The following is a 121,896-nucleotide window of genomic DNA, read 5'->3' as shown; positions in this document are numbered from 1 at the left end:
GTAACAATACTTGAAAGCTCCTATTCTTTGAAACTCATTTAAACACATTGAATTGTTGAAAGATTAAAAACCGCAGTCAGCTAATTACACTCACTCTCATCTCTTATTCAGCAAATGAATCACTTTTCATTACCACTTAGCTGAAGTACATGAATTTCTGCCTAATTAGAAATGTTGTAGATGGAGCATTAGCAGGGCTGGAGTGGGTCAAGATATCTTGGCTGCTTCATTTTTAATTCCTAACTGTAGAGTCAGATAGGAAAGGCGGGAGATAAAAAGTCATTAAACAATTTTAAATTATTTATAAAAATTACTTTGCCCAAATTATAATTATTTCCCCCTCCCCACCAACTGCTCTTATAAACGTCAAATGGAATGAAAGGAGAGGCAGCCCCAACATTGTTGTTGATGAACACTTTAATGTTATGTATAACAGAACATTATGAATACAATGGAAATAAAGTTTTATCAATTTAATAATAAAAAAATCCAAGTAAGAAAGGGGAGGCAATAGTTTCATACCTATAGTATAGTATTTATTCTCAACAGCAGCCCCGGCTTGTGAATATAAACTGAAACTGCGTTCCAGACTTAAATCATGATTTATGTGTGAACCTAAATGCAGAATTATATCAGGAAAAGAAAGAAAAGAGCTTTTAATTTATTCATTCATTTCCTTTGTTTTCATCAATCCATAAAATCTGACTGCTACAGGTTTCCTTTAATAATATATATATTTATATATATATATTTATGTATTTATTTCTCTCTATTAGATTCCACAATTGCTAAGGCCATATTTACATAAGAGAAATGTATTCACCAAGTGTATAAATCTAAAATCCAACGCTGTAGTTATCAACAAGAGGTTTAAAGGTGTTTACTGCTGACCTAAAAGATGCAATTACTTCTTATTTGTGAAGTTTCAAGGGGATTTTTTTTTTTTTTTGCCTTTTGGCTGTGAGAGGTGTAACAGTGTCCCAAGAGTGATTGGAAGTATGCCAGTTATGAGTGAATTAGGACTGCAGAAAAGGAACATCCCAAACAAATTCCAACCATATACATACATACATACATATATATATATATATATATATATATATATATATATATATATATATATATATAATTTTTTTTCTTTTGAGTTCTCTGAACAGAAACCATAAAGCAGCTCTGAATGAAGCTTCTACCAGTTCTGCATTGGATATGACTGGAGAAAGTAGCAGGAAAATCTCCACAAACTTTACCCATATGCAAATTGTTTAAAGAAGTCTATAATAAAAATTTGGATATAAGTATAGCAGTGTTGTGGAAGAGTAGCAAAAGTATATATACATTCCAGGTCCCTTTGAATTAGCCATAATCACATATGTAAGCCATTTTTGGACAAAAATATATATTCTTATAAAAATCGATCAGCATACTTTGACTTCAAATTTTACTCAGTGGTAGGAAAAGGAATGGATCCAATTATGATAAATAGATTTCAAGAGGGAAAAAAGAAATCAAGTATAAAATTAGATTCAAACAGATTCACCCCACTCCTTAAATTCCAGATTTTCCACAAGTTTAAAAGTTAAAACTGGTTCTGCCTCTAGAAAGGCTTTTAATTGCTTTGCCACAATAGCAAGGTTTAATCATTACAAATATCAGCTATTTGATTTATTTTATTGGAAGATCCTTGAATCTCACCAAAACTTGAACAATAGTAGTGTCAGAGTTTACAAAACAACCTTTGGGTTCTTAATGTGGACTCCTTGAAAGTAAGTGATAAAAGCAAAAAGAAAAAAATTGATCAGTATTTTCCACCCTTATCCCAGCTTTATTTGTGCAGCTAAAATCCTTCATTCTCTCTGGCTGGTTTACAATCTATTTGCTAAAATTGGCAAAATTTGCAAAGGCATCTTGTTTAGGTTGCACAGTTCCAGGAGTCATGGCAGATGCCATAGTTATATTAGGAACACCCACACCCATTGCACCTGGCAAGCCCATTCCAGAAGCAGGCATTGTCATGTTCACATTCATTCCCATCATCCCCTGGTTCATCATAGGTGTGCCTCCTATGGAAGCCATGCTCATTGTGCCAGTCATCGCAGTAGGCAATCCCATTCCCATGGGGACAGGCCCTCCCATCAATGGGTTTGCTGGAGCTCGAACAGGCATCATGCTGGGTGGTGAGTTGAGGCTCAAGGTTGCAAAACTTTGATTCATCACATTCATAGGCTGTTGCATATCTATACAAAAGCAAAGTATAAATTAAAAGGCAATTTGAGCTATTTCAGCTACAGAATTTTTTTTAAAGAACATGAATTTCTTATTGTTCCCCACATTTAAAGTTCTGAAGTATTCAAAACAAAGCATACTTTTAGGTTTCTGAGGGATCCACAATCCTGAAGCCTCACATTCATACACTTCCCATTTCTTAAAGTACCCACTCCTCCAATTTACTGATAGTTCCCTCACCTAAAAAATTGTTAATATTTACCCTCAGGGACCTAAACCTACTTCCTATAGTTCAAATCTTTTTAGGTAGACCTCCTTAATCTAAATTCCCTTTGTCCCCACTAGAAGGCTTTGGAGTGCAAGGGAAGATCTCTTCAACAATACTACCTTTTAGCTGTTTGATTGGACATGTGCTTCAAAAGCTTGAGAAAAGACACTGTAGAATTTCTGAGAATGGACTGAATCCTTGGATTATGATGGTGGTGGGAAACAAATGATTAGAAACAGACCTCCACAATTTATGATCTGCCAGTCTAAATGCAGTTTACCATCCATGTGTGGAAGGCCATCAGAGTTCTGAAAAACCTCTTCCTCTTGCATCCTAACTAGCACTGCACAACAAGACCTGTCAAACACAGACCAGGCCACCATATGTAGCTGGTGGTGGGTCACATGTTTTGTGCTTGTTTCATAGCCTTCTGGTATTTCAAGCATCTTTTAAAGACACAAGAAGTCCTGTGAGCATTCACCATTAGGCTCAGATATCACTTCCCATTTTGACTGCCAGGCACATGTCTAACATTTCCAGGCAACATTTCCTGCTCAGCACTGGGCACTCAACTCAGCTTTACATTACCTATGAAGGATTTATTTTCCTTACTGTGCTCTCTCCAATGCTTCTAATGTATTGCCTACCCCACCCATGTGGAAAATGGTGAACTTTCAATAATCAAATTAGAGCAAACTAAAACATAAAACTGAACACTTGCACAGTTTTTTTCAGATACTCTGATCATAGGAGATAGAGAGACCTTATTGGGACTGAGAAAGTCATATTCTTTCATTCTGTTTTTAGCAGACCTCAATCATGACTACAAAGAGAGTGACTAACAGGGCACTAAGTGACTAACAGGCACTAAGAAATACATCAGGCAAACAGATTCTTTAAAAAAGCATTAGCCAAACATTTATGCCAACAATAATGTTCAACCAAGAAGATTACTTACTTTGTTGCTGAATCATTGTATTCAGTGATGGTTGTTGTGGCTTAGAAGGCTGCATACCAGGAACTAAATTGTCCAAACTGATATTTACACTAGGGTCTGACCAGGTGGATGGTAGAGTCTTGCTTGCATTTTTCTGGACCATCTCTGTGCCCAGATTATAAAGTGGGTTGGGCTTCTGTATCATCGGATTAACATTTTGCAAAGGCTAGAAGCATAATTTTTTAAAAAATTAAATGTGTGCCATTCTTTGCTTACCATATTTTAGAGTAGCAGTTTCCCTGAGAATGCATTCAGCCTCCATAAAGAGAAACAGATGGACATTTATGCTTGCCTAAGAGAACTAAAGAGGCAAGGAAGTTGAAGTTCATACTCATAAAACTCTCAAGATCATCTGTAAGTACTTTGTCCATCAGTGGCTGGAGCTGTGCCAATGGTAGTAACCCACAAAACTCTGAAGTATCCCATCTTCATTACCTCCTCCCACATCCCAAAATGGATTACTGCCACTCTAAATTGTTATGGAATATTAACTAACAACACTTACCAATCAAAAAAGATTGTTTAATAGTCCATTACTTTTCAATTGGGCAAAATCTCCTGTGACACAGTATGTCAGAAAACAATGACTTCCTCACTACAAGGCACTACAAGTTTAAAATTCACAATATGGCTCTTGGATTACTTAAGAATTTTTTTAATGTAATGGAACCCATATAAAGGAGCGATAATAGAAGCAAAAAAGACAAGATGGCACTTGAGAGCTACAAATGACAAGATGCTTTAACTAGAAGTTTGTCAAAACCATTCAGGTAGCTTTTCATAATGGTTCGTTAAGGGACTGAAGAATAAAATCATACCTGCGACCTTGACATAGGTAGATTCAGGCTGACAGTATTAGAACCCATCATAGAGAAATTCATGCTTTGGGAGGAGGTCATGGTGGCTTGGGAGGAGCCCATCAAATCAAAGAGGTCAGCAGAATTTGAAGGTGCTGGAGGCTGGCCAAGACTCGGCTGAGCAGGGCCACTGAAGAGCTCAACAGCTGGCTGAGCAGGGCCACTGAAGAGCTCTCCAGTGGAAGGGGCTTGGTTGAAGGCACTCCAGTCACCAAACTCTCCATTCCCACTTGCAGCTGTACCTGGGGAGAGAAAAGAAAAGGTAAGAGACTTTGTGAAGGGCACAGAACAAATGCCACACTCCATGAAGTGAAACAAATGAGAGCTGATTTGTGCCCATCCAGATTAACATCTGCAGGTAGAATCTCCATCTGGACATTACTCTGTCTCATGAATATTCCAACCATTTTAACAGGGTTGCAAAGAAAATAAGGAACACCAACCCCAACTCTAGAATTATAGCTGGATAACACATCACCTGTGGTCTCTGCACAGAGGAAGAGAGCAACATACACACAGATCTCCTAAGAGCAATTCTGCAGGATCTAAGAAAACCTCGAACAAAAATGGCTGTTGTGGACATAGAAGGCATCAAAGGCACAGCAGAAGTTCAGTACCTAAACTGCTAGGATTCAAACCCGGAGCCTAGGCATAGCTGCAAACACCAACTCACTGATGCTTTGCATCAATCACTATGAACAAGGCTGGTTTCACAGCCATAAGAAGTCATAAAAACAGCAATTTGTTCAAACCCATCTGATTACATATAAATTACATGCTGTACAAATTATTAAACTAGTATTGCTAAGTGGGATACCAATAAAATCATGGGTTTTCAAATTCAGCTGCCTCAGGGTGTTTATCTCTCCTCTGTTGTGCTTGTTAACAGCATTGTGTAGTATTTATTTAGCACTCTACGGGTGCTTTGATAAATATATGAATTCAAAGTTAACACATGCTCTCAAACCTTCCTATAGCAGGCATTTTCTTTTATATCAGAAAGAGTCTGTACTTCCCCCATTTCAAAATGTTTTACTTGAAGAATAAAACTTATAAGTGGAATTGCAAATTGTAAAGGTGATAATAAAAAGGAATATTCTGTTTTTAAGATAAAGCAGCCTTGGGCACATCCTTTACCCACTGATATTTCAGTTTTGAAACCCTCATGTTATAAAAAGCATGGTAAATGGTTAAGATGGTTTTACTACCAAGGCTTGATACAGACAAAGATGCATGTATTCTGCTTGCTGCTCACATGCAAAACATGGGGAGAAATGTTCAAAACATATTAAAGTAGTTTTATGAAGTGCTCAAGATGTCACTTATGTTCTTCACTTCAGCAGAAATCACAAGTGTGAGGACAAAGGAAATAGTTTAGGATTTCTAATCAACAATTACATGAATATTTGATGAGTTTTCCTACCTAAGTGAAAAATTTCAGACTTGGGAGATGTAAGGTCAGAGATGAGACCCTACTGACTTCAAAATAATCTGGCTATACAGCTGGCTAGAAATTAGCAATTTACAAACTTGCCAATTAACTAGAATTTTACTTACCTAATCTTAAAACGCTGCAATAATTTTCATCTCATTCAATATTTCTTAATACTACCCGTGCACCTGAGCATTAAAATCTTATTCATTTTACCTTCATAGGTAGACTGGAGTTTCAGTAAGGAAGGGGAAGGGAGGCAAAAGAATGTTAACAAATATGTATGCTCTACAGCCTGCTTTAATGCAAGTAGTAGGCTGAAATTCATTAGCTTGGGGCCATAACAAACATTTTTGCTTTGATCTGCCCTACAAAAGGGACTTTTATTGGGAGTATTTCAATTAGTATTGCCTATTAAAAATTTAAGCACACTTTAAGTATTCCTGATGGATAAGTAAATGCTGAATGTGCTGATTCTCCAGTTACTGGATGCTCACATCCAAACACACGTATACAGAAAGTGGGGAGAATGGAGAGGAATTTGTTAACATTCTTTTGGGAACTTTACCAAAGATGATTAATCAACTAAGTTCTAGAGGGGCTTTATTGTTCAAGAAGGATTAATCATTGCTGGCTCCTTGCATAATGGTGATCAGTATAGATTAATCATATTAATACTGATAAAGGAATATCTCATGTTAGACTGCATTATTTGCATAATAGGCTTCTAAACCCCCAAACCTCCATTTTCAGTAAACAGTAAAATCATGACAAAACAGCGCAGCTTCAAGGATTTAAGGGTTTAGAGTCTCAATTCAGATTAGATTCTGTCCCCAGGACAATGTATATCTGAAAAGAAAAAAAGTCATTCCTTCTAGACTAACAGCCTTGCTTTCCCAAAAATTAAACAAACAACTAACTCCAAGAAGAAAAATATTAATGCATTAGAGCTCTTTTTAAGGGAGGAGGCTATGTAGATAGTACAGGCTTGGATCTGAACCAGAACAATTATGCTAGAGGAAGGGTAACTTCCCCACCTCCCACTTCTCACTGAAGCCTTCTGTGGTCGTCAAAGTTGTGCTCTTGAGGCTCAGTAGAATAAAAAGAACAGTGTGGAGGATGAACTGAATGTCTGCAGCAGGAAAGGGGAACTAGCAAAATCTCCTCTCCAGATGGAAAAGCTGCTTTAGTTGAGGAGCTGTTGCTATATCAATGGAATGACATCTCAGGATTCCAGCTAGAGTGATTATTATGAGTATTGGTGCTGTATTGGGGGGGGGGGAGCAGGAGGGATATTTCAGGACAAACACACACAATAATTTAGGGCTAATCATCACATTTGCACAAGCTCTTTCACTCCTACAGAAAGATCTTAATGTGAAGTCCCTGTACTCCCACAGGGCAATTTTTAAATTGTGCAGAACTTAAATCAATATAAACAAATTAGCACAGTCACCCATCTCTTCCAAGCTGGACATCTTGCCTAAAGCATGTTAGTTCAGGGTGGTATAAGAAATGCTTTATTAATGTCAGCCTTCTTCCAACACAAATTATAATAAAGCAGGGTTTGTTTGTTTTTCTGGAACAAAGAGGTATCAGAAGTCCCAAGAGGGAAACAAAGGAGAAACACATGGGTGCCCCTTATGAACATTTAAACATTTTATGAGAATTTTGTTTCCACAAAGAGGTTCTGGAACACCATTCCACTGTGTTGTCCCCAGAAAAAAAAGCCCTGATTATACCATATACAGATATTGCATGGGATTCTTGAACCAAATGAAATGGAGTACTAAAGATTTGTTAGGATTGAGACAACTGAGCAATTTACAGTGTGATTCTATATAGAGGTAACTCCAGTATAAACCCACTGATTTCAGACTGTAGTAACTCTCCATAGGATTGTGCTATTCAATGCTTATCAGTCCTGAAGCTGTTCTTCCAGTAAAACAGGAGCAGGCCAATAGGGGCTGTTTCAACAAGAATATTTTGCTCCACCTTGGCTTCTTCTCAGAAGTGCTGTTTTCAGGAACATACACACCATCATTTTCTGTTCACCCTATTTCCATGTTTTCTGCTGCTTTGCTGTGGTATTTCTCAGCTCTGGTTTTGGGCAATCTTCTTATTTGACACATATAATACATGTCCAGCAGAGAATTCATTAAAGTAGGCATGTTAGAAAACACAGTATTTTAACTCACAATTTAGTGAGACAAGCAGAGTCTAAATAATTGTATTAATCACTACCTTCATGCATCAGTACTATGTCCTGTTTTCCACCTTTCATTTTAAAGTCTCTACCCGCCCCCCCGCCCGCCATTTTTTGGCTGTACAGTTATAAATCAAAGGTGTGGTATATACACTTCCTTATACTTCCACAACAAAATAGCTACAGACTTACACTTTAAAAAATAAAAGCTAGGGCCTAGAACATTGTTGCAACAGATTTTGTTATAGTGTTATATTGATGTGGCTATTATCAATTTTTGGAAGACAAGAAAAAGCCCTCCAGTGACACAGGGGAAATTGGCAGCCACCAATGGGGGCAAAGGCATGAAAACACTCAAGTTAATCCCTCTGTATTGCAGCAGCAACAAGAACAATCTCTTTAATATTAGATTATAAAAGAATTCTATAATCAGAACAGAACTTATTTACTTCACATGGCTTTCCAGTCATATTCTTTAAACTTACTATATATTCTATCAAAATTTATGTATAAAACATTTTTGCTCAGTTTTGTTTATGCTCCTGATGTTAACCAAGGAGCTGGGATATGAGTAGCAGTTCCTTTGACAATTTATATAACTGTCAGAAAACTTTTTATCAACTCTGGCAACAAAACACCCAGAGAAGTAGGAAAATAACAATATAACTTGTTAGTATATTAATATCTTAAATATCATATATCTGAGCAAGCATCAATCTCATAAATTACTTGATCATGTTATCAGAAGTCATCTATGATTCCTCATTAAGAAAGATAAAGATTAAAGCACATGTAATTTGGGTTCACAGAAAAGATGACTTTGTGAAACACAAGAGCTATATACACCCAATAAGAGAAATACTTTTTTCTAGGAATGAAATTATGATCCAGGGTAATATCAAGCCTTCCAGGGAAATAATATTTAACATTTGTTTAATATTTTCAAGTGGGCTAATTAATATGTTGCCCAGGGTGCCAGGAGGGAGGGGGCACCAAATTGGGCTGTCCCCCCCCGGTGCCCAAGACGACCACCTAGTTTGCCTCCCTCCCCCCAGCTCCACCTGCCGTGCTCCCGCCCTCTGAAGCTCGCCCTGCCACCGCCAGCTCCCTCTTGCCTCTCCAAAGCTTGCCCTGCCGCTGCAACCAGCTCCCCTCCGCCCCCTCCGATGCTCGCCCTGCAGCCGCTGCAGCCAGCTCCCGCCCGGCCTCCAAGAAGCTCACTGCGAGGACTCCAAGCCATACCGGCTTCAAAGTCTGCACGTGTTTTGAAGAGACCCCTGGAGGAAGTTTCTTCCCCCTCCTTTCCAGAAAGGAAGGGGGAGAAACTTCCTCCAGAGAACTCTTCAAAACACGTGCAGACCTTGAAGCCGGTATGGCTGGGCATCCTCGCAGCAAGCGTGAAGGGAGGGAGCTGGGAGGGGGCAAGCGGCACCTTCTGGGGCTCTATGTGCCTTTGGGCCAGCTGTGTAAGGCTGAAGTAAAGGATAAACAAAGCCTCTTATCCCGAACAACAACCTGTTAATTATCAAATCCCTGAAGTAACTCAACAACTCATCTGTCTACCACCATCCACATGACAATCAGATACTTAAAAAAAGAGCTCTGTTCAAAACAGTACTTTACTGACAAACTGTAAAGTTGCTTTTTACATCATCCTCTCAAAAAACAGCTTTACTGTACCTTGTGGAGGGGGACCACTTCCAGAGTTGAAGTCAGCAAACCCTACAAATGGGTCAGCGGATCCACCTAAAACCAGAAGCAATTAAAAGGCTGTTACTGAAACAGAAATTGCTCCTTCAGTAAAAGCTGTCTGTGGCAAGCAGTACTCTTTAAACCTCCACAAGCAAGAGCATTTCATATTGCCCTTAGTTATAGTCCATTAATGTGAAGCCTAGATTCAAAATCTAACCACCATTCCCTTGCCACATGGACTCTGCAATGTGCCCCCCAACCTGTCACACCAACAGCATCAGTGAATATTTGTAATTCGTGTGGCTGTAACTCTAATGGGATTCCCTTGAGAAATGTGGGAGTAAATGATGGACTCTGAATAATGGACCTCGGGATTGAAAGTCTCTTCCATGGCTGATCTGAGCCAGAGTGGAAATGCCTAATAAATCAGTTCTGCAGCAGTCTCATAAGGAGCCTGTAATCGCTGTTGTGGATGCCATTTATTCCAGTAATTTTTGAATTTGTCTAGCAGATTGAAGTATTCATCACAAAAAGAATTTAGACAGTGATTGTATTATCTTAGCTCTCAACAAAGGTGGCTAAGACTTTCCTTCTTGAATGTATATTAGCCCCTATAAACTAGTCAGCTACAAAGAGTCAATAGTCTAGGTGAGAGTATATAGTACAACCCTGAATTCTGAGGTAAACGATGACCACTGGCATGCACTTGGTAAAAACCCTTGGGCTGCTGCTAAACCAAATGGCAATACATTGTACTTGTACAGAACATCATCATAGGTGAACTTTAAGTATTTTCTTCAGGCCTTATGGATTCTGATGTGGAAGCATCCTTTAAATCAAGAACAGCAAACCAGAGTCCTGGAGATAATAATGGTAGGATTTCTTGCAAGTGCAGCATCCTAAATTATGCGGCAAACAGGAATGTATCAAGAGGTCTCAGGTCCAGAAAGGGCCTTTTGCCACCCCCTTTCTTGTGCATAGTAAAAAATCTTGAGAAGAAACCTGAGGGATCCAATTAGGGGACACCCTTGTAACAGCTCCCTTACTCCATAACAAAGTGACCTTTTGAGTGAGGAATTCTGAGCACTGTGTGCCTAAACTCGGGGAGGTAGTGGCAAGGAAGCAGAGAATGGAATTCCAAGAAATAGGCAACTTTTATTATTGATAATACTCATTTATCAGACATAAAGGTTAACCAAAACTCAGAAAAACATGGTCAATCTGTCATAAAACATACCAGAGCCCCTATGCTGCTGATCCCTGGGAGACTGTGATGGTTGCTTATTTTTTACTTTATTGGCTCATCTGCCTTGCTGCTGTTGAGCATACTGTAGTCTAGCTGCCTGATTAGAGTAAGCAGGAGTCTGAAACCTATAACAAGAATACCTAACAGCTTGTTATAATTAGGCTGATGAAAATTCTTTTGCTAATACCTCTGTTTGTACTTCTGGTTATTACTGGGTATAATCCCCAAATCCAGGACTTTGTTCATTTGGTCACTAAACAATTCCTTCCCCTCAAAGGGAAGGTCCTCCACTTTCGCTCTAGCGTCAGGTGGGAGAGCTTATGATATTCACCAGGAATACCTTCTTATCACAAAACTTGATCCCATAACTCTGCTATGGCAAACAGCCCCATAGTGAAATGCATTCAGATGCTGTTTGCCAAGCTTTTGGTCTTCTACTATCAAAGCCTTTGCCAAAGGTTGTTTTTTTTTTTTTTAATCATCAGGTACTAAATCAATAAATTGTGACATTGTGCCAAATTAGCATCGGTATCTGCCCATTATGGCAGCAAAGTTAGCCACTCTTAAACCCATCCAGATGAATAGATTTTTCTCCCTAAGAAGTCCAATTTTTGGCCTTCTTTGCCCATGGTTGATGAGCAGGACTCAGATTATCCTCTCGCTGGCAATGCTTCTGATACCCTGGAGTATGCACAGGTTTCTTCCTTAATCTATATAAGTTCTTGAGCTTCTCTAAGGATGCTGCAGTAGAGGATGGTCTATTCCAAGCACTCGTGGCTATATCTTGCATTGCCTAAAGGAATGTTAAGGCAATGGAGCCAGATTCTGAGTTGTAGAGCACCTCCATTGAAGGTTAAGTGCCTCTGCCATGTGGATGATTTGCTAAGAATAGAGCTTCAAGTTCTCTGTTGGGGGGGGGGGGATGGTTCAGCTACTGTCTCATCTGGTGAAAGGAAGGGAAGTATCCTTAGATTCTGGGTCAGAAGCCCCATAGAGGTCTCCTTCAGATTTGGAATACTGGGAATCCATATCAGCCCTAGTACTGTGAACCTCCCTCACATCTTGCTTTTGATGACTCAGTCAGGCCCCACATAGGAAACTGGTGTTGGTTCCATTCACCCCAATTAGTGGGGAACATCATTTGGAAATGGAAAACAAGGTATGCTTGAACATTTGCCTCCAGCATCCTGTTCTGCTCAAAGTCAAGGCTTTTGAAAAGGAGGCTGTGCAGCATGACTCTCCCAAGAGCTCCAAGAAGCGATACTGGCACCTCGAAGGTGCAAGTGTATTTGGCCTTGGGAGTGATCAGCACCAGTCAGTGTCACTAACTGATGTCAAGGCGATGTTGACACTGTATTGCTCATCTCCAGTGCTTGGTTTTGATAGTCCTCCTGGGCTTAGTGATCAGTGGGGGAAGTCCAATGATGCTGAGGTGACATGGATTGTCAACTGCAAGCCTCAGACTGATGTTACGTTGAGAAAAGTCCCCGCGATTTGGCAACGGAGACTGTATCAAAGAAGCTCTGCAGGAGTGTTTTTTTCTTTGATTTTTTTAGCTGGTGGGTCAAAGGCTGAAAGCTGAATAGTCAATATTTCAGGTGGCTCAAGCATCGCAGCCAGCACTAAGCAGGAGGAACCCGCACTCCCTTAACAAGAGTATCCCATTTCTCAGTGGTGGGGTCTGTAGCTCCTAACACTTTCTCCCACAATGCAACTTTTAGGCACGCCACCCTTCCCTCATTCACCTTAGGCATCAAGAGACAGCAAGCTGGGCAAAAGATGGTATTACGGCCCTTGCCCAAGCACAGCAAACATGCCTCAAGACTATCATTTTGTGCCATCTTGGCATCATAGTCTCAGCACTTGACATCACAGTCTTGGCACGTTTTAAAAAGAGCCATCTCAACAGATATGTGAGGCAAGTTCAGTCTGATAAAGCTGAAGGATGTCATTGTCAGTCAGCTTGCTCATATGGCTTTAAGAAGAGAACTGAGGGAAGAGTGCTCCCCCTCCTGGTCATGTGACTATTTGGGCAAGAAGATCAGCACAAAGAATGAAGGGAGGTACACACAAGAACATTACAAAAATTAAATAACAATTAATCCACATGGGTGACAGAAGGTCCAGTGGTATTGAGTTATCTCAGCATACATAAGAAATATATATTAGATATGTAAACACAAGAGAGCACACAATATAAGGGAAATACTAAGTACTATCAAAACTAAAATTTCTGAAGCAAACACATGGTCTAAACCAGCTTTTTTATAATTATGAATTTTTTTTGTCCCAATGTGCATTACTTTACACTTGGTCATGTTGAATCTCATTTGCCATGTTGATGCCCACTCGCCCAGCCTTGACAGATCCCTCTGGAGTGCCTCACAATCCTCTCTGGTTCTCACCACCCTGAACAATTTAGTGTCATCCGCAAACCCAGCCACTTCACTGATTACTCCCAGCTCCAAATCATTAATGAACAAGTTAAGAAGCATCAGACACAGTACTGAGCCCTGCGGTACCCCACTGCTTATCACCCTCCACTCTGAAAATTGCCCATTTATACTCACAATTTATACTTTCTTAGTTGTCTCCTTTTTAAGGAGAAATCTAAATGAACTGTTCCTCCCAACTTATCACTTGCACACCAACTCAAAACAAGAGGTATATTATGCACTCATTTCAGGAATGATTTATAAAGATAGATAAAACTTCAGAGAACAAAAAAGCAGCCTACAGGGCCAGGGGAAGCTTGGCAAAAATACCATACAGTAAAGATTAGACCAATTCCAAAAGGAACTAACTTTAGCATACAAAGTAGATTTATATTGGAGGAATCCTCTCATTTTGGTTATCACACCACCTACAATGAAAAAAATTAAGTCTTCTTCCACATAACTCCTCTGCGACCTTAAGCATAAATGATATGCCAATAATTTCAGATTCATGATTTCAAATTATTAGGCTGCACTACTGTTCATTTTTATAAGCTTACTTCCTTTCCAAAGCAGGACGCAAAAGTCCCAATGCGGATTTGTAAGCTACAAGTAAATTATTTACATCAAAATACAGATTGATTTAAAATATCAAGGTAGAAATCCCTGATATAATTCATGCTGGACATAATTCTGATGAAATAAATAAAGTGCTTTAACAAGTTGCATTCTTTCTCATATAGGGGGCCCACTTCTATGTAGGAAGAAGAGTAGGTACACTTCTTTATATGAAATCTGTGAATGTACTATTTATCTTAAAAGTGCAAATCAGGGAACCAAACAATTCCTGGACCATTGTGTTCATAGGAAAGATGAATACTTGGTCTGACTTCACACAAAATAGTGTTTCTTCCCACAAAGAAAGACAGATTTTTCTACATGGAGTGAAATGTCCTGTGTGAAACAGTCTCTCTTTAGACTGACTGGTTGTCTTCTAGCTGCAATATACTGGTGAGTCATACTTCTGAAAGAATGAAAAAGAGTTGGCTTAGCTGCCACAGTTTGTCCTTAAAAGATTTCACCTCCAAGTAGTCATATCTTTCCAAGGAGTAGCAGCAGCTCAATTATTCTGCTTTTAGTGTTTGCGTACATTATATGGGTTACATCACAGCTGCTTAGCCTGCAGTGCTTAAAAACTAGCCAGGTGGGATTGTAACATCTGTGTTGCACTCAAACACCACCAGGGACAGCTTCTAACATCTGGTGCCATTTCAGAATTGTCTTATCACTGCAAGACATTCTGCCCCATCTGCTACTCTCAACTGGGTTAATTAAACTAGAACTATTTCCTTTTTAAATAAATGGCTAGCAATAATAAAAGAAACAGTTCCCCTTATACTACATGCACACTTTAAAGCCATTTTCAGTCAATATTCATAAAGCATACGTCAGATTACCAATGCTGATATCAGCATCTAACTTCAGAATGTACGTACTCAGAAAACAGTAAAGATGTCCCTCATTCTTTCTATAAGGTGAATGCTTTTGTAAACCATGCATCAGAGACAGATTGGGCACTTACTAGAATTGATTTAAAATCATTATGGGAAGATGGTTGGAAATTTATGAAAAAGCTCAGTTACACTACATTTATCCAAATAATCTGAGGGCTTTCAATACCTTTGGCTAATCAGAAGATAAAACATTCTTTCGTGTGGCACACATAAGCAGACACACCTGAATTAGAGACTTTAGAGATTTTTAGGGTTTTGAACATCGATACAATAGTGTTACTTGTTCAATCAATACGGGTAAATTCACCCTAATGACCAATTTAAGAACACATTCCTAAGGCATGTCTGTGAACTCTATATGGTATGCTCCACACCTGCTTAAATCAGGCTTACTCACATAGCTGTCTGACCTATCTTGGGCATGCAAGCTACCAAGCAAAGGCAAATCTACAAAGCTATGGGATTTCAAATGCAGCACCACTAATGCTGTGCCAACACAGCTACCATCGAACTAAAGTCATGCATTGGTGTGAGCCAACACAGCTATCATTGAACTAAAGTCATGCATTGGTGAGTCAACAGCTACCTTTTCCAGACAAAACATGTCACAAACCCATTGACTGACAGAGATCCTGAAGAGGACAGTACCACCTAAGTCTGGGTAGCAACCTTTCAGAAGGATTTCAACCTAACAGGTAAAAGTAGCATAACCAGCATATGTGATCATGAAGTGTAGTCTGCCACAGAACTATAGATTCTAGAAGGGGAAATTGGATTGGAGTGCCAAATATAATTATCATACAGGACTAACTAATTTGATTGCTGTGGTTATTATTTCAACTTTCATTCAGAGTGCTGAGACCAGAAGAAATGTATAGGCTTCTTCCTAAAAGGCTTAGAAGCCTAGAAATTACTTTTCATATGACAGATGTGGACTAGCTGTTTGGCAACTTCTGCCAAAGATGCCTGAAAACAATACATTTAACAAAGGAGATCAAAGTTTAGTTTTGAACTCTTTACTGTTTCATGCATGTCACAAAACCATCTGCTCTCAAAAGTTACCTTACTTTTCTCATACTTGAAGTGGATGCATCAGGTTAAACACAGAGACTGATAATACATATGAAGGTTTCATACAACAGTGCCAATGCAGGCCTTTGCATGTCCGCCCCCCGCCATGGAATACCTTCTGGCAGCCCCCCCCCCCCACTGAATGTAAATGCTTTTCAACTTGTGCGGTGGTCACTTTGGGTCCATTGTAGAAATACTATCATGTAATAACAGCTCATTTACTAAAGGAGCTAAGGGTTTCCTTTCCTGTTAGACTCAGTAAATGGTTTTTAAAGCTAAGGTGAAACTTGAATTTTGTATGTTTCAACATGCTGGCTGATATTAGATGTAAGATTCTTTCTTGCTGTTGTGAAACCTTTTCTTGATTTCCCTGCTACAATGGAAATTAATGTTAACCCTCTTTCTAACATCAGCCTTTAGGAGATCTCTTAGAGAGGAGGCATGTTACCAGCTGGCCATCACAAATAACATCTCTGCTGCCCTAAGGAGCCAGATGGAAGGAGTTAATTTACAACGACAGGTCTCACATGGGAGTCTTCGAGGCCAAATGATGTTGTGGAGATTAGCACTGTCCTTCATAAGCAGGTCACTTTTACTGACCGTTGAGCTACTTGCTGCACTGGCTATGCAAATGCACCTTCTCATTTGTGGATAACTGGAATAAGATTTTTACAAATTGACTTTTCCCTATTTATTAGATGACAATCCTCCTTCTTGACCATAAGTTGCTTTAAGACAATAGGCTGAATCCAGCAATGCACAAAAAGAAATGTTCAAATGGACAGTGCAGGGCTTGCACTAGCCTTAACATTTTCATCCCTATATCTTACAGTGGACAGAAATTGGATGCAAGTGGAAAGACAAGCCAGGGATACAATAAGATTGAGCACTTTCCCCTCACATTTCCACTTGTACAAGAGCTCTAGGAAAAGTGGGGTTTCTGCACTGGATACAATTCATCCCACCCCCACCCCCATTTCCAATATAAGACCCCTGTTGTTCCAGTTGCGATGCTGCTCCAGTAGCTGCTGGGTGGGATGCCCTCTAATCCTGTCTTCCGAGGGCTAGAGGTATTTAATATTCTGGGAACCAAGAGGAAGGAGCCATGAAGATAAAGAAGGAAATTCTTTCATCTGTCCAGTAATATGGTTATTATTATTATGTTAAACTTTCTGAGGAATTATATTACACAGAAACCATAACCTACTACATATACCCCTCCCTTCTCCTCCCAAGCTGATATGGGAGTTAGTTAAGTTTTATGTGCGCAATTTTGGTGAGGCAAGAGTGGGAAACAATGACCCCAGATTTACCTGGAGTTGTTTTTGCAGTTGCTGGGCTGGGAGCTGGCAAAATGGGAAGGTTTCTTCACCCTCCCCTAGGCTTTTTGGCAGTGGCCAGGGGCCTCCTGGGTAGGCTCAGGCAGATGCCCTGCTGGCCAGCCACAGGGCATCTGGGCTGGGCAGGAGGGAAGAGTTTCTAGGGAGGACCTGGAAACTTCACTCCAATCTGCTCATCCCCATTTATGTCAGGTGCTGCTGTTTGGGCTTACACAGTTGGCCTCAGCTTCCTCTCCCTCCCTGCATTCTTGGCTCTGTGTTAATTTTGGGATTTTCTTCATGTTGGCATGCTATCACCACAGCTTTGGCTGAGAGCAGTTTGGCCACTAGACTGGATCCATGTGGGTGAAACTATGTCTGCATGCCCACCTTCCCCTGTTTTGGAGACCCCCTTAAAGGTTCACAGGGGTGGAACTGTTCAGTGGTTTGCCCAGCTCGGGGACTGTTGTCTGACTTTACTCTAAGGTGGCAGGGGAACTACATAGTGGCTTGAACCCATGTGGGATCCCAGGACTTGCCATTCCATGTTGTTACCCAGGAGGTGGACTGGGAAAGGGTTTGGGCCATAAGTCAACCGGCGCATCACTTGATGCTGGATCCAAGCCCTATGCTGTGCCAGTGCTCCAATGGCTGCAGCCAATAAAGCTGTAGCTTGTTTCTCTCCAGTCATGTTTCGACTCAGTTTATCCCCCACCTTGTCTCTATTCCCCCCCTCCCTTGCCTTCACTCTTCCTCAGCCCCTAGGACCACAAATAGGCAAAGTTCAGCCAATTCCATTTCCTCTTCAAAGTCTTCCATGCCTTATGGCATTTTGTGCATGAGGTCCGCCAGTTCCAAGCACCAAGACTTTTTTTTTTGGGGGGGGGGGGGTGTTTCAACTTCTGCTGGTGCACAGAGAAAACAGGAAAAATGGGCATTCATGGTTCATAAGTTCCTACTTCCTGTAATTCAGTTCATAGTAGCTTTTTCATCACTACATGCATTACACAACTATCACTTCTTAATATTCAGACATTTGCTCTGTGGTTTATTATTCTGCAACTGCTATTCTACTGGTACAAAAATATATGAATAGAACCCCTTTAATATTTCATGCCAGCCACAGATAATCCTTATGCTGCCCTGACTGGGCTGTTTATTTACCAAATCTGCAATTCAGTATATGGAATAAAAACAAAGCTTGGAACTATGTGTACCATCAGTAGTTTCACTTGGTAGCTTGCAATGCATCAAATGACTGGAATGGCAATTTCAAAGTGACCAAGAGACATCATTTTTGCAACTAGGTTATTCAAGTGTCATCAGAATGATAATAATAGAAGTGTTGAGTTCACTTTTGTCATATACATTAGATGAGACTTGTGCATGGAAGCCATCCATTTCTAATGCTGCCTCTCTGTTAATGTGTAACATGAGAAGTGCTGAAACCTGACTGGATTACACGCTCTTAGAATTAATTATGAATAACACTGCATTCTAGCCACAAAAGTGACAGAGTGACTTAGCTGCGAATCTTTCTAAGGCGTTATGGTTATTACTAATCTATATAATATGATAATTTGCCCATGATTCTATAAATATATGCACAGCTCAATATTTAAGTGACTTGTATCATTTTTCCATAGCTTCATAACAATCCAGTCTTTCAATTACTCCAGTATTAAGAAATACTGCTTTTGCCACAAGTCTGTATCTCAAAACAAAATGCCTTTTACCTGTTGAAACTGACTGATCGGCACCATCAAATAAAAGATCAACCAGGTCATTAGATGATTTGCTGCCAGGAACCTATAGACAAACACAAGCAAGAGTATTTTATTTATTTATTACTTTACATTTATATCCCGCCCTCTCCGCAAGCGGACTCAGGGCGTCTTACAACATCATAAAAACAATCACTTCCATAAAACATATAAAACCATAATTCACTTATCAATTTAAAACTATTTGCGCTGTCTCAGTAGTAAGAAATATAGTTATGAATGAGGTTATAGGATCTTATAGGCCTGAAATAAAATTATTTGAAGTTGTATTTACAGAGACAGTTTGGAATGAGAGAGAAAAAATTAAATAAGAGCTGGGGTAAAAACACCTAAGGACTTAACTAGCATTTGTTAATACTTCAGATAGTCAATATAGCGATGGCCAATATTTGGTGGAAATCAATTTACACTATTAATGTTAAAAACAGAAAGGGCATATTTTCAAGAATGCTTTTTGTTCAAATGTAAATAATTTGGCAATAATTAATATATTAAAAAGAATTCAGTGTTTTTAATATAAAAGTATGCTGGTGATGCCACCCAGTGCAACAGAGTCTCTGTTCAAACAACACACTTTTTTATTACAGAATATGTTTTCTACCTTCAACTTTGCCTGCTTCTCAGATGGCAAAAGCTGAAATACAAATGTTATGGTAGCCTAGTACCACAGCAGTTTGCAACTCTTTCCTTAGCACTGGGCATACTTGCACATTTTCTTTTAGAAAAGAAAGACATTTTTTATTTTTAAATTCAATACATATGTAAAATAGTATCATTTTATATGCTAAATTATTCATGACGCATTTAATATTGTTACATCAGCAAAAGGATAGGAAAGCACTGCATTTTCTCCCAAATCTGCTCTCCCCCAAACCCAAGCCCTTTTTTTCAAAATTTCCAGAACGTTTACATTTCTGAATATCTCTTGCCATGAAAACTCGACAGGGCACCATAAGTATGTTGTGACTTAATAGCACTTTCTGCCATCACCTATAGACTATATAAATGTGAAATATTCAACTTTAAATACATTTATATAATCTTGAAATAATTTTAATTCTCTAAGTACAGCTTCCACTAATTTGTGATTATTTCCAGTAAAATGAAGGGCTGACTAAAAGACTAATTTCCTAAAGAACCTTGGAACTTCAGAGACAACCTGAGATTTGAATTTGAAACCCTCAATCAGTTTGTAAAGCTTACTTCAAAAAAAAGGGTGAACCACAGGCCTGCCAGACTTGTATTTAGCAATGGAGATAATGTGCTTCCTATATTTTAAGATATGCAGAACTTAATTATAAAGCTAGATCTCAGATTACAGAACGTATAGATTTAAACAACCATTAAAGAAAAATTAAAGGGACTCCTTTTTAACTCTCTTGTCACAAGGAAGGGAATGAGTTTACTAACATGGCCCATGGGTTCACTCTCTCTTGCATACACATATAGTTCACCATAGAGCAATGGCAACCTCCAATATCACTGACTAAACCTATATTTCTGCATGAACTTACAAAGGATGGCAACATGTGTGAGAAGTGCTTTTCCTGGAGCACAATGTCATTTTTAATATTCTATGAACCTTGGCACAAAGTCAAGTGCATTTATGATAAACTCGATGCACCACCTGAGGGGTTTCTAGAAAACCTGCTCATTACAACTTTATTGATTAAAGCAAGTAATATGTCTGCTTAATTTGCCTTTAAGAAAGAAGTTCCCTACAGTGCACTTATTGAGGGCTTTCACTCTTAGATGGACAAGCAAAATAATTGAGAGCAATCAATCAGAAGAGCTGCATAGAGAAGGATAAAACAGAAATTTTGTACTCCTGAAGTTAAGGAAATTTGGCAATTGATAGAGAACAAGATTAGCACACCAGCACAATAACTGAATGGGCTACAGACTCCTATGGCCACATACAAATGATGTAGCCCAACATAAACAAGTAAAAATGCCACATAGGCAAGGGTTTCTAGTTCAATGGACATCACTTAAGACCAAAGCACCTTTTATGGGCATCAGGAGGTGGTGGCGGCCACAAGCATGGCCACCTTCAAGAGGGGGCTAGATAAAAATATGGAGCAGAGGTCCATCAGTGGCTATTAGCCACAGTGTGTATGTGTGTGTGTGTGTGTGTGTGTATATATATATATATATATATATATATATATATATATATATATATATATATATATATATATATATATATATATATATATATATATATATATATATATATATATATATATATATATTTGGCCGCTGTGTGATGGAGCAGAGGTCCATCAGTGGCTATTAGCCACAGTGTGTGTGTGTGTGTGTGTGTGTGTGTGTGTGTGTGTGTGTGTATATATATATATATATATATATATTTGGCCGCTGTGTGATGGAGCAGAGGTCCATCAGTGGCTATTAGCCACAGTGTGTGTGTGTGTGTGTGTGTGTGTGTGTATATATATATATATATATATATATATATATATATATATTTGGCCGCTGTGTGACACAGAATGTTGGACTGGATGGGCCATTGGCCTGATCTAACATGGCTTCTCTTATGTTCTTATATTAAAATGCATTAAAATAATTTCTCTAAACAGACACAATTACAGCCTCTATCTGTCAAGAAATTGAGGTCCCAAGACATAAGACTTAGCAGAATCTGTATTGTATTGTGATGTCTTAACCCTGCTCTGTGAGTCTTTGTTTGGGTTAGTGTTTTAAAAGGTAGTCCCCTGTGCAAGCACCAGTTATTTTCGACTCTGGGGTGACGTTGTTTTCACAACATTTCCACGGCAGACTTTTTACGGGGTGGTTTGCCATTGCCTTCCCCAGTCATCTACACTTTCCCTCCAGCAAGCTGGGTACTCATTTTACCAACCTCGGAAGGATGGGAGGCTGAGTCAACCTGGAGCCAGCTACCTGAACCAGCTTTCGCTGGGATCAAACTCAGGTTGTGAGCAGAGGGCTCCGATTGCAGTACTTCAGCTTTACCACTCTGCGCCAGGGGGCTCTCGGGGTTAGTGTTAACCCCCATGATAATGAGATTCCTGGGTTAAGGACAACCACCTGGCTAAATAGCAACACCTGGTGCTGTCAAACCATATTGACAGTGCTTCATCTAGCCAGTCAGGGTGACAGTTTAGATCAGAAAGATCTAAATGCTGGGGGCTAAACTGCATGCCAACTGCTATTGGCTAATGGCTAATTGTGTGACAACTAACCAAGGATAAGTAAGCTAGGAGTTAGCACAGCAATTCATGACACATCAGAATCAAGATGATGAAGAGATGTCAGAATCTTCAGGAAGGAGATGACCTCTGATATAAGAGAATGCTTCCAAAAGGACAGTGGAGAGAGGCAATTTGTTCCAGTTTACTCCAAGGACAAGGAGCCAAGTTTCTTCATTTGAAGGTCTGCACAGTTTGCCTCGGAATTCTCCATTCTCTCCCACTAAGCTGTGCAGCTGTAAGAATACTCCTCTCAGGAGCAGACTTTGAGCAAGCAAGTACTGTGCCAAGTGTTAGCCCAGGCTAGCCTAGACAGGTTTACTGTTTTTGTGTTATCTGTTTTGTTTGTATGCCTATTCCTGTTCTTTTAACCCCTAAACTATTTATGTAAATAAATTCTGTTTTTATATTTTAATTGGAATCTCTCGGTCCTTAAGTACTGGTGGAAAGTTTAGCTACTGTATATTAAATACATCACCGAACAAAAGAACTCAGTTATTTCGTTTATTCAGTGCAACCCAGTTTTACTTATCTTTCTGTGGGTTGGTTTGAGGGTAAATTAGGCAACCCTCCAGGACTGGGAAAGGTCCTGTTCCAATATCAGTAGCTGCTGGGGCTCGGACGTGGCACCGAGTAGCATAATCTTTTCATATAATGACAGCAGCTGCTTGATATTTTCACAATATCCAAAATGACAAATTCAATATTTGCAAACCCCCTGGATGGAGGGGATATGGAGAGGAAAAAGAGGGGGGAGGTTGGGGTATGAGTGTCAGACCATTACTGTCCTCAACCAAATGCCTGGAACATTTCTGTCTTGCAAACCCTATGGAAAGGTAATAAACCACATAGAGCACCTATGTTTTCTGGCAGACAGTTCCACCAGGCGGGTGTCATGGCCAAAAACAAACAAACGAAAAAAGCCCTCGCCCTGGTTAAAGACAGCTGAATCTCTCCTTGGTTGGAGACCACCAGAAGGTTCTTGCTACTGGAATGTAATTCTTCCAGGGGCATGTTGAGAAAAGTGTTCCCAAAGATACGCTGTTCCCTTGTGAGGTAGGTGGGGCTGTGAGAGCTCTGAAAGAACTATAACTGGCCCCAAGCTTACCCTTGGGTTGGTGAGGTCTACAACATGCATCCTCTAACTTCACCTCACATTCCAGGCTGCTGTAAAACTGTTCATGACCTTGCTCCCTTAGCAACTTATAGCATCAGTGGTATTGTGATCAGGGATGTGCACACACCAGGAAAATGGCAGTTTGTGGTGGTTTGTAGTTCACTAGATTCCACAAACCACAAACTTTTGTGTTTGCTGAACCAGTTTATGTGGTTTGGGAGGTGGTAGAACAGCCCCTTTGCAAATTAGAGATGACAAACTCAGAAGGAGTCTTCAGCAGGGTCTCCTCCACCTACCCTCCCAGCAAGGAGAGGTGGAGAGCCAGTTTGGTGTAGTGGTTAAGTGTGTGGACTCTTATCTGGGAGAACCGGGTTTGATTCCCCACTCCTCCACTTGCACCTGCTGGAATGGCCTTGGGTCAGCCATAGCTCTGGCAGAGGTTGTCCTTGAAAGGGCAGCTGCTGTGAGAGCCCTCTCCAGCCCCACCCACCTCACAGGGTGTCTGCTGTGGGGGAGGAAGGTAAAGGAGATTGTGAGCCGCTCTGAGACTCTTCGGAGTGGAGGGCAGGATATAAATCCAATATCTTCTTCTTCTTCATCTTTTAAAAATTGTCCCACTGTATGTATGTGTGTGTGTGGGAGGGGGGGAGTAGTCTCTCAAAGCCTCTCCCTTAATCAGCCAACAGCAAGCAATTCTTCTCCTAATTCTCTCTCACTCAATGACTAACTCCTCTCTCTTCCTGCTGCAAAGTGTAAACAACTGAGTCAGGGTATGATTGTTATATATACAATCTGCTCTTATAGAGCAGAGTGGAAGCTCCAGAGCTGTCTATCAAGCCACGGACGACTACTATGGATGTTTCTAGGGCTCTCCACAAGTATACCTCCAGCACTGCCTAGGAATTAAATCGGCACCAGGCTGCCTAGCCAACAAACCACTCTAATGAACCACTTGAACCTCCACAGAAAAAAATGGTGGCTTGTTGGTTTGGGAATGGCGCAACCAAATGAACTGGATCAAAATGAACCACGAACCAGCCCAATGTGAGTAAAAATTCAGTTCATTTTGCAGTTCCTGCCCATCCCTAGTTGTGATTAATTAGGACTGGAAGAAACATTTTCTTCTCTGATCCTGATTAATCCCCTTACTAGGACTCTTAGTGGTTTACAAATAAACATCTTTTCTTCATAGCTGGGGCATCTCCCAAGTAGGTCCAAACCAGTATGGCAGCTGTAGACAACCCCATTTTGTTTGTGGAGCTGTCAAGTTTACTAGGATTAAGTGTTTAGGGAAAAAAAGAATTTGTTGTTACAAAACAAAATAGGCGATATGATTGAGAACAGGCCAGTTTAAGCAACTTTCACCCATTCTTTAATCTGGCCTACAGCCTAATGGGCACTGATCCGCTGTGATGTTGCCCTCTTCTGGCTAAATAATTTAGCTAAATGATTCAAAGTTCCGGGGCTTTTTTTGAGCAAGAATGCACAGGAACACAGTTCCAACTGGCTTGGTGTCAGGAGGTGTGGCCTAATATGCAAATGAGTTCCTGCTGGGCTTTTTCTACAAAAAAGCCCTACAAAGTTCTATCACTTACATCAGGGGTGGGAAACATTTTTTTCTGCCAAGGGCCATATGGATATTTATATCATCATCCACGGGTCATAAAAAATTATCAACTTAAAAACCAGTGCGCCACCAAGGAAGAATGATTCAGGCCAGCAAAATTAATGCAAATAATTGTTTTTCTATTTGAAGTCATGTGGGGAGAGTCTAATCTGGCACACACACACACACACAGCCCACCGCCCTAGACAAATGCATAGGTCCCGGGCTTGTAGAAAATGCCCAGCAGAAACTCAGTAGCATATTAGGTCACACACTCATTAGCATATTAGGCCACACCACCTGGGATAATCACGTGCAAACCGAACTGTGACAGTAACTCTTCCAGGCTCTGCAACAATTCTGGCCGGCCGGCCAGGCCCCAGGGAGGCTGCCACACAGTACATCTGGGCCCTGTGATCCCTGCCTGGCCCTGGGGAGGCTGCTGCACAGTGTAGCTGGGTCCCACAATCCTCGCTGGCCAGCCAGATCCCAGAGAGGCTGTCACATGGCTCGGTTTGGCCCAGCAATCCCCAAGGGCCACACCAAGTGACCTTGAGGGCCACACCAAGTGACCTTGAGGGCCACATACGGCCCTCGGGACAGAGGTTCCCCACCCGTGACTTAAATGAATGCAAGCAAACAAAGGGCATGAAGGAATCGTGAGAAACTCAACTTTAGCAGCTTTCTACACTTCAACATTAGTGATACTTATTTAAAATACTTGATTCCCTTCCCCATCTTGCAGTTGCTTCCAACATTACAAAAATTAAAATCAAATTAAATAATTCATTAAAAGAATGCAATCAACACAGACGACAACAACAACAGAAGACTGTGATGCCTACTCAGCAGCCATATGTCTTTTGGAAAAGAGGTTCTGTATTCCCCCCAAAATACACCAGACACACAAAACTTCATTGAGAAAAAACATTCAATGGCTCCAGAGCAAGTACAATAAAGGCCTCACTCTTTCCCATTTATGTATTCACCTCACACATTAAGGAAAAATGGAGCAGGGAATGTACTACACGATACACACAGCAGGTAGCCCAATAGGTGGATCCCAAGTCGGGGGGGGGGGGGGGCGCTTTAAAGGCAATATCAGAAATCTTAAAATGGGCCTGGAAGATGATCTGTAACCTGCATAAATTGAACTGAAGATGTCCAGAATGTTTCTCTTTTCCAAATGTACTAAAATGCATACTGCAGAATTCTGCACTAGTAAGAGTTTATTGATTGACTTTAGGTCAGTCATGCTTATTATTGTAATCAATTCTAGACACTGATCTGAATGGATAGACAATCTTTTATCAAAACAAGGGACAATGTATGCCACAAATGTAGTTGGATAAAGAGATGTTTCTGGCATCTCCAACACTTGCTCTCCTATCAGTAAACATGAGCAAGCAGCAATTTCAGAATGTTAGACAGATAACAGAAAGTTTACCCCAGAAATCAGAAAAAGACCACCTTTAGGCTTGGGCACTTGGATATACTTGAGCCAAACATAAACTGGAAATCAACTGTTTTGGGTGAGCTCAAGGATACCCTAAACAATCCCAAATTCTGGTAGAAAGTAAAATTTATCTCCCAGAATGTGCAAGTATAAAGAACAGAGAGGAAGGTTGTCTGCCGAACAGCTCTTTGGTAGCACCTCCTTCCCTATAAAATTTAAAAGGCCATTATTTCCTATAGTGGCCTTTCCTGGACAGCCCAGGCTAGCCCAGTCTCATCATATCTTGGAAGCCAAGTAGAGTCATAGTACCTAAATGGGAGATCACCAAAGATAGTCCAGGGTTAGTATGCAGAAAAAGGGAATGGCAAACCACCTCTGAATATCTCTTTCTTTGAAACCATTATGTCAGCTGCAACTTGACAGCCAAAATAAAATTTCCTTTATTTCTATATGGTAGATCTGGGGGTTTTTTACCTCCATAAGAAATAATGGGCTCATTATCACCGAAGCATAGGAAATAACAGCTGTTATCAGTGAGCTACTCCCACAAGACATACTAGAAAACTCCAAGTGTACTTCTAATGAAAACATTAGATTAGGATGAATGTGAATTCAATCATGTATAATCATGCTATTTGGTAGCTCTCCTACCTTTGCTGTGTGAGCTGCAGAATTTTGGTCTGGACTTGCTTTGTCCCCTGTGTAATGTGCAGCTGCTCCCAGGTCAATGGTTTTGGAAGGATTTGCTGTGCGTTTATGTCTGGTGGTGGTGGTCTCTGTAGCTTGAGTAATATGAATGTGTTTTGTCGTCACTGTCTCCTCTTCGTCTTTAAATTCACCTTTTGGGGATTTACCTCTTCTTGATTTCTTTTCCTCATCACTATCACTGCAAAAATAAAGAATGTGTTGCTCAGATATGGGATCACTATAGAGCTTTAAAGATAATGTGACCATGTTAAACAGATTCTTGCTGAACACCAGCTTCTAGAGGGGACATTTCAACCAAACAAAGATTCAGGCTTTATGTTTCAATGCATAATACACATAAATAAGCAGGCAAACCTTATAATAATCAATCAAATTTGAATAATTTCCTGAATTGATGTCCATATACTTCTTAAAAAAAAGTCCTTCACAATATCCTGAAAAGTAGTTTCACCCTCTTCAACCATAAAAGAAGGTTGTTGTTTAAAATGGCTGCCTACGGGCATGGCTATTCATCCTGTGACTATTGTGAGCAACATAAATGTATTCATAGTTAACTTTCATTTTCAAAATGAATCAAACTTCAGTACATGGCTATATCAAAGAGTTAAGTGTCAAAGACTTCTACTGGCACCTTTCAGTGAGATCAAGTTCCATCTCTTCTTCAGTCTTGACTGGAATGGCTGACAAGACTGCCCAGACAATGGCTAGAACACACTCTTCTCAGTTGTTATCTATAAGATATGCTTTCTAGCATCTGATCTGATCCCGTTGTCCTTTTTTCATGCATATACTAAGTACTCTGTTCCTGATATGAGCTGTTTATGTTGTATGTGATATGCATGTACACAAAATTGCAATAAAATATATTTGGCAAAGAGAAAAATCTATTTTTCTATTTTTGGACACTGTGGCATAGGAACTTGTTGTATCTTTATAATCTCTACTCTGATAGTTCCAACTGGCATGAATTTCAACAGCCTGATTCCTGACAGGAATTAGCTTTCTCAGGAACAATCCAAGCTGCTAGTCTGATCTGTCAGGCTTTACGTACCACTTCAGGTCCTGTGCTTCGTTGCAGCTCTGGCTCCCTACTGATGGTGCTATCAATGAAGTGAGTCAATTTCCTGCTGCCTATCTTTTCCAGCTGTGCTTGGTGGCATTCACCAGTTTTGAAATTTTCTTCTTCAGAAGCTCCACCAAATAAAAATACTTATTGGAATGAATGCTCCCCCTAAGGTGGAGTCTTGTGAACAAAACATTTTTTTATGACCTACTGGCATTAAAGTTGTGAGTGAGTGATTTGGTTACTGCATAAACTAGTTTGCTCTAGGGCCATCATTCCTGAGGCTCACACTAACTCAGCTTTTGATGATTTGGGGATTAAATGACACAAGAAATATTCATGTGCATATCCAGTATTATCATGCATTTGGTCTAAATAAACTCAATACTTACATGTTCCAAATTAGCTTGCGAATCAGAAACCAGCTGTACGTGTGCGCGACAACTATTATTATATTTATTTTATTTAGGTTTGTGAATTGTCTTATCCCAGCCGACAGGGTCAAATCTACATTTTTTTTGAGTTGGAGTATTTAAATGGGGAGGGGAAACTGGAGTGCTTAAATGGGGAGGGAAGCCAGGGGGACTGCTTTTGCGGGAACAAGGCAAAGGCAGATGATCTGCCCCCCTCTCCCCCCTGCTAGGGTGTTTGAATGGGGAGGGAAGCTACGGGGGCTGCCTTTTCTGCCTTGCAGGAAGGCAGCAAAGGCAGGCAATCTGCCTCTCCTTCCCCATATAAACATGTTGGCAGGGTGTTTGAATGAGGAGGGAAGCCATGGGGGCTGTCTTTCCCACCTCCCCACCTTGCGGGGAGACAGCAAAGAAAGATGATCTGCCTCCCCCACCTGTGCCCTGTTCCTGCCACCCCCCCATGGGGGTCTTTACATTGGGGGGGGAGACGAGCTGCTTCTGCTGCCTCCCTGATAGGTGGCCAGTTGGCAGAAGCGGCCAATCTGCCTCCCCCTCCCATTTAAAGATCCCCCACCAATCTACTGATCCGCAGGGGTCTACACATGAAGGATAGATGAAGGTTGCAGCAATGCTGCCCCTTCCCTCTGCCTGGGACCCATGAAGACAAAAGAGATAATGTGGCCTCATTCTGAACCTGCCTACCCTGCAAGAGGAGGCAGTTTTGGATTGAGGCCATGCTGCCTCTTTTGTCCGCCTGGCTCCTGGGCTAGTGGAAGATGATGATTTTGGATTTATATCCTGCCCTATACTCTGAATCTCAGAGTCTCAGAGCGGTCACAATCTCCTCTACCTCCCCCCCCCCCCCACAACAAACACCCTGTGAGGTAGGTGGGGCTAAGAGTGCTTTTACAGCAGCTGCCCTTTCAAGGACAGCTTCTATGAAAGCTATGGCTGACCCAAGGGGCAGCGGGTCTGCTCTGCCTTGCTCCGAGGTTGCCTCCCCTGCAAGGGAAAACAGCTTTGAAGCAAGGCTGTGTTGCCTCTTTCATCTGCTCAGGCAGAAGGGGTGGCAGGGCTGCTCTGCCTCACTTGAGGAAGCAGCTTCGGAGTGAGGCTGCACTGCCTCTTTCATCTGCCTGGGTCCTGGATGAGCAAAAGGGGTGGTGTGGCTCCTCTGCCTCGCAGCCCAGTTGCTAACAGGTCATGGACCTGTACCAGCCCATGGCCCAGGGGTTGGGGAACCTTGCACTAGGCAATGTACATCAACATAAAATACATATAAAATCAGTAAATCCAGTTAATTCAAGCAGTTTACAACCCAATGACATCCTTTATAGAGTGCAACAATTCAGCTTTCGAGGCATCGGGAACAGAGAATCCTCCTCAAGGGGGTGCCAGCCCAACAACTATTGCTGTCCTCAAGCAAAAACCTGGCAGAAAATCTCTGCCTTGCAGGCCCTGCGGAACTGTAGAAGATCCCGCAGGGCCCTAGAACCCTCCAGCAGAGGGTTCCACCAGGTCAGGTCCAGGACTGAAAAGGTCCTGGCCCTCGTTGAGGACAGCCAGATGTCTTTGGGGCCAGGGATCACCAGTAGACTTTTACCTGTAGAGCATAATGCTTTTCTAGGGACATAGCGGAGAAGGCGGCCGTGTAGATACATTGGTCACTCAAGGCCTTAAAGGTCATAACCAGAACCTTGAATCTCATTTTAACTACTGTCTACAAGCCCACTTCAAACCCTGGCTACATTGTTTAGATCTGGAACTCATCTAACGCAAACTCTACTAACTAAGGCCAATAAAACATGAGTTGATCCAGCAACCCATCAGATGACGACAAAGTGCACATAGAAATCGACTTTCACCAGATCACAAACAACTGATAGAATAAAGGGAACAAGGCAAAGATCAGTGATGCTTGTCCTCATATATTGCCAGATTCAACCATATGTCTGTATTGAACCGAGGTGGGGAGATGTGTGTATATTTTGTAAATTGCTTTGGAAAAGTTGTTATTTGTCCTGTGCTTCTAGGAAAGAGCAAGATTTAAAACCTGAATTAACTTTCCATGTACTTCTATTTTAAAAGTAATCTACAGATCAACACACAATGATAATGAGCAAGAACATACCAAAAAACATTCCGAAAGACCACTGTTCTCAAACAGGAATTAGCTGCAGAAGGTTTCTGTGTTTCAATAAAGTAACAGAGCACTAAACCATCTGATTTAAGAAAGGCTGTCTTCTTGTCAGCATGGATGCAACACAAACTGCAGTATGCTCTGCGGGGTATCCTTTGTTCTCCACTAACAATGGTTTAGGCTTTTCCCATTATTATTATTACTTAGTTATGCCTCCCACTGCATCTCCGTATATTATCTACTTGCCAGCAAAGATCATTTAATTCATTAAGATCAGTGAACATAAATACCCAGCATTTCACTTTCTATTCCAACAGAGATTACAGATGCAAACTAATAAAAGGCACTAACAGCACCAGCCAAATGTAAAGGGAATAAATCCAAACACTGCTGTTGAGCAGTCTCCTCCTGTTCCAAGAGGGTTTTGTGCAGAAATTCAAGTTCTACTGAAATGAAGTGAAATTATGGAGCAACAGCATTTGGGTGGACTGCTCCCATGCTGAGTTAAATGCAGCACCAGATTCCCACATAATTCTGACAGAGCATTTTTAATGCTGAGATTGTGGTAAAAGGACCCCACAAGGATATTAGTTTTGTCACAAGCAGAGGAATAAAATTAAGACATTACCCTTATGTTTTGTTCCATATAATTTAAATTTCAATCCAAGTCTTAGAGGCTAGGCCCATATTACTATGTGCATCACCTCCCCCCTGACACTCCCTACCCAGAAGGTTCACCAGTGAAAATTCTTGGATGTGATTATAGAACAATAAAGTTAATCAAGCTTGCTCTTGCTTTAGATTATTCAAAGAATGTCAACTTGATTTAAAGCCAATCCAGGGTGTCCTATACAACCTCCTGCCTACTGTGGGTTTAATTAGGATAAAAAGTTAATCATAAATGAATACGATGCCTTGTGTCAACAAACTTATCTGCCAGCAGTTTGAAGCAGGGGCATTATGCTCAGCACAATTAGATGCTGATGTGTAGGGATCATTTTATAGAAAAATAGATGGTGGAGCTCATCCAGGGATTGTCATGCAGTTGCACATACTATTCAATGGATAAGGAGGTGGAACTCTCAGATGGAAGAGGTGGAACTCTCAGAAAGGTTCAGGAGCTGTGCTCCTGTGAGCTCCCACAGAATCTGAGGCCTGCTGATGTGAATTACTTGCAACTTCCACACTAAAAAGTTGCATTAGCTGTTACGCAGACATGAGATTCAGCATGAAGAGAAAATGAGGGTAAACGTCAAAGCATTATAGCATTTTTCAATATTACTGTTTTGTTTCTCTGAACCATGAATTATAACCAAAAGCCAGAACACTGATAAATTTAGAAGCAAGAGGCAAAAGCCTCTTTGGCTATACAGACATACTATACATTTCTAAGACATTTGAAAAAAAACCCCACACACCTTAACAAGTTTAGCAAATAAATCTTCATTTCCATGGCTTTAGTTATGATTTTAAAGTAGAACAGCAGCATTTGTATAACAACCTGTATACATTTTGAAGTCAGGTTGACTTTTTTTAAAGTTTTTTTTTAATTTATACAATTATCTATACTAGAAGAATATTTACAGTATAGGAATGATTTTTGTAAACCAACAGAACATTGGAAACCTGTTTAGTCATACGTCAAATGGTTTAAAATGGGGTGAGGCAAGAAGCAGATTGCGCAATCCACTGATAGATCACCAAGTGCACACTGGTTGCCAGGATTCCTGTAAAGAATTCTGGCATAGGTGAACCTTGATCTGATTTACAAAGCTAATTTTAAGATCTAATACTATCAGAAGTTAAACAAGTTCACAGAAGTAATTTTGTCCCATCACCAGAGCAGTCGACTGAGCTCTCCAAAAAGCTGTGCTTCCTTAGTATAACCCAGGTTGCAGCAAGAAAGGCAAGCTAGGAATTTGTGGTATACATGGATTTCTTTAGATTTTACCTTCTGGCTTTATCTTCTTGCACCACATCCTTTCCCAGCCTTCAGGAATGGGCTTTTGTTGTGGGGGGGGGGGGGGGAGATCATAAGAAACTGCAGTATGAACAAGCCTCTGCAGGTATCCAACCACATGATCTAAAGCTAGTGTGTATACTAGGACTGTGCTATATCTGGCACTGTCATCCTTTCCTGAAGCAAACAGCTCCAGCAAAACCACGTCTATCTTGATGCAACATGTAGCCTTGCTAGCTTCAGCAGAAAAAAACAGAAGAACAGTATAACAGCTACTTTGCTCTATAAATAAAAAATTGTTTTCCTTTGCCATCATAACTATAGCCTCATGCAAAGAATTTCCTAGTATGTAAGGTTTGCAAGCTGGTCTGTATTGCTGTCCTCACCACAGATTAACAGAACAGTGTATTGCTGTACCTCAATTTCTGTGGTGCAAACTTGACCAAATCCTGTGTACGATTTGGGGGAAACCAGCATAGGGCTTGTACTGCATGGGCACTGAAGAGGGTTTTCTGTGAACTGTTTTGTTGAACATAAGGATGAAATCAGGCACTACCACATAAAATATGAGCAGGACTGGTTCTAACAGCTTACTGCAGCTCAAAAGACCCCCACCTGATAAGGATTCTAGGGCAGAATAAATACGTCTAGAGACTGCAGCTCTATTAGGACCAGCTTTATCAGTCAGCTTTTAACTGTCCTTTTCTTTTTGATGCCCTGGGGAGGAGCTTTTGCAGATGAGAAGCCAACTTGACTAAAGTAGCTTTTACTGAGGCAGGGTTTAGGTCTGCCATGCAGCTAGTGTCAGTTAGGAGTGGATGCAAGCACAGCTGCTCCATCTAGTGTGGCAGTTTGTCAGGGCCCTGGAGGATAGAACTTGGCAAGATGAAGAGACATAAGGTTTCTGGGCTCACTAAGGTACAAGCCATGCTTGCCCATAGAGTCTGTTTAAAAGGCAGAGCACTACTCAAACACAGTGATTGTATAGAACTGGAGACAAAAGCAGTCACCATGTTTGCTGTAAGGACAATCTTATAAAAGAATTTTCATACTACCCTACTTGGAACACAGCAAAAGCAAGCTCCCATCATCCTTTCCAATGTTGCTGGCATTTATAAATTTCCACTCTGAAAATTTGGAGAGTAGGAGGGGCACTTTATTTTTTGGTATGCACTTGAACATCATTTATAATTTATATTTTCCTTTTAAAATGATCCACTACTCACAGAACATCCCTTAATATACTACTTAAAAGAAAGATCTCTCCAAATTGTGAGGAAGTATATGCATGGTATTTAATCTGGAGGGGAGAGAAAAATGAATTCTGCAATATGCTGTTTTAGTAAGCAAAAGTTGCAGCATCTGTGGGAGGAGGTGGGTGGATGGGATCATCCCAGATAGCCTTGAGTCTCAGCAAGAAAGGGGGTGGGTGGGTTATAAATAAATATATTCTTAATGTACTTAATTGTATACCATATTCATAATGGTGGCAACAGCAATATAGAATCCAACCAGCTTATATTTCTGTGATGGTTAAGATCTCAAGGCTTATTTTGAAACCAGCAACAGTTGGAGATGAAAATATTCTAGAGTTGTCTGAAACACCAGCTTTTCATTACTGTGTACTTCATCTTAATTATGTTTACACAGTTTGTTAAGTTTTCTGAGACAATGAACTAGGTTCTTTGACTTAAAAGGGATTGGGCTTATGAAGATCAGAAAGTTATGAGCACTTTTAAGATATGAGCCTAGTCCACTGAGGCAACCTTCAAACTCGTCATGGACACAGAAAATACAAAACAAGAAAAGATGTTTACTGTTTTGGGTGGTAACTATTCACATCAGATTGATTATGCAGTGTTCACAAATGAGTCCCAATTGTATTTTGAAATTCGTATCTGTCACAGTATGCACTGTACATCACCACGTGTCCTATAAACATACACACACAATTATGTCTTGTGGTGTCTTTGTACCCCACAAGGCATGTTCAGTAACCAACAATAATGGTATTTTTCATAAAATTATAAAAGTAACAATTATATTGAAAACAAAATATGAAATTTTATTTAACTTATTAATGACACTGTTAGGGTACCTTTGTACTATGGCCCATGTTAACTGTTTGGTAAATTCAGAGGATACCTGGTAAATATTTGGCAAAAAAATTGCAATTTATCCAAGTAGCACATACAAGATTCTTAAAGAAATATTATTTTAAGGCACAATGCAGCAAAATTACATAAAGATACAATTGAATGGTCCCAGTTAACCATGTTACCAAAACGGAGAATTAGACCATCTTTACATTCAACTTCTTTAATGGATTATTGTCAGACAGATAAAATACCCTGAGGACTTAGAGTACAGAAGGGTCCAGCATTATTTGCAGAAAAGTAAGAATTTTGTGCAAAATGGGCAGCTATACTCAACAAATGTGCTTATGATCTAATGCTGCTCATGATTGATCAGGCTGCCACGGAAATTGATAAACTTAAAGCAGAAATTACAACAGTAGAAGAAAAATTATTGTCAACAACAGGGCAAAATGTTTTTGATAGAAAAATTAAGAAATTGCAGGAGGAACTAAACAACTTTGAACAGACTAGGGAAATTAAATTAAAGAAATATGAGAGAAACTGTAGGGATTATGCCCAGGCAAAAGTTTATTGGTGATGTATTGATGATAAAGCAAAAAAAGGTTACTTGGGCGGACAGGCATAAAAATTATGTTGTAGAAACTTCTGATGGTGAAGAGATGGCAAGCACTTCAGGTGATGAGGTACCACCGCGGGGCCATTTGACACTGCGAAGATTTATGCCAGAGCAAAGAACTAAACAACAGGCAAGGGGGTCTTTTTTTCAGGGTCTACAGAGCAACAGGGGCAGAAAGAAAATTTAATAGTTAACCTCTCCTCTCGACAATTAATATCACAGGAGGAGGAGGAAGTATTGAATTATGGCTTAGGCTATGTACCTACACCAAAATATAATACTATGCAGACCAGAATAGATCTCTTTAAATTATTTAGAAACATTAGATTGAAGAAATTTTGGGGCGGTGGTTCCCAGATGGAAGGGACTTAATTTAAACCTAAATCTACATTTTCACCTTCTTGCTCTGACCCAGCAATACTGACATTTGAAAAAATGGTGACCAAAGAACTAGAGATTATGGAAGAACGAAATAAAAAGTTAAAGTATAATATTTCTTTGGCAGACCATTGATTAATGGAAAATTCAATAAAGGATGAGACGATTTTTTTTAAAGAGGCAGATAAGGGTGGTGCCCTTGTTATTCAAAATAAATCAGATTATGAAAATGAGATCTATCGACAATTGTCGGACACTACTTTTTATCAGAAATTAGTAAAAGATCCTACCGACCATGTTATGGGGTTAATAAGAATTGTAGTAACCGATGCTTTACTTATGGGATATATTGATGAGACAACATCTAAGTATTTGATAAAAGAACATCCAAGAGTGCAAGTATTTTACACCTTGCCAAAAATTCACAAAGGAGGAAAACCTCCACCTGGCCGACCTATTGTATCTGGCTGTGATTCAGCATTAGAACCACTACCTAAGTATGTAGATGCGCTTACACAACCTTATGTTAAGACCATTTCAGGACTTCTTAGGAATACAAAAGACTTTATTAAGAAGGTAGAGAATGTGGTGGTACCAGAGGAAGCTGTATTGGCTAATTAGATGTAGTATCACTATATACAAATATTCCTCATGAGGAGGGAAGGATGTGCTTGCAGGAGGACCTGGAACAGAGATCTGATAGGAGCCCCCCTTCGTTTTTCTTGACTGAACTAATAAACTTAATCTTGGAAAAGAGTTATTTTAGATTTAAAGATGATTTTTTTTTCTAGACAAAAGGAATTTCTATGGGCAGTGTGTTTGCACTGAGCCTAGCCAATATCTTTATGGCAAATTTGGAAAAACAGTATATTTGCAATGCATCAAATAATCCATTCTATGAAAATATTTTATTATACTTTTGATTTATTGATAACGTTTTTCTTTTATATCAGGATTCGGGCAATATTAGAGGGGTTTTTAGTGGATTAATACGGTGCACGCATCGATTAAATTTGTTGGGACAACTGACGGTAAGAGCTTAAACTTTTTAGACACGTGCTTAAACTTTTCCGTTACACTGATAATAAGTTGGCAGTTAAACCATATGTCAAGACAGATAAAAATTCATATTTAAAATATGATTCATATCATCCATTGCATCTGCGTAAAAATCTACCTTATGGCCAGTTTCTGTGCATTCGTCAGAATGCAACTTATCAGAAGGACTTTGTAGAACAGGCAGACATCATGTCATGTCAGTTTCAGGATCGGGGGTATCCGGAACAAGTTATAAAATAAGCTTTGAAAAGGGTGGAAAAATGTGATAGCAGATTTGCTAAGGGACAACATAAGAGCAAGAAAATCAGATGAGGTGTCATGTGCCTTTGATTTTAATAATAGATCTTATGAGATTAAAAGAATCATAGAGAAAAAATGGGTTTTGGTGCAGGATGTACCAGGCTGTGAAAGGCCCCCCTTTATTGGACTTAGGAAGACCAGAAGCTTTAGGAATATGTTGATTAGAGCTGATATGAAAACTGATATTAGGAAGGAAACTACAGCCCTTAAAGGGCACTTCCCATGCGGGGCTTGCTCTGTATGTGAATTGGCATGGCGTACGGATGAATTGATTTTACCACATTTTAAGAAGAAACTGACAACCTGGACAACCTGTGGAAGTAAAAGAGTCATAAATTTAATAAAATATGTATCTTCAAAATTATATATGGGCTCTACAATTAGGACCATTAGGACAAGGATTTGTGAACATTGTTCACATTTAAGGAATGTCCAAAATGATGTTCCTTTAAGTCAACATTTTGCTGAAACTAATCATTTGCCTTTTGATTTTTTGGTTCTGGAAAAGTTTGAGGCACACCCCTATGTCAGGACAGATATTCAAAAACGTCTTCTGAGACGAGAAAGAAAGTTACTGGATACACACCCTATGAACAATGGCACCAATGGGCTTAAACCAGAGTCTGGATTGGTCTGTATTTTTGTAACAGGAGGCAGTTTGGTCTGTTGTAACAATATTTTGCTGTAACAATGCTGTGGAAAAAATTTGGCAATAGTGTTATTTGCAACTAAATAGAATTTTAGCAATGCATGTGCATAGTAAACTGATATAAGGTATTTGGCAATGTTAGTGAATTGTATATTATGTTGTCTCTTTAAAACTGCAAGGTGATGTAATAGCTACAATGAGTTTAGTGGCAAGCCTTTTGCAATGGGATACATCAAAGCAAGCAGTGTCTGATCTTGCAGTGAAAAAAATTGGCAATAATGTTATTTGTAACTAAATAGATTTTTAGCAATGCATGTGCATAGTAACAAATTTATATATGGTATTTGGCAATGTTAATGAATTGTATATTGTTATGTTGTCTCTTTAAAACTGTGAAGTGATGTAACTGCTCCAATGAGTTTAGTGGCAAGCCTTTTGCAATGGGATATATCAAAGCAAGCAGTGTCTGTGATCTTGTAGGGGCGCAACCAGCAGCATAGATTCAATGTGAGGCATTGCCCATAGAATGAATAGGACTGGGTCCCCACTAGCAAATGAACGTCTATGAAATTGGTATGTTAAAAAGAGGGGGTTGAGTTTATATACATTTTTGTTAATAATGTTTTGGAAAATATTTTGTGAACTGGTTTACATTTTGTCTTAGGAGGAGAAATGAGCAGTGATGTGCAGTGCAACTTGTGACTGAAACCGGTCTGCTATTATTCCTTCTCTGAGGATTTAATTCCATAAAAAACAGTATTCTAAGTACTGGAGTCTGGACTGTATCAGAGAACCACGTTAACTGTTGGCATGCAAAGTTCCCCCTTGGGAAAATTTAATTTTTCAAGGGCAGGGTAAAAGAAAACCATTAAATGGTAATTAATTTTCATTTGGGGATATCATGAAAAAAGTCCTTAAAGGACAAAGTGACAGAGCTACTAACTCACTCTTGAATTTTTGCAAAGAAAGTGCACCTGGGTAGGCAAAGTCCTGGTGCCCAGGACAAGGTTTAAATTACAAACTCAAAGGAAGTAACAAAAACATTTTAAGATTCCAGGGTGTCATCCTACAGGGCTGGATCCAGACAATTTTCTAACACCAGAATGGAACTTTCCTCCCTTCCTCCTAGATGACAGGAGACCCTAAGAAATTACATAAGGGAGGTCTTCAGCAGGAAGGCGGAAATCAGCAGAAATTGCCAATTTAGGCTGGATCCAACCCATAATCACATCCACAGAAACCCCAGCTATTAACAAGTCTAGAATGCTAGATTGCCAGCAGTATGTTTTTTTAAGTAAAGGAGAACCAGTTAAAAGCTAAAAATAGGTTGTGGAGAGGCTAAAAAAGAGAGCGCCTATGCAAAAACAAGCAGTTTCAGGAAGTACCTGCATCTTTCAGGAGAATCCTCTCTGTCTTTCCTCCGGAACTTGCTGATGGTGTCATCAATTGTGCTTCCAATTTTGTCACTCAGCTCACCTAGTTTATCACTGAATGGAAACCCAGTTTTACTTTTATCCCATTCTTCATCCCACTTTGACTTAGGCTCAGCATCATATCTTTCACCTATACAAGATACAAATTGTAGAGTTTGGAGAGGAGAAAAATAAGGATTAACCCTGAACTACAAACTATTTTTGTTAACCATTTTGTCTCTAGTACAGGTCTTCTATAATTTTCAAAGCAAACTGAAAGGATTTTTCTGGTGCTCAATCAATGCAATAGCAGCAAGACATGCCATAGCGATAATGATCATTGCTTGGTATTCAAAATACATTGCTTTATGACGATACCACTGATGCATAGCATAGCATATCATAATATAGGCAGGCAATGGAGGAACAGTGCAATCCAAATAGCAAAGACATTAGAAACATGAGAAATAATCATATAATTTGATATGCCACTCCCAACCATAATGCCATAATAAGAAGCCTTTCAGAGATCTTCATGTTTCAAAAGCTTATGAATACCAGAGAAGGCTCTACCAATTTGTGTAAGACAAGTGTGAAAACAGATGGTAATATTTCTAACCTCAATTACCAATTTAAGACGCTCTTCAAAAACCATTAAGGAAAATGCTATAATTTATCCCCTCATCAGCTAGTTAGGGCTACTTAATTCCTCAACTTGCTATCACTAGCCCAAATTAGCCTTATAAACAAAAGTTGTTTCACAAATGCAGAGGATTCAAGAACTACAAGAGGCTGCAGACTGCAAACAGAAGGTGCCAAGTTTAAATATCCTGTTAATTGCTTTGGTCTGAATTTCACAGAGTAACTTACATTAATTTAGGCATCTGAGGTTATTTTTAAGCTATCACAAGAAATAATTTACATTTCAGGCTTAAAACTTTACAATAAGAATTACAAGCCTTTCTAAAAAAAATACTTCTGATTGCCAAAATCTTTAAACAAAAAAAAAAAATTGTGCAGATGCTCAAATACAGATGAAGCATCTCAATGCAGTCTCTCACTTTTTTTATACTGAGGTTATGCAGTGGAAGAGACAAACTATATAGGGACAGATGTACTGCAACCTCTGCCATGCAGTATGCATGTTGTTGTTGTTTGTATGTGTAAACTGTATTTGTGCATCTTTTAAAACTATTTTGGATCACCAGTGAGAAGAAAAGTGGGATATAAACACTGAATTAAATAAATAAACTTCAAGACAACTTTGGGGACAGTCGAGAGACAAAGGGGAAGTGCTTTGTACTGGCAGAAGGTCTCTCCCACTGTAAAACATAGAAGGCTGTGTTGCAGTGGATAAATAAGAAACACAGCGATAGCATCTCTGAAGCAAAAGAAAACCCAACCTAGGATTATTAGAATGTGTGCTATCTAAACCAGGATCACCATCCTGACTTTCTGGGGCCTGTTGTATCCGTTTGAACTCTCTGGGATGAGACTGAGACTAGGATAAAAACCTTCTTCTTTCTTCATGATCGAGCAGTAGTGAAAGTAGAACTCTAGACTTCTTTCAGGAGGAGGCAGTCTATTTTGAGGAGGTAAGGAGGAGGTTAGGGGGGAAATGAAATGAACTCTATTGCATAACCCAGCTTTATGATATTCAAGACCCAAGAGTCATTGGTGATGGATTTTTCATGCTGGCACATTTCAACGAATGCATAGGACTGCTGGATGGGAGGGAGGCTTAAGTCAGAAACCCTACCAGGAGACTTCAGATGACTTAAGAGTACAGAGAAGTAAACTGAGGCTTAGAGTAAGGGGAGGATATGTGGAGAAAAATCTGAATGATAAAGCCCAATTTGAGCATTGGAATGGCTTGGGTTGCTGAGATGAGCTTCTGAGTCTTGCAGGTGGTACACACAACTATGATCAGCTGACTTAACTTGTGGGCCCTCTCCAGTGTGTTGTTACTCTTGCTGAACAGTTCTTCCCCTTCAGTTGCCAAATCCTCTATTCTTGCCTTAACCTCAGGGGTACCTTGCTATTGTTTGAGGGTTGGGGGTGGAACCACAGCCCTCAATTGTGTCAGAGTTCAATCCCAGACTCACCTAACCCATTCTGTTGCTGTCTTTCACCAAGAGGTGAAGACCTTTTTGTTTCATTTTGGGTACTCTCATTGATCCCTTCTTCCTACCCTGTATTTAATTGTTGTTTTAATAAATGTGCATTGTATTGCACCTTGGTTTTAATTGTATGAATGATTTCGTCAGGTTTTAATGACTTTTAACATGTGTTTTATTATGTCATTTTAATCTGTTTGCTGCTTTGGGGGACCTGATGAGGGCAGAAAGGAGGGGGGAATAAATTTTATACATAAATAAATTTTGCAAGGAGTCAGATTCTTCCCTGGGAATGTGTGGACAGAACATGTAATCAGGTTATAGTAAACGTGTCTGCAAGTCTGAGTCAGAGCAGGAGGGAACTCCAGAATCAAAGCATCTCAAGAAAGGACACATGAGTTAAGCTTCTTTGCAAGTTCAGTTCCAGAACCCACAACATCCCTGGGCAACCGATTCCACCACTGAACTTGCCTTTATGGTTAAAAAGGTCTTCCTGAAACCTGTTGCTTCCTCCCCACCCATAATTTAAACCCATTATTATGACTCCTATCCTCCACTACAAGCTGAAATGATGACCTACCCTTTTCTAAATGATGATCCTTTGAATACTTAAAAGAGGTAATCATATCCTCCCAATGTCCTTTCTTCCACAAGTCAATTTCCTTTCTCCATGTTGAACATTCCCAGTTCCTGCAGCCTTTCGTCATAAGGCTTGGTCTTCAGACCCCTAATCATCCTTGTTGTCCTATGCACCCACACCAAAGTTTCTATGTCCTGATTATAAAAAGGCCTCCAGAACGGGGTCTGACCAGTGCAGTATACAGTGCTACTAGCTGTATAAATGTCAACAAAAAGACATCTCATGTCTTAGACACTATGTATCTGTTGTACCCTAAGATTGCATTTGCTGTCTTTGCTGCCACATCACACTGGCTAGTCATACTCAATCTGCAGTGCGCCAAAACCCCTAGATCCCATTTACACATGCTAACACTCAGAAGATTATCCCCCATCTGATATACGTACATAACGTTTTTAATACCTAAATGCAAGCTCTTATGTTTATCTCTATTAAAATGCATCTTGTTTGTATCTGCACATTTCTCCAATGTATCCAAGTTTGATTGTATTGTATCCCTATCTTCTAATCTACAGTGTTCAATATCCCAGCTAATTCTATGTCATCTGCAAATATAATTAGTCCCTTCACTCCTTCATCTAGATTGTTGATAAAAATATTAAAAAGAACTAGGCTCAAAACAGAGCTCTGTGGCACCTCTCTAGATATTACCCTCCAATCAGATACAGTATCCTATGTTAGAACTTCTGTGTTGTGAGCCGCCCTGAGCTGCCTTGGTGGGAAGGGTGGGATATAAACTAAATAAAATGAAATGAATTAACTACCACTTTCTGGGCATGATTATCCAGTCAATTCCTTATTCACCCAATTCGTCTATAATCTAGACTGCAGCCCTCTAGTTTGTCTGGAGAACCTTAACAAATGCCTTATAAAACCCCAAATACACAGCATCCCATGATCTAATAAACATTTATATCCCATGATATAAAACCCCATGATCTAATAAACATATCACCCAATCAAAAAACAAAATGAGATTAGTTTGAGAAGACCTATTGGGGACATATCCAGGCTGACTACTTCTCCTCACCAAGTTATCTTCCAAATGTTTACAATCAGGTTTTTAAAAATCCACTCCAAGTTTTCCCCTGGAAATAGAGGTTAAACTGACAGAGCTATAGTTCCTTGGATGATTCATCCTTCCCTTTCTAAAAATCAGGACAATATTTGTCCTTCTGTTATATGACGCATCACCCACCCTTTTAGAAGCCTTGAAGGTAATGGATAACAGTTATGCCAACTTCCCAGCTACTTCTTTAAGCACTCTTGGGTGGACACCATCCAGTCCAGGGGACAAATACCCATCCAAAGCATCTGGGTACTTCTGAACAACTTCTGTTTTTATATCCTCTTGCAAACCTGAATCCTGCACACCACTGTCCCAAGTGGGCCTCTATGCTCCACCAACAAAGAGACAGGCAAAACAGGAATTAAACCTCTGTGCCTTTGCTTTATCCTCTGTCAGAGTTTCTCCATTTACACCTAATAGTGGACTTACCACCTCTTTCACCTTCCATTTATTCCTCACATAACTTAAAAAACCCTTATTATTGTGAGCTTCCCTGACCAATCTTAGGTAATTCTGGACTTTGGCCTCCCTAACAACCATCATATAGCATTTAGCCACCTATAGGTACTGTTCCTTGATAATTAACTCTTCTTTCCATCCCCTAAACATAAACCCTTTTTTCCTTCCAGCTCAACACAAGATCTCCTCCCAGGTTTTCTTCTGATTGGAACGGCAACAGCTTGAGCTCACAACAACTCACGTTTTAAAAAGAACCCACCCCGCACCTGACCATTTCCCTTCCAACCCTCTTTCCCATAGAATCCTTCCCATTATCTTTCTAAATTCATTAAAATCAGCCCACCTAAAATCCAGAATACGTGTTTCACTAAAAACAATCTCAATATCCCATAAAAGAGAGAATTCTAACATATGATTGCTTCCCCTTAATGTGCCCACTCTCACCTCATCTACCAGCTCTTCTGTTAAAATCAAAATAGTCAACCTCCCAGTAGCCTCTTCTACCTTTTGAAAGAAGTTATTCTACAAACAAATAAAATCACATGAAGTATTTCTTCATTCAATGAGTAATTAAATTGTGGCATTTGCAGGCAGAGAAACAGTCCTTCTCTGACCAGCTGAATATTTCTGAAGGTTTCTTTGTCACAGACTAAATTAATTGTCCCCATCTTATCCAGTATGTGAAGATCCACTATATTTATATTCAGGCACTGCAAAATATTTGAAAACATTTACAGTTATTTCTTACAGTACATCCCAGAAAACAAAGCTAACATTACAGGATACTGACTGCAATCCCCTTTCCATAGCACTGTACTTACTATATCGGAACCCTCCAACACTGTCAGAAGAAACCCCAATATATTTATCTTTATTTTTCTTTGCCTTTTTCCTTTCTTCACGAAGCCTATCATCATCCTGGGCAAACTCTACCATTTCTTTCACCTTCTGACGAATATTTATACCTTGGTCTTTGCCATTCTCATCTGTAGGAATGCATAGAAAAAGGAAGAGGTTTTGGAATGCCAGTTTAAGTATTAGGTGGTTAAAAGAAACAGTTAAAAAATGAATGCAAATTTTAAGATTATGACAGTCCAAAGCAATTATTTATAATGAAATAATTTTTACAAACAAAATTCCATCTTAAGCTAAGGGTGCATGATTTGAGAATTTCCATTTGTTCTCTGTTACAAAATTAAAAACAGATTTAAATAGATGATATCCACAAGCACACTTTCCACCAATTTTAACTCATTTTAAATAAAACTTTATTCCCTTTAGTAGTTCTAGGAGCAGGGTGAGTTTTTTTTTAAAAAAAATGCTAATTGCTACATTTCTGTGTTGCTTTAAATTTGTATTTGTATCCTGTCACCTGGAGTGTAGTGCAAACTAAAATTTGCTTCTTTTCTCCAAGCCTCTTTCTTATTCAGAACACACACTGGCCTTGCTGCCTTTGCACTGTAAATATTATTTGGTGGGAGGGGAAAAAAAATCCCCAGCTTCAAACAGATGTGTATGTTTTGGAGCTCTAACCTTTTCTTCCCATATGATTAAAGCTATTCCTTTACACACACCACAGGGGACCAGTCTCTAGTGCATATTTTAATATAAACCCGAACACTCATGTTGTGTTGGTTCTGTTGTTATTAGCCAGTCTTTTCTGCAAGTTCTTGTCTTCACTAATTAATACTCTAGGGCCCTATGTCTTGCATTCTGCACTCTTCACACAACCGGCAACAGTCACATTCTAATTAGAGCAGGGAAGCTTCTAAGCTGGTTCAGGTGACTGACAACTCCAACTACTGTTTTAATTTGCTTATAAGATTTTTCTATTGCTCACCTACAAAGTGGTAATTTTCCAGGGATCGCAAATCATAAATGTGTTCTCTGGCACTTGTAACAACACGCTCTGATCCATTCCTTATGAGGTAAGATAGGAGCAGCAGAGACTATAAAAATACAAAGCACCTTATGATTGCATGAACAAAAGTCATCAGTATTTGTTCCAACTGTAATAAAATTAGTAAATAGTTGCAGAATTCGTTCATACTAAATAAGCCAACTATAAGCACATTGTGTCTTAGGGAAAGAACCTCTCAATATAGTGCAAGAATTCAAAACTGTATTTTATCACTAAGACAAAAATGTAGAACATTAAATCATAAGTAATTTGCCTGAAGAATAACTGTTCTCCAGAAAAAGGGGGGGATTATGGTTAAGGCAATTTAAGAAAAAACTGAACTCTACAGAATGAAACAATTTTCTTTTGTGTCTCTCTTTTGGCAATTGCCTTATTCCCGAGTGTTTTTCCATTTAAAAGCAATTTTTATAGCAATTTATCCATGTAGCTTTCTGCAGGAAGTGTGTTGATGTACAAAATTCAGTATTTTCTGGTAAATGTAAGCAAACTTCAAAACAAAACTAAGTTGAAAAATATTTTAATTTTATGAACTTCCTGAAACTTGCAGGATTCTCTCCCCCCTCCTTTAATGTTGTCATAACTAAAGCAATCATTTTGATGTCAAGAGAAGCATGTTTGTAAATTGCAATAAACTGAAAGCTGGCAGAGAATTCCAAGTATCCCAAAGAACACTAAATAATATACACGACAGCATCAAAAATTAATTTACATTACAATTCAGGGAAAACAATTACTGTTAACACAAAATCTAAATCCAACTTTTAAAAGTGGCAACCTTGATTTAGAGGTGTTGAGTATATATTTTAAAATTAAGAACAATTTCAATGTTACATGACACAAAAAGTATTGTGTAGCAGACAATTCATTTCATTGGGGAAAAACAGGAAACACAAATGAAAATATTTTTTCTTAAATATATTATTGCCACATATAAGGCAGGTAGATCATTCTCTTCTTTCTCTCCAGTTATGTATCAGATGTGATAGAATTAATAAAAATATGCCTATTGGAAGTACAAAATATAAATACTTTAATATAAATATATTTTCAGTTTCCAAATTGCTTTCAAATGGAAACCTTACTTTAAAAAGGTGCTTTAAAAGGAAAATATGAAGAAATATTTCCGTACATCAGAGTTATCATGTTCACTTGCTTGTTTAGAAACTACTTACGATTGCCTATTTGGTACTTTACAATTCAAGAAATTTAAGTAACTCAAAAGCCATTCACTTAAAGGCTTTTTCAGAAAAACAAACTTTTTGATTTTACAATACAGGCTTCTTTAGTTTAAAAGGGTGTATAAAGAAATCACTTGTTTAAAATCCAGCTAGTATTAAGCACACATAGAAGATCTGGAAATCTACATGGTTTAGCATGGATTTTGTTGTTGCTGTAAATGAAAAGACACAGTGAAATAAACTGATACACACAACAAAATAAACACCACTGTGTTTGTTCCTCAGCATGTGTAATTTAAAAGAAAATTAAACCTTTTTAAAGCTCATAAAATCTTTTTCACAGAAATGGACAAACACACCTTATATACTCTCCTCCAGTTCTTTTTGTTATCTTTTAACATTCGTGTCCAAAGCATATTCATGAGTTCAGGAAACTGTTCATACATAAAGGTAGCCCTGAAATGTTTAAAAAACAAAACAAATAAACAGAAAAAGGAAACATCTTCAGAGTATGGTTTTCAGTTAAGGCCTGCTAAGACCAAACTTTGACAGCAGATGGCAGACTTGCTCTAAATTAGTTGCAATCCAATGAAGAGCTAACAGTAGTACCAAATATTTCAGGGGTGGCCAGCGGTAGCTCTCCAAATGTTTTATGCCTACAACTCCCATCAGTCCCAGTCAGCATGGCCAATGGCTGGAGCTGATGGGAGTTGTAGGCAAAAAAAACATCGTTGGCCACCCCTGAAATATTTCATAAACACCATTACTCACTGGATTAGCAATGCTGGTAAATTTTATGCTCTAAAAAAATGAAATAATGAAAACACCACCAAGGAGCCCCTTGTTACATTAGGCCATCATTCCATTCACTTGGCTCTTCTGTGAAAGCCATTATATTTAAGGAGCCCAAGAAACTTTGCAAGAAACTGACTCACGGGAACCTCCTATGCTAGAAATTATAATGCATCATGAAAACAGTTTTTAATAAACACTTGCTTGTAGCCATCATTTCTATTTGGCAGTGAGCCTTAGACTGTTACCACCTTTTTTCTGGATCTCATCTATGTATTTTCTTCAGAGGTGATGAAGCAGGAAGAATTTATATACATACATATACATACATTATATATATATCTGTATCTATATTCTGCATAAAGATGCATCTTTCTTCACTGTTGAGTCAAATTATCACTTACTTGGCAATCTCTCCCATGAGCTGCCCCGAAGGTCCCCATGGATCATCATTGGTTGCTTCTCGAACCTTAGACTCGATTTCTGAATAATTCATAACAACATTGGTGCTGCAGATAACAGAATTAAATGCACACACAAAGATTAGCATCAAAACTGAGAAACACATGAAAACTTAATAATGACACTAGTGGGTGCCTTAATGAGATACCTCTACAGGGTGGGAAAGAATACATCTTTAGTGGAAAAGCTACCCTGAGGATACTCTTCAACACATTTAAGTATCTTTAAGAAGGTTTTACTATTCCATTAGCCTTCCAGAATACAGATCAGAGACCAGGGATTACATTAGACTTGGAACCAGTCCAGTAAAAAAAGTGGGGTTTGGTCACATTAAAAGTGAAACTGAACTTCTAAAGATGATAGCATTCTTAGCCACAACTAAAATAAAATGCTTTAAAATGCATGTACTATACATAAAAAGGAGTCTAGCATACTTCTTCAAATGCAATACTATACTTATTGGCCATAGTATATAGACCTTAATCCAATAATAGTTACGTATACATTTCAAACCATCCCATTATGAAAACTAAATTTCCCTCATTACAGTGGATAACAAAAAACAAAACAAAACTGCATAGATTGGAGAAGAGAAACTTAATATCTCAAGGAAATAGGTGTTCAGCAAAAAACAGATGGCTGCCTACCAATTAAGATAATGAAAATATTAAAAGAAAATCTATACAGTTACGGATCACCTGAAACAAGGATAAAGGTTTTAGCATCAGCCATAACGAAGTATCTTATTGGCTACATAATATGCCCATAATGTTGTCAAGCACCCCTAGGGCAGCCAAATTTATCCCCAAAATATGTAATGATGGAAATGAATACATTTAGCCCTTTTAAGTTTACATACTATAAAATTGTTGGACTGGCACAAAATTGGACTATGTTTTCACATACACTTGCTACCTAAAGTATAGCAATTCTCTCCCCACCCAAGAACACTGAATGTGTGTGTGTACGTGTGCATGCTCTCTTTCTCTTTACACATAGCTGTGCAGTATTTTATGCCCAGATCCTGTTATAGGTGCTGCAAACATGTATCTGTTACAGATATGCATCACAAAAGGAAAGAGTTTCTACACAGCCAACATGCAGAATTATAGACGTTTCCCAGTATGGAAGAATGTACTGGAGAGGTTATTTCCTGGCTGCTCCCAACCGCGGCACTCTTCCTTGATGCAACACTTCTGCTGCATGATTTGTACAGAGTCTCTTGCATTCAAGCAGCTTAGGGTGCCACAGTTAGCACAGAGTCCATTTTCACAGAAGCTGCCATTCCAGCAGCTGCAAGTGGAGGAGTGGCGAATCAAACCTGGTTCTCCCAGGTAAGAATCCACGCACTTAAACCACTACACCAAACTGGCTCTCACTTCACCAAACTGGTGAATGATCTACATCTAGATAATTGTAAGGAACTGATACTCAGTTGGTACTTCCATACCTCAGCAGCTTTTCATGTCAAAATTCAATTTCTTTTTTACTGCCTGGCATCTAGTAAGATACTGAGGAGTAAACTGAACTTCATTTTTAGAACATTTTCACTGATTGAGGAAAAAAGGAAAATACAGGCAAGACAGAAAAGGTGATGACATAGTCCCACAGGTTGCTCAAAGTGAGTGTCCAGCTGTTTTTGATGGGTTCAGTCCCCTTACACCCCACAAAATGGTAACATCCATGATGCAATATACTTCTGTAAACAGCCATAATTCTGAATTCCTGAGTACAGGGGAATGGCAGAAGATTACTGTTTATATGTACTCTAGCTGTGACCTAGAAAACAGGACCATCAACTGTGAGGCTATTCCCTCACCAGCACCTTCACTTGGCCGTCAATCGCTGTACTGCTCTACTTTATCAGGGTCTCCCTAGGCTTCAGAATAGGAAAGGTGAGGCACAGAGTTGCACCACCCAAGTCCAGTTTGGTGTTGCAGTTAAGAGCATGGACTCTAATCTGGAAGAATCCGGTTTGAATCCCATCTCCTCCACATGCAGCCAGTTTGGGCAAGTCACAGTTGTCTCAGAGCTGTTCTCTCATGAGCAGTTTTCGAAAGAGCTCTCTCAGCCCCAATTACCTCACAGGGTGTCTGTTGTGGGGAGAGGAATGGAAAGGAGACTGTAAGCTGCTCTGAGACTCCAAGTGAAGGGTGGGGTATAAATCCAATCTCTTCTTCTTCCTCCTCTCTCTCTATCCTGAAGCAGTGTTCCTACAGAGTATGGCACCCCACCTCCCTGCCCCTATGGCCTGAGCCATTATTTGGGCTAGGGGTTGGAGCACCACTTCCTCTAGTATATACCTCCATCCTTGGTGGTCCTCCCCCTTTCTCTCACTGCCCAGGTCCTGGGAGTCCTTCAGATAGGCCTTCTCTGCCTCCACACTTGCTGGCTGACCTGGTGGCCTCTGGGGTAAAGTTGTGACAGATTTTGCGTACACAATTAATTTATAGTTAAACAGCAAGAATCCTTGGAGTCAGAAGCTGAAATTCAATTTTATCTACCTACAACTTTGTATATTACTCTGAACTAAGCACATCCACAAACTGATGAGAAAACTGACCCCAAATCTATACAGTAACAATCAGAATTGCTTTACTGAAAGAGTATTAAAACATAACTTGAAGTTAAGCTTGTACAATCCTTTTAAAATACAGAGATGTATAAATGCTGGTATCATTTTAAAATTCCCATTCATAGGGAACTAGTTTTCAATAACAGGTTTCAAAGGTTAAGTAGCTTTTCAGTACACTGGTTTTCCCTATGCAATTTAAGTAATATCTGTAGATCAAACTGGGCATGTTGTATTTTACCGCCTTTCCCAAAGCTCTTGTTTGAAGGGCTGAAGGAAAGACTATAAGATGAAGTGTTTCCTACATTTCTCCAGATTAAATACTCAAGACTGCAAGTCATGTAGGAGAAAAAGCCACAACTGTCCATCAACACATTGCCCACCAGTATCAGTTCAGTTTGCAACAATTAAAGGTTCAGAAATAAAACAATCCCTGAAGGAGGTAAAGGAAGAGATTGAGGGAAGTTAACATAAAAACAAACTTTGATTACAAACAGCACTGAGTAGAGCAACACACTCAAACTCTGAATTCATCCTGCTTATAAGAAAAATAGTGTTCTCAGCAAAGCAGAGAAACTGCTAGTAAATTCCAAGAAGAGATCTAGCATTCCAGAACAAAATCTTTCAGCCACATTTAATTCAGCAACAAATGTAAACTTGCAAAAAGAGAAGTTGTGTAGCTTGGCTACATTCCAGGTCATTTAAAAATAACTATTTCTAAAAAGGTGGAAATGGAGTTTTATTCTTCCTTTCCCATGTTTTCTATGGCCCTTATTCCATGCCCTACCCATGATGCCTATGACCTTTACAGCAGGAAAAAAAGTTACTTCCAGATGTGAAGGGAAAAAGTGACTAGTCTGATTGCCAAGACTTCCTGTGATTGATATAAATTTGATATCCGAGGACACTTTCAGACACCAGGGGGGGCTCTCTGGTTAGTTTATCCTGGGCCTCTTCCAAAGAATCCTGCTGAACCTTATGGACAGACTTCTTTGCAAATACACATGAACTACACAATAGCTAAACTGACAAATGGACTCTGAGCTTTTTATACTTAAAAGACTATTATAAAGCAAGACATTATCTGGCAGTAACTACACTGCTATTTTCAAATCTTAGCAGTTAATATCTTTGCAAGTTTAAAAAAATGTCCAGATGAATAAAATCAGGCAAAGTTTATTTCCAACAATGTAATTGTTTCAACAACAAAATTACCTTTAAGGAAGGTAAAACACTGCCTATCATTATAAAAGAAAAAATACATGAACACTGCATACAATTTTAAATATTTTCCCTCTTTGTAAAAGCAGCTTTAAAGAATTAAAAACTAATGTGAAACAAGGACAATAAATCCACAAACTCATTCTTAAAGTAGCAGCATGAGTGACTCTCACATTTACTTTAGCTGCCACCAAATAACACACTAACTAGCTCACAGAGACCACAAAGAAAACTGGTGCTGAGTTTGTAGACAGACCTCTGAACTAGGAACATGCACCTGAAAAAACATTCAGTATTTTATGGCTCAGGGAAAAGGCACAGGTATTACTATTCTGAGTTATTCTGGTCCCTCAATACCATTCTGGTATTCCATGTCAGGTCCCCCCCCCCCTGAATCCCAACATTTTCCAGGTTTGCTATTCCTTATGGGAGACTCCTTCCAGAGGGTTCCAGTGACAGTTTTTCAAGCAAATGACACCAAAATTGCAGGAACCTAGCCTCGCTTGTCCACTAAAGACCCTTTAAATTTCACGCAGATTGGATCAATGAATCCAATTCTATGGACCCCTGAACAAGCTTTCTGCAGCCATCCTACTTGTCTCCACTGTTTCCTAAGGGGGGGAATCCATTCTTTCCCTAGGGCAAAGCAGCCAATAGGCAAACACAAAAGATCAACCATTGGCCAGAAGCCTTCTAATGCAAACAGAACCAACGAGCCCAGCAGAGAATCAGAGCAAAACCACTCTCAAAGCAGAGAACCTCAGTAAAACCATAGGCAAATGTGGCAAACCAAAAAAGTGTCTGTTAAGAAGACTTTCACACAGATACATTGTAAAATTGGGGGAAGGGGAGAACACTGGGAGCCTTAAAATGCCAGCCCCAAATATTCACAGAATTTTTGGGGGTCTATTTACCAGTATCCTGAAAAATCCCAAACAACATCCTGATACACAGATACATTTGAAAAAATATTGATAAAGTATCTTTCAGATAGATATGGATCAGAAATATTTGAATGCACATCTCTACTTTGAACAAGAATGCATAGTTATATGACCCTATTGGGACTTGTTTTTCCGCTTGCACAGCAGACTATTAGTAGAGTACAATAGCCACTCTTGAGTAACCAATCTATTTCAAACATCACAAAGACAGACTGCAATGGAGGGAGGTGATACCAGAATCACACTTAGATTTTCTACTAGTGTTCCTTATTTGTAACAACTTTTACATAAATATTTGGTTACTAGGAATCTGTTGTGAAGAAAAATACAATGGGCTCTAGAAAGCGGCTCTGGACAAATGCCCCCCTGCCCTTGCTGTCTTACCCATCCAAGGCATCTGTTTTCTGTAAGGGAATTGATCTGACTTCAGTTTTCCATCTCCTCCACCTTGGAAAAGTACAGTATGGACCAAAGGAGCTTACATCACTCTCCTCTTCCCCTTTTGATCTGCACAACAACCTGTGAGGTAGGTTACGCTCAAAGTCTGTGACTGGTCTGAAATCATAAGTGTGGACCAAAGTAGGAAGGAAGTGACTTCAGCAGGGTATAATGACACATCCCTTCCCATCCCCAAACCCTGCCCTCCTCAAACTCCACCACAAAATATCCAGGAATTTACCACCAATCTGGAACTGGCAGCCCTAGTCAGGACTGGGCCCAATGAGTTCTCCCTCAAAGGCCAAAATAAGCCTGGAAAGGGCCTCCCCCCAGCTTTAACTGACAGAACCAAGCTTGGTTGCTTTTTACTGAGAGAAACAAGGTTGGTTGCTTAAGAGCAGCCATTGCCCAGCAATTGCCCAGTGGTCCAATCCTCATCAGTCTTGGGGCTGGCAGTGGGCAGGGGAGAGGAGTGTAGGCAACAAATGGCATGGGAAGAGTAATTGATTGGCAGTTCATGGGCCAATCACTGATGCACACACTGCAGCCAATGGGAGAGCCGGATTTGACCAATTCAATAGGCCATGGTTGTTAGTTCAACCCATAATTGAGAGGTATACAGCCACTGTATTCTAATGTATTTTTGTATTAGTAATTAGTAACTAGTAATCAATTACTAACACATTCTACAGAAAAAAGTTATTTTAACCCATGCTTTAGAGGAGGGCAATGGAACATTACAACAGACTCTAATTTATTACTCTTCACAATTAAGAAACAATGACACAGACACTGCTTTCCAATTCTGGTGTTTATTGCCTTTGCTGTTTTTTCTGCCCAGTCAACTCAAACTGACAATCACTAGACCTCAACTTGTTATTCTTTCAATCTGCTAAAAACATTTTCAGTGTTTTGCATACCAGTTCACTGCCCACTTTCTCTATATGTAGGACTGCTAATTCCATCCCATACTATTGTCTGAAGAAGTATGCTTTTAGCACATGAAAGCTTACATTCTCATTGGTCTTAAAGGTGCTACTGGACTTTGTTCAATTGCTTCAGACCCAACACAGCTGCCCACCTGGATCTATCTTGAATTTACATTGTAATTGTTTGCTTCCCTAAAAACAATCAAATTATAATACTCCTTTAAAATTATTTAAATGCACTCTGAACACATTAGAGCCAATGTGTTCAGCCTCTTAAATCATGACTATCCATCAAAGATACTCAGTTATAGACTGCTTCTTTGTAAACATGAGCCAGGGAGAAAATATGGCTTCTGAAGTTGAACAATGCAACCCATACTAAGTCATGTATTACATTTATTATTGTGGACATCCTACTAAGGAACCAGCAAACCATCCCAGATGTTGATGCCAACTTGTATGGACAGTAAGAAAATGAAAGTGTTCAACGAAAGCAAAGAAAACATAGCAATGAAAGCTATCTCAAAACCTACTTCATCATAATGTAATAAAACTGATTTCTCAGTTTGTTTAGCTTGGACATTCATACAATAAGACCAATTTATTTTTAAAATATTCTTCAATGGAAGGTGGTTCTGTATACTTCAAAAATGGAAAAATGCTCATTTTGACATTTCTTTGATTAGCTTTAAAAAATATTTTAACAGTTCTCATACAAAAAATATTTAAGCAAATATGGCTGTTCAATGTCTAGCAAGCATTTCCACCCAATTCATCTAATAGCATGCAAACTTTGCACACACCTCAAAACTGGTCCGGCCAGCCCAACATGAATCTCATAAAAATCAAAAGCATTGAATTGACATCTTCAATCAATTCCAGTGTTTTATTTTTTAAATTAACATTTACAATATATAAATATCTGGCTTTTAAAACAAGTTTGTGTGTGGCTTACTTTTTATCCACCCACTTTGATAATGTAACGTATCAAAGGGTCAAAGTTACACAGAAAGTTAACTGTGTCATTAAGCTGTAGCACAAAGACTTCATTTGTAGCAGAAAATTCTAATCTATCTGTCCAAATTACTTTTCGCAATGTATAGATTATTGGCTCAGCAGGAAAAATGTTAATCTTTACAGTCCTTTTAATCAATGAATATATTTCTTTGCTATTGGGCTACAAAAACTAATCTCAGTTATAAACTTGTTCATCCTGCTTTTTAACATGCTTGTTCATAAGCAAGGTGGAACTACTACCCACCTGCCCAAGTAACTGTTAAGTAGGTGTATTTGTAAATATTCATTTACTATAAGTGGTATCACATGGAACTTGGGTTCCTGAACACCAGCACCGTTCACAAGCCACTAGAGACCAGCACACCATGTGAGAACGACCATTGGATACTTACCGTGAGGGGTCCTTTTCCTCTGAGGACAGGAGGACATTTTGTGGGTGATTCCTAACCTACTTGCAGGGAGGCAGGACTTGAAGTTTCACTTCCTGCTCTCAGTTCGGGTACTGTGAGAAGCAGTAACTCATTGGAAAAAATACTTGTATAAAACTATTAATAACACTCAACAAGAAGGAAACATTCCAGAACAGGAAAAGAAATAACAGCGTTTTCTCTTGAAATATAAAGGTTCAACAAACCGTTATTGGTACCATGCTAACCCTGTACTAAGATCATGTACCCCATCGCTAAGGTAAATATCCATACTTTAGCCCTGGGCACTTCCTAACCCTCTATTGTCTATAGCTAATTTTTACAGAGAACAGACAGATGAATTTTGGAACAGGTGCCTGGAGAAAGAGAACAAACCCTGGGCAGGCCAAGATGTCCTCCTGTCCTCAGAGGAAAAGGACCCCTCACAGTAAGTATCCAATGGTCATTCTCCCTCTGAGGCAGGAGGACATCTTGTGGGACATCCCAAAGCAGTGTCCCAATTCAGGGTGTGGAAATGTCCTCCTCCTCCAGTATCTGCTGCAGCACTCGACGGCCAAAAGCCGCACCCGCTAACGAGTAGGCATTTATTTTATAATGTCTTATAAATGTGGATAGGGATGACCAGGTGGCAGCTCTACAGACTTCTTGAACAGAAGCTCTCCTATTAAATGCAGCATTGGTGGCTGCGCTACGGACAGAGTGGGCTGTTATACCCTTGGGCACTGAAACGTTCTGGATTTTATATGCCTCAGCAATGCAAAGCCTAATAGTCTTACTAATAGAAGCAGCCGACATTATAAATAGAGTATTCGTCTTGCGTATTTTCTCAGTTTGAACAATGTAACATTTGAGTGCACGCCTCACGTCCAAAGTATGCCACATCTTTTTCTTTGGGTGCGACGGACAAGGACAGAAGGATGGTAAGCATATCTCCTGCTCCAGATGAAATGCAGATGAAACTTTGGGTCTGAAAGTAGGGTCTGTCCGAAACACAACCTCGTCCTTATGAAAAACACATAACTCAGATTTGATAGACAAGGCTCCTAGCTCTGATACCCGCCGAGCCGATGTAATTGCTGTAAGGAAGAGTGCCTTCATCTGAAGATGATTCAAGGAAGATTCCTGAATGGGCTCGAATGGATGCTTGGTTAAGGCCGCAAGAACTGTACTGAGGCGCCATGTAGGAAACCTATGCACTTGTGGCGGTTGGGACAATGTTGCACTCCTAAGAAAACGCGATACATGAGGATGCTTAGATAGGGACATCTTGAACCTTGGCAAAACCAATGCTAAAGCTGCCACTTGCCTCTTCAAAGTGGTGGCACGAAGACCCAAGGTCAGACCCTCCTGAAGAAAGTCCAAAACATTTCTCAATCTCGGTCTCAGACAATTAATCCCCTTACAGCGACCCCATTGAACGAACGCCTTCCAGGTAACGTAGATCCATTGGGTAGATGGTATTCTAGAAGTGACTGTGATTTCTGTTACTGAATTAGAGTATCTTAAACCTAACAGCTTTTCCCTCTCAATTTCCAAGTGGTTAAGTATAGCCACTCTGGATGCGGGTGTACTAAAAGACCCTGCTGAAGCAGGTCCTCCTGAATCGGAAGTGTCATTGGAGTTTCCAGAGACAACTCTACTAGATCTGCAAACCAAGGGCATCGTGGCCAGTGGGATGCAACTAGTATCACATCGGCCCTCCTCTCCCTGATTTTCCAGATCAGTCTGGTTATAAGAGGAATGGGTGGAAATGCATATAGCAGCTCCCTCGGCCACAGGGTTGTTAGAGCATCCGTTGCTTCGGCCATCTGACAATAATACCTTGTGAAGAACTGCTTCAGCTGATAGTTTGTGCTGGAGGCAAACAGATCTACTTGAGGTCGACCGAAATGTTCCACAATCTGTCTGAACACTCTGGGGTTGAGAGACCATTCCGACTGCTTGATCTCCTGGCTTCTCAACCAGTCTGCTCTGATGTTGTCCTCTCCCCTGATATGTTTGGCCCAGATCGATGCCAGGTGCACTTGGGCCCACGAAAATAGCATGGATGCTTCCTTGTGTAGACCCTCTGACCTGCAGCCCCCCTGTTCATTTATATATGCCTTCACAGCCACATTGTCGGTCCGTATGAGAACATGAGCTGCTTCCACCTTGTTAGAGAATTGAACCAGTGCTAGTCAAACAGCCTGCATCTCTAGGATGTTGATAGGAAGACTGGTTTCTTTTCAAGACCACTTCCCTTGAATCGAGGAATTTTGAAGGGTAGACTGACGTCTGTAAAGATCTCCCCATTCCGAAAGACTGATGTCTGTAAAGATCTGAAGGTGCTCTGCAATCTAGAATACTTTCCCCTTAGACAGGTTCGATGTCTTCGTCCACCATACTAGACTGTGTTTGACTGGGAGGGGAACCCGAATAGGCATATCTACCTTCTGAGAAATCTTGGCTTGATATGGGCGAAGAAAACCTTGAAGTTTTCTGGAGTGGAACCTGCCCCATTGAATGGCGTCGATCGTGGAAATCAGTGCAGTGCAGCCAGAGACATTAGGGAAGAGTGTCTGCTCCGGATGACCAACGTCGCTGCCTCTCTGATACGCGCAGCCTTCTGGCTCGGAAGGTACAGATGTGTCGTCATCGTATCCAGGATTACCCCCAGGTGTTCCAGACAGTGGATCGGGGATCAGGAACTCTTCTGAAGATTCACCAGGAAACCTAATGACTGAAGACAATGGACAGTCTCTTGCGTATCCTGTTTGACTCTCTCCAGAGACGGGGCACAAATCAATATGTCATCTAGATACAGATGTATATTGATGCCCTTCTCTCTCAGCATAACTACCAATGTCACTAGAAGCTTCGTAAACACCCTTGGGGCTGAAGCCAGACCAAAGGGAAGGGCTCGAAACTGAAAATGTTGATCTCTGTAACAAAATAGTAGAAACTTCCGATGCCCCACAAAGATTGGGACATGCAGATACGCTTCTGTGAGATCTATTGAAGTCAGGAGCCCTTGAGGCTGGAGTGCTTCCACTATGACTCTCAGTGTTCACATCCTGAAGTGCCTTGGAACTATAAATCTGTTGACATATTTTAGATCCAATATAGCACGCTACTCCCCTGATCTCTTTGGGACCATGAAAAAATAGAGTAGACTCCTTGTTGTCTTTCCATGACTGGAACCCTTTCTATGGCTTCGATGTCGAGAAGGTGTTGAATAGCTTGCAGAGTTCGCTGTGTCTTCTCTGGCTTTCTATGAACTGGAGAAGGAACAAATTGAGGAGGTGGGAAGGACACAAAATTGATTTTGTAGCCGTCAGAGATAACTTCTTGGCACCATCTGTCTGCTGGAGACATCATCCACTGTAAAGCAAAGTATTGAAGTCTTGCTCCGACCAGCAATGGAAGGCAGTCATGCATTGTCTGGCCTGGTGAATTGCTTGTTGCCTGATTTTCCAAATCTGTTTGGAAAGCTTTGCCTACGAAAGGAGTTCTTCTGATTCCATAACGATCTCCGGGAATCCTGATTTGCTCTAGGAAGAGTGTGTTGGGTCCGAAAGAGTGTCTTGTCTGCATAGAAATTTTGGCATGGCCTTTTTCTTGTCCTTGGTTTCCACAAGGATCTTGTCCAGATCCTCCCCAAACAGCCTACCTCCATGAAAAGGATAAGCCATAACAATATTCTTGGAATGAGAATCAGCTGACCAAGCTCTAAGCCACACTGTACGTCTAGCTGCAGTAGTGGAAGAAATAACGCAAGAAGCAAACACCACTGAATCCAAGATTGAATCTGTTAGAAAGGAAATAGTCTTTAGGATCCTATTTGCCCCATCAAGGGCCTTAGACTTGTTGTCTGGTAACATCTGGATCAATTTCCTCATCCAAACGATGCTGGCCCGTGAAACCATTGGCCCCACAGCCAATGCCTTTAGAATCATGGCTGCACCCTCATGGGCTTTGCGCAATGCAAAATCTGCTTTCTTATCTAGGCTGTCCTTTAAGGAACCATGCCCATCTTCTATCACTAGGCCAGAGCTTTGCAATGCCGTGATAGGGCCATCTACCAGGGGAACTTTTAAAAATTGGTCTGTGAAAGAAGAAGATGATTTTATATCCCGCCCTATACTATACTTAAAGATGATTTATATCCCGCCCTATACTCTGAATCTCAGAGTCTCAGAACGGTCACAATCTCCTCTACCTCCCCCCCCTCACAACAAACACCCTGTGAGGTGGGTGGGGCTGAGAGTGCTTTTACAGCAGCTGCCCTTTCAAGGACAGCTTCTATGAAAGCTATGGCTGACCCAAGGCCATCTCAGCAGGTGCAAGTGGAGGAGTGGGGAATCAAACCCGGTTCTCCCAGATAAGAGTCTGTGCACTTAACCACTACACCAAACTGGCTCTCAATAAAGATGGTATTATCTTTTCAAGAACCCACGGTACTGTTTATTGGCAAGTGGTTCCTTCCATTCTGCCCTCATCTGCCTTTCAAAATATGACGGGAAAGGAAAAGCCTTGCCCATGCTTGGGGAAGAACTCTGGATCCCCTTGTTTATAACACTTACTGGGTTGTTGTTCTGGATCCTTTTCTACATCAGGATCATCACGAAATCTAAGGTCATTAAGGTCTTAGCCAAAATATAACTATGATCCTCTACCTTACAGAACCTGGCAGATGGTTCAGGGACTTCAATGTCCATTTCTTCCTCCCCTGAAGAGAACTCCCCCTCTTCTCTAGTGCTTTGATCATCCCCCGTGGCACAGCCTGCGCCTATGGATGATTCAGCCATGTACCGGTTTCCCTGTTTTTGTGCCACCTTTGTCGGCCATTTAGCACCCTTGGAAGCCTTTTGCCTTGAACAATGGGAGGGGGAGGAGGAAGAAGAAGGGGAAGAGGACCTATGTCTTCTGCTGCCTCTCTTGCCACATGCCCTAGGAAGCCCCTCTATTAACTGCTCAGAGAGCTGGGCAAAAAATTCTGGAGGCAAGGCCACAGGGACCGGATTGCCTTGCAATGGGACAGGAGCATTGGGAATTTGGTCTCCTTGCAAGGTGGACGCAGAGGGAGCTGATCCCACCGTGGTAGCCATAACAAAGGTACTGAAAACAAGCCTGTCGGCTGCACAGCTCACCACCCAGGCGATACCAAACAAAGCGGCACTACCTCCCAGGTTCTGGAAGCCTCTCCTCCGCAAGAGCGCTGCCGTCCAGTCCGCTAGTCACTTTGGCGTGCTTTTCTCAAGACGCAATATGGCAACTGTGACAGGGAGATCCGAACAAGCCAGCTACGGGTCTTGTCGGCTCCACTCCAAAAATGACCCCTCCGGGTCGGCCCTCCTGGGAATCGGCAGGAATCCAGGCCCCTTAGCCCTGCTCTAGGCTAATAAACCCTTTGAGCTCTCCCGGGCCTTCTGGCATCGACGCAAAGAAAAACCGCACGTAAAATGGCCACCGGAACAAACCGCAGCTGAAAAAAGGCGCTCCCACAACCAAACGGCTGTCTAACTCCTCAGGATCTTCTTCAGGCTGGGAACAGAAATATAGAATAGAGGGAGACAGGTAAAGAATAAAATAGTATAGAATAGAATAGAAGTAAAGACAAAAACAAGTATTTTAGAAAGGAAAAAACTGAAGCAGGTGAAGCCTGCTGTAGGTGCTCTCCCTTCTGAGGCAGGAAAAGAACTGAGGGATGGGTGACTCCTAACCAGAACAGGAAGTGAAATTCAAGTCGGCCTCCCCGCAAGTAGGTTAGAAATCACCCACAAGATGTCATCCTGCCTCAGAGGGAGAAACACTAACATCAACAAAAAAGGAAAGTTCTCTCATTCAGTCATATCCCGCCAACTACTAAAATAATAACCATTACATCACTTGTTCCACAAACTTAAGAATGAAATGAAGTTTCATTAAGAAAATTTTATTTCAGACATTTATGGCCCCTTTTCTCCAACTGTCAAGGTAGTTCACATTCAAGGGATTAACAACAAAACAAACAGTAAAAACTGAATACATGGCAAAGTCATGGCAACAGCAGAACTAGCCCTAACAATCATAGCCACAAAACAACAGCAACACAGCCTGTAACACTTCTGTTTCACTACTCTTTTAAGCATGAACCTGGAAATGAATTTTTACAAGGAAACAAGCAAACAAACAAAAAGCTGATTCTTCTGATACAGCTAGGTTTGTTAAGCTGCTCCTAAGCACTGCTGCTCTGTGCTCATTTACCTGGGGAATGCAAGCAATGGAGTGGCAGCAGCATCGATGTAGAATCTTTTGCTTCCACCAATGTTTGCTTAATTGCCCCTTCAAGTATAGAAATATACAAAGCAGGGAACCCACAAGGGATAAAAGCATAAGAGAAGCCATGTTGGATCAGGTCAGTGGCCCATCCAATCCAACACTCTGTGCCACACAGTGGCAAAAAAAACCAAGTGCCATCAGGAGGTCCACCAGTGGGGCCAGGACACTAGAAGCCCTCCCACTGTGCCCTCCCAAGCACCAAGAATACAGAGCATCATTGCCCCAGACAGAGAGTTCCAATAATAAGCTGCGGCTAATAGCCACTGATGGACCTCTAGCTCCATATGTTTATCCAATCCTCTCTTGAAGTTGTCTATGCTTGTAGCTGCCACCATCTCCTGTGGCAGTGAATTCCATGTGTTAATCACCCTTTGGTGAAGAAGTACTTCCTTTTATCCGTTCTAACCCGACTGCACAGCAATTTCATTGAATGTCCACGAGTTCTCGTATTGTGAGAAAGGGAGAAAAGTACTTCTTTCTCTACCTTTCCCCACTCCTCCATTTGCATCTGCTGGAATGATCTTGGGTCAGCCATAGCTCTCATAGGAGGAGTCCTTGAAATGGCAGCTGCTGCAAGAACTCTCTCAGTCCCACCCACCTTACAGGGTGTCTGTTGTTTGTGTGTGGGAGGGAAAGGTAAAGAAGATTGTGACCTCTCTGATACTCTGAGATTCAGAGTATAGGGCGGGACATAAATCCAATATCATCTTCTTCTACCTTCTCTATCCCATGCATAACCTTGTAAACGTCTAACATGTCACTCCTCAGTCGACATTTCTCCAAGCTAAAGAGTCCCAAGCGTTTTAACCTTTCTTCATAGGGAAAGTGTTCCAACCCTTTAATCATTCTAGTTGCCGTTTTCTGGACTTTTTCCAATGCTATAATATCTTTTTGGAGGTGCGGTGACCAGAATTTGCAGGGGTGATTTCCCCCATGTCTTTCTCGCCACATTATTTCATCTTTCTGTCCTACTGGCAGCTTCCATATCCTCTCCCCCTTTCCTGCTTTTTTTTCTGGCCAAGTCACAAAAGTCATGCGGTAGCAAGTCACTCAAATGCTGGATCTGGCCAAGTTGCAGAAGTTGTGTGGAGGCTGCTGCTGGGGCTAGACAAGTTACCTGCCATCAAGTTGTCTGATAACCACTATCATACCTGTGAGTGCAAACAGCAAGCAGGCTGCCTAGTGGTTGTTTCTGGGCCTGGCTCCAATGTGTCCTCCCTCTGGTACAGGAGGGAGGGGAGTGGGGATGGCCTGGGAGGATCTAATAGTCCTGGAAAAGGCCCTCCTCCCCTGCCTTTTTCTGAGAAAACCATGAGCTAAAGACTAGCAAATATTAATGAGGTTGCCTAACAACCCATAGAATGGCTAATCAAATCTCAGAGGCTATTCATTCCTTAAAGGTACAGTCTGTTTGGTGTGGAGGCCGGAGAGGAAAAATGGCTGTTCTAAAAAGGCCCAGCAGTATATATGGCTATGTATCATCAGGAGACTGTAAAAGGAAAAAATGCCCACCTGCTGTGGTTGGAGCCTGAGCAGCTATGACAGGTAAGAGACATTTTGCCATAGGGAAGAGAAACAGGCAGGTGAGCCACAGAGTGGCAGTAGTAACTCGGAGCAACCACACCGGTGTTTGCTCATTCATCTCACTCAGGCACCTTGGAGCAGCACTTGAAGTAGGGATAAGAAGGCAGGCAGGAAGGCAAGAAAGAAGCTCATTCGATAAAATTAAAGTAGAATCTAACACAACACAAAAGGCTTGAGCCAGAACAGATAAATAAACATAGATCTAACCAAGTTCTTTTGCACACGTCAGTATTTGGACCCAACATGCCCTGAAGCAGCACATCTTAAGAAGTATCTCCTTTTATGGGGAGACAAGATTACAACAAAGTTTCCTTCTATTTTTACTCTACTGAGTACAAACTGTTAATTAGCATAATATATAAAACATATAATAGTTCCAGAGTTTATCGTAATGTATTGTCAGTGCTTAAGCATATGAGAAGACCGTAACGACTGAACTTCTGGCTGTTTATGACCAACTCTTGTGCAAGAGATGGTGTGAAGAAAGGTTACCTGTTCACACAAACAGCCTGCAGCTAGTTCTGCAGTTGTGGTTACATTTTCACCAGATTGCTCAATTAACAGAGATTTTCCCTTGTGATTCTGCACACAACTGGAAAAACCTACAAACGGGTGCATGCATGAGCCAGGCTTCAGCAACGCTGTGAAATCTGCAACCTGTATTTTCTTTTTAAAATGATCCTCAATTGTGCAAACTGCCTTCTAGTGAGAGTGCTACAAAGTACTTCTCTGTTTGGCTGATGCCATGCTAAGAAATGCCATCAATACCACAATCACTCCCAAAATACCACATTTCTATCTGTTCTGACCAACAATGACACCTTCAGCATGCCACTGTAAGGCTTTCATTTCCATCTTTGGAAGAAACAGTTTAATAATTTAAGTGGCAGATGTGCAAGACAAACTGAGCTCAAAGAGATAAGCCAAGAAAAACATCCTGATGTCTATGGCTGAGTTATGACTTGGGGCAGGAAGGAACTATAAAAGCTATTTCCTGCTCCTCACAACTTTTGTGGTTAAAAAAGCCCAAGAAAACAAGATAACCCGTTAAGCAGGCCCCCTTTTCCACGCTCTCATAACAGCTGAAAAGTGAGGACACAGGTATCACTATGATTTGAGCACAACATGCTAGAAGTTAGTGGTTAAATTTAACTAAAGAGATTCCTTTTCCAGCTGAATTTTCAGGTTACAAAGTCAGTCTTTCAGTTCGTCTACATTTATCAGAATGGCCTAGAGAAGTCTGAAAAATGAAATATGACAGTGAGGTCCTTTTAGATGGCCCTTTAATTAAAGCTTTTTTTTTTTGGTCAGAGATCTTTAAAAATGCCACAAAGAGCTAGCTTCCTATTCTGCCCAGGAGGAGTTGCCTCCTGCTGGTGAGGCTTTAAAAACTGTATGGTAGGGGGAAAATTTCACATTGATCTTTCCTGTCCATTGTAACTCATTTTCACCAATGAATAGAGAATGAACACAGGACAAGAATATGAACTTTGTCCTTTTAACACTTTTAACTTCTTTAATTCTTTTCTTTTCAAGTCTGTATCTTCTCACTCACACTGTTTTCACCACTTTAACCTTTGTACTGCATGAATTATTTTTCAAGGTATATTCGCATGAGCATTGTGCATTAGGCGAACCACTAACGAGTTTCTAAAGACAAGAAGCACAGGGGCACCTCAGAGACTAACCGATTCACTGCAGCAGGACTTTTCCATAAGAAAGGGCCTAACAACGAGACCATGCTAACTTGCAAAAAAAGGGACAATATTTTGAAGCAAAGTGCACATTTCATTGTTGGCATGGTGAAGAGGTTCTAATAAGGAAGGCTGTACCCTGGCTCCATATGATTAATTTTTAAAAGTATATCCCAAAATTTTGCATTTTAAAAAACACTTTGTTAAAATACATTATGTAATTTGATCATATTATGCAATAATATATTGGAATACTTTACTCTGCATAATTTATTTTTATGCTAGTCATGGGAGCAGCAAGAAACTATGCAGAGCACTTAAAATGATGACCCTTTACCGGGGATCTTGTTCAGGAATTCTTCTAGCTTACTGTTATAGCAGGCATCAGCCAAACACTTTCAAATTTTTTAAGATAAAAGTAGAAAACTCCTCTTTTTTAAAAACAACAACACTGGGCTCTTAGAAAACTGAATTTGATATCCACACTAAAGTTCTGCACAACTTTTAGCCTTACACTAAACACAAATTAGACGTGAAAGCACCTGTCACACGCACCCATGGTTTGGACTTGCTCATTAGAACTGTTACAGCAGGGGTGGGGAACCTCCATCCCAAGGGCTGTATGCAGCCCTCGAGGTCACTTGGTGTGGCCCTTGGGGATTGCTGGGCCGAACCGAGCCATGTGGCAGCCTCTTTAGGGCTTGGCTGGACAGCGAGGATTGTGGGGCCCAGCCGTGCTGTGCAGCAGCCTCCCCAGGGCCAGGAAGGGATCACAGGACCCAGATGTACTATGCAGCAGCTTCCCTGGGGCCTGGCTGGCTGGCCAGAATTGCTGCAGGGCCTGGAAAAGTTACTGTCACAGTTCAGTTTGCACTTGATTATCCCAGATGGTGTGACCTTATATGCTAATATTAGGGGATGTGGTTTAATATGCTACTGAGTTCCTACTTGGATTTTTCTACCAAAAAGTCCTGGAACTATGCATTTGCCTAGAGTGGCGGGCTGCATGTATGTGTGTGTGCCAGATTAGGCTCTCCCCACATGACTTAAAACAGAAAAAACAATTATTTGCATTAATTTTGCTGGCTGAATCGTTCTCCCTTGGCGGAACACTGTTTTTTAAGTTGATAATTTTTATGGCCCGCGAATGATGTTATAAATATCCATATGGCCCTTGGCAGGTAAAAAAGGTTCCCCACCTGTGTTACAGTGAACTAGTCTTAATCAAAACAGTCAACATTTCCTTGCCTTCAGTATTAAATAACTTCAGATATTTCAATGGGTATTAAAGACAAGAAGATAGTATGAAGACTATTGGAAAATTTTCCACACACAGTAATCCACCTAAGATGCATTCTACTGGTCTTATAACTAGTATGTTTTCCAAATTAATTTTCAGCATTGTTAATATAGGCACTGCGTATTGGTCTGCTCTCTGAACACTACCTGGTCTAAATGAGGGCAGTCTCTCACTTGCTCTGAAGGACCAATATGGCCACTATTTTTCTTACCCAGAAATTAAGCATCTTCAGGCTTAGTGTTCCTCAAATAATGGGGACATGTTTTTCATGACTGTGCACTTTGGCTAGATGCATGGCACATCTTATTTTAATTTAATTTATACTTTATTCATAGCCTACTCTTCTTGCTGTGGCTTGGGGAAGAAAAAACAGAAAAGGGAAAGATGATCTCATATGAAAGAAGGACCTCAGATACAACAGTCTCAATCATGGGAAAGAAACTGGGCCTATAGGCACCTTCCCCCTTGGGCTCCAGTTTCTCCACAGCGCAATTTTAAAAGCTAGCAAGGGTACAACATTATATGTGCAAGTGTAGAAGTTTGCAGACCACAGTTTATTTATTTATTATTTATTACATTCAATTTATATCCCACCCTCTCTGCAAGCGGACTCAGGGCGGCTCACAACATCACAGCTAGCAATAGTATCAATGCACAGAAGTCTGATTAGTAAGGGAAAGTACCATTGTGGTGATATCTCAAAATCCCAATAAAGTTAGGAGATCTGAAATATTATATTTGCACCAAGCCTGTGCTGGAAAACAGTGCAAACTGGTGCAGGAAATTATATATATATATATATACTACTACAATTTCTCTAAAGACCAAGGGGACACTAGACTGTGTAGCAATCTTTTTTTTCACTCCATCCTATTACCTGAGCTTTGCTTTATGCAGCAGGAATTAGAAGAGATAGGGTGTGAGGGTAAAAAGAGGGTAAGAACTTTTCTTCACCCCTAATTCCCCATGTAAGGCTTGAGATGCACAGAAATGAATTTCAACCAGCAGTCATTCTCACAAATCCAGGATCATGTGTCAAAAGTGAGTCTCTACCACTTCAAGTCCAGTACAGATACCCCTGTTTTCTAACTTCAGCTTGCATGCATGAGTTCAAGGTTCTATGGCATATTTTTACATAGAAATAATGAACAACTACAGACAGTATGAGAATTGAAAGAGAATGTCTTTTCCCAGCTTGTAAATGCTAATTTGGTACAAAACTGTGCAAGGTAATTAAGTGGCAAGAGTAAGAATAGGATAACGCAAGTGGGAACCAGCAAGAAAATTGCAGAGCTGGGGAAAGCAGTGGCAAAGGTGGAGGGGCAAGGATGAAAGATTCTAATGAACTCAAAACTATTTGAGTTCATTTGGATGGTCCTATTAAAAGCTGTTATGGTGGTTGTGGATTTTCTGTGGGACCCACATGCTACTAACAACTTCTGTCTTCATATAGTGCTCCAGACCAGATTGTATCATGGAAGTAGAAGGCCTCTTTCTGGCTTGCTTCTTCCTGGGGAAAGAGGAGAGCAGCAAACAGAAGCATAGACAAACATATGATATGATGCATGCAGCCAGTACATATATCATCGTATCACATTTGGGGTAGTATTCCATCCCAATATGATCTATCAGATTTTTAAAAATGGATCAGAGGTTCTAATTTCATTTGGGGGAAAAATAAAGCTGTTGTGTTGTCAGGGGAATCTGCGAAGCCCAAAAAGGCCCTATGCCAGGGCAGGAGGGTGGGTAGCTGGGCAAGGGCAACCAGGGGCTGACCAGTAGGGACAGCATGGCCTGGGAGAGCCAACAGCCAGGCAAGCATGATTGGTTCATGCAGCCATGGTACATGGAGAGGGAATATCTTTAGGTCTTGGATGGGATTGAGGCCAAAGCTGAAGTGGGCAGGGAATTACAGAGCCAGACCAATTATTAGGAAGGGGCTTAAGGAGGCCATGTGAAGAAGCTGGGTGACACTGGACAGAGAGAAAGGACAAGAGCTCTGATTGGAGGACAAAGGTGTGACCACAGATGGCTCCACATCTATTAGGTCCATGTAGTGATGGAACTCTCAGGGTGCGACCTCTCCAGCATGAGTATGATGGGCTCTTGATATAAGTAAATGTGTTCTGCAGCATCACACTGTGAGTGTGCTTCATTCAGGGGGGAAAGAGAAAGAACCACAACCACTACCCAGCTTACTGTGTGTAGCATTGTTGCAGATGCTACACCCCAAGTCCCCATATGTCCCTGGTCATAAATGTGATTAGTTTTTTATTCAGATTCAACTGGACTTGCCTGTTTGCTTTTAACTAAAAAGGCTACAGACATCCAGATAGAACACAATATACAAAGAACAAACAGCAAGTTCTTCTTACAGATCATAATTCACAAAACATTCAAACTATTGTCACTTTAAAAAAAACCCTTGACTTTGTGTGCAACATCTAACACATCCTGGTGTCATGAGGCCCTGGAGTGATGGCATGACTATCGGTATTGGAGCTCAGGAGCCAGTGCTTGGTTTTATTGTGAGTGGAGACTGGCTTCAAAAACAGCATATTTGAACTCAGTTCAAAGTTCCTTTTTGCTTTTTGGTTCCTGGTTTTTTGTAAAACATTTTATCACCACCTTTGTGTAGATGTTCTTCACAAGACACACAAGCATTAGAATTCAATCATATGACCTGAGGATTATTTCTGGAGATTCAGACTTTAAAATAAGGACACTGGCGCACACAGTATTTAAAAAACCAAGTGTCTATCACAGCCATATATGTCCTACTTCCGGCCACAGAAAGAGCCAGATAAGCTGGAGGAAGGTTTCAAACTTTGCCCTGTGGAGAGTAAGATATGTGCCAGCATCTCAAATTACAGAGCATTCAACTAAAATTTCATATGATTACTAATAAACCAATAATTTAGCATGAAGTCAAGCAAGAACAGGCTGCACCCAAAATACCAAACCATTCTTTTCTAGTAACTGGAAGATTTATAAACAAACATGTTCAATTTTATAAAGACCTAGAAAGAGCTGGCAGTCTTAGACAAGTCACTCTCAGCTGAGCATCTGCACTGTGGATAGCAAGATAACACAAAGCACTTTGAACACAGAGACCACCATAAAAATGCTAAAGCTATTGTGAGGTGGAGGGAAAACCCAGAAAGAAAACATGGTGATTATTGTACAGAATATTTTGGAATACCTCTCCAGGATGGATGCTTTTGCAAAGTTAAATAAATTCCACTGCTACTTAAAAAAAAAAAGCACATAGTGAAGTTTTCTAATCCAAGCTCCTGACCCTCATACAGAGCTAAACTGAGCTGTTCAATGGACATTCTTAAATGTTGAGGGTACTGGTCTACTGATAGCATTCATTTAATGGGCTCACTTGATACTTTTTCGCATTAGAGGTCATACCAAGCTTTTCTAAGAAGATCAAGAACATGTGACTACATTCTACTTACAATTTACCAGTAACAGCGCTTGCCAGAAAGTTGTTAAAATACAAGTATTTTAACAATAGACAGCATCCATTCAATAATTAGAATTCAGAAGAGATTACTTTGTTAATACTTTAGCAATTTCAACTATTAAGGGGAGGCGAAGAGCACATAAAAAGTTCAAGCCATTTAAAAAGTGGTTCAGCAACTAGTTCAAAGTTCTTACCTGAACGAGAATTGAACAGGAGAGTTAAATTTAAACCAATTTTAATGGTCTAGTTCCCTACAAAAAAAAAGGTGTGGGGGAGGGACATGTGGCATTTTATGGAAGACCTTTCATGGACTAACAGTGGTTCAGGGATCAGGATTCCAGGGCCACAACTGCAGTTCTATCCAAGACCACAGTTTTGAGCAGCGAGTAGAACCTGGCACTAGCAAGCAGCTAAGTAGTTGTGACTATGGCCATAGCAGCTCCACCGAAGACCCCTGGTAAAGGTGCCAGTTTTTCCTAGCCCCTCAGTACTGGACAGCATAGAGGGTGGGAAATTGCATGCACCCCACAGCCTGTGTAGCCTTGTGCTGTAGCAAAACTGCTACAAGGTATCGTAACTCTTTTTCATTTCCAATTTTCTAAAATATATTCTGACCAGAATGCACATGTTTTCAAAGACTGGTTTTAACATTTTTAGTCATCACTGACCAGTGTCATCCTCTTTCTCAAATTAGGATTGCCTAATCTCATACACTTTTCTGTTCCAATTATTTTCATATTATTGCCTCCACTATTACTTGTGACAATTACAGTTGATGCTGAAGGGCTGGTGAGAGCTCCTTGCACGTGTGAACAGTAACAGATATTTTGGACAGATTTTAATAGGAAAATTAATGATTTGGGGGAAGTAAACAAAACTTGATGACACCGCTATACAATCTCACATCCAATTGGGATTCCTCTCAAAGTTACTTATATTGATTCTCACTTTTATTTTATTGATACTCTAGCTTATAACTGTAGATCAGGTATTCCCCCCACCTCCATTTATTGTCAAATTCCACCCGAATTATAAAGTACTCGGAATAAGGCCAGTTTGGTGTAGTAGTTAAGTGTGCGGACTCTTACATGGGAGAACGGGGTTTGATTCCTCACTCCTCCACTTACAGCTGCTGGAATGGCCTTGGGTTAGCCATAGCTACCACAGGAGTTGTCCTTGAAAGGGCAGCTGCCGTGAGAGCCCTCTCAGTCTGTGTGTGGGGGGAGAAGATATAGGAGATTGTAAGCCCCTCTGAGTCTGATTCAGAGAGAAGGGCAGGGTATAAATCTGCAGTCTTCTTCTTCTGTTGTGGAGAAACGTACAAAGGGCTCTAGAAAGAGGCTCTGGAACAGTGCCCCCCACCCTTGCTGTCTTCCATCCACCCAACTGAAGGCATTCATCCCCCGCCCACCTCAAGAGGAGCTGATCTCTGCCACATAGAGAGCAGTTGTAATTCTGAGTGATCTCCCGGCCCCACCTCGAGATTGGCAACAATGGTTCCCCAGGAGTAAATGGCTGGTTTGGAGGGTGGAGTCTATGGAATTGCACCTGTCTGAGGCCCCAATCCTCCTCAAACCCACCCTCTCCAGACTATATCCCTCACATCTCAAGGAATTTGCCAACCTGGAGTTGGCAACCGCTAAGTCACACTGGCTGCCACAGAGAAACTGCTGCTGATCAGGAGCAAGCAACCAGGCCTAGTTAAATCATGGCAGCCAGGTGGCATCTAGTCACCCAGAGGGTACTGCCAGGCCTAGGGTAGCCAACCTTCATGTGGAGCCTGAAGATCCCTTGGGATCATAACTGAACTCCAGATAACAGATCTCTCTCCCCCTGGATAAAATAACTGTTTTGAAGAGTGGACTCTATGACTTTATATTCAGCTGAGGGCTTTCCCTTTACTACCTAGTGACAGCCTCTGGCTAGCAGTTTCTGCAGTGGGTCAATCCTCATCTGCCCTGGGGCAAGGCTGAGGGGAGGAGGGAGGGAGTGACAGAAAAGAGGCAGCCACCATGGCCTCTGAAGAATGCTCCTGGCAGAACCAAGCCAGTTCAATTCCAGGTAAGCTGGTTGTGATGAAACTACTAAATTGCCCCTTGCTATAATAAATCAACAATTATCCCTTCAGTTAACATGAGTGAACCGGAAGAACTCACAGATTACTCAAGCACTCACCACCAATGGAATAAAAACCACACAATGCAAGGAAGCAAGCTTGTCAATGGCATCTAGTATCACAGCTGGAACATACTGCAGATTCACTGGCATGTTTTATCCTACAATTAGCTGCCAGTTTTTAAGAAGGAAGTACCACCTCTTGATTCTACAAATACACATGAGCTAGAAAACCTCACATGTTCTAACAGAAAGAGGATGAGTTCAGAAACTAGTCTTCTGAAGCATTATTTCCTGATTAAGAAATGTACAGGGTTAATAAGAATTGAAAACTTATTCTTGCAACAGCATTATTTGTCAGGCAAGGGATGGAAGGCTCCAGGAGCACATCAGATGATGCACAGTGCTGTGTGATTCTGACTCTTCTTTAGGTCAGGGACAATTTCTACGCAGATTTCTTTACTTTATTCTGAAATGCTGCAAACATGGTGAGGTAATCAGTGATACATCGACTTTTATTTAGCTTGCCCCTGAAGAATTCCAGCCTGAAAAATCCATTATGTGTCAAGCTTCAGTCTAATTTTTAAGCACTTGGTACTATGTGAACTATCGTCTTACTTGCCCCAGGTTTTCTTCAAGGGACTAATGAAGTGATTTAAGATTGTAATCCTAACTACGTTTACTCAGAGCAATGCTGAGTTGTAAAAATTACTTCTGATACTTATAGAACCCAAAACTACACTGTCAAGTGAATAGAAAAATCTGAGTGAAGTGTGCACAGGAAGAAGCAATGGTGGGATGGATCTGAGACAGAAATGGAACCAGAACAGAACACAAAGTAGTGGCTCATCTGTAATCAACGAATCTGGATATATTTTGCTTTTGAATGGTAACAGTGTGCATTCAAATACATCTCAAAATAACTGACAATGCTACTCTGTTGTGACAACAGCCTAGTGTTCCCTCCCCAAATCTGAGAAGACAAAGTAGCAGCTTAACAGAGAAACATAAAAAAAATGACCTGAAACACTCGATTTAGACATGTAAAGTCATCATTACAAAACAATAATCATTTAAGCTATTTTTGCAAGGTTGAGGTTAAAACAAATTCCTGGAGTGCTGCAAGTCTGAACCCTGTGGGCCCCCAGGGCAGTTGTACACAAGTAACCAGACTGTTATTTAATTTATTTCAATTTCTATCTGAACATTTATTCTATAGTCAACGCATTACTCTAAAATCATTCAGCAAGACAATAAGACAACTAGCATAACTACCCCAACACTTTTTAGAACTTTTGTTAGATGGCACAAATCTTAAATTCAAAGTCAAAGCTCAAGCATTCTCTACATAGCTAGCAATTCAAACAGGTCACAGTTCAGGGCTTTAGTATGCCTAAATCCTAGCTAGTCTCTCTTCTTCAGGGCCTTAGCTCAATTACAGTTCTTGGGCCTAGCAACATGAGGTGAGGATGACATCCAATCAGAACACATTCTCAGGAGAAGCTTCCAAAACAGTGCAACAAAGAGAACAGGAGGCTGCCTGGCAGTGGGTGACTGGGCAGAGCCACTCCGATTGTGGCTTCAGCACAGCGGAACAACCTCATCTGCAGCAGTCAAGTAGAATCCCTTTGTTTCAGTGGCAGCCTCACCAATAATTTGGGAACCACCACAACCACATTCATTCCAGCTCAGGGTTCCACAACAAGGTTGCACACCTCTCTGCTTGGCCTGCAGCTCTGTAGATGCTGTTCTGGTTAGCTGCAGAGAGCAGCATTTGAACATGGTGGGACACAGATGCTCCTCTGCTGGGACCTACTGTCAGCCAGCACCACAACCGTATTTGCCTGCCCCATGCAGCAGCTATGCTTTGGCCCATGGGGGGAGGGGATTCTTCAGCAGTTTCTTCCATGTATCAGGGGCCTAGTCCTGCCACTGAGCATGCAACTTACTGGCTAGGCCTCCCTCCCCTGGTGGCCTTCAGCACTCAAGTGCCAGTGATCTCCAGCTGTACTGATCACTGTGTGGCCTGGATCCTTTGTCACACACATGGCATTATGCATATGGTGCCCACTCCCCCATCAGACTATCAGGCAGCTTTCAGCCTGGGGCAGCTGCCATCACATGGAGGTGGCAAAGCTTACTGACCTTCTCTTGGCAAGCTATGGTGGCCTTGGCCAGAAGTGGCGGCTGCCACATAGGCACCTCTGGCTTATCAGGCTTTGCTTGGCCTCGGTCCTGTAGCTTGGGGGGGGGGGGCGCTAGTTCAGCATCTTCCCTGTCCTCTTTCATGGAGGCTCAGGGGCAGGGGGGGACTCAAAACACCCAACTACTTCATGTTTTTACCCTGGGGCCTGAGCCCACAGAATTGGTGGTGGGAATTGGCTAAGAAATGGATTTGCCGCTCCCCCCCCCCCTCCAGGCAGTGTGGGGCATCTGCCAAGTGCTGCACCACTGGTTTTTCAGTCTGCCCATGAAGGTTTTCCTGTGTACCCCCTCCCCCCAGCTCATGGGGTTTTACAGTGAAGACACACCAACTTGACCCTTATTAGCTGCTGTTTTTTATAAAGTTTGTATCTCTGGTATCTGGAATTACATTTTATGGTACACATGGCCTGGCCCAACAAAGTGACATTTACGTCAGATCTGGCCCTCATAACAAATGAGTTTACCACCTCTGTTCTAGACAATTACCTCATCACTCCTGGCTCCCCCCTCCCATCACCAGACCACAGGTTCTTGTGAGAAGCTACCATATTTCCATCTCTGTCCTTGAAGATAAGAGCTATGGAAGCCATGAGACCAATTAGTAACACCTGCAGGATGGATCAGACCCGTTACTGTTCACATTGACTCTTGAGGGGAGCCAGAGTTATTTTACCTCACAAGTGCTTTAAAGGTAACAGAGAATCAGTATGGTCATATAGGCAGCAATCACTGGCAACTGAATTTGGCAATGCTTGGTGAAAGTCAGTTAATTGATATTTTAAATACTAACATCTCATGTTACTGATTAATTCTGAACTAGTTAATTTTTGGATGTCATTCTGGCTCAAATATACAATAAGCTAAAGGTTTATAAAATTTGACAGAAAAGGGAGGGATGGGGAGTTTCTGTCCATTCTTTACTCCCATTCCTTACTTTCGTGTTTGTCTTCCCTTTCCATCAGGGATAACTTAGGTACCAATACATTCAAGAGAGAACCAACCAACACCCCCCCCCCCCAAAAAAAAATAACAAAATCAGAGATTACATAACTTTTGAAGATTTAGAGGATTAAGAACTGGGCACCACAATCTGGAGCCCCATGGTACTTTGCAATGAATGCAGACAAAACCCCAATATTAGCAGATTGCTCCCTTCACTTCCATAGCTTTCAATGAAAGCCTGTTTTTTAAATGTAATCCAAATACGCATATGCGTGTGTGTGTGTTTGTGTGTGTATATATATATATATATATATATATATATATATATATGGGGGGGGAGTGTAACATGTGGCAGTATTCAGTCCTTGCACTGGCTGCCATTATGCCTAATCAGAAGCATATGTAAGGATTTATCTTTGAGAGAAAGGACAGCTATTATAGCCAACTGCCTAGTTAGGGCTGGGCTAAGGAGCTGTGAGGACATTTCAATATCTATTCCTTGAGCCAGCAAGAGAACTGAAGTTTTTCTGACTATCATCTTTGAAAGACTACTAGAGCCCAAAATATTCCTTAGCATACTTTCTTACTTGAAGAGTGAATACCATAATGCTATCAGGAATCCACAGGCAAGATCTGCAAACCTGGTAGCAGTAAGCCCTTGCAACCACACTATGCACCTGCAATAGCACATCAGCCATATTTCCAGTCCAAGGGGAATACAAAAAACTGATACAGCTATCTTCTCAATTTGTAGACTGTGGTTCTCCGAAGAATTGCTGTGAAGTACTCTCCCTGCCACAAGTCTTACCAAAACACACACAGCTATGATAGTGGTACACTGACTGCCAGTGATGTAGGTTTTCTGGAAAAATTACAATGAGAAAACTTGTCAGTGCTCTAAATACAGCATGGTCTTATCTGGCATGTTTATTTTGACACAATTCAGTATGCAAGTCTGTTAAGTACCTTATGTCATGTCCCAGTAGCAACAAATTGCTCAAGTAAAATATCTGATTGAGGGGGGGGGGGGAGAAATCTAGTGTGGTTTAAATGTTATATTTAAATGTTTTGTAAGAAGCATTTTTATTGGAACACTGTGTTGGAACATGTAAAGTGCTGTCAAGTTGCAGCCGACTTACAGCAACTCTGTAGGGCAAGAGACTAACAGAGGTGGTTTGCCATTATTTCCTCTGAGCAGTGACCCTGGATTTCCCTTTGTGGTCTCCCATCCAAGTACCAATCCAGAGCCAATCCTGCTTAGCTTCTGAGATCAAGCAAGCCTGGGCTACACTACTTGTAAAAATGTTAAAGACATCGTAGCATGTATTTCCTCAACATTGTTTAAACTTAAGAGGAATAATCAAGACACTAATATTAGCATGATGGCTACAAATGGTGCATGATATGCCATGAATGTGGCTGCCCACTCATCTATTTCAACAGAAATTAACTCTCATCCACTGAGGTCGCTGTGGAATCTTGCTATTATTTTTTAATTCCATTTCAGATCAGTGATTGCTAGACCCTTTCACAATGTGCCTCAGCATGCTTTCATGGGAAGGGTAGGATATAAAGCAAATTAAATAAATAAATGTGTAAGAGGTGACAGGTACCTGTACAGCCAGCCAGCTGAATTTCTTACTTTTTAATTTGGAGAAGAAGAAGGAGAAGGAGGAGAAGGAGGAGAAGGAGGAGAAGGAGGAGAAGGAGGAGAAGAAGGAGAAGAAGGAGAAGAAGGAGAAGAAGAAGAAGAAGTTGGATTTATATCCCGCCCTCCACTCCGAAGAGTCTCAGAGCGGCTCACAATCTCCTTTACCTTCCTCCCCCACAACAGACACCCTGTGAGGTGGGTGGGGCTGCTCACAGCAGCTGCCCTTTCAAGGACAACCTCTGCCAGAGCTATGGCTGACCCAAGGCCATGCCAGCAGGTGCAAGTAGAGGAGTGGGGAATCAAACCCGGTTCTCCCAGATAAGAGTCCACACACTTAACCACTACACCAAACTGGCTCTGTATGTATTTGTACTTTACAGCCACCACCATCCCCAGCATCCCCACCAGCTGCTTTACAAATAAAACATGTTCAGTCACACACAATTCCTAGGGATAATCACCTGCAAAACATTAATTACAACTTTGAGATTGTCAGGCTTGTTCAATACTCTACTGGAAATGATATCCTTTCATTAATTTTACAAAACAATGAGCCTTCAGAAAAGGGACATTTTCCATACTGCATCTCCCCTGACTACCTTGAAAAGAGCTTGTACAGACTGTTTACAGTATAACAAAATATTAGTGAGAGTTGCTTTTTATTTAGAGGTTAAAATATGTACATGCAAAACTATAAACAAATTAAACAAACAAACTCCCTGGTCTTTTAAAGGGCCTTTTTCAATTTTTCCCAATGAAAGTTTGATACTGCAAAAAAGCTATGATTTTTTTTAAATGAGTAAAATGCTTTTAAAGATGAAGTTTCACATACTCAATGAAGAGCCCCATGGCTTTAACACTCTGCGCCACGGGGCTCTGGTCTATAGCAAACCCCCACCATAATATCACAGTTATTTCTTACTCCTTTTATTTTTACCCAGAAACTCTCAATTGAGCTTCCATGCTTCAGATTCACATATTTCCTCATAAGTACATAGGTCCTTCACAGTTTGACAGGAAATTAACTATTGCATACATTTACCATTTTTCCTCAGTGTTTCAGGGTGTTTCTTCCCTCGTGGCTTCAAAATGTCCAGAAACATCTTCAGGTAAAGAAACAAAGAAGCCTTCAGGAGTCTAGAGGCAAAGGACTGATGACTTTTCATACATAGGATTTGGAGCATGGATTAGCAAAGCCTTTTGAATTGAGGGTACATTTTTTATTTTTACTTTGTTCTACCCCATATGAGACAGTGTACATCTCCCTATGCCACAGTATAAGTAAATGTCTTTGACATGTATTTGTAGAGGACTGGATGGAATGTGCTGTTTTTACCTCACTATCTTTGTTCCCCTCATACAGTGCGTTGTGTTGATGGGGGGCAGCAAGCTAGCTCGTTTATGAGCTTTCCAAACATTTTATCTGATGGAGGGCTCAAGACAATGAGAGATTCACAATTGGTTTTGGGTGCTCCAATAAGCTATGGTCACAAACAAAGTCTGGGGAGAAGTTTGGAAATCCAAAGGAAAAGTTCTACAATTAAGACTCAGATCCAAATCTGGAGAAAGCCCCAGGCCAAAGAAAGTTTTGAGAACTGCATGGCAACTGCAGAGTGAAAGTGCTGTTGGTACTCATTCACACAAAACAAATGTAGAAGCTAGAAGAAACCACAAGGCAAGACAGAACTGAAGGTGGTATGTAATGTAGAAGGTGTCTTTGAAATGCACAATCCCCTACTAGAGATCTGAGCTAATAAATATCACCCAAAATGAAAGCAGGTATCCTGAGACACCCAGAGAAGCAGAACATTAATAATGTCAATTCAACCACCATCAAAGCAAGTCCTTTTTTTTTTTTTTTTTAACTCAGTCAAGTTCCCCCATATCCAGCCAGTCTCTCAGCAGGTCCTGGTAATTTTTTTCCATTCCAATTTCAAACCCCAAGAGTCTGAAGGACTAACAATAGAAAAAGGGGTCTCCTGCCAGGAACTGGGATTTGGGAACCCAGAACTCTGTCTTCCCCAAGGACCATCTCTCCTTTACAATTTCCTTTACAGACCAAGTGAACTCCTGCCCCCCACCCCATTTTCTTGTTGTCGGACACGCAAAGTATATTTTATATTCTCCTTTTATTGCCCTGAGCTAGTAACAAACCCACGTGCTTCAGATAATCTTTGCACAGGACTAAATTGTACACTAGCTTCCTCTCAGCATCAATGTTCCCTCTAAGCTGCAGAGTCTTATGAGCAAAAATTCTACTTTGTGAGCTACTGAAATGTGTGAGCTGGAGGCTAAAAATCTGTGAGCTAGCTCATGCTAACCCACCTTAGAGGGAAAACTGCTCAGCATATATGATACACTGCAGGACCAACTGCTTAGTTTTTAAAGTGTTCTCTATGTTTTTCTTTTATACCGTCCTTTTAATTCTAAATAATGTTTTAGATATCCTTTGCCTCCCCCCATTTCTAGGAAATCCAGCATCAAGCTTGATCCATGTATGCACAGGCTTAAAGGTCCCAAAAGATATAAACTCCTGTAAGTGTACACAGGAAGACTGTACCCATGTGTCGGGAGCAGTTCACATTTCTAAATTTTGTTACGTGAATCTTTTCATTATGTAACAATAATCCTTGTAGTATATGAATAGTAGAATGCTACACCGGAACCACATTTTCATCACTGAAAACCAATGAGAATTATTTCAGTATAGCTCAATGAAATAAGGACTGCCTGAGCTTTTTAAATTTGATGGGGAAGAAGAGAAAAGTCCTATGGCAAAGTTCATGATACACATTACTTAAAAATACTGAGAATGGAGAAACAGCAGAGGAGGAATGTAAGCTGAATATCTCTTAAGAGTTTTGTTTCCACTTTATGTTAACATAAGAACTGCCTCATTGGATCAGGCCAAGGCTTCATCTAATATGGCATTCTCTCTTCACAGATCAGATACTTTGAAATGTTCACAAGAGCTGCTCTGCTTAATCAAAGATCTATGCTTCCTACAGCAATGAGCCAAATACAGTGTGAAATCTTTTCTCTCTTGTGATCCCCCTAGCAGTTGGCACTGAGATATATGAGGCTGGAATAAGTCCCCTTAAACTATCACAACTAATTGCCACTTGCAGACCTGTCTTCTGTGACTTTATGTAATCCTAAAGGCCATGGCCACATTTTGTGGCTATATGAATTCCATAAATCATTTACAGATTCCATGAAAAGGTGCTTCATTTTTTTCAGTCATGAAACTGTTAGTATGGTTGATGCAAATTTAAATATTACAAGAGAAGTTTCCTTCTGTACAATCTAGACCAGGGGTGGCCAAACTGTGGCTCAGGAGCCACATGTAGGTCTTTCACACATATTGTGTGGCTCTCAAAGCCTCCACCACTCCATGGGACCACTCAGAGAGGGCATTTGTGTCTCTTTAAATCACTTCTCCAAGCCAAGCCAATCAGAGTCTTGGGGAGTGCATTTAAAGTTAAAAGTTGCTTTCTTTCCTCCTCTCCCTTCCTTCCCCTCCCATCTATTTGCTTTCTTTCCAACTACATACTTTCCTTCCTTCCTTTCTGTCTTGTGGCTCTCAAACATCTGATGCTCATGTATTGCGGCTCTCAAACATTTGACATTTGACATCAAAAGCATGTTTGGACACCCCTGATCTAGACACACCATTTGCAACCTCTCTCATGTATCTTCACTGTACGGAGGGGGGTGGAGAGAAGTATGGTCACAAATGACTTATGAGCACAATGTAATTAATTCAATCAAACTCTGGCCTAACATTTTCCCATGCAGTGTGCAGCAAGGGAGCATTATTACAAGTTCCTCCTTACCCACTGGTTATTTTAACTTGTACTGAACTTTACTGTTTTACTTTTAACTACTCCCTTCCATTCATTAAGACATATATTAGTCAATTGAAGAAATACTCTTATTAGTCAATCTCTTCCATGGCTACAATGTAAAACACATTTTATGTTATAAGATGGAGCATAAGAACATAGCCATAAGGTTGTAACATCCTCTGGAGGGCAAAGGGAGTCCCAATGTACAGAAGACTCATAAACTAACATGAGTGGAGAAATATAAGATCAATGCATCACACTAAGCCTGAAAAAGGAAAGTGAATTATTTGATTCAGTATTACTACAAAGTCAAGTACGAAACATGCTAAATAGCTATGAAATAACGCAAGAGGGAAAGGAAACAAACTGATATTAAAAATAGACTATACATTTCTGATGACAGAAAGACTGTTCAATGTGAAAATAAAATGAGACTGCATATTCAACTGTAGTATGTTTTGGCAAAGTTCCATTCCACTAGTTTAGAATTCATAAAAACGCCAAGTGACCCAATGTAACTGTGATGCTAAAATCTCTTCAGTTAAATTATTGCATCTAGAAATGGCCATTAGAATTGCTTCACACAAGTTGCCACAGTAGTTTTATGGCATCTTATTATCTTATCATCAGTGGCTATTAGCCACAGTGTATGTGTGTATATAAAATTTTTTGCCACTGTGTGACACAGAGTGTTGGACTTGATGGGCCGTTGGCCTGATCCAACATGGCTTCTCTTATGTTCTTATGTTCTGTAAGACGATTACTATCACTGTCACCACTATTCTTACTGTCATCTGTCAAATTAAATGCATGAAGTCCAGAGGCATGGAACAGATGACCAGTTTCTTAAACAGGTCCCAAGCACATATGGAGGAATTTATTCTCCCCTTTATGTGAATAAGAGAAGTTAAGGCATGACAAAGCAATTCATAAGTGTTCAGGGTTGGCCACACAAAACCATCTTCACATAGTTATCAAAACTACAGGAGGAAACATACCATGAAAAACTGTATCTTCGTACCTCAGTTTCACCCTCCAGTAAAGGACCAGAGGAAAATAGTACTTCCCTTTAACATCATCTTGGAAAGTGAACAAAGGAATTTAAACTACAATGTTTCAATTAATCAAAACTTAAGCGGTGTTGCTTTTCACTGATTCTGTAATCCAAGTTGCACTTTCAACTCAGCTAACAATATTCATTTGAAATTAAAACTATTTCTCCAGATTAAGTGTTTGTACAAGGCATTCACTAAAGAAAAGAAACCTCAATTAAAATTTATAAGGTTTGCTGCAGAGCTAGACCAGTAATTCATTACGGCTACATACCTTATTCATATGCACAAGGTCTTATAATGCAAAGGAGAAGGCCATGCAATCTAGCAGCATTAGTTACCTGGCTCAGGAATGTTAAACCATAATGTTAAACTTAATGCCATGCCATGTCTTCAACTTCAGATATTATTATTCCATGAATGCTTCTATATCTATGTGTAACATACAACCTCCCAAGCTAAAGGCAGCCCAATAGCCACATGTTTCACTGTGATGCCCAACATTTTAATCAGTCATTTATTTAAGTGCCTCTTGGTGATTCTCAGTAGAAGTAGAAAGCTTAGTGAGGTGATGGATAAAGCTTAACTTTTCATAGTGATAACAACCAGAGCTATCCCATATTTATTTATACAGTGCAATGCTTTTGTTATAACTTTAACCAAAAAAAAAAAAAAAGAAATGCCAAGCAACGGTGAAGGGTTTAGGATTAGGCTTTGTGGTAGTCATAATTACAAAAGCATGGGCATTAAATTTTAAAACACTGAAGGTTAAAAAATAAGTCTGGTTCCTAAATTTCAGGGGTGGCTCTTAAAGCCAACAATATTTGGCAAGGCAAATTGGTGGCAGACTGCATCTTCCTTGTACCTCCTGCTTCACTCACCAAACTCCTGGTGCTCTTTCTTCCAACCCTTTTAAACTGTGATAAACAATCAGCAGATAACAGCTAAGCAGCAACTACTTCTTTCTTAAATAACATACAGTTAATATCGCTATCTATCAACTGGCCCTTCAAGACTAAGAGATTGGGCATATGCAGCTGTCATATGACCATACTACTTCTGCTGCTGGAAAAACCAGTGGAGATAAGGCAGGTACAGAAATTATAACACAGAACTTAAATGAGAAGGCACAGAGGTGGCACTGACTGCCCTTTAATTATTAACATAGCTGCAACTCAAGCACTTAAGCTTCCAGCATGCTCACCAATACTGAATGATTTACCTGTGCGAAGAGAATTTTTTTCACTTATAACTTATGTAGCCACAGTCTAGATAGGAGATATGTGCATGCAGCAGTGTTCCCTCTAAGATGACTTAGTGTGAGCCTCCAGCTCACACATTTTTCTCTTAGCTCAGGAAAAATGGCCCCAGAGCCAACTAATTTGTGCAGCAGCTCACAACTTACATACAAGTTAGCTCACAAAATGGAATTTTTGCTCACAAGACTCCACACTTTAGAGTATTGGCATGCGTACATATTTAAACACTGCCTGCCCAAAAAACTCAAGGTCTCCATAGAAATCACAGACTTTCTTGGAAATCATTACCCTCCTGTCCATGCATGTATCACACTAGTGAGGGTTTTCAGAGAAGGGAAAGATACTAGATGCACGTAAAGGTCTCTGCACCTTTATTATTATTTCACGGCACCCTGACCTAAATCCTAACACTGAAATTAAATTTTAGGGCTCAGTTATGGCAAACCTGTGTTTAAATTGAGCTTTGTATATAGAATCAGAGTTGGAAGGGAACCCCAGGGTCATCTAGTCCAACCCCACACAAAATGCAGAAATCTCACAAATACCTGTTAGATACGCCCCCGATTCCAGATCAGTTGAGGGTCCATCCCCTTTTTGTTGCCATTGGAGCCTTCCTTGAAGACTACGATAGGTAATTATTACCCTGTTTGTCAATCCTTTGATGTACCCCTGTCTATTTCTATCTTATTTTCAAAAAGGACTGTATATAGATTGTGTGATTTTATACTCTTGTATGCTTGTCTTTATTTCATAATAAATCCTTTTATATTATATTACATTGTCCCGTTATTGGGTGAGTTCCAAAGCAGACATCTTCTGTATAAACAGGTTTTCTGATCTCGCTAAAAGGCAGATTGCCCTCCACTCTAAATTCACCAAAATCCTATTTGGAGAGCAGTTTGCTTAACACCGCCCTCTGAATTCACAGAATCAGCATTGCTGTCCAATGACCAAACTTAACACAAGAGTCACATAGAATAAACATTGGATATTTGAAAGCCACAAGATATGAACATCAGATGTTGAGAGCTGCAACGCAGGAAGGAGGGAGGGAGGGAAGGGAGGAAAATAGATGGGGGATGGAGATGTGGAAAAAAGCAACTTTAAATTTAAATACATTCTACAAGCCGCCGGTTGGCTTGGTTTGGAGAAGTGATTTAAAGAGAGAAATAATAATAATAATAAAATTTTATTTATATCCCGCCCTCCCCGCCGAGGCGGGCTCAGAGCGACTAACAACATTTCATAAAAATTATACAGAGTTTAAAATCACATTAACTTTAAAACATTCCAATTAATCAAGTATTATACAGGTTTCCAGGTGCTAATTCCATTTGCCCTCTCCAAGCAGAGCAACAGGGTGGTGGGGGCTTTGAGAGCCACACAATATGTGTGAAAGAGCCACATGTGGCTCCCAAGCCACATTTTGGCCACCCCTGATCTAGCCTGTTTGAAAACCTCCAAAGGAGGAGCCCACCACCTCCTGAGGAAGCCTGTTCCACTGAAGAACCATTCTCTCAGGAAGGTGTCCCTCCACTGGACACCTTCCACATTGTCTATATCCTTCTTAGATTGTGGCACCCAAAACTGAACACAATACTCTAGGTGAGGTCTAACCAGAGCAGAGTAAAGTGATACCATTATTTTGTGTGATCTGGACACTATATTTCTGTTGTTACAGCCCAAAACTGCATTTGCCTTTTTAGCTGCTGCATCAGTGTTGACTTATGTTCAGGCTCTAAGGCCTGAGGATAGGAAAGGTCCCCTGGGCAAGCACCAGTCGTTTTCGACTCTGGGGTGACGTTGCTTTCACAATGTTTTCAAGACTTCTATAATTTAATACCACAGGACTCCATCTTAATATAAACAAAATATAACTTTATTTGTACAATAAGCGTATTAGTTTCAAGATGTTTATAACTTAATTTTTCAGTGAATAGTACTAACTTCTGACTGAGATATCATTCTTTACTTTACACACTCCTCCCTCCTTTCTCTTCCTAACTCAATTATTTGACAGCTTTTGTCTCTCACTCCTATAATGCTCTAACAATATTAGGGTTTGGCTCTTTATCCAGCCCCTAATATGTCCTTTATAGTATTCTACTTTTCTTCTCTAGAATCTTAATGGCTTTGACAGCACTAGTGTGGGACTCTAATAAGAAGATGCTTCTCAGACTCGGTAGACTGCTGAATGACCACAACAGTTAACTGCTGTCACTCTGCTGAGAGTTCACTCCACCAGAGCAAGAGCCTACTCGGTTGCGGCCCCAATACTTTGGAACACCCTTCCAGAAGACATCAGGGCCCTGTGGGATTTATCGCAGTTCTGCAGGGCCTGCAAGACTGAACAGTTTCGGATGGCATATAACATCTAATGGGAGAGGGCTGCCACCACATCTGGATCTATACTGCTTTTATTACTAATTGCCTAGGATCTGTGCTCATGAGAAAGAAAATATTACATGACCCGCCTGAAGCAGCAACATTGTAATTTATCTGATTGTTTTAATATTGTTTTTGTATACTGTCTATTTTATGCTGTTAGCCGCCTTGAGTCTGTACAGAATGGGCGGGATATAACGTAAATAAAAAAATAAACTGCTAACTCACTTCTCTCTCTCTCTCTGTCTCTCCACACATGCTTTTTAGCTGCACGAACACTCCCTCAGCCACCAGCCAATCACCTCACACACACCCTTTCTCTACTGCAACTTACTAACAATTAAAGGAACACACATATATAAATTCAAATTATGACAAGATGCCCCCTCATGCCTGGAATGGTAGCATGTACATTTTCTAAATATAATTTCAGAGACAAAGTTTAATGTAGCCTAAGAAAAAAACTGTTAAATACTTACATTTTTTTTTAAAAAAACCCCAATATTCAAACCACAAATTCTCATTTCAGTGATAGGTTCAAGGTGTACTTGCTTTTATTTTTAGACAGAAACTGTAAAAGCAGCACTAATTACGCCAAAAGCTCAAAGTAATCTGACACTAATTTAATTGTTTTACTAAGCACACACCAATGATTAGGGTTTAGTGCAACAACCTGGGACTACAATCTCAGCTACCTAATGGAGAGGTATATTCCCCTTGCTGCTGAATACCTCATTTAGCTCCCAGGAACAGCAGCCTTAGGAAACATGCTACTTGGGACAAACTCTTGGATGGAGGTATATTTATATGAGCCATCTAGCTTAACTGTAAGTATCCATATAGACATGTCACTGCTTCCCTCCCTCTTTTTTACACTGCTGGAGACCTAAGTGGACATGACTAAGTCCAGATTCCAGCAAATGTCATCTCACACCCAAAGACACCATTTTAAAAGCACTAAACAATGCAGCAATGTCACCGCCATTGCTCTTCAGTAAAAAGTTAATTCACCAGCAGTGGAGAATTATGTTTCCTTTTCTACAATGCTCATAGTAGAATGCTCCACCCCTCAAAACTGCTTATGTTCAGGGCCGGCCCTGGGTGTCCTGACACGCTAAGTAAGGCTAACATCTGGCACCCCACCCCCCTGCACTGATAATGTCACTGAGTCACATAGGAACCACCAATTCGGCAACTCCAGAAGGCCAGAGCCCTAGGCAATCACCTAGTTTGCCTAGTGGCAGGGCCGGCCCTGCTTATGTTAGCAGCAATAAAACCAATACAAAGTAAAATTAAAGAACCCTGTGAAGAACTTATCCAGAAGGTTAAATAAACATCCCTGTATTGTAACTAAGGCACAGAAATAATTAACAGTTTGGTTCAATTTTATAACATGGAAATTCAGTGGTGTATCGTCATCCATAGCAAATGTCATGGTAACTGTAGACAAAATAAGCTATCCTGAGCCTACATTTATTTATATTGTTCAATCCCTGTAAATATATCCTTTAAGTACAAGCATACCACAAGCTTATTTCTCTAATCAGAGTCTAAAGCAGTCAGTTATTCTGAACTCTTACACTCAGTTTCCTGGTAAGAAAGATTTGTATTAGCTTTCAAATGCTTACATGTGTTTGTTAGTTCATGTGTTTGCATTTTCAAATATCCATCAGCTTCTTTCAAGTGATACATAAAATGGAGAAATCTGAGATAACTGAGAAGCCCCCTCCATTACAGCAGGAATGTGCTTGAAAGACTCCACCAAACTCTTGCTCCATTTTTTAAAAAAAACTGTGTTTGTCATTAGCAAGTATTTTGCCAACATCAACACCTAATAGTGCACTTTGCACAGTCAACTACAGTAGCAATCCTGTCAATTACTACCAAAGAATTTGTACCTAGATGTGCAACATTACAAATGCATTGGGTAGCATATTCTAAAACAGTTTTAGTAAGTATTTCACTTATTATAGAACATATGAGGGATTTTCTCAAATGGTTTTTCTATTTCCAACTCAGACCTCGGAAGAAAATGGGGATGAGGGGTCAACTATTCCTTTTCAAATTGTTTTTATGTATCTACTTCATAATGGGTAATTACATTGCTTGTGTTCAAAAATTAAAATTTCAGAAGAGTACCTGTTTCCATCCTTTTGCATCTTTTCCTTTTCAACCATTATCATCAGAAACAGGACATCTGATACTAGCAAGTTTTGATACAATGGCCACAAAGAGTTCACTATACACTCGATTCCCGCCACTGCACGACCATCTGAAGCAGAGTTATACATTTCTAAGCCTTAAAAGTGTAAATTCTCCTTGGGATAGCACTACAAATGACCAAAACTATTTCCCAACCTCTGCCTTCCAGTATTATGAAAATTAGTTGTAGTTATTCTGGATCCTCCTAGCATGCACACAGGCAATTTTACATGGGGACCCCAGCAGCTTTAGTAGCTCCCTGCCACTATTTATCAATTTTAAGACTACTAATGAGCTACTTTAGACCACCCAAAAATTGTCTTGACCATCACTTGCATGAGTGTGTAAGGATTCCATCTAACCTCTTCTCTTTCCTTAGCCTGGCAGACTGAGCATAAAGCAGCAAGCACATGAGGAAAGTAATTTAGATAGTTCCTCAGAAATCAGAGTACATAGTTAAAGTTTTATTCAATATGTACCCAAAATAAGCAATTAGGTAAAACAAAGGGATAAAATTATATAATACAAAACACAAAATAGGATCATTTCAGGTTCTTCCAACTTAATAGTTACAAAGTATCAGATATTTCCTTCCTTAGATATGGACTGCTTTTCCCACAGCAGGCATCAGATTTGGCAAGAATGACAAAAGCTTGCTTCTTGCTGACTTATAATTCAAAGGGTCCCTTAAGAGCAGGAAGTTCTTTTTTAGGCCAATCAGCAAGTGAGGTGTTCATTCAAACTTCCCACCAAGGGAAGATTTGATCAATAAGTTATTACAACCATAGGGTTCTTTGCACACAGCTACTGGCACATGAAGTGTAGAGGGGAAATAACTGGTGTCAGACAAGATGAAGTTCTACACTGGTACCTACTGCGTTGACAAGTTGTCAGACATTTGGATCAATGGCTGGATGCGACACCTGTATGCTGATTCTCTTTTGTCACCCCCCAATCTGGAACACATGTCTCTTGGTCACTTATGTATATTTTTCTTTACGTTTTACTTTAGAGATTTATGCACTGCTTTTTTTCACAATGGAAACCCAAAGTAGATTATAACATTGTTATCTGCTTTTCCATTTTATCTTCACAACAGTCATGCGAGGTAAAATAGGCTGAATGACTAGCCCAAAATCACCTTGCAAAGTTCCACATCAGTGTCAAGATCCGAACCAGGATTTCCCAGAATCTGACACTAATCACTACAACATGCTGACACAGAAAGAGAAATACTATTTTTTTTTTGGGGGGGGGGGGTGTTCAGTCAGCAGAACCAAGTACTACAGTGTAACCCTATTTGACTAATATTTTGTAGCAAACTGTATGTGGTCCAAAGCAACCGACAAATGAGCCAGTTCTGTGAACCTGATGCAGCTACATTGTACTGGCACATGACATTCTTATTGCACTGCCCTGTCCCTCCTTCACCCCCACCACTTACACAATGTACATCTCCAACTCTCTTCAACTGGATTATTTCTAATCATGTTTTGAACTTCTCACTTTTTGAGAAAACGTGTCACAACAGACCACACTCAGATAGTATTCACCTTTCCACCATTATTGATGGGGGGATAGAAATATTTTAATAAGGAAACACAGTTTTTTGAACTGAGTTGCAGTACCAGGTTTCATTGTAAGAGAGGAAACACTTAAAAATCAGACAGTGACAAAAGTAACTAACTGACCTCCTGGTTCCCAAAAGAACTTCTCTTTAATCACACTAATTAACTCACCAAGGCTATATATTTTAAAGCTTACATTGGCTCATCTATATGCATACAGTCAACATTTCTTCTCTGAATTTTGAAAAACTACCTCCATCAAAGATATTACAGATGGCTGAATGTGGTCACAAGCTGTTATTAACTTATTTTTATTTTCAGTTTCTCATTTTTGTGCCTAGTGTAACTTATATTTGAACGACCAATGGAAGAATATTTCACAAACTAAATTTTGCACACTCACCCCATTTTCAATATTTTTATAAATGATCTGGATGAGGGTGTGGAGGGGATAATCATTAAATTTGCAGATGACACCAAATTGGGAGGAGTAGTGAACACACCAGAAGATATAGAATTCAATGAGATCCGAACACATTGGAAAAGTGAGCAGATGTGAACAAGATGAAATTTAATATGGACAAGTGCAAAGTTCTACATCTGGGTAACAAAAATGAGGAACACACATACTGGATGGGGGATACACTTCTGGTTAGCAGTGTGTGTAAACAAGATCCTGGAGTACAGATGGACTGTAAGTTAAATATGAGCAGCCAGTGTAGTGCAGTGACAAAAAAGGCTAATGTGATCTTGGGTGTATCAACAGAGGCACAACATCCAAACTGCAAGGTGTCATAGTTCCACTGCACACTGCCTTGATCAGGCCACACTAGGAGTATTGTATGCAGTTCTGGAGGCCTCGCTTCAAGAGGATGTGGTCAGGATGGAATGGGTGCACAGGAGAGTGATGAGGATGATCAAGGGTCATGAAACCAAGCCCTATAAAGAAATGCTGAGGGACTTGGGAATGTTCAGTCTGGAGAAGAGGGTTTTGAGGGGGAACATGATTGTTCTCTTTAAGTATCTGAAGGGCTGTTACTTAGAGGAGGGCAGGGAGCTGTTCCTGTTGACAGCTGAGGAGAGGACTCACAATAATGGGTTTAAATTAAGGGCAGGAAGATACCAGCTGGCTATTAGGAAAAACTTTTTTACAGTAAGAGTTGCTCAACACTGAACTCAGCTACTTAGGGCAGTGGTGAGCTCTCACTGGCAGTCTTTAAGCAGCTGCTGGACAAACACTGATCAGGGATATTCTAGGCTAGGAGTGGCCAAACTGCAGCTTGGGAGCCACATGCAACTCTTTCACACATACTGTGTGGTCCCGGAGGTTGAGCAGGAACTTAATGCTGGCTTATTCTCAAGTATGCATGTTTAGCATCAGGAGGACCTCAGTCAACCTCTGAGCGCTGACCGATAGGTTACTATTTCCACCGTATGTGAAGTGGGGAAGGAGGGAGAAATAGACAAGCTTGCGAACTCTTCTCCTCCACCACAGAGGTCATCAAGAACCTAAAGCACGGAAAGAGAGTGCAAGAGTAAAAGTAGCCACTGGAAGGGAAAATGGAATTAAAGAGAGCTGCACAGGGTTCCCCCTTAGTTTCATAGTTCTTGTAGAGACTGCATTTAATAACCTTGGTGTCAAGGCAAAGAAAGATGCATAACAATGTAAACAGTGGTCAGTGATTTATATGGTACATGTGTGTTTCCTTCTCCCACTGGTGCAAAAAAATAATTCCCTAACCTTTCCCTATGCTGGTCTCATTGTCAGAGTTTTTTTTAAGTTTCTTTTTGAGATGGTTGTGTTGTAAAGTGCATACATATAAATTTTATCTTTCTGTGCAAAGAAAATATTAAGAGTTTTAATAAAGATGTGCGTATAATATTTGTTCATGTCTTGCAGCTCTCAAACATTTGATGTTTATTCTATGTGGCCCTTACATTAAGCAAGTTTGGCCACCCTTGTTCTAGGCTGACTCTGCATTGAGCTTGAGGTTGACCTGTATGGCCCCCTTCCAACTCTGTGATTCTATGATTCTATGTCAGGGGTAGCCAACGGTAGCTCTCCAGATGTTTTTTGCCTACAACTCCCATCAGCCCCAGCCACTGGCCATGCTGGCTGGGGCTGATGGGAGTTGTAGGCAAAAAAAACATCTGGGGAGCTATCCTTGGCCACCCCTGTTCTATGTCATTAAAGCTACTGCAGAGACTGAATACCACCAAACTCAGGCAGCCAAAATATAATTGAGTGGGAACTTATCAAATCAATAAATAAAAGGGGAAACCAAAGCAACTGAGTATCTGGCTCAAAACCAGAAAATTCTAAATACAAACTTTACAAAATACTAAACACAATAAAAATCTTCTGAATTGGAGAGGTAGAAAGCCAATAGACATACATAAGAATTTATCAGGATATCTACACAACAAAGGATTCAGAACAGAGATGCCACATGAATCAACCTTCTTCACAGCATGCAACAACTAGATATTTCTTGATGAGCTAGGATAGCAATGCTTAAGGTATCATGGGACTAAAACTCTCTGGCTAGAAATAAAGGTTTTATTCTAAATTACAGCTTTGAAATTGCACCTATTTAAGGACAGCTCTAAGCTCATGAAATCAAAGGTTATATTTGTTCTAATGTTGAAGTTTAAAATTAACTTCATAGATGGTAATTTAGCCCCAAAAGACAAGTACATTCAAATCACAGGGCTGCAAGTGGCAACTGCATATCATTAGACAGACAGTACCTCATTCTAAATCCACACACTCAAGCAATTCTTGCATAGCCCTTGTGGTATCTGGCATTGGTATTTTACATAATGAATTATTTCTAAACTCCACTCTATGAAATCTCCTCCATTAGAAACAGCAGAGAAACAATGAAAGATGTAAAATCCTCTTGTCTATATACAGCAACAAAGCTATATAAGCTAGTGGACTGCAGCCCCAAACCACTTTCCATCCTGTGAAAGGTACAACATACAACACAGTGGATTTTTTTAATGCCTGACCCTGAACACAAGTTCTCATAAGTCAGTCTTAATGAGTTTAATGAAACTCACTGCCAAGTTAATATCAATAAGGCTGCACCCACAAAGAATAAGCCTTTTTTACTCTGCACAGTTAGAACAGAAATTACAGATTAAAAACTGGTGAAATATTACAATTTAATATTTCCATATTAAAAACTGGTGAAATATTACAATTTAATATTTCCATATTAAAAACTGGTGAAATATTACAATTTAATATTTCCATATTAAAAACTGGTGAAATATTACAATTTAATATTTCCATATTAAAAACTGGTGAAAATATTATTTCGCAATTATAAAGCATAATAGAAATAATATTTTATAAATCTACCACTATAAAGTAAAATGGTGGTGGAACATGCCATCAAGTCTGAGCCAGCTTATGGCAATGCCATAGGGTTTTTACAGCAAGGCTCGAACAAAAGCAGTTTGCTGCTGCCTACCTCAGCACAGCAATCCTAGACTATGATGATTTTGCTTGCATTGAGGGCTGACTTTTCATCCAAATACTAACCCTGCTTAGCTTCTGAGATCTGATGAGATCAGGCTACACTGAGCCATCCATGTCAAGGCAAAATAAAGTAGCAAGTACCAAAAATACCAAAGGATGCATCCGCTATTTCCTAAACTACAATGCCAACCTAGGATGATCTGATCCATGCTTTTAGTGGCACCTGCTAATGTGAAGCACTTTAAGTAATTGCCAGAGCCTGAAAGTTAGTTGGGATAAACTGTTTACATACAATGTTGAACACAATAGGATGCTAACCAAGCACTAAGTTGCAAAAAACATTTGTATTTGCTGGGAACTATTACACACAAGGAATGGTAAGTAACCACTTGTAGAATCATCTCAAAGCAAGTTAGGGAAGGATGGGATATAAATATGATAAAATAAATTATTATTACATAGTTTGCAATGACTAGAGTGATACTGGTATATATAGAAGACCCTACAGGAATAATATACAGAATATACACATTCTTCCTGTGAAAAATGAGCTTAGTTGAAAGTGTATGAACACAACTTGCATGCATATGCTTAAGTCTTGGCCTGAAAAAACTTGCTTATTTCTAGACATACGCTGACCTTGTACTATTTGCTCCTACATATTATTATATAGAGAGCGCCAGCTTGGTGTAGTAGTTAAGAGTGGTGGACTGTAATCTGGTTTGATTCCCCACTTCTCCACATGCAATTACTGGGTGACTCTGGGTCAGTCACTATTCTCTCAAAGCAGTTCTCAAAGAGCTCAACCTCACCTACTTTACAGGGTGTTCGTTTGTGGGAAGAGGAAGGGAAGGAGATTGTAAGCCACTCTGAGACTCTGAATGAAGGGTGGGCTATAAATTCAATTTCCTCCTGCTTCTCCTTGATTCAAGGAAGCTATGAAGTTGAATATATGTTGGTTGAAAACTGAGCTTGATACAACCAGGAAAATAATTTTTTTAAAGCTAACATATGAAGTTAACCAGAATGGCCTTGGGTCTGCCACAGCTATCTCAGAGCTGAAAGGGCAGCTTCTGGGAGAGCTCTCTCAGCCCCACCTACCTCATAGGATGTCGTTGGGGGAGGGGAAGGTAAAGGAGATTGTAAACTGTGCTGAGACTCTGAGAATGTAGGGTGGGGTATAAATCCAATATCATCATCACCTTCTAATATCTGGTTCCACAGTTTCCCACTAACTTTCGCATTCAGTCTTAATGGTAATTTGCATTCAGTCTTAATGGCCTGGTAATGCAAATTAAGATCACAGGCTGCAGCAGACCCCGAAACAAATGGGCCACCTTGAACATGAACCTAAGTTCGATCTTCCCATAGAACATCCAGCTGAAATAACAACTAGAAAATTTAAAGCACCTGAAACAGTTTTATGTTTTCTGTATCTTTTGTATTTTAAATGTTGTTTTATGTTCCATGGATGTACATGGATGTGTAAGCCACCCTGAGCCTGCTCTCGCAGGGAGGGCAGGACATAAATTGTATAAAATAAATAAATAATGAACAAAAGTTACTGCTCAAGACTACAGGTTTCATTGCATTTCTTGCTCCAGCACAACTGCCTGAAATCATCACATAAGTGTAGATAACTTCAATTATTAAAACACTGTGGAATGCCAATGCATCAAAGCACAGGATGGCCTCTTTAAGTCTTGACCCTTTAGTGGCTTTTAGTTGAGTGAATGTTGCCAGCCTGAAGATGGTATTTAACTTACATCACTCTTATTAAGAGTGAAGTTAGTTTTCCCCTTCCAAAGCCCAACCATCATTTGCAAAAAGTAAAAAGCCTTGCTCAACAACAGCAAAAAGCCCTTTTCCCCAAAGGCTTTTAAATGTCAGCTGTACTTCTTACTTTACAGTAAGACACAGAAGAGAATGCCCTTGATAATGCAAGGGACTGGTGGCAGGGTCAATGTTTCAAGTTTTTGCCATTTCTAGAACTGGTGGCAAACTCAGACTCCTGAAAGTGATTGCGCTTGAGAATCACAGGAAAAATATCATGCTGTGAAAAACAAGTCTGACATTTCAAAAGAGCTGTGGTTTCAGGTAAGAAAGACTTCTCTTTCTCCAGAAACAAGGGTGGTGCAAGATGTTTGCCCATCCCACACGTTTTTTTTCTGTATGAGTTGTTAGTAACAGAAAACTTTATCTACAGAGATACTATTGGCTCACGACCATAGCTATGACATAGAGGTTTCCCTCCCAAGGTATTAAGTTGCTTTACTTCCTGCACAAAGTTCTTCTTATGTACTCCACCAAAGACTTAGCCCTGAAATGATAGGGCGGCCTTGGCTGTAGAGGCCTGAGGTGTACTGCAATGAATCCTAGGCCTTTCCATCAAGATCACTTGTTGTAGAAAGGCCAACATGGAGACAGCAGCCCTGAGGTTGTGTCAGCAAGAGCACAGTCAAGAGCAAGAGCACAGTCAACCTATAATTTACAACTAATGGCTGTATATACATACTTGGGCAAGAGAGGAGGAAGAGAACAGCAAAATTAAATTAGGCAGAAAAGAGTGAGAGTTGGAGAAAAGTTACAAATCAGCAGGAGGCAGCTATCAAGAAAACAGATGGGTGTACATGCAGACAAGTCAAAAGCCTTGAAGTACTATCACAGAGTAGTCACTGTTATTGAAATGGGGAGTAGAAAAAGAAGAGAGTAAACAAAGCCAGAAGCTAAAGTACCACAAGAAATAAATAATAAGGGCAGGAGATACCATGCGACTCAATTACAGCATGTGAAACATAAGAAGTTTCAACCAGGATCACAATCTGTAATGGGGGAAGAGGAACTAGGAGCCTGCAGGAGAAAAGGCTACCAACTTTGTCTACGATAAGGGAAAAAAGGACGAGGGTTTCTTGGTAAGTTGGCATGGTGCAGTAAAGGAAAGAATCACAAAAGGTGGCTAAGTCAACAGTTACAGTGGTGTGGAGGAGGATAATAGAGGGGGAGTATTTTGGGAGTGGGACGTAGGGAAACGATTAGGCACGAGGCAGGGTGGGAAGGAAGAAGACTGTAGTAGGAGTTCAGGGAGAGAGACGAGGAGGAGGCAGACAGGCACCCAGATTCCCCCCCCCCCTCCCAACACCCCCCATAATACTCACGCCTTGTCCACCAGCTCCCTGACTTTCCACATATTGAGCATCGCGGCCGTGGTGGCGGCGGAGGCGCCGAGAGATTCCCTCTCGGTCTAAGCCCCTAGTGCTGCCTCAGTCTCCCCCTCCAAGAACTCAACTAAACGCGCTTCTGCCACGGCACCGCCAGGCCCCGTCTTGCCTCGCCACCTCCTCAGTTTCCCCAACAGCACAGAAAGAAACTCGGCTCTGCCTCCGGAAACCGGTAGCGTATGGCCGCAAGGCCTGCTGGGACAAGAAGTCTATCCGCAACTCTTCTGGAACAGGCCTTGTTAGCGAGAAAAGTGTTCGATCGCATAGTATATTGGGAGATGTAGTCTTCCCTTCTACTTTGGCAGCGTGGCCAAAGCATACGGTTAAGGGCCACCTTGAACCTTTTCTCTACTGCATTGTTTGCTGGGAGTTGAAGTTTTTTGGGTTGCTTTTATTTATTTATTTGTAAAGCAAGGTCTTAGGCTGAGCTTAATTGATTTTACTAAAAGCGTGCAGGCGCTGACTCGGTTGGAAGGAAACTATAGTGAAGAACGGTTGCACAAGTTGGTTTTCTGTGGTTGCATATAGAAGGGAGACTGATCGTTCCAGAAATATATTTTGGTTTCTAGGTTGTTTTTGAGGTTAATTGATCATGTCTGAGGTTTTTATGTTCCCTTCCACGCACACGAAAACAGGAATCTGAATTCTAAAAATAACTATATCATCAGAATTGCATCATAAAAGTACAAAAATAGGAAATATTGATAAGGCACATATTTAAATGCACCACCACTCATTTCCAGATCTCATAGCACACACACCCCTCCCAATATGTCTATGTTTGTTTCTAATCTAGACAGAGCTAATTTGGTGTAGTGGTTAGGAGTGCTGACTCTAATGTAGGAGAACAGGGTTTGATTCCCAACTGCTGGTGTGAGCTTTGGTTAGTCCCAGATGCTCTCAAGAACAGTTCTTGAAAAAGCTCTCTCAGCCGCACCTATCTCACAGGGCATCTGTTGTGGGGAGAAGAAGAGAATAAGATTGTAAACCACTTTTGAGTGAAGGCTGGGGGTATAAATACAATTTCCTCTTCTTCCAGCATTTTAGGGAAGGCTATGGCCTCAGATTGCCAGGTCTCCCTGGCCACCAGCAGGGGATGGGACTGTGTTTCCATTATTAACTGGTAGCATTTTTTTTCTTCTGGGAAACTGTTACTGGAACAGTGGGTGATGAGGCCTAAGGTACATGATACAACTGGCTGACACATGCTGGGTCACAAGGGTGCAATCAGACTCGGAGTCAAACATGTCCTTCCCAGGGTAGGTTGAGCCAGAGAAATGGGGCTAAGCCAGGATGTAGCCAGAAAATTTTGGGTGGAGGGGCCCCCCCGAGGTAAGAAATTTGGTGGGTGGCCACAGGGCCAGATGGCCTCGTTTGCACAGAGTTTCCCTGCCTCCTCCGCCCACCCACCGGCCACTGCTGAACCCTCCTTTCCCTTCCTTTCGTCCCCCTCAGGCGCAGTGCCCACCTGCTCCTTCCCTTTGCAACCCTCCAGCGTGCCGCGCCCCCGCACCTTTTTAGCTGGCTTACTGCTGCCGCCACCCACCTCTCCTTTCCTTTCCCTTTGCACCCCCCCCCCCCAGCACGCTGGCCACCCGCCACCACGGCCTGTGCCTCCTTCACCGGCTTGCCTCTGCTGCTACCACCGCCCCCCTTTCCCTTCCCTACCTTCCTGTCGCCTTCCCCCCCCCCAACTCCACGTGCGATCACAGCATGTCATGCATGGGCCCTGCCATGATCATGCGGGGGTGGGGATAGGCAACAGGAAGGGAAAGGAAAAGAGGGGTGGGCGGCAGCAGTAGTGGCAATGGCAGGCCGGAGGAGGAGGCGCGGGTGGTGCAGTGGTGGGGGGGTGCAGGTTCAACGGTGCTGAATGGAGGCCCCCACCCATGGTTACAGACCTGAGCTAAGCCCTCCCTCCTCATTCTGCTGATGAAAACGGAGTAGGAGAGAAACTGGAAGTTCCTTCACTCCCCTCACAATGCCAAATGTAAAGGTGAGTTCCTCCAATGTATGCCTGACTGCAAGTCCAGTTACACACCCACATGACCCAACACTTGATTCGTACCTTACCTCTTAGTTCCTTACACTTCTGGCTGACACCAATTATCCAACCATTTAAATCTGACTTTGCTCTTTCCCAGTTGTAATGTACTGAAATCGGAGACGTTCAGATGGCAACATGCTTTATTAGCGAGTACATCACAAAGAGAACATGGCAGGGCCGGGTCCCCTGTTATATACATTTCCCGGAACAACCTTCTTCCTGGTCAGGTCCAATCCTGGCCAGTTAAACTTCCTGTCTCTGATCGTCATAGGCAGGCTGCATTTGTCCCTTCCAGGCACCGCCCACAGATGTGCTGTGCTGTACTTTCTGGGATGAATACAAGACACAACACTCCTCCCCCCCTAGTTCAAGTTACATAGTCTTTCAAATGAGCAGGCGGCCACTGCTCTCTAAGAGACCGAGGTTCGATCTGGGTTGCTGGGGCTGCTGCCTGGGTTCTGTAACCGCTTTGGGCCACAGTCAGCAGAGTGTTGTCTTGATCCTGCAGAGGTATCTCCCCCGCCCTGTAAGGCTCCTCCACTAGCGACCCCAGCAGGGTTGCTTCTTGCAGTGGCCCCGTGCTCTCCCCATTCCCCACTCCCCCGGCCCTGCTGGTTCCTCCAGCAGGGTGCGGGGGCAAAGTTGGTCCTTGTGTCTGCGGAGGAGCTGCCCCCCTTCCGACAAGACCTCGTAAAAGCGGGACCCAGTGAACCGCAGCACCTGAGCTGGTATCCACTCTGGTCTGTTCACAAAGTTCTTGGCATAAACCGGATTCCCCTGGAAAGAACCCCCTAGTGGCCCTACCTGGTCTCTGGGGAGCTGAGAAGGTCTGCGGCCCAGTTGGGGTGTAACCTATCTAGCTGGATGGTTAACCGCCTGCCCATGAGTAACTCAGCAGGGCTTATGCCCGTAGCCGGGTTGGGGTTGATCCTGTTCCCAAACAGGAAGGCGGACAGTCGGTGGTCCCAATCCCCTTGGACTGTGTGACCCAGGGCCTCCTTGGTTGTGCGAACCATGCGCTCCGCTTGGCTGCTAGTGGCCGGGCGAAAGGGAGCGGACCATATGTGGCGGATGAGGTACCTATTCAGGAATTCCTTGAACTCCCGGGAGGTAAATATGGTGACGTTGTCTGTCACTATGGTGTCAGGGATTCCGTGAGTGCAAAAAACCCTCCATAAGGCTCTGACTGCGACCGCGGTGGAGGTGGAAGCAACTGGGATGACCTCCAGCCACTTCGTGTAAGCATCCACCAAGATAAAGAATATTTGCCCCTGGTATGGTCCTGCAAAGTCTAAGTGTAGCCGGGACCACGGCACCCGATTGGATTCCCAGTGGTGAACGGGGGCGCCGGGTGAATTCGGCTGGGACTTTGGCAGGGCAGGCACCTCCTAACCTACCCCTCTATCTCTTCATCCATTCCCGGCCACCATACATAGTTCCGCACCAGAGCTTTCATATGCACTATCCCTGAGTGTGACTTGTGCAAGGCTTCGAGCACTTGCTTCCGGAGTGGGGGAGGGACCACCACTCTGCTGCCTCAAAGAATACACCGTGGCAGTGGAAGGCGTCTGAGGGCATCTGCATGACCCATTGCCTTGCCGGGGTGGTAGATAAGCTTGTAGGTGTATGAGTTGAGGAACTTGTTCCACTGCAGGACCTGCTGCAACAGGATCTGCGGCGTCTGGTGGTCTGGGGCGAGTAGGCCGAGCAATGGCTTGTGGTCTGTGGCAATCTTGAAGCGCCTACCATACAGGTAGTCGTTGAATTTGTATACGCCCACCACGATTGCCAATGCTTCCTTATCTATTTGGGTGTAGTTGTACTCAGCCTGGGTCAAAGCGCGAGAGTAATAGGCCACGGCAACCTCTCCCCGTCCGGGATTTGGTGGCCCAGGACAGCGCCCACTCTGTAAGGGAAAGCATCACATGCTAAAATCACGGGGAGGAACTCATCAAAATGCTGGAGTACCTCATTTAAAACCAAGATGTCCTTGACCACCTGGAAGGTCGCAGCCTGCTTTTCCCCCCAGACCCATGGGGCGCCCTTATCTAGGAGTCTGTATAGGGGTTTGGCGAGGGCTGCTTTGTGGGGCAAAAATGAGTGGTAAAAGTTCAGGAGCCCTCAAAAACTTTGTAGCTCTGCCCTGCAAGTGGGGGCCGGGGGCAGGTCTTGTCGGTGTGACAGTAAGGTATGGGTTAAACAGAAAACCAAGAAAACTGAAGATGCACAGAGCCTGCATCAGGTGACCTGAGGGTGGGGGCCAGAGGGCTCAGGACTCTGGGTGTGAGATTGACAGCTAACGGCTGAGGAGAGTTAGTTAGTGCCTGACAGAGCCGGAGAGAGTTAGTGCCTGACAGAGTCTGGGAGAGTTGATGCCTGACAGAGCTGGAGAAAGTTAGTGCCTGTCAGAGTCTGAGAGAGTTGGTCTTTGAGAAGGAGCTGAGGCAGTAGCTGTGGAGAGTCTTCATGAGAAGAAAAGCTCACTGCTAGCTCTATAAAAGCAGCCAAGGGGCTGTGTGTGTGACTACAGAAGAGTCACGGTGAAGGCCTGAATGGTCACAGACACCTATACACGACTCTTGAGAACTAGAGAGGTGGTTGAGGGAATATATGTGGGTCTAAAAGTCTGAAGGGCTGGGAGTAGAGGCTCCAGTCTACTTGAGAGACTTGGCACATTACATCCAAGAGGCCAGCCTATACTAGGGGTGGAGAGTGTATTATATAGGAACTGTGAACCTGAGAGACCTAAGAGTAAGAAAAAGAAGATATTAGAAAGCCTGAAACAACTGAACAACTTGTTAACTGCATGAGATTCTTTATAGCCCATGTAAATATCTCCCATATCCCCAGTTAAGACTTTGTGTTTAAAATAAATATCTGTGGTTTTCATTAAAGTTCTCTGGTGCCTATAATTTGGGAAACTGTCAAAGCTGCTGTGGTCCCCTACGAATTAAATTATATATCCCTCTGAAAACAAATACCCCGAAGAGACTAGAGGAGTGAAATCCATATCATACACACCCCTTGAGTTCTATAGTTCTGAGGGAAAAGTTTTAAAAGGAAGAACTGAGGAGAAAGAGGGGCTGGGGTAGCCATAAACAGCACATAAAAGCGATCCAGTGGGACAGTGAGGCGGGTGCTGTTATAATTTGGGTGCCATTGGGTGAATTCCCGCGGCGTCCACCGCAAACCCCAGGAACTCCACCCTTGGCACCTCAAGCGAGCACTTCTCCCACTTCACCTTGAGACCCGCATTCTGGAAATGGCAGAGCACCGCTCGAAGGCAACAGCAGAACTTGTCGGCGTTGAGTGCTGCTATCAAAACATCAGGAATCCCATTAAGGAGAGAGTCCATTAAGCTTTGGAAAATTCCCAGAGCCACGCTGACCCCAAATTGTAGCCTCCGCACCTTGAAAGCCCTCCGGTGCGTAACAATGGTTTGAGCCTCAGCCGGTTGCTCATCCACCGGAAGTTGTTGGTACGCTTCAGCCAAATCCAACTTTCCGAAAATCTTGGAACCGGCCAGGGAGGCGAGGACATGGCTGATTACCGGGATGGGGTATGGGTGGTCCTGTAGTGTTTTATTAATTGTGCATTTGTAGTCTGCACAGATGCGCACGTCCCCATTCAGCTTGACTGGGGTGACTATGGGGGTTTCCCTAGTGGTGTGGGAGACGGGCTCTAGCACCCTCTGGGCCACGAGGCCATCCAGTTCGGTTTCGATTTTTGGCTTAAGTGCAAACAGAACCTGCTGAGCCTTCAGCCTTAAGGGCCTAACCGTAGGGTCCAGCTGCAACGTGATAGGTGGCCCCTTGTATGTTCCTAGAGCCCCATCAAATACTTCCGGGAACTCCCGGCAAACTTGGTCAAAATTGTGGGCCTGTATGTGGTCCGCCCCTACAATTTTGATGCACAGGGGCTTAAACCAAGCCAATTCCAATAGGGTGGTGAGCTAGCGCTTCACCACAAGTATGTCCAGGGCCCCTTTAAAATTTTTGAACTCCACCCTAACTCTGGCCCACCCCATGATCTGCACTGATCCCGCAAGTCCTGCAATATGAACACCACAGGCCACAGGGCCGGCTGGTTGTGGGGGCAGAGTTTACTGAGGGTCTCCTCCGAAATAATGGAGATGGAGGATCCCATGTCCAATTCCATCAGGCAGGGAGCCCCCTCGATCAAGACCTGCACTTTGACCTTATCGGGGGTGTCCTGGGGCAACTTCATTACCTGGATGCTGTTTGTGGCCATCGTGTGTGTGTCTGTCATGGTGTGCGAACTGGGGCCTCCTGTTGGGTCTGGCCCTGCCAGCTTGGGCAATGTGGCCCACTTTTCCGCAGCTTCTGCAGTCCGTTTTATGGTAGGGGCAGTCTCAGCGTTCGTTTGGTTCCCCACAGCTGGTGCACTTGGTGCTTGGCTTCTCTGCTACCCATGATCGGTTTGGTGATTTCAGCCCACTTCATGGCTGGCGTCAAAGCTGATGTGCCCCTTCCTCGTCAGAGCCATCCGAGATCGAGGCAGTGGCAGCCTGGTTTGCAGAAGGACTGGTGTGCATCTGTTTGAAGGCAGTTGCCTGTCGGAGCGCTTTCATGAGGTCGATGTCTTTGTCCTCGTATGCTAGCAACTTTCTATGCATTTTCTCCTCCTGGATGCCAACCGCAAAACGGTCCAGCAGGATCTCTTCCAGATCCCCCGTGAAATCACATCTCAGGGCTAATCCACGGAGCTCTGCAAGATACTCGGCAGAGGACTCAACTTATCTCTGCTGTCTCGTGTAGAACGCATGCCTCCGTGTGAGACGGGACGGCTGTGGCGCCATGTGGCCCTTGCAAGGGTGGTCGGTGCGATGAGTCGCTTCATCAACTGGATGGTCTCCACCCCGCAGAAACTCAGGAGAAGCACCTTCTTCTCTACTGCTGCCTCCATTTTGTGCAGCTCTATGTAGTAGTTGATCTGGTCCACCCATGATTCCCATAAGTCAAGCTGGGTGACATCAAATGCCGGTAGGGTTTGTCTGGGAGCAGTAGCCATGACCTTGGCCGTGGAAGCACTAGAGCTCGGATCGCAGGGCTTGCGGGCAGCTGGAGGCTGCTCTCTGCTCACCGGTATCCCACCTTCATCGCCAGTGTAATGTACTGAAGTCAGAGACGTTCAGATGGCAACATGCTTTATTAGCAAGTACACAACAAAGACAACATGGTGGGGCCGGGTCCCGTTATATACATTTCCCGGAACAACCTTCTTCCTGGTCAGGTCCAATCCTGGCCAGTTAAACTTCCCACCACTGATCGTCATAGGCAGGCTGCATTTGTCCCTTCCAGGCACCGCCTACAGGTGCACTGTGCTGTATTTTCCGGGACGAACTCCAGACACGACACCAGTTATGGGTAGGGTTGCCAATCCCCAGGTGGGGGCAGGGGATCCCCTGGTTTGGAGGCCCTCTGCTTGCTTCAGGGTCATCAGAAAGTGTGTGTGGGGGGGAATGTGTGCTGGCCACTCCATTATTCCCTATGGAGATCGATTCCCATAAATGGAGAATTGATCTGCAGGGTATCTGGGGCTCTGGGGGGACTATTTTTTTAGGTAGAAGCACCAAATTTGCAGCAGTGCATCTGATGCCTCTCCTCAAAATACCTTAAAGTTTCAAAAAGATTGGACACGGGGTCCAATTCTATGAGCCCCCAAAGGAAGTGCCCCTATCCTTCATTATTTCTATTGGAGTGCAGTCCCTTTAAATATGATGGCTAGAACTCCCTTTGGAGTTCAATTATGCTTGTCACAACCTTGTTCCTGGCTCCAGCTCCAATGTCTCCTGGCTCTACCCCCAAAGTCCCCGGATATTTCTTGAATTGGACCTGGCAACCCTATGGGACTGAAACTACTGTGGTTGCTGAGATAAACATTGGGAAGCAAGACAACAAATTGGAGACCCTGGAGCATTTCCATGCTCTTGGAAGAGGAAGGTAAGTGTCTGTCTTTTGTTCTTCCAGAGCTAGTGGGAGACCATTCCAATTAGCAAAATCATGTTGGGGTGAAAGGGTTAAATTCCCTGTATCTTATTTATTTACTTATATAATGGGATTTCTATCCCACCCATCCCACCAAAGAAGGCTCAGAGTCTCCTAAAGGGAGAATGACTATCCCTGTTCATGAGTTACAGTGAATACACATTATCTGTGTATAATTACATTTTATTGTTTTAATAAGTAAACTGAGTACTTCTCACACTCAACACATTTACAGCACACATTCATCCCAATATCAGTCCATGGTTTCAGTTGCAAAGTGAATGCATGTTGACTGCTTTTTACAAACAGATGTGTGCACGTTCACTGTAACAAGCTAACAAGGATAGTGAGCAGTTGCCATTTAGCTTTAAAAACTGGTTATCAGGAATCTCCCACTGCTGCCAGCCCCCCCTTCCTCTGCACACCCCCACTCCCAGCCTGAATGTATGTAGTGGACATGTAACACTGTGAGCAAGTCCCACAGAATATGTGAAGCAATGCTGTGTTTTGTATCTCACAGACAACCTTGCAGTGGCAAACACAGCAGATGATCTTGGAACAACCACCACAGCAAATGCTTCCAAGGAAGACTTTTGGGGAGAAACCAAGAGTGTTAACAGGACAACAGCTATTAACTGCACCAGGCTATAAAAGATTATGCCTCTTCCCGTACTGTCTTTTACATGACATGTAATCACTGCCAATTAACACAATTTGAATGTTTCAGTGCCCTGTAGCAGTTTGGAACCTGCAATTCAAATTCCCCCATTGTCCCCAAAGTTCTTGCCACATATGACTCAGCTTCTTGTCTCCAGTTTTGTAATCCTAAACTATAATTCAATCAAAAACTTTCCTACCTTTTGTCCTTCCCTGATGCCATTTAGTCAGCTCCAGGGCTTTTTTTGAGCAGGAATGCAGTTCCGGCTGGCCTGGTATCAGGGGTGTGTGGCCTAATATGCAAATTATTTCCTGCTGGGATTTTTGTACAGAAAAGCACTGTGTGAAATAATAGTGATGTCAGAGAATGTGGCCTAATATGCAAATGAGTTCCTGCTGGGTTTTTTCTACAAAAAGCCCATTGTTTCCTCCTAATAAGCTGCCCAATTCTCAGGTATTCATTTATCCTCTGTCATAATCTTTTGTTTCCTGAAAAGAACCAATTTTATTCTATGGAGCAAAAACAGTACAACTAGCTTGTCATCAGAGCCAGTAATTGGAGTCTGATCCTAGAATAGGAGTCATTTTGTAGCAAAATAGCTAGTGGAGCTCATCCAGGGATTGTTATGCAGCTGCACCTACTAGTCAATGGACAAGGTAGGTAGGAGGAGGGAGGACCATCAGAAAGGTTTACGAGCTGTGTTCCTGTGAGCTCCTGCTGAATTCAAAGTCTGTCCTAGATCATTGCTCTCCCTCTTGATTTGTCTCTCTTTCCAAACCACACTTGCACAACAGAGAGAGATGGCACTTTGCTCCTCTCTGCTCTTTAGGCACTCACATCTGGAAGACTGGACATCTCTGTCTCAACTGATTTCACTCTGTCCTAGTCCCCATTTTCCTACATGTAGTCAGGCCTTGAATTCAGTAGGAGCTCACAGGAGCACAGCTCCTGAACCTTTCTGAGGGTTCCCTCTCCTCCTCCCCACCTACCTGCCTTGTCCATTGAATAGTAGGTGCAGCTGCATAACAATCCCTGGATGAGCTCCACCACCTATTTTTCTACAAAATGACCCCTCCACGTAGTGATGTAATATTTAGCTCAAAGAGTAACTCCTGCTCCAAACTGAAGTATCTCGACAGATGTTTGCTTGTTGTTGCTATATTAGTTAAGATAAGGAATGTGCCTGTGCTTTGATTTAGTACCGTTATGTATTTGCTATTTAGTCCCCCACCCTCCGCCATTGCACCAAATCACTCAGTCTTATATTCTACTAGTAAAGTTGGCCAATCTTTGGATACTTAAATCTAGTGACTGGAGCTGTGAATGGGCAAGACGGATCCTTCTACAAACCTGAAAAAGGCCCTAAGTTTGCAGAAAAAAATGAAATCTAAAAAAAAAAAAAAAGTGGTAGGGGGTTAAAAGCCAAAATTGATAACAGGAGCGCTAGGGTTGCCAAGTCCAATTAAAGAAAAATCTGGGGACTTTGTGGGCGGAGCCAGGAGACTTTGGGGGTGAAGCCAGGAACAAGGGTGTGTCAAGCATAATTGAACTCCAAGGGAGTTCTGGCCATCACATTTAAAGGGACAGCACACCTTTTTAAATGCCTTTCTTCCATAGGAAATAATTAAGGATAGGGGCACCATCTTTTGGGGCTCATAGAATTGGACCCTCTGGTCCAATCGTTTTGAAACTTGGGGGGCACTTTGGGGAGAGGCACTAGATGCTATACTAAAAAATTGGTGCCTCTACCTCAAAAAATAGCCCCCCCCAGAGCCCCCAATACCCTCGGATCAATTCCCCATTATTCCCTATGGGAATCGTTCTCCATAGGGAATAATAGAGTGCCCAGTAGACATTTCCCTCCCCCCATGCTTTCTAAAGGTGGGGAGGGCCTCCAAACCAGGGAATTTCCTGCCCCCTCCCTCTCTCACACACACAAATACTTACTACATCTTGTTCCTGCAGAACTTTACTTGCTGTGAAAATGAAAGCAAAAGAAAGGGAGGGGGCGTTCTCCATGGAAACTATTACTGACCCTTTCCAATGAAGCCCTTCCTGTTTCCTGTTTCCTGCGCAGCCTTAAAGGCACACATTTTACAAACAGATCAGTTTGCAGGTTTGTAAACCTGCAGGAGCTCTACAACTACATGATGACTGTGGGGGTGGGGCTCTCCTCGCTGGCCAGCTGGCTGGGGGCGGGGAGAAGCCTGTAAAAACGGGGGATCCCCCACTGGGGCCTGGGGATTGGGAAGCCTAAGGAGCGCCTGTAGCTTTAAGCAATAGATCCCCTTAGTGGCTATTTCTAGACAGCCAAGGTATTCCAGGCTGGGTTTATGTGAGGAAAAGGGCAGAGGAATAGGGCAGAGTCCTTTCTAGGCCTATTTTGGCACTTGAGGGAGGACTCATCAGGGCCAAGACCAGGCTAGGGTTACCAGCTCCATCTTGGGAAATTCCTGGAGATTTTGTGGTGGAGTCTGAGGAGGGCAGGGTTTGCGGAGGGGAGAGGTTTCACTTCAATCATTTTCTCCAGGGGAACAGATCTCTGTGTCTGGAGTTCAGTTATATTTCTGGGAGATCTCCAGTTCCTACCTGGAGGTTAGCAACCGTAGGTCTATAAACAACCTGTGATTTCTGGATACCACCTCACTCGCTTGACTCACTTAGGGCTGGCTGCCTGCTACTGTTCAACAGCAGCCACCATATGAAAGCCAGTGTGGTGTGGCAGTTCGAGCTTCAGAGTAAGGTCTAAGAGACCAAAGTTCAGATTCCCATATTGCTTTGGTAGCTCACAGTGTGATTTTACACTAGTCACATACTTTCAGCCTAACCTATCTCGCAGGGTTGTTGTAGGGATGTAAGCTGCTTAGGTCCCCACTGTGGAGAAAGGTGGAGTAAAAATGAAGGAAATAAATTATAAATCTAATTGAAGATGGGAGAGAGGTAGGTAGGTTGGTGAATGCCTGAGAAGGAGAGAACAAGGGATAGGGGAGAGGATATGGGTGTTGCCAGGGAGAGGGAAATAGGAAATATTTTGAGGAGGGAACTATGTAGCAAGACACAGGGAATTAATGGCTTATTTGTCTTCTTGAATGAAAGGATGATGGTGAGAGCCAGAGTATAGAGGAACCATCCTGTACTATCTTTAGGCACTGGGGAACCATACATATTAACTTGTTCAGAATCTGTGATTGTTTTATTATTCCTGCTCTGGAAACCTATATAATCCAATACAAGGTTAATGGATATATGATGCAATACATTTTTTGGCTTTTAATCCCAAATTTGGAATGCTTTCCCAGCTGAGATTCATTGGTCTGCTTCCCCTGACCTTGTGACAAAATGTTATTATTCCACAATTACTTTGATGTGGTAGTGCAGACGGCCAAGTGCTCCTCACAGACAAGGCATCCATACTGAACCGGTGGTCGGAGTATTTTCAGGTTCTCTTCAGTGCCAACCGCGTAGTTCAAGATTCAGCAATCCACCTCACCCCACTTCAACCAGTGAAAACAGAGTTGGATGAGATCCCCACCCTAGAAGAGACAAAGCCATCAAGCAACTGAAAAGTGGCAAGGCAGCAGGAGTTGATGGAATCCCACCAGAGATCTGGAAGCATGGGGGCACAGTACTACATAGCACACTTCACAAAGTACTTGTCACCTGCTGGGAACAAGGCAAACTACCACAGGACTTTCGCGATGCAATCATCATCACTCTACACAAGAACAAAGGGGAAAAGTCAGACTGCTCCAACTACCGGGGGATAACCCTGCTCTCCATCGCAGGCAAAATCCTTGCCAGAATACTCCTGAACAGACTGGTGCCCACCATTGCAGAAGAACTCCTCCCAGAGAGCCAGTGGGGCTTCAGAGCTAACAGGAGCACCACCGACATGGTATTTGTTCTCAGGCAGCTCCAAGAGAAATACAGGAAACAGAACAAGGGTCTATATGTGACTTTTGTCGACCTTACCAAAGCGTTCAATACCGTTAGCAGGAAAGGCCTGTGGCAAATCTTGGAACGTTTAGGATGTCCCCCAAAGTTCCTCAGCATGATCATCCAGCTACATGAAGACCAGCGAGGCCAAGTCAGACACTGCAACGACCTCTCGGAGCCCTTCCCAATAGGCACAGGTGTAAAGCAAGGCTGCGTTCTCGCACCAACTCTCTTTACGATCTTCTTTAGCATGATGCTTCAAAGAGCCGCAGTAGATCTAGATGATGACGATGGTGTCTACATCCGCTATCGCACCGATGGCAGCCTGTTCAACCTGAGGCGACTAAAGGCTCACTCCAAGACAATGGAAAAACTTATCCGAGAGCTACTGTTTGCTGATGATGCTGCACTCGTCTCCCACTCGGTATCAGCTCTGCAGCATATGATGTCCTGCTTTGCAGAGGCTGCCAAGCTATTCGGCCTAGAAGTTAGTCTGAAGAAGACCTCCACTAGCCTGCACCCCAGGAAGATTATCACCCTCCCTGCATCACTGTGGGTGAATCAGTTCTGAAGACAGTCCAGCAGTTCAGCTACCTGGGGTGCATCATCTCCTCAGATGCCAAGATCGACAAGGAGATTGACAACAGGCTGGCAAAGGCAAACCGTGCATTTGGCCAACTGCACAAAAGAGTGTGGAGCAACAAGCATCTGAAAAAAGGCACAAAGATCAACGTATACAAAGCGGTTGTGATGACAACCCTCATCTACGGCTCCGAATCATGGGTTTTATACCGTCATCACCTGCAACTCCTTGAGCGCTTTCATCAGCGCTGCCTTCGCACCATCCTCAACATCCACTGGAGTGACTTTGTGACCAACACTGAAGTCCTCAAGAGGGCGGAGGTTACAAGCATCGAGGCACTGCTGTTGAAGACGCAGCTGCGCTGGGCAGGGCATATTTCTAGGATGGAAAACCACCGTCTTCCCAAGATTGCTCTGTATGGCGAACTTTCCACCGGCCATCGAAATAGAGGGGCATCAAAGAAGAGGTACAAGGACTCCTTGAGGGAAATCCCTTGGCACCTGTCGCATCAACCATCACCAGTGGTCTGACCTAGCCTCAGATCGCAAAGCATGGAGGCACACCATCCATCAGGCTGTCTCTTCCTTTGAGAACGCACGCATAGCTGGTCTTGAGGACAAAAGGAGATTGAGGAAAAATCACACTGCTACAGCACCAACCCCAAATCAGACTTTTCCCTGCAGCCACTGTGGACGGATCTGCCTGTCCCGCATTGGTCTTGTCAGCCACCAGCGAGCCTGCAGCAGACGTGGACTACTGCACCCTTCTTAAATCTTCGTTCGCGAAGTCAAGCCGAGAGAGAGACTTTGATGTGGTACATGTTACTGTTTTTACAATAATTTGTGTTGCTGCTGCTTGGATAATTTGTGGTTCTTGCTTGTCTGATATTTATATGGTGGTTTTTTTGTACTCTACTGATGTTTTTATTGTTGGTGAATGGTAAATAAAATATCTTGTGGCTGTGAGCCACTTGGAGCAAGGGTTTCCTGAGAAGAAAAAGATGATAAATACTGTAAATAAACTGAACAACCTGTAAACATTAACTTGTAGTAGTGCACACACCAAAATGCAACATCCTTCATTATTCATCTTTCATTTGGCAAACAGAGTAGAACCTACATGTGTACAGAGTAGAACCTACATGTGTACATTATGCTGAATGTGCATGGGGGGGTGGGGAGGAGGCCAGCCGCCTAATCCCTACAGCATTTGTACAGGTATTTTGTAATTTGTTGGGGCTATTTATTTGTCTTTTAATTGGCTCATGTCATGGTGGGAATGCATACAAGTTTCATATTTCTCTCTTGTGGAATTTTTGGAATGTTCATCATCTTAGGTACAACATCCATCAATGAAAGAAACTAGGCAATGAGCCAAGAAGTATGGAGATAAAGGAAAGATTAACACAAATGAAGGCAGAATGGAGAAATGAGAGAAAGATGAAGGGAGACTGTCTAGAAATTTTGCAATAAACCTGGCTAGAAATTTTGCAATAAACATTAGAAGAGATTGTTGGTGCAATCCAAAGCAAAGTGGCATGTCTCTAAGCCCAATGACATCAATGTATTTTGAACTGTGTGTGATTTTGACAGAATGGGACAAGCAAAAGAATTTGGGAAAGTGGAAAGCTAAGGAAACCAAAAAGATGTATGGTAGCTAATGAGGAACTGATTTTTCTAGACAAATCTTAGAAAAGAGGTATTTGTGAATATATTAAATTCCCAACTCAGCCAAATCTAAGAATACTGAAATCCAGAGACTGGAGCCATGAAAGGAGAAGACAGTGCTTTCTGCAGTCTTGAAGATTGCCTCAGGTTTGCAGAAAAATCTGAAATCTTTTTTTTAAAAGGTTTGCTTGTGGAAAAAAAAACCCAAAATCATAAAAGGAGCTCCTTTAAGAAATGGATGGCCTCATTGGCCATTGCTAGGCAACCACGATAGTTTTGCCAGCATTCCGGTTTGGTTTCTGTTATTAAAAGGCAGATGGAGGGGGCAAGACTCTTTCAGAGCTGCTTTGACCTTTGAGGGAGAACCCATTGGGCCCTGGTGTCATGTTCTCAGGACGCAGGCAGGCGGGAGTCCCAAGCCTTTCCAAGGTCAAAATCCAGAAAGTCAAGCAGGAGCCAAGTCACCAAAAGCAAAATCGCAAACCGGAATCAGAAGTCTGTGTCCAAAAGCCAAAGGATCGGGGTGCCAAGGAATTCAAGCAGATCAAAATCAGGAAGGAGCATGGATGCAAGCCAGAGAATAGACTTGTTGTTTCCACAAGTTTACCAGGCACTGGGTGGGAGTTATATGGGAGCCTCAATCAGCCTGCTCCCTGGGTGGCAGCAACTCTACAGCTAGAACTCAGGGCTGAGCGATCTGAAGTATTGGCATGCCTCACATCTTTGCTCTGAAAGTTCTTTCTGGAGCCTGCTTCAAACTCTTGAGATGGGAGGGGGAGAGCTTGGAGGAGACTGATTGTCAACAGCTGACACTGGTGCCTGGACTGTGGGGAGAGTGACTGATGGGCCAGCTGCTGGTTGTTCGGCTGAGGAACTGGCTGGCAACTCTTCCAGGTCTGTTAACCCTTCCAGCTCCCCCTCGTGAGGGCTCATGACACTATCCCTCCCCCTGGGTAGGGTCAGGGTAGGCCATGTGGAACTGCTGCACGAGGTCAGGGGCATGTAGGTTGTCCATGGGTTCCCATGAATGGTTCTCAGGGGCATACACTTCCCAGTCCATGAGGTACTGGAGGTCCCTGTGGTGGATTCAGGAGCCCAGGAGCTGGTAGACCTCATATTCCTCCTCCTCATTGACCAAGATGGGTGGAGGTGGCACTGGAGGCAGTGGTCAGATGAGATCCGATGGTGCAGCAAGAACAAGGAGGGATTGGTGGAAGACTGGGTGGATGCGGAGGGTGGCTGGGAGCTATAGCCAGAAAGCAACAGGGTTGATTTGGTCAGTGATCAAGTAAGCCCTGCGAATCAAGGGTCCAGCTTGCGAGACCAGCCAGATCGACGCACGTAGCGGGTGGAGAGCCAGACGTGGTCCCTGGGCTTCAGTGGTGGTCCCACCTGTTGCTTCCGGTCAGCTGCTATCTTGTATGCTTCTTTGGCCTGTTGGAGTTGCTCTTGGAGCAAGTCCTGGAGGGCCCAGAGTTCCTGCAAGTGAGCGTCAGCAGCAGGGACTGCTGTGGGGAGCAGGACCACTTTGAAGAAGTGAGGGTGATACCCATAGGTGGCTGCAAATGGGGTCTGTCGTATGGACGAGTGTACGGCGGTGTTGTAGGCAAACTCGGCCACAGGTAGCAAGATGGCCCAGTCATCCTGCTGGTATCAGGTGTAGCAACACAGGTATTGTTCCAGTGTGGCATTGGTGCGTTCGATCTGCCTATCCGTTGGGGATGGTACACTGAGGACAAATGCACCTGGGTGCCTAAGCTGGAGCGATTGCTAGGCCAGCGGCTGGTTGTTCAGCTGAGGAACTGGCTGGCAACTCTTCCAGGTGTGTTAACCCTTCCAGTTCCCTCTCATCAGGGCTCATGACACCTGGCAGCAATAGGTACCATAGGTTTCCCTCCCAAATTGCTAGAGCATCCAGGAAAACCATAGAGTTTTCCCGAAAGCTCCTAGAGAGGTTGGCGTGTGACGTTGCTAGAGGCTGCGAGGGACTTGGCAACCCTAATCCTTATTGATAGCAGTTTACTTGCATGACTCACCAAGGCAGTTGGCCCCTTTCCTTGAGCGCCGGGACCTCGCAACAGTGATCCATGCAACGGTCACCTCAAGATTGGACTACTGTAATGCCCTCTACTTGGGGCTACCTTTGTGCCGGACTCGGAGACTGCAGTTAGTGCAGAACGCGGCGGCCAGGCTGTTGTTGGGACTCCCAAAACGGGAACATATACAGCCGAGGCTACGTGAACTGCACTGGCTGCCGATCATATACCGGGTCCAGTACAAAGTGTTGGTCATTACCTTTAAAGCCTTATATGGCTGAGGACCTACCTACCTGAGGGACCGTCTCTCCCCGTATGAACCCCAGAGGGCACTGAGATCAGTTGGGAAAAATCTAATGACCATCCCCGGGCCGAGGGAGACTAAATATCAGAATACTAGGGTACGGGCATTTTCAGTCGTGGCCCCTACCCTATGGAACCGACTCCCCGAGGAGGTGCGGGCCCTGCGGAACCTTGACCAGTTCCGCAGGGCCTGCAAGACCGCCCTTTTTAAACTCGCATACCTGGACTGTTAAGAAGATCGGCAATTAAGCACCCGCCAATGCGGTTAAGACCACACCGCTGAATAACTGCACCTACTGGATTGTTTTAATGTTATTAAGTTAATATTTACTGTTTTATATTGTTAAATGTAAAAGTTTTAACCATTGTATGTTTTTATGAAATGTTGTTAACCGCCCTGAGCCTGCCGAGGTGGGGAGGGCGGGATAGAAATAAAATTTATTATTATTATTATTATATTATTACTACTGTTCAACAGCAGTCAACCCATAAAAGTCAGTATTGTGTAGTGATTAAAGTTTCATCCTAGGACCTTGAATCCCGTTTCTGCTGTGAGTTGGGGTCAGTAGCACATTCTCTGCCTTACTTAGGCTGTGATCACACAAACTAATAATACACTTTCAATCCACTTTCAATGCACTTTCCAACTGGATTTTGCCAGTTCACACAGTAAAAGCCAGTGGACTGAGAGTGTATTATTTAATGTCTGGGATCACAGCCTTAGTTTGCAAGTAGTGGTGAATTGACTATTAAGAGCATCAGGATACCTCTTGAAAAGCCAGTAGCATAGGGTTGCCAAGTCCTTCCCAAATTGCTAGAGCATCCGGGAAAACCATAGAGGTTTCCTGGAAATGCCTAGAGAGGCAGGCGTGCAGTGTTGCCAGCACAATGACATCACTTTGCACCAGTGACATTGGGGGAGGTTCCCCCCACCAGTCCATTGTGGACCAGTGGGTTGGGAACTGTGAGAAAAAGACCCCTAATTTCAGAACATCATAGTCACCCGTTTGGTTGTCAGGGTGCCTAGAGATTCAACTCACACACATCTGTCAGGAAAATGTGGGTTTTGTCGACCAGAATGTAAGGGACTTATGTGAGTGCTAACAGCCATAACGTTGCAGCAGTACTCGGTATCTCTGGAAGAGTGCTAACCAGGAGGACAGATGGGTTTCCGGCCGCTCCATGCGCACACCATCTTAGCTGTTGCAGCGGAAGAAGTTGTGCCGCCAGGAAGTGTCTGGGCAGACGGTTTCCAGCCTTGACCACAAAATCCATGTTGGGAGGCTAACATCATCAGCAACTATCTTCCTGCAGTGCCAGACTCCATGACAGCGTAGCAGGATGCTCACATACTCAACAGCTGTCACCTATGCATAAGGCAATCAAGCTTATCTTAGGCGTGGATCGTGTCAGACTGACTAAGCTTTTGTCCAACGGAACTCAAGACAAAGGATGGTGCCAGTAGAGGAATGAAGAAGAGGAAGAACATCTTCATCTAGAGCCAAGCTTCTTTGTATAGATCGGGTGTTACCTTAGGTAGCAATTTGACCATCTATTGTCACCTTTTAGATAATTTTTGATAGCTTGTTAATCCCTTCCACCCGAATAATTTTACTCATTCTTTTCCCTAATGGTCACCCTGGAGCCTCCCTCTTTTCCATTGTTACCTGTAGGCCCAATCAGGTAACCAGGGTCAGGTATGCTCATTGGCCAGGTATGGATACCCAATCAAGTACCCCCAATAAACTGGCCATTGGACACCGCAAAAGGCCAGCCCTTATGGTCACTGCGGAACCTCCCCTTTTTCTGAAGTCACCACCTGTCATCTGCCCCTGCACCTCTCATCCCCTAAGGGCTCAAGGTAGTCCTTATAACCTCTGACCCAGCTCCTCACAGGTGTGCATCTAGCAGTACCCCATTACTGCTGTTTAGATACATCCTGATCAGTTGAGGGTCCCTTCCCCCATCGCCCTAGTTTGTTGCCATTGGAGTCTTTCTCGAAGACTACGATCGGTAATTATCACCCTGTTTGTCTATCCCTGTGTTACCTCTGTGCATTTCTCTCTATTTTTATTAGATCTGTATGTGTGTTATATGTATCCATTACCTTGTATGTGTGTTCTATAAGTTTCTGTAATAAAAGCATAATTGTTTTACTTAATTAGTGACCTTGGTAAATTTAGCAATAATTTCGGGAAGTGGAATCCTGTATACATAGATTCTAGGTCCTTTTGAGCCAAAGTTGCCCACTGTCAATTCCCCAATCTCTTTTGAGGGCATTTTGGCTTACAGATATTGGTGGAGAAAGCGTTGGCAGAATCCTGGCTGTCTGAACACATGCGAGTCGACACGCGTGTCTTCAGACAACCAGACGTGGGAGTACACTATCCAGAAATCTTGCTGGTTAGGCTGTTGTGTGAATTGTGTGATTGTGGCTTGTGTAAACGGCTCTAGAGAACATTTCTATATTGTGAGGGGGCTGCTCCCGCTCTATCATTCAGCGCTGATTCTCTATCCGCACTCAGAGGGCCAGATACCACCTGTACAGGGGGCTGAGCCTGACTGGAACGCAAGGGGAGAATCACGTGAAGTCTGGCTGCTTCCCGAGACCTCCTGAATGCGTCTATCTGGGGTGGGAATGTGAAGATAGGTCAGGATTGTTTAAGAACGGATAGAGACCCCTCACCCTTCTATTTTACTTTGAGCACCGTGTACCTTATATGCATTCACATGTACGCATACACTATACATGCATCCACACACTGTTAGAAAAGAAAAAGTCCTAGGGCTGGCGAGTTTAATGGATCAGCTTCTACTAGGCACCTACTGAGAAAAAGTCCCGGAGCTGGGCAAGTTTAATGGATCAGCTTTTTCTGGGCACCAACTTCTAAAAACTCCCGTGGTCTGCTCGGTTAACCACAAGCGACCTTAGTGTAAGGCATTGTTTAAAAGTCCTGGGGTCCACTCTGCTAACCACAAGCGACCTTAGTGTAGGGCATTATTTCCCCAAAAGTCCCGGGGTCCGCTCGGCTGACCGTAAGCAACCTTAGTGTAGGGCATTGTTTAAAGTCCCGGGGTCCGCTCTGCTAACCGCAAGTGACCTTAGTGTAGGGCATTGTTTAATAGTCCTGGGGTCCACTCTGCTAGCTGCAAGCAACCTTAGTGTAGGGCATTGTCTAAAAGTCCTGGGGTCCGCTCTGCTAGCTGCAAGCGACCTTAGTGTAGGGCATTGTTTAAAAGTCCCGGGGTCTGCTCTGCTAACCGCAGTGACCTTAGTGTAGGTCATTGCTTAGAAAAGAACCAATCCACGTGCTTCCCATGGCATTCTTTGCGAAAGAAGAAAAGGAACTTTTAAAGCTAGAAAAATGGCTTGTGAAGAAGGGAAGTAACCCATGGTTAAAGGGATCTTTTACAAGTTCTGATCCCTACCAACTCTTCCAAGATACGTTCCAAGACCATTGCATAAAGGCAAAACTTAGCCCCAATAAATGAGACCTTTTTGCATCTTGGGGGTTATTCACAGCTTTAAACGATAGCTCCACTGTTATTAAACAACTGCAGGAGCAGCTGGAGCAGAAAGAACAAGAGGCAGAACAAATGCTTAAAAGTCATGAAGCTGAGAAAGAGAACATGCATAAAACATGTGAAATGGAAGTGGTCTGAGCCCAGAATAACATACCAGACCTGGAAAGGGCCCATGAAATTTACATCCAAGAAGTTATGCAAGAGAATAACAGCTTAGAGATAGAGAATCAGAACTTGAAAGAAGAGGTGACCCAGCTTAAATTGGACAAGTGCACCCTAACCATTGCTCAACAAGATACATTGCTGGCATTAAAACCGGCACAGCAGCAAGTAGCTAAATTTGAGCATAAATTTGAAGATAGCCAAGTACAAGTCAGCAAGCTGCAGCATGCTGCTGAGTATTTGGCAGAAAAAAATAAGAAGACATGTGACGCAGTTAATCACGAGGCATGTAAAAAGGAAATAGCTGAACTCAAACAAAAATTAGACGTGAAGGGAGCTCTGATCTCAGCAATTTCGCCCTTTTCACTTTATGATTTCTCATCTGATGAGGAACCTGGGGAGGACAATGAGGTTGAGTTTCACAACATAGGAGAAGCAGTGGTTACTAGAAAAACTACCACTAGAAAGGAGGATGGATCTGAGTCAGTAAAAGTGGTGAGGGAAACTAGAGCCTGGCGATTGGAAGATATCAAAATGGCACTAGGACCATATAACCGAGACACATTAATTATGTGGATGGCTCGGGCTTGGAAGCAATATCCAGGCATTTCTATTAATGAATTAAATCAGGTCCTAAAAATAGTTGCAACAGGTCAGGAATTGACTGCCATAGGACTTCTGGCCTTTGGTCATGGAGGATTGAGCTGCTTCTCAGCCGAGGAGCAGACCAGAGCCTCTGTTCTGGGCAGAGAAGGTGATCCTAATACCTGCTGCCTACTTCTTCCAGACAGGAAGGCCAAGACATGCATATTAAATTCTGAGGGGATTTACTTTGGCTGACGAGGAGTTCCAGTGGGGTTTCTTTTTGGCTTTGAAGAGTCCCTGGAGAAGGATTGTATTCAATTGTCTACAGAGGATTTCTTAAATTGACTTAAATTCAGCAAGATTCAAGGCTTCTTTGGAACTGATCAACATTTATCTTTGAAAAGAGCAGTATGCAGAAGGATAGCGGCATAAAAGGTAAAAGATCTATATCTATCACTCTGGGACTAATATAAGACTCATTTAAAATAAAAACAAAAGTCTGGATCCAGCTACGTCATCTTAAATTAAGGAAGATAAAGGAGGGGGTAATTTTGGGACTAATGAAATTGGAGGAATAAGGTTAAAAGAGGAAAAAAACAAACTTTGTTTTGAATACCTGTTGTTGGGTCAGACAACCCCCTTCGAAATAGAACTGCTGACTTGGTGAAGACAATACAGGAAATGGCATCACAGAAATAACATGAGACTTTTTAACCATTGAAAACGAGACTTTGTGGCAAGAAAGGAAGGAAGCAGCCATTAAGAGAAGGGAAAACTGCAAGCCTCTCAGCCCTCTCTAGGACTTTAAATCATAGAGAGGTACTGGCGGCCATTAAAAGGTCAAAATTTTAAAAAAATAATTAAAAGAAAATGGGACTTTAAAAAATAGTGGAGCTGGCAGATATCATCATTAAAGGTGAAATCTATTGGATTATATGTTTTGAATCAATTTCGGTGCAGTCCAGGAGAAAAAAGGCTCCTGCTCTCACGCATCCATATGTGACACAGCCCTTCTACATTCAATTTGCTATCTCCGAACACAGCTTAGGCGCCACCCTGATCCAGCAGCAGGCAGGAACTCAACGGGTAATAGCTTATGCTTCACAGAACCTTTCTGCTGTAGAAGAAAAGTTTTCCCTGTGTGGGAAAGTCTGTCTGGTGCTTGTTTGGAGCCTTACCCACTGGGAATTCTTCACTGGGGGAGCCAGAGTAGTAGTGCAGACTACACATTCTCCTCTCAAGTACAGGGAAAGTAAAAGATGGCCAGGTTTCCAACCAATGTATTGCCCAGTGGACACTAGCATTGAATAACAGAGGACTAGATTTACAAAAAGAGCCTCCCTCCCCATATGGTCTCATAGTAACTTGGGAAGAGCATGAGTGCCCATTGCCCATTGTGCAACATGCACTCTGGCCAGAAATGGGAGGAATGCCCCTAGCAGAAGCCAAACAAAAGGAATTTGTGTGTTGGTTCTGTGATGGGTCTTCCTTCCACGTTGACGGCTCTGCTTGAACCGGCTATGGAGCCATCAGAGTACAGGACTCTTTTGTCCTTAAAGGGACAGTCCACCCTCATTCCAGTCAAGCCGTAGAAGTGGAAGCTGTGCAAGCTATCCTCAATTTTGAACCTCTAGATGTTCCACTGGCAATCTTTACTGGCTCTCACTGGGCGGTGAAAGCAGTAACAGTTTGGCTTCCCATTTGGAAACAGCAAGAGTGGAAAAACAGTGAGGGGAAACCAGTAGCACACATTCAGAAATGGATCCAGGTAGCGGACAAGGTGGAAGCTGGGACAAGACCTACTCATGTTACACATGTAAAGGGACATCAGAGGAATAACACTGAAGTCAACATTTGGAACAATTGGGTAGATGCTATCGCTAAGGAAGCCACCTTTGCGGATACAAACCCTTTCCACACTCCTCCGGTTTTTCCTCTGCACCCGGTCACAACCAGAATGCAGAGCAAAAAGTGAGAGATCCTAATGGACCTGGCAGAGCTCCAGAAAGATGACCCAGAAGTAATCCAGCTAGCCCAAGGCCAGAAGGATAGCACAGGCCGATATAGGATAGAGCAGCGTGACGGGATTTACTGGGCAGTTGATAATAAAGGGGAACAACACTGGATTGTGCCAATTCAAGTCGGAGGTGACTTGATCAAGTTTGTGCACAAACAAGGGCATAGAGGGAAGGATCTGACTCTGGAACGGGTGCAAGAAACAGAGTGGTGGCCAGGCATGCGCCAAGAGGTTGCACAATGGGTAAGTAATTGCCTAGCGTGCGCCATGGTAAATGCTGATTCCACCGGCCCCAAAGCTCCCATCCAACACCAGAGGATAGAAGGGCCCTGGGCACGTATACAAATCGATTTCATTGGCCCCCTGACATGGCCAACCCCCAGGCAAGATGATGCAGAGAAGGAAGTACCTGGTCTGCCTGAGCCATGTGAGAGACAAGATAATGGCCCACTCTTCCCTCTCCCCTTTGCAAGGGTGAGAAGGGTCAGGCAGACTGCCTCTTCCTCCCTTCAGGGGTGGCAGGCCCAGCATAGGCTGGGGAGGGGCCTTTTTCTTGGGTTTTTCACTCTCAGTTGACCACTGTTCACACGATTGTTCTGAGAATAAAATGGAGGAGAGAAGGATAATGTAAGTTACTTTAGGTCATATAAATAAAGTAAATAATAAATGCTTTATTTTAGATATATAAAGTAAATAATAAATACAGCTAAAATGGGGCAGATAAAAGGTAGTGGATGGTAAACGGGTGTGTTGAAAGGAGAGAAGGAAGTGGGAAAAGGTGAGGATACGTGGGCTGTGTGATAGACTGCAGTTTTTAAAATGTTAGAAGTGCTGTACAAACAGCTAAAGGACTGTGAGTTCTTCACAGAAATAGAGAGCCTTGAGTGACAGACTCTAGGGTTGCCAAGTTTTACCTGGTTGCTGATGGGGGGACTGTCCTCTTGTGCACAAAGTGTGCAGCGTGATGGTATTGCCCAGAAGTGATGTAATTGTGCTGGGCACATCGTGCAGGGATGCTCTAGCATTTTGGTTTAAAACTCTATGGTGCCAAACAGGTTTTTTTTGTTGTTAATCTGGATTTTATAAAAATTTCTCAAGTGCCATTTCAGTCACGGAAGGGAGAATAAAACAGAAAATCTTGCCTCTGAGGGAGTGAAGTGGATGGGGTGTCATATTTGCTACTGGGAGGAGAGAAAGAGAAAATAGTGTGGGGAAGGGGATACAGGGAAAATTAGGTACCCATCACAAGTCCTTGCAGGTTTCCCACTGTGCAAGTGGGCCTGGACCCATGACTAGTACCATGCAACTGGACCATAGTTTTGCAGGGTAGAAGGTGCCAGAGGTAGGGAAGGAGGGAAAACTGAAGATGGGGGATGGGAGAGATTAAGGTATGTTGGTTGGTGGGTGGGAAGGAGACAAGGAACCAGGAAAAAAGAAGAGGTTATGAGGACTCTCAGAGAAGAGAAATAGGAAATAATTAGGAAATAATGTGGAAGGGGAAATTGAGAAATACCCTGTGGAGAAATGCCTTGCCTCCTGAGCTCAGAGACAAGCAGGAAGGGTGGGGGGAATTTTGCCTCTGGCATTACAGCAGCATCTGGGCTACCTCTTAAGAGATGCTAATAAGAGCTGCTTGAAGAGACAATGGGCATCCTTTTCCTCCAGGCAGGGAACAGAGTATTGGGGTAGACCAGCCCCAGAGATTATCTCCAGGAATGAGCTGGAGATTTCCCAGAACTCATGGGGGTTTCCCAGAATGCCTTCCAAAAAATAGGCTTCCTAGGGACAACAGGAAAAGAAGCCTAGACCTGGGCAGACCAGGTAATAAGGAGTGGGGAGTGATGTAAAGTGGATGGAGTCAGAGGATTAACAAAAGTGCTTACTCTGAAGAGCACAGGCCTCTTTCTGGGAGCTGGGACTGGAAGACAACAGACTGCTACTCTCCAGCCAGTAGCCAGCAGCCATATTTGACCATGTGGCTGGGCCTGGCTGGATGCAGGAAGCCAGAAGCAATGAGGTATCATTAGAAGATTTTGTAACTTACTAAGCTTAAATGTGCCTGGTCTGCTTAAACATCTGGTAGGGCAAGTTTTTAAACCAGGGACAGAAGAATGTATTTCAAACCAACTTTTATTTGATTTTCTGGTTGCTGATCATGTCCTGTGTTAAGATTATGTTTGTAACTTTCCAGTTTTTTAAAATAAATCTTTTTCTATATTGAAGGCTGGCATTAAAGCTCTGTACCACATAGTTCCCCAACCACCTTAGACCATACTACTGTAAGAGCGGAGTCCCGGGAAGGGGGAAGGCATGCAGTTGGCAAGGGTGGCAATCCTCTAGGGGTCTCCCAAAGAAGAACTTTGGTCTCTGTAATAACCAGGTGCTAGGTAGCAGAGGACCTCGAGGTCAGGCCTCAGAACTGGAAAGGGGGATTGGGAGTCCTGTTCCTCTGAGTCAAGAACCCCTAAATTGAGCAGGTGGTGGCAGCATGCCCTAGTGGCAGGAAGAAGAATAGCCCCCTCCAGGAGTTGGCAACCAAAGAGGGAGCTGACAGGACTGGGTCTGAAGGTCGAATTGGGCTGGTTCCATCACACCCCCTGTAAGTCCTTGCAGGTTTCCACTTGTTCACAAATAGTAACCAATCTTGCTT

General features: G+C 42.1%; 1 protein-coding gene across 1 annotated transcript; it reads right to left on the bottom strand.

The window, feature by feature from the left end:
- Positions 1-399: 399 nt before the first annotated feature.
- Positions 400-95,908, bottom strand: CLINT1 (clathrin interactor 1). The gene is made up of 12 exons (XM_060240235.1): positions 95,657-95,908; positions 47,828-47,932; positions 46,991-47,087; positions 45,373-45,481; positions 44,354-44,518; positions 39,221-39,398; positions 27,105-27,339; positions 18,997-19,069; positions 9,664-9,729; positions 4,307-4,587; positions 3,450-3,654; positions 400-2,234 (listed from the first exon to the last, which is right to left on the bottom strand). The coding sequence occupies exons 1-12, from the start codon at positions 95,695-95,697 to the stop codon at positions 1,870-1,872; spliced, it is 1,920 nt and encodes a 639-aa protein (XP_060096218.1). The 5' UTR covers positions 95,698-95,908; the 3' UTR covers positions 400-1,869.
- Between the last annotated feature and the right edge of the window lie 25,988 nt (positions 95,909-121,896).

Source organism: Heteronotia binoei, chromosome 5 (assembly GCF_032191835.1).
Source record: "Heteronotia binoei isolate CCM8104 ecotype False Entrance Well chromosome 5, APGP_CSIRO_Hbin_v1, whole genome shotgun sequence".
NCBI lineage: Eukaryota > Metazoa > Chordata > Lepidosauria > Squamata > Gekkonidae > Heteronotia > Heteronotia binoei.
This window is presented reverse-complemented; position numbering and strand designations above follow the sequence as displayed.

What these genes read in the sequence shown, in the direction of transcription:
- CLINT1 (XM_060240235.1), bottom strand. Translation starts at nt 95,697, where the DNA reads ATGCTCAATATGTGGAAAGTCAGGGAGCTGGTGGACAAGGC. An exon ending in CTCATGGGAGAGATTGCCAA is followed by an intron (nt 47,088 to 47,827) that starts GTAAGTGATAAT and finishes TAAACATTTCAG; the next exon opens with GGCTACCTTTATGTATGAAC. An exon ending in TGTTGGAGGGTTCCGATATA is followed by an intron (nt 39,399 to 44,353) that starts GTAAGTACAGTG and finishes TATCTTGTATAG; the next exon opens with GTGAAAGATATGATGCTGAG.